We start from the raw sequence: 111,443 nt of genomic DNA, 5'->3' as shown, positions 1-111,443 counted from the left end.
TGGAGGAACATTTAATGGTTCAATGTAGCAAAGGGTTCCTGGAGGAACCCTGGAGTGGAGGCGTGGCTTAGTAGGGGCATGGCTTTAAGATAGATACTTTTCTGGCCACGTATTAGAGTAATTGTCATTCCTGTTTATCTGTTCTGTTGTATTGTTGTCACGTCAGGGTTAAACACTGACAGTTGTGTAGCTTCAATGAAGCTAACAGAGGTGTATGAGTTCCTCAAGAGCCTATGCAAATCCCAAATTTGGAATAATTAACACTTTGTTACTATATGTAATCAGCAGTGTTAATATTATATGCATAAATAGTCAAGGAAATGTTAAATTTGCCGTGTCCAAACTTAACATGATGAACAGGAATTACATTTACACTAACGGGTGGCCAAAAATAACTATCTGAAAGCCACACCTCCAATCTGATAGACTGGCACCTCTACAATATATTTTTTTAAAGGTTCAAAATCCAACTCCTCCCATCACAAAAAGCTTCCGTTTTGAACCTTTACACAGGGGTTCATTGAAGACCCTTTTCAGAGGGGTTCCTCAAGGAACCTTTTTGAACTGGAATGGTTCTGCCGGTGTTGGAACCCAAAAGTTTCTTCCAGGCACCTTTACTTCTAAGGGTGTAAAGTATCTTCCTGATAATGGTATGGAATCTGGTCTATTTTACAGCTCAATTACTAGAAAGGGGAACTGTAACATCCCAGGATTTTTAACTTGATATCAGTTCTGTTGTGCACTGAATAGAGTGATTCAATCAAATATACTGAGGTGGTACTCAACAACTTAGAGCCAGCGATTCCCCTACACCAGGGTAGCCATTATGAGTCTGTTGCCATGGCCTCTCCACCTCTCTTAGGCAGAGAGTGTGTGTGTGCCATCTGCTCTCCGAGTGACAGTTTAATGTGGGTCAAGATGGACAGCTCACTAAGGAGTGTCATTAATATGAACATCACCTCTTGCACTCATACTAATACAAAATCAGGGAAATAACACCACTCAATTCGCCCACTGTTATTAAAGCTGCCGAAAATGTCCCATAGAGAAAACTATCATTTCAAAGTATATATTTTTTTTAATCTATTCGTATTTCAAAAAACTTCTGGAACTTTCTTGGTTGTGGAGTTATATCAGTTGGCCTTGCACGAGCAAAAAAAAGCTTAGTTAAGAACTAGGCCTAGATTGTTCCAAGCACTCAGCTATACTTGTATTGTAAGGGTCGGTTAGCTAAATAGAATTTGATTGATTGGTTGACGTTGTCTTGTGGGATTGCCATGTTCCATATCTGCATTGCTGAGATACAAAAGGGATGTTAAGATTTAACTTCATTCCTGAGAGGACTGCTCTGAGTCAGCTCTGGGTAATTGCACTCTAAAAAAAAATATTATTTCACTATGTGCGGTTTTATAAATGAACATGAAAAAGTGCTAAAATGGTTTAATAAACATAATTTCATCATTTGCATGTTGAATAGCTGTTCATTTTCAGTCTGTCTGGTAGCCCTTTCCTGCAGTCAAATGACCAAATCTCCCTCTAGTGGCCTCATAGGTGGAATGTTATAATTTTTTACATAATTATAAATTATATCATTATAAATTATATTTCAGTCTTCTGTGATGTATATAAAGTGTTGCAAACTCAAAATGTAATACATTTCAACTCTATATCTGATATGGTACATATTTTTTTAAAGCCCATAACCATATGTGTGAGGTGTATACTTTTGTTTCAAAGTAGATTTGTTTAAGACTACCAAGAAACACTCTGCGACCCTGATTTAGCCCACTGCAGTAAATTAAATTGGTTGTAGTACTGAGTGTGTATGGTCTACAAAGATTCATTTCATCTTGTAATGCAGTATTTTCCATCTGTGGGTAGTTGTGTAATCTTTTTAATAGCAGGTGTGATTTGGTGTAACATGGCGTGGTGGTTTTGGTAATTGGTTGTTAGTTCATATCACAGGAGGAGCATCTTGCCTTCTTGAGCAAAGCACAAGACTGTAATTGCCTCGCAAAACACACTGCCTAGTGTGTAGTTGTAGAAATGCTCAACATTTCAACATAAGGAAGGAGAATATGCATTCCCCACACAATAATGAACGAATAAATACATTAGTTAGCGAGTCGGTGAATTAATGGATGGATGGATGGATGGAAATCACAACAATATAAAAGTTCAGTATTTCAAAGTCGATTTGTAAAAATGTCACAATCTCCAAAGGCACATGCCTTTCTATGAATCTAACCTGATGCCGTGCTCACTGTAGGTTGACGTTTATTGTCATGAATCTTGCCCTAGAGACAGAACTTAGCGATTTCCGCTGTCATAAATTCCATGAAAACAAAAATGAGCATTTTGGTCTTCATTTAAGGTTAGGGATTAGGGTTTGCAGTGTGGCTACGATTGACTTTTGATTTATGACTTTGTGGCTGTGCCAGCAAGGGACTACCCTGCAGAGCTGCCTCCAGGGCAAGATTCATGAAAATAGATGTCAACCTGCATACTAACTCTCCAGAAAGTAAAATCTCTGATAATGTTGTGGTTCAACATGCCATGAGATTGCTGATGCATTTTCTTCTCACAATATGAATTCACATTGACCATGCAGTACCAGTCAAAAGTTTGGAAACAACTACTCATTTCACGTTTTTTCTTTATTTGTACTATTTTCTACATTGCAGAATAATAGACAAAACATCAAAACTATGAAATTACACATATGGAATCATTTAGAAACCAAAAAAGTGTTAAACAAATCAAAATATATGTTATATTTGAGATCCTTCAAAGTAGCCACCCTTTGCCTTGAAGACAGCTTTGCACACTATTGTTATTCTCTCAACCAGCTTCATGAGGTAGTCACCTGGAATGTGTTTCAATTAACAGGAATGCCTTGTTAAGAGTTCATTTGTGGAATTTCTTTCCTTCTCAATGCATTTGAGCAAATCAGTTGTGTTGTGACAAGGGGGGGGGGGTACAGAAAATAGCCCTATTTGGTAAAAGTACAGCTCAAATAAGCAAGGAGAAATGACAGTCCATCATTACTTTATACCATGAAGGTCAGTCAATCCGGAACTTTTCAAAAGTTTCTTTAAGTGCAGCCGCAAAAACCGCCTCTCATGAGGACTGCCACAGAGTTACCTGTGCTGCAGGATAAGTTCATTAGAGTTAACTGCAACTCAGATTGCAACCCAAATAAATGCTTCACAGAGTTCAAGTAACAGACACATCTCAACATCAACTGTTCAGAGGAGACTGCGTGAATCAGGCCTTCTTTTTTAAAATTATTATTTAACCTTTATTTAACTAGGCAAATCAGTTAAGAACAAATTCTTATTTACAATGACGGCCTACCCTGGCCAACAGTGCGCTGCCCTTTGGGACTCCCAATCACAGCTGGATGTGATTTAGCCTGGTTTCAAACCAGGGACTGCAGTGGCACCTCTTGCACTGAGATGCAGTGCCTTAGACTGCTGCACCACTTGGTAACCAAATGGTTGAATTGCTGCAAAGAAACCACTGCTAAAGTACACCAATAAGAAGAAGACACTTGCTTGGGACAAGAAACACGAGCAGTGGACATTAGACCGATGGAAATCTGTCCTTTGGTCTGATGAGTCCAAATTTGAGATTTTTGGTTCTGACCGCTGTGTCTTTGTGAGACGTGATGTGAGTGAACAGATGATCTCGGCATGTGTGGTTCCCACCGTGAAGCGTGGAGTAGGAGGTGTGATGTTGTGGGGCTGCTTTGCTGGTGAAACTGTCTGTGATTTATTTAGAATTCAAGGCACACTTAACCAGCATGGCTAACACAGCATTCTGCATCGATACGCCATCCCATCTGGTTTGCGCTTAGTGGGACTACGATTTGTTTTTCAACAGGACAATGACCCAACACACCTCCAGGCTGTGTAAGGGCTATTTGATCAAGAAGGAGAGTGATGGAGTGCTCCATCAGATGACCTGGCATCCACAATCACCTGACCTCAACCCAGTTGAGATGGTTTGGGATGAGTTGGACTGCAGAGTGAAGGAAAAGCAGACAACAAGTGCATATGTGGGAACTCCTACAAGACTGTTGGAAAAGCATTCCAGGCGAAGCTGGTTGAGAGAATGCCAAGAGTGTGCAAAGCTATCATCAAGGCAAAAGTTGGCTACTTTGAAGAATCTCAAATAAAAAATATATTTTGATGTAACACTTTTTTTGGTTACTACATAATTCCATATGTGTTATTTCATAGTTTTGATGGCTTCAGTTTTATTCTACAATATAGAAAATATTAAAAAATAACAAATGAATGATTAGGTGTGTCCAAACCTTTGACTGGTACTGTGTATCTCAGGATACTTATAGTCTGACGTATGATAACTTTAGCAATAGTTCTATAGGAAATTAGCTACATTCACATTTTTTTTTAGGGAAAGGTGGATACCTAGACATTTACACAATATAATGCATTCAACTGAAATGTGTCAACCTCATTTAACGCAATTCCTGTGAATCAGAGAGGTGCAGAGGGCTGCCTTAATCGACATCCATGGGCACCCCGGGAACAGTGGGTTAACTGCCTTGCTCAGGGGGAGAACAACATATTTTTACATTGTCAGCTCAGGGATTCGATCCAGCAACCTTTTGGTTACTGGCCCTAAACTCCTACCCGCCAGGCTACCATTAGACCTACATAATCTTTATCACATAGTCCCCTGATACAGTAATATGACCTTTTCTAGTAATTATAGTTCTAAAGTCATGTTAATGTTTCATAAATGAGTTATTAGCCATTCATATAATGTGTAGCCAATTAATATACACTGAGTGTACAAAACATTAAGAACACCTGCCTAATATTGAGTTGCACCCCTCCCCCTTTTGCCCTCAGAAAAGCCTCAATTTGCCGGAGCATGTACTCTTCGAGGTGTCAAGCGTTCCACAGGGATGCTGGCCCATGTCGAATCCAATGATTCCCACAGTTGTGTCAAGTTGGCTGGATGTCCTTTGGATGGTGTACCATTCTTGATATGCATGGGAAACTGATAAGAGTGAAAACCCCATTAGCATTACAGTTCTTGACACAAACCGGTGTGCCTGGTACATACTACCAATCTTCCGTCTTGCCTCTGAATGGCACACATACTCAATTGTCCCAAAGCTTAAAAATCCTTCTTTAACCTTTCTCCTCCCCTTTCATCTACACTGATTGAAGTGGATTTAACAAGTGACATCAGGAAGGGATCATAGCCTTCACATGGATTCACCTGGTTAGTCTATGTCATGGAAAGAATGCTTTGTACACTCAGTGTAATACCAGGCTATTGAGGATGGTCTGATATATGCTGTTAGCTTGTATATGATCCCTATTCTAAGGTATAACCTGGCTCTCCACAATATGTATTTTCAACATTATACTGAGCCCCAGGGCATTGCTGGATGCATGCACTGTCAAGGGGACCACATGTTAGTGTCTCCTTCCATTTGAAAGCACTTGCACAACCACAATTATCTGGGACCACATCGCATAATGTGTCTAACAATACACAAATGATGTGATTTAAATGACTGTGATATTGAACATGTTGCAGTGCCTTTTTGAAAAACACTTCTGCTAGTGTGTGTGTGTGTGCGTGCGTGCGTGCGTGTGCAGGTGGGCAGACAGGCATGCAGGCATGTGTGTTTCTCTGTGTATTTGCCTCTGTGCATTTCTCTCTCTCTGGTGTTTGGCTGCACATGCATATAGCCCCACAGTGGAGGTGTCATAACACCCATAAAACCTAGCGGTCAAACAGGGAAATGGTTCCAATCGTTATTCCACCATAAATGTTTCTCATTGTGAATTTTTGGAAACACTTCAAATAAGGGCTGTGTTTTTTGTAGGTTTACAGTGGCGTGACATTTTGATAACCGTATAAATCTCTCTCGGACAAGGTGACTTTTATCAATATAATTCGTCTCTATTTACTCTCAGATTCTAAAATGCTAATAAGCTTCAAAATAGACATCACGCAAGACTACAAATCCCTGCAAGCGCCTGCAAGTCATCTCTAGCTGACACTTTTGCCAACAGGTATTGTGTCAATTTAAAACTTGCACAAAGACAGTTCACAGAATTGTCCATTTAAAGAAATGTTGCCAATTTATTTGTTACTGAATTTACTTAACATTAGATGCTTAATCCAGAGATTCTTACCTCCGCCTCGATTTAGCAGTCTCATCCATCACGGCATTTGTATTTCTTTATGATGGCCACATTAGCAGCTAATTAGCACTTGTTTTGGGGGGTGAAATACAGGCAAATATATTGATAAAAGTCCCCTTGTCCTAGAGAGATTCACACAGTTATCAAAACGTCACGCCAGGGTAAGCCTACACAAAACACAGCCCTTATTTGAAGTGTTTCTCAAATCCCCTATTGGGAAATGAATGGTGGAAAAAACAATTGGCCGCATTTCCTTGTTTGACCGCTAGGTTTTATGATTGAAGTGATTGTTGTGTGATTGGCTGGTAGGCTGCCCTGGGGGCAGAGTAATCCATCACTCCACAGAAACCAAGACAATCAACCAGCCTGAGAGTAATCCCAGACGAGACACAAAGTCTTCAACATCAGAAAACACTCCCCAGACTGAGGGTAACAAGGGCCCGCTCTCATTATAATCCTTGGCCAGGGTTGGAGCTACACGGAGCACAGCTTAAACAGAGCGCAGCTCCCACTCACAGGCTTGGACACTTGTTAACAGTAGCCAGCCAGTTGTCCGTTTAACTCTGTATATTAGCCTACTTCATGTTAGGGGTTCGATTCCCACTGGGGACCCGTACAACAAAAGTAGGACAATGTATGCACTCACTTTTGTCATTTGTTCCGGTTAAGAGCGTCTGCTAACTGACTGTAATGTAAATTAAGATCCTCATCATCAAATGAGGCAGCCATGATGACCTGTCACCTGTTCACAAGTTATACATGGCATAACATACCTCATATGAAATATCCTTGAAACAATGCAAGTCTTCTGTATCAGAGCCCCCAGTGGAATGGATACATCAGTGGAGGACTAGGTGCCCTGGTACGCATCTAGCTTAACCTTGCCACCCACGCATTGGCAGAAGTTCAGTAAGTGTGCACACTCACAGAGCTGACTTGTTATCAATCTATCATACCACTGACAAACAGATGGTTTGAGATGTTTGCAGTCTGAGTTTCAAGGGCTTTTAGGGGCCTGTGATCAGCTCGGTTATCAAATTAAAATCAAAATGTATTTGTCACATGCGCCGACTACAACAGGTGTAGTAGACCTTACAGTGAAATGCTTACTTAAAAGCCCTTAACCAACAATGCAGTTTTAAGAATAATACGCCTAAATAAAAAAATAGATAAGTCAAAATACAAAAAAAAAAAAAAATTTTTTAAAGAGCAGCAGTAAAATAACAATAGCGAGGCTATATACCGGTACAGAGTCAATGTGCGGGGGCACCGGTTAGTCTTGGCCATAGACCTATCAAGACCTGTATTCTACCATTAAGTCACCTAAAAGTAAGGTCTAATAATGTCCAATAATCCTAGACATATGACATAAGCATATTTGGAAAATTAACTTCACAAATAGGAGGCATGGGATGAGAAGTAAAAAGCACAGCACTTTTGAGATGTTTTTCATTAGCACTAATAGGAAAATGAGTGTGTGTGGGGGGGGGGGGTTTAATGATTTGACATTCTGTGATATATATATATATTTGTTTTGTGTGGGGAGATGCTATCTCGTACAGTGTGCTGCTCCGGCTGGACTGAAAAAATACATCGCTGAATATTAGCTTGATTTAAACCTCCCCCTGCACTGCTCGCTACAGACGGTCAAGCAGCAAAAGCTGCAGAGACCAGCCCAATGGGACAGGCACTCCGTCAATGTACTTCATTGTTTGCCCGGAGGAGCTGTGTGCGGGAAAACTAGTACATTACTCGTACTTACGTTTTTATCCATAGGTTCTCTACGGTTCTTTTATACCAGTGGTCTCTACGCGTGATTTTTGATTATTCATCCTGCAACTTTCACTTATGATTGGCGATTATGGGGCAAACGTGTGGTTTCTCTCTGGGAAACATCGTTTTGGTCCTCCTGCTGTTGTGTGAAGGTAAGGGTCAGCCTCAATTAGCCTCTATCGCATCTCATGGTTTTCTGGGAATGGAGTTTAAATCTATCTAAATACGCGTGCGTTTATCTGAATGAACAACAGCCTAGTTTGCATGTAAGCAAGCATGTAGTTTACATTTGTTATTATTCAAATTCGTTTCACCTTACAGAATAGGTGGATTTGACTTAATTTCAGATGAAATTCAGATGGAAATATACGTAGTCAAACGAAACGTTATTGTCGCTGTGTGATTTATGAAGGGCCGTACATAAACGTGCGTAAAGCTTGTTCGTGGCTGAACGTTTTAACTTAGCTTAGTTATAGTGACTTAAACAAGCATGTCCATTTAGCTTAGTTATAGTGACTTAAACAAACATGTCCTAGTTGGAGTGTAGCCAATCATTGTTTGTCCTCTCGTCAGCATCAATTCTCAGGGCATCTTGTTCATAATTCATAGTCAAGATGATATACAGAGATTGATGTGACTAATGTCAATTCGAATAAATCTTCACGAAATGTCAAATCTCAATTCCAAATATCTTGCCTCTTATGCAAGCAAATACATAGTATGTTCGTTCCTAACACATTACTAAGACGTAAAGTCCCATGACTTAACATTCACGGCAAATTCAATGGCATATGTATAGTCTAAAATGGACTAAAACGCGTATGCCATTTGATTCGTTTGGGGATTTGAATGGGATTCAGGGAGTATTTATAACAGTAACATGTTATAAGACAACAGGCATGCTGCTGGCATATAATATAAATACATTGTCCTTTCCGTTCGTGATATGCATGGCATGGCACATGGCCTCCGTGAGTAAAATGCATACAGCTATATACCATAATATCATAATCCCATTCACAATCCCACTGCCCAACTGTACTAACACTCTACCCCCAACCAGACTATATTTATAGTCTAACTCATGGCTCAAGAGTTTGTAAATCGCAGTGTGTGGCCAGAGCTCTAAAGCAGAAAGGTTGTTCAACTATAGACCATTGTGTATAAGTATTGATAGAATAACTAATATATTTCAAAAAATTTAGAGCACATATAAACTGTTCATATAAAAGTCAGTTTAGTATTTTTTCTTTTTAAGTGTAATTATAGTAAGGCTACTTTGAATTGAGGGAGGGAAAAAAAACATCAGCCTATATAGCTAGACCTATTTCATTCACTTTTGAGAGTATGGAATTAATGTGTTACGTAATCACCCATGGGAGAGTTTGTAAAAAATGATTAATTAAGTACTTCAGTTGTCATAGTTGTGTAAATGTTCTTTGGTTATTTTTCACAGTGGCAGCAGTTGGCATTTAGTAATGCTCTACAGAATGTACCACTTTGCCTTTATATTGTCTTCAGTCCGCAGGGGATATCTGTAAACTAAACTCGCAATAAATCACACCCAAATGATTTTGAGGAGCTGGAGCAACGATAAGTGGCCTATATGGCCTATTACAGTGTCGTAAAAATGTGCAGATTGAATCAGAAATGGCCCTATACACTACCCTGTTTTGAACCAATGTCCCCGCGATTCTTAGGCCTATGAAATGATGTGTTGTTTATCAAATTGAGTAGGCCTAAACTAGATTTCGAGAGTCAATAGTACGTTATTTTGCAGGCCCTAGTCCTAATTGCATAGGTGTTGAATACAGCACCGGGCAGGCTAGACGTGAGCATTGGATGGATTCTACACCTGCTCGTTTTGTCGGAACAAAAGCCACGCGCCCGGTGACGGTCTGAGGGCAGGTGTGCGGCAGGTGCACCAGTCTCTGGGCAAACACTGCATGTTTGTTTTCTGATGAGAAAGTACAGGCAGTTAAACAACTGAACCAACCCACCGTTCTAATAGCAAATGCGTCCTATAACGCATAACTAAAGACAGGGCAGTAAATTACTTTTTTTTTCATGATAGTAGGTCAATGGATAGGATTGACCACTGATGGTGACAACAATAAGGTTAGATGAGGGTCATCCATAAGAGGACATGACTGTTACTTGGAAAACAGTGGAGAGATGGAACTACAACATGTGTTTTGATGGGAAAACAATGTCTTTTGATTGAGGTTGATTGTTAATTATTTGTCACGTAATCATTCATAATTTAGTGAAGTGGGCCTACTAATGATATCCAACCTGTAAGTTAGATGGAATTTCATACAGGTAAAAAGTGATTTGCCAAATGCAGACACTGACTATTTCAGCAAACTTCAACCACATTAAAGCCACAGCAATTACAATAACTTTTTATTGAAAATTAATCTATTTATATGATTTTTCTATACAGGGATTCTGCTTTAAATCATGAGCCTTTGTAGAGATGGATATTGGAACAGTTAACAGTCATGCTCTAATTATTGTAATGATACCTTGGACAATATGGCCGCCCCAAGTTATCAATAACTGGTATACTGAACAAAAACATAAATGCAATATGCAACAATTTAAATTATTTTACTGAGTTACAGTTCATATAAGGTTCTCAGTCAATTAAAGTACATTCATTAGGCCCTAATCTATGGATTTCACATGACTGGGAAGGGGCACAGCCATGGGTGGGATGGGAGGGCATAGGCCCAACCACTTCGGAATGAGTTTTTCTCCTCAAAAGGGCTTCATTAAAGACAGAAATACTCCTCAGTTTCATCAGCTGTCCGTGTGGGTGGTCTCTGAAGATCCCGCAGGTGAAGAAGATGGATGTGGAGGTCCTGGCCTGGTGTGGTTGTGAGGTCGGTTGGACATACTGCCAAATTCTCTAAAATGACGTTGGAGGCGGCTTATGGTAGATAAATAAACATTGAATTCTTTGGCAACAGCATGCCAATTGTATGCTCCCTCAAAACTTGGGAAATTGTGTCGTGTGACAGAACTGCACATTTTAGAGTGGCCTTTTATTTTCCCCAGCACAAAGTGCACCTGTGTAATGATCATGCTGTTTATTCAGCTTATTAGCCACACCTGTCAGGTGGATGGATTATCTTGGCAAAGGAGAAATGTTCACTAACATGGATGTAAACAAATTTGTGCACGGAATTTGAGAGAAATATGCTTTTTGTATGTATGGAAAAATTCTGGGATCTTTTATTTCAGCTCATTCAACATGGGACCAACACTTTACATGCTGCGTTCATATTTTTGTTCAGTATACATGGTTCCTGCTGGGGTAATCAAACAAAGGAAATTGACGCTCAATGCTCCTGTAATGCCCATCAGTGTTTTGAAATGGTGGCTGGTTGGAGAGTTTGTGCACGGACATGTACAGGAGGTGTACAGATCGAGAAGTGCATGCAAAATGTCTGCTGGAAATCAGTGTTATTTTAGCATAACGTGAAGGCTAAAATTGTATTTCTATTCAAACACTCCAAAATCTGATATCTGTGTATATTTCCATACACGTCATGAAAGCGGTGACTACACAGGTGGCCTAAAGAACAACACTTTTTTTGATTTATCACGTAGTCCAGCTCTGTCACATTTGTGGTCATGTAATATAGGATTCAGATCGACTGACTTAAATGTTTGCTAGGATCACTGTGTTCTCTCTCGTGTACACTTAGCTACTTGTGTACACTTAGCTACATGTCTACACTTAGCCTATTAATGTGTTTAAAAAATAAATAAAAAACATTTATTTTCCTTTATTATTTTCCCCTAACCCTACCATCCCTCACCTATTTAGAGTACATCAATGGACAATAACACTTAGGCTTCTACTTCCAGCTTATACAGACTATATATATTTTACGGACACAGTATATTTTACATTAGTTATCTTTTGTTTGCTTTTAGTCCCATCCTTCAGCTCCCCTCAACCCCTCCCATCTATCTCTGAAGAGCTATTAATGTGTTATTGTCCTCAGTGAAAAATGTACCGTATTTCCTGAGCAAACCACTCCTATACTTTGGGAAATATTATATATCCAGAATCTTTGTGTAATAAATATATATAATTTTATGTGTTTCAAAAGTTCAGGTTACTAAGATGAGCAAAATGTTAGGACGTTAGGCCCTCATCTTTCATGAAACACAAGAAATGTAAAGTCATCTGGAGAATTTCCCCAATTCTTTCCATAATTTGACAATAATTGTCTGGTGGAAACAAATGTGTGAAATCACCATCAGGGAGCTGAGGGTAGCCTACTGTTATAACCAAAGGGTTGCACGGTCAATGTTCGAGGTTCAGGTGAGTTGACCCTTTTCAGTGGAAAAGGTTACCACTGACAGAACATCAATCAGTCACCTGTAGGAAGTAGGAACATGGTGCATCCCATAAGTAAAGAGACATGGATGTTTTAGGTATAAAAACATTGATCTGTAGATCTGCTGTTTTGACCTTATTACCCCTATTTGTAGCCCTGGGAGGAACTCTAACCCTTGAAACGCTATCCCAAGTGGTAATCCCTAGTGATTGGCTCCCTACACCTCCCACAGGAAGTTCTGTTAGCGGACAGTTCACCTGGTTCTCCTCCTTGCATTAGCACAATCATTTTCATCAGCATCCATTGCTTTTGAGAAGGACCAGACCAATAAATCTAATTTGATACATGACACTATTTGATTTAGGCCTTTATTACATTATATGATTTAGTTAAGCTTGTGTCTTGGGTTGCTTATGGGTGCATTCTAAATCTTCTACATTTTCTGCTCTTGCTGTCAGTGCGTTTTCTTTTAGTATAATTGGAAGAAAAGAAAAAACATGGTGCAAAAACGTATTTGTTAGAGTGCTACCCCATTTCTTTCCTTTTATTCCAGTCATAGTTTGGTTTATGGGAATTTTTCTGTGGTGAAAATGTACGCTATAGAACGTGCACTATAGGAGCGAAACCAAGCCAAAATGTTGAATGTCAGTTCCCCACATCAACAAATGTTACTTCAATGTTACTTGCAATGTTTTGGAGATAAAAGCTCAGCTGTGCTCTACTCTTGGGTCAATGAGGACCTTTTCCCATAGGCAGTAGTTGTGTAGGAGTTGATACACTGTCCTCAGAGTATCAGCATATTGTGGTAACACACAATGTATTACCTACATTTGATGTTCTATCGACATGTTTTGCTTAGCTACAGGAATTGTTTTGAAATATACATTCTTTTTTATATGGACTCCAGTTTTACCAGTATATTTAGATATTTTACTGTATTCATATTATGTACATGTACTGTTATAGGTCATCCTAGTCACAAAATCGTATACTCAAAAACACCAGAATGATATAAATGTGCTTCTCTCTCAAAGACCGAGGTACTCATTGTATTGTACTTAATTGGTTTATTGCCATGTACAGCATGAGAGACCGAGCCCAATGTCTACAGTATGTATGTCTATTGCTAGGGTCCTCTACTGCATGGATGCTACAACAACCTTTCCCTGCACTGGCACTGTCCCTGATCCTTCAGTCAGTCAAGGGTCACATTTCCAACCCATTGCACGGGCACATTCCAATTTGCTTTGGTGGAAGGACAAGGAGACATTGATTGAAATTGTGTCCCCGGGGCATTTAGCGCTCTTTTTCTTCTTCTCTCACATGGGTCTTGACAAATAATTTTCCAGTGGTCGGTGATGCATGCTGTGTTTGACCGATCATTTACAACAACGAAGAATAGCACGACTGAGCTGAGCTCTTTTTAAGCCTCTTTCTCGCTTTCTCTTTGACAAGGCAGGGTAGCGATAGATGTAGAAATGGCTCCGCGTTGGGATTGCTTTGGCAGTGGCATTTTGACCCTTTCGACTAATAAGGTGTTCTATTTGTTGGATGAATTTAGGGACCCTCTCTTTATGTATAGGGCCATTATGATCACGCCGATTGCATGGACAGCATGCCAATTTGATTGAACACGCAAGGCAAGTCTTTTAAAATAGAACACACCCCTTAATATAACACATCAGCAGGTATTTTATAGCCTAGTTGTCAAAATCAGTGACCAGGAAGTGCTGTTGCTGTGACTAAGCGAGCATGAAACCTGAGAAGTGGTAAATGAAGAGAAAATGCCAAGCGGAGGCAGAGCAGTTATTGCTTATGGTGTCGAACACAGACAATGTCTATACGTTGGCTACAATACAGATAATCTATCACTCAAATGTATTTATAAAGCCCTATTTTACATCAGCTGTCATGCAGTAACCCGGTCGAGACCGCAAAGAGCAAGCAGAAGCAGAGGCAAATTGGCTAGGAAAAACTCCCGAGGGAAGAAACCTACAGGTTACTTTAACATATAAGAACACGTCAAATAATAACAGTATAATAACGTAACAGTATATGTTTGGAACTGGCATTTCATGTAAGTGGCCTGATGTTGAGGAAGACATGAAAATAGATCTGCTGCTGCATGACCTGTCCTCTGTTCACTTCCTAATGTCCCAGTCACTCCCAGAGGAATTCTTCAACTGAATTTGTAGTCACAGCTAGGTTAGCTAACCCCTAAGGAGATGTTATATTAGATTTATTGTTGACTGATTAACATGGGACATTGCATTCGGTTCTTGTCATCTCTGAGGCTAATTGGATTACGTTATGAGGGGAATTGATTACTATGTTACTACATTAGTCTACCTGAGGTTCTTCTATGTGCGTCAAGCAAAGAAATTGTTACAAAGAAAAACATCCCCTTACTCTGACGAACAAAATGTTGAATTCAATTGCAACGCTATCACATAAAGAGGCCACAGAAAGCAGTTCCACAACACAAAAGCATGACGAATGTTCATTAATTAAATTAGCCCCGTGGACACAACACATTGGGTCTCAATCCACTATGCAGTAACTCAAATGCCAAACATTGATGGAACCAAAAACATCAGTTTGAGGTTGGCCTATCCTTATCACTAGTATGTTGCTAGATAGCGAGATGAAGCTTGTTAGTGCTTTTTGATGAATGATCCAAGCTCATCACTAAGCTAAGGACCCTGTAACTGAACACCTCCCTCTGCAACTGGATCCTGGACTTCCTGACGGGCCGCCCCCCAGGTGGTGAGGGTAGGCAACAACACATCCGCCACACTGACCCTCAAGACTCTCAGGGTTGCATGCTCAGTCCCCTCCTCTACCCCCTGTTCATCCACGACTGCATGGCAGCACGTGACTCCAACACCATCATTAAGTTTGCAGACAACGCTACAGTGGTAGGCCTGATCACCAACGAAGATGAGACGGCTTATAGGGAGGAGGTCAGAGACCTGGCAGTGTGGTGCCAGGACAACAACTTCTCCCTTAACGTCAACAAGACAAAGGAGATGATCCTCCAGGACACCTACACCACCCGATGTCACAGGAAGGCCAAAAAGATCATCAAGGTCAACAACCACCCGAGCCACTGCCTGTTCACCCCCGCTACCATACATAATGCGAGGTCAGTACAGGTGCATCAAAGCTGGGACCGAGAGACTGAAAAACAGCTTCTATCTCAAGGCCATCAGACTGATAAATAACCATCACTAGCACATTAGACGCTGCTTCCCTATATACATCGACTTGAAATCACTGGTCGCTTTAATAATGGAACACTAGTCACTTTAATAGTGTTGACATATTTTGCCTATGTATATACTGTCTTCTATCCTACTCTACTGTATCTTAGTCTATGCCGCTCTGACATTGCTATATATTCTTAATTCCATTCCTTTACTTTAAATTGTGCGTATTGTTAGATATGACTTGTTAGATATTACTGCACTGTTGTCGCTAGAAACACAAGCATTTCCCTACACCCGCAATAACATCTGCTAAACACGTGTATGTGACAAATACAATTTGATTGGATTTGATTGTGGACTACAGGAAACGGAGGTCCGAGCACGCCCCAATTCACATCGACAGGGTTGTAGTGGAACAGGTTAAGAGTTTCAAGTTCCTCGGTGTCCAAGGACCTGTCATGATCCAAACACACCAACACAGACGTGAAGAGGGCACGCCAATGCCTCTTCCCCCTTAGGAAGCTGAAAAGATTTCGAATGGACCCTCAGATCCTCAAAAAGTTCTACAGCTGCAGCATTGCGAGCATCTTGACTGGCTGCATCACCGCTTGGTATGGCAACTGCTTGGCATCCGATCGCAAGGCGCTACAGAGGGTAGTGCGTACAGCCCAGTACATCACCGGGGTCAAGCTCCCTGCCATCCAGGACCTGTATACCAGGTGGTGTTAGAGGAAGGCCCTAAAAATTGTCAAAGACTTCAGCCACCCAAGTCATAGACTGTTCTCGCTGCAACAGTATGGCAAGTCTGGAACCAAAAGGCTTCTGAACAGCTTCTACCCCCAAGCTACTGAACAGTTAATCAAATGGCTACCCGGATAATTTGAATTGACCCCCCCCCTTTATTTTGTGCACTGATTCTCTTGCGCTGATTCTATGCACACTCACTGGACTCTACCCGCACACTCACACATACACACGCACTACATCTGCTCACACACAAAACACACACCAACATGCATATTGATGCCACATAGACACACTTTCAAACTCTTTCACAATCTTGACATACGCTGTTTCTACTCTGTTTATTAACTCTACTGATTGCCTAGTCACTTTTAACCCTACCTACATGTACATATGACCTTAATTACCTCAACTGCCTCGTACCCCTGCACATTGACTCGGTAGCGGTACTACTTGTATATAGCCTCGTTATTGTGTTAATATTTCCTTTTTATTTAGCAAAGTTGTCTTACTTTTTAACTTTGCATTGTTGGGAAAGGGTTCGTAAGTAAGCATTTCACGGTAAAGTCTACACCTGTTTTATTCAGCATGTGACAAATACAATTTGATTTGATTAATAACGCAGACAAAAATCTGGACATGACAGTATCATGTAGCAATTCTGTGTATTGCCAATGCAAACTAAGAACATTATAATCAATAATAACTTTCATCAATTGAGTTATTGCTTGATTTGCAGCCTTTTAGTTAATTGGATCTTGTATAGAGTCTTCCGTAATTATTCTCATTACTGTTTTATTTTTGGAAACAGAGTGATCGTGACAGCGTTCAGATTTAGAGTTGGGTTATACACAAGCAGATCGTGTGCGTGATGATTATGACCCAAATGACTCGATAACAGACTTTCAGATTCCACAGTTGTAGTTTTTTTTGGGATAAAAACACATAGTAGTATAAGTCAATGAGCCCTACTTTACGTGCTTGGAATGAACTGTGCGTGTTTTTCTCTAGCTCATCAGTTAAAACAATGAGCATGAACATGTTGATTAGTATTGCTATTGATTAGCCCGCTGCCATATACTTGACTTTTCCGATGGGCCATTACTGGGGGACAGATGCATTGAATGAATGTTGACCTTGGTAGAAAGGGCACGGGCTTTGCTCTTGTCACAGTCACACAACTCATTGCCTAGACACAAGACCACTACTAGATGCACATCTTTTCGGACCCGGATTCAAATAGTTTTTGAAATCTTTCAAATACTTTAGCTGTGCTTCAATGACATTGCCTGGCACTATGGAACCAATAGAATAGTCTCAAAACGGCAAACCCCTCCAATCTGGCACTCCAGGCAGGCTCAAGCAAACCCTCAAAATACTATTTGAACCCGGGTCTGTGTCTGTCACTCCTGAGACAGATTAGTAAGCAGAGAATTGTTGGAGCTGGGGCTCTTTCTCTAGTGTAGCACATGAGCTCATAGATGGTAAATCTCTCCGGTGATGTGCGTCGTGAGCTAATTGAGTTTCTGTCTTTGTCCTGGCCAGCTGAGAGTCAGAGGACGTCCCCAGGCTGTCTGTTTGTCAAACTGCTCCAATCCTAAACATCCTTCTTATCTGTCACCGGCGGTCTGAGTATGCAGACATGTTTCAAGTTGTTTGTTTATGTCCTGCGACAGATGATTGTCTCTATCTAGGCTTCGGTTAAAGGTGGAGACGAGACAAACCAATTCATTCATACCTATAGCATGTAATGGTTATTAAATCAATATAAAGAAAAAGTGACATGTCACCATAACGACAGCAGCAGCGTAGTGTTCTTTAAAACCCCTCAAGGAACGACATATCAATTGATGAAAATTGCTTTTTTTTTTTTTAATCGGACGGTTCTTCTAATTGATAATAATGTTTATACGTAAATGCTTTGCGTTCATGGTGTACATTTTCATAAGGTGTTTAGTTCTTTGCATTACATGGGGTAACTCACCCCATCCAGCGCAAATGTCTAGCACCCACCAGTTTCGGGGGTAATTAGATCGAAGTGTCGGTTTCTGAAAGTCGTATCTTCCCATCGTAAATCCTGGCCATGCCTTTGAGCTGAAATCAATATGTTCAGATTGCATCACGTGTTTGCGGTCATAGTCCTTGCCGTGGTTATGAGAGGTCAAAGCAGTGAGCGCATCTGCTGAAGTGACTGTCTCTAACATTGAATGTCTCCGGTTTTCAATCATCCCAGTCCTGAGTCACTCCAGTGTTAAACCTTTAACGGTATCACTGAACAAAGAAACCTATTTGCTCCCAAGCGGGTTTGATGCTTTCAATTAATTAGCTTTGATATAAACTGCTTGCTTTTCTGTTGGCTTCCGTCCTGGAAATAAATTGAATTTTAACTGATATAAACCAATTGAGTCGCCAGCATATGGTTCACCCACCATGGCCAACCTCAAGCCACAGTCAGCCCTCACTAGTGAATTATAATTTCACCTGTTTTGTTGTTTGACCGTTGATTCTTGTCAGTCCACATATGCCTCCCTTCACATCTTCTCTGAGTGTACCTCTGTTTCTTATGCCTCTGATTTAGGAGGTAAGGATCAAGAAACTCAATACTTATTTCAGATATTATTTTATGTACGATCAGCTCTTATAGTTTGTCTATTGGCCCTGATACACAATGATGTGGCTCCTTTTTGTAAACATCGCTCAAGCATTTAGGATTCAGAATCTTTAGAGGATGTTCGAGCACTTTGTTTTCTGAGTGTTATCTCCACAGCCCAGGAGGTTGGTAAGGGCCTTAATTGATGAGAACGGGCTCGTGGTAATGACTGGAGCGGAGTCGGTGGAATGGTATCAAATACATCAAACACATGGTTCCCAGGTGTTTGATGCCATTCCATTTGCACCGTTCCAGCCATTATTATGAGCCGTTCCAGCCTCCACTGCGACACAGTTATCATGTTCCCCTGTTGCCTTGGATTTCAGGGCAGGGGGACTGTTTTAGTTGTTGGATCTGAAAAAGGGAAATGTCTCCCTCTGATGGTCATTAGATGCTGCTTGGATTTGGACGCTGGATGTTGTAAGAATACGTGTCACATTTCTTGCTACGCTGTCCATGTGAACACACTGATCGGTGGAGCTTTTTTCTTAGCACTTGATATTCTTCATGAGTATGTTGCTATACAAAATCTGGCACCTCTTCACTTTCTTAATCCATGTTCAAATTTATGTCCAAATGTTGTGGATTCCTTTACGGGTTTTCTTTTCAAGCAGATCAAGTGTTATGAATGGCTTTGATTTGAATAGATCTTGGAGTTGATTAATGTTCCTCACTTAACTTTGAGATGTGGAGTGAAACCAAATAATCTAGCCCAAATAGCAGAATTGTATGGAGGGTAAATGCTTTTGGCCAGAATTTGGCCAAGATTTTTCAGACAAGTGGACCACTGGCACTTCAGTTTGTTTTTCATCTTAGCAAAGCTTTTAATAAAAAGGGTCATAGCTTGGCTGACTGAATTTCCATCCTTCAGGAAGACTGGACACATTCTTTCCACCAATTCGACCCCCTGTCTTCCAAGCACAGCGAAATTAAATCAATGTCTGAAACCAGAGCCAAGGCCTCAACTGCACCAACAGAAATAGGAAATCTAGTTTCGCTGTCTGCTAATGACATTAGTGTGTTCCCTAAATGGCCGTCCCCACCGACGTTGGACAGGAACACAACATGGGATATAATTACAGGTCTAACACTCACATCTCAATTTTCCTGTAAAACATGCATACAGTAGCCTGCTATTGCACTTTATAGATTAGCCAACATTGGCCACAACCCCCCCCATGATTCGTGATTCATTTCTTCCCGGTATCATGTTATCCCCAGCAATTATACTTCCCAAGGTGAAACCAAGGAGAAATGGAAACCACATCCTTATGGACCATGTGAAAAACTCATTAATGCTTACGTGTAATTTGAGCCCCTCTTTTCAATTTCCGTTGACATAAGAATAAGATATATGCCAGTAAAACGTATATATTGTACAGATACAGTCTCATCATATAGTGTAGTCTCATCATTTGACATGTACGGTGGCGTAATTGAAATAGGCCTATCAGGGAAGAGATTTCTGATAGTTGATGATGTTGTATGTGCAGGCACACCCTCAAGTTAGGCAGTTAAAAAAAAAGTGTAATAGGATTGTGAAATTCACTGACATTGTAGGCATAAAAGCTGCATTCAGTGGATATGTGTCCCATGGTACAGTCACCTCCAAAATGATTGGCACACTTGATAAAGATGAGGAAAAAAGACAGTGATTTACCCAATAAATTACTGGGAGTTAATATACAGAGTGTGCGACTCTCTTTATTTTTTATAGATGACAAAAAAGACAGTATAAAATAAATAATTCAAATACTGAGATATAATGTATGCAAATGTTTTTGTTACAAAAATATTATTTCATACTAATACAATTTCTCAGAGAAAGATATTTTGCTTAAGGAGTTAAGGAGTAATACGTGTCTCAAAAAGACACGTATCAACATTTTTGGCACCCCTGATTTCAATACTTTGTGAGGATAACGGCACTGAGCGTTTTTCGATCATGTTTTATGAGATTGGAGAACACATTGGGAGGAATCTTAGACCATTCCTCCATACAGAATCTTTCCAGATCCTTGATATCCTTCGGGGTCTGCGTTTATGGACCGCCCTCTTCAATTCAAACCACATGTTTTCAATGGCAACCTGGACTCAGGGGTCGACGTAACACAGTACACGTAAATTGGATCCGCTCCATTTAGTATAAATATGTTATGTTTTACATGATGTGCTTTAATTTGTGGATGTCCATCATCCATTTCGCATGATATGTTACGTCCTCCAATTCGTATTATATGCTATGAATTGCCAATATGTATGATACATTGCGAAATCAAATTTGTTGTGGCTAATAGTGATGGGAAGTTCATGTCTTTTCTGATCTTTTCGACTCTTTCAGTCAAGAGAATGAATCTTTCGACTCATTTCGTTCATTTGAGTTAGTCATGCCCAGAGCATGAAGGACCCCTTACTGACAGGCATTGACAGGATGGTCACAGCCACACGTTCAGTGGTTGGATAGAACACATTATATATTTTAGATAGAAGCAATAGCAATGTGAAGTGACATCAATCCATATATACAGAGTATTTCATTTAGATTTTTTTTAAACCTTTATTTATTTAGTACAAGAGTACAAGTACAAACCTTTTCATAAAAAAACTTTTAAGATGGTAAGAAAGTAAACATTCACTTATTCATATTTTGTTAAAGAATTCTTGGATTACAAATAAGTCACTTGCTAGCAATGGCTAGCGTTACATTACAGTGCACTGGCTGACAGTGATAGTTAGCTTGTCATTGACATGGCTAGCTAAGCCATCAAACACTTGGTTAACTTGCCGAAATAGGCTTTATATACATTAACGGCCACATAAATATATACATAGTCACATTCTCTAACAACTTTGGAATATATGAAGCCGTTTTCAAAAGACACTTTTGTGTCTGTTATGAAAAAATTAATACAGTGCCTTGCGAAAGTATTCGGCCCCTTTGAACTTTGCGACCTTTTGCCACATTTCAGGCTTCAAACATAAAGATATAAAACTGTATTTTTTTGTGAAGAATCAACAACAAGTGGGACACAATCATGAAGTGGAATGACATTTATTGGATATTTCAAACTTTTTTAACAAATCAAAAACTGAAAAATTGGGCGTGCAAAATTATTCAGCCCCTTTACTTTCAGTGCAGCAAACTCTCTCCAGAAGTTCAGTGAGGATCTCTGAATGATCCAATGTTGACCTAAATGACTAATGATAATAAATACAATCCACCTGTGTGTAATCAAGTCTCCGTATAAATGCACCTGCACTGTGATAGTCTCAGAGGTCCGTTAAAAGCGCAGAGAGCATCATGAAGAACAAGGAACACACCAGGCAGGTCCGAGATACTGTTGTGAAGAAGTTTAAAGCCGGATTTGGATACAAAAAGATTTCCCAAGCTTTAAACATCCCAAGGAGCACTGTGCAAGCGATAATACTGAAATGGAAGGAGTATCAGACCACTGCAAATCTACAAAGACCTGGCCGTCCCTCTAAACTTTCAGCTCATACAAGGAGAAGACTGATCAGAGATGCAGCCAAGAGGCCCATGATCACTCTGGATGAACTGCAGAGATCTACAGCTGAGGTGGGAGACTCTGTTCATAGGACAACAATCAGTCGTATATTGCACAAATCTGGCCTTTGTGGAAGAGTGGCAAGAAGAAAGCCATTTCTTAAAGATATCCATAAAAAGTGTTGTTTAAAGTTTGCCACAAGCCACCTGGGAGACACACCAAACATGTGGAAGAAGGTGCTCTGGTCAGATGAAACCAAAATTGAACTTTTTGGCAACAATGCAAAACGTTATGTTTGGCATAAAAGCAACACAGCTCATCACCCTGAACACACCATCCCCACTGTCAAACATGGTGGTGGCAGCATCATGGTTTGGGCCTGCTTTTCTTCAGCAGGGACAGGGAAGATGGTTAAAATTGATGGGAAGATGGATGGAGCCAAATACAGGACCATTCTGGAAGAAAACCTGATGGAGTCTGCAAAAGACCTGAGACTGGGACGGAGATTTGTCTTCCAACAAGACAATGATCCAAAACATAAAGCAAAATCTACAATGGAATGGTTCAAAAATAAGCATATCCAGGTGTTAGAATGGCCAAGTCAAAGTCCAGACCTGAATCCAATCGAGAATCTGTGGAAGACCTGAAAACTGCTGTTCACAAATGCTCTCCATCCAACCTCACTGAGCTCGAGCTGTTTTGCAAGGAGGAATGGGAAAATGTTTCAGTCTCTCGATGTGCAAAACTGATAGAGACATACCCCAAGCGACTTACAGCTGTAATCGCAGCAAAAGGTGGCGCTACAAAGTATTAACTTAAGGGGGCTGAATAATTTTGCACGCCCAATTTTTCCGTTTTTGATTTGTTAAAAAAGTTTGAAATATCCAATAAATGTCGTTCCACTTCATGATTGTGTCCCACTTGTTGTTGATTCTTCACAAAAAAATACAGTTTTATATCTTTATGTTTGAAGCCTGAAATGTGGCAAAAGGTTGCAAAGTTCAAGGGGGCCGAATACTTTCGCAAGGCACTGTATGTACAGAGGAAGGGAGACATGAACCTGCCCTCAGAATGTCTCTCTCAGACTGAAGAGCAGGAGGACCAACTCTTTAAGGGGAGACGCATTCAAAATTCAAAATCCACTAGTTGTTCTTTCGAGGAAAATCATGTAAAAAGGTAAGTATAAAGACAGCTTTAGCATTTTAGCTAATAGCAACTTTCAAGTCAAGTTGAAACCTAATAGTTGCAAATGAGCTAAAATACTAAAGTTGTCTATTATGTGATTCAAACACGCAAACTTTGGGTTGCTAGATGTTCGCGTTTTACGCCCAACCATCCTCCCTGACCAATCTCCCTACTTTTGTTTTTGTCTTAAGTAACCTACTGTCCTATGTAACCATACAAAGCATAATATATAATACAAATTGGAGAGGCAAAAAATGAACGTTTACTATGTTGCATGTGGATTTTGCGGCCAGGCTGTCAATGGGGTTCAAGTCCGGAGACATTTCCATTGCATAATGTACATTTTGTGGTCAATTTACCATTTCTTTGTGGATTTTGTTGTGTGCTTGGGGTCATTGTCTTGCTGGAAGATCCACTTTTCAAGTTTCATCCTAATGGCAGAGGCAACCATGTTTTTTGCTTAAATTGTCCTGGTACTTGGTGGAGTTCATGATGACGTTGAACATAGCAAGGGCCAGAGGACCAGCGGCAGCCAAACAGCCCCAGAACATCATAGATCCACCAGCATATTCTAAAGTAGTTACAAGGTTATTTCTGCATATGCATCCTTCTTTTGTTGCCAATACTGGTTTGCTTGGCCAAAGACCTCTATTTTTCATCTCATCTGACCACAGCACCAGGTTCCAATTCAAGTGCCAAAGCCATTTAGCAAACTCCAGGCATTTACATTTGTTAGTTGTTCACAATAAAAGCTTTTTTAAAATGTAAACCCTCCAAAGAGCCTGTTGGCATGGAGGTGGCATCTAATTGTAGATTTGGAGACTTGTTAAACCCAAGATGCCACCAATTCTCTCACTGTGGCTCTTGGATTTTTCTTTGCCTCACAAACCTTCATCCTCACTGGGACAAGATACACTTGTGTCCTCTACCACACAAGTTTATCACTGTTTCAGTGGTTTTAAACTTTTGAGATATTGCCCTAATAGGTGACATACATTTTTACCCATTGCCTGATTTCTGAAAGTCAACAACCATTTGTTTCTTTACGTTAGTGATGGATGGATGACAAATGGATTTTTATATGCGTGTTACCTCATTTTCAGGGCCGGGTTACCAAACAAGCATGCAGGTCAAGTGCCCTGGGGCCCCCAACCCCCCAAAAAATATTCACGCAAAATGACACAAAAGTTTTTTCCTATATTTTGGGGGTTGGGGGCCCTTAAGATAGTATATGAACATGCCATAAGCAATGGCAAAATGTGTAGAATAGCAGGAAATTAGTTTTAAAACTGCAACATTTTCTCTCGACTTCATGGCAAAATGTAACGAGTAGCACGCGATGAGCAGCAAATGTTTCTCTCTGCCTCAATTTTGACACCTATCTTTTTGATAATAGTTTGTATTACTTGTTAAATTAAATCTCTTTCTTTGAGCAATTGTATTAGTATACATATTTTGTTTGGAGCATACAATATAGCTCAGTATTTCAATTGTTTATTTATACAGTCTTTTTTGCTTATTATTACCAAGGGTGCCAATCATTTTAGAGGTGACATGTATGTTAGCAGTAGCATATTACAATAAGCATATGACATCAGGAATCGTGGTACCTATAATTCAACCCAACTAAAATGAAACATTATCCTGACAAAAACAAAACTGTTCAGTTACAGGTCTTGGCTGCATTTGGCAACAAATCTCCCTGTCTGTTTTTGGCAACAGTGCTTACTTTTTTTCTCTCTTCAATCGAACAGCATCTCAGTTACTTGCTACAGTACTGGGAATGTCAAAGACTGTGTCTTGATATTTCAGAGTGCATTGTGGTTATTCAGACTACATTCCCAGGTATGTAAATAGTATCTGGGTGGTTTGGTGATTCCATGTGATACGAAAGCAGCTAGCCAACCATGAAAAAAGAGTCTACTCTCGCTATGTCTAGGGGTTCTTGGCCTGTCTAGCTGATTTCGACTCTATAACATGTCTGCATTTAACGTGAAAGTAGGAGAAAGCTAACATGCATGTGCTTAGGAAGAAAATGTACTCACCTGGGTCCAGGATGAGCTCTGTCCTGACTCTGTAGTTGTCCAGCCCAAGCAGTTCATAAATGTTCAGTTGTTGGTGACAAAAACAATAAGTAAAGCCATAACAAAAAGGTATTCAAACAAACACAGAAAGACCCCGTCAAGACCTCTCAGCACCTGCCCCAGTTGCAGCTGCCCCCTAGAGATGGGATGTGGAAGTGTGCTGTCTACCTGTGCGCCGAACCTCTAACTACCTCCATTCCTAACACATGGCCTTTCTCTTCTTTTTGCAGGGTCAGTTGGGCTCTACTTCCCCCAGAATCAGTACAAGGAGACTGTGTACGTCGGGCAGTCTGCAGGGACACCCGTGCTCCAGGTCCACGCCATGGTGGAGAGCGACTCTCAACGGCCCCACTTCTACCTGTGCTACCTGAGGCCTCCAACCTATGCCCCATGGTTCCACCTGGACGAGACCACAGGGATACTCTCCATGAATAAGACCCTGGAGTGGAGCGACTTTGACTCTGCATGTGAGTTTAATAGAGACAGAAGGTTGTGCGCGCGTATTGTTTTCCCATTGTTTATGGAATATGTTGTGAAGTTGACCGTTCAATCTATTTACTTTGATATAGCAATTTCCAATTGTCCATTGAACAGAACACTCCAGTGTATTTCAAACATACAGTTATATTTAACATTGTAAAATGTGTGAGGGGAAGTTATTCAAGTTTGCTCAGCTTTCACGCTTTGTGCGTACTAATAACGTTGAGCTTCAAGGTGATACATCAGGTTCAGGGATCAGAATCTGGTTCTGACCATAACGATGAACTTAGCATTAAGATGATTTTGGGAAACCGGAGCCCAGGATAGTAATGTAATTGCATAGAAGCCCAGAAAGTGCCCAGTCATCAAGAAATAAATGCACTGTGGGAGATTTAAATGGGGCATTGTGTTACTATTTTGGTTCTCTTGCTGATCAGATAAGTTTTGGAAGCTGCCGCTGAGTGTCATTGCTGCGACCAGACCGTTGAAGAAGTTCCTCTGTGGCCTCGGCCACCCCACCGTACAAGTCAGCCTGACCTTCATCAATGACACAGCGCCACCGTGTGGCCAGACCAGACCAGAGCTGAAGAAACTGTGCTTCCCTGACAAAGACCTGAGCTCCCACATCAAGGAGAACAGGTTCCCCGGCGCCCTCCGCCAGCTCAGACAGCTCACCAGGCTTAACGTCTGCCCCAACTACACCATCTCCTACAGTGTAGAATCCGGTGAGGCTTGCTACACTCGCCTTCACCCACACTGTCTCTGTGCATCATATTATGAGAAACATCAAACACTTTGCAGGTCTCTACACTGGCATACCACACACCCCCGCAGCCCCCTAGAATACTAGAATGGACATGAACATTCTTGTGATGGTCTAAAGCGCAGCCATTTTGTTCATGGTGTTGGTCAACCATGGTTTGACAGTGCTGTGATACGATATTCTGTAAAATAATGAATTTGAAGAATATATCAGCACGGTATTTTTGTCAGCTAGCTAACCAGCCAGTTTTAAAATAATGATTCCATAACTGTTTCTAATTAACTGCCAATATGCCAACATTCCATTCAAACAATGCAGTCAATCAACAACTATACACTGGCTGAAATCAGTTGATGATAGGACGTAGACAAGCTGTAAATGCAACAAGCACTGATATTGTATCATATAAAGAAAACAAAAAAGTATTGGGACTGTGACACATTTTTTGCAATTTTGGCTCTGTACTCCTGCACTTTGGATTTGAAATGATACAATGACTATGAGGTTAAAGTGCAGACTGTCAGCTTTAATTTGAGGGTATTTCCATGATATCGGGTGAACCGTTTTAGAAATTACACCACTTTTTGTACATAGTCCCCCCCATTTTAGGGGAAGAAAGTATTGGGACAAAATCACTTATATCTTTGTTAAAGTAGTCAAAAGTTTAGTATTTGGTCCCATATTCTTAGCATGCAATGATTGCATCAAGCTTGTTACTGTTAATGTGGACTACGGACAAATGCCCAGCTATCAATTTCTCGCATGGAATAGCCTTCATTTCTCAGAACAAGAATAGGCTGACGATTTTCAGAATAAAGTTATTTGTTTCTGGCCATTTTGAGCCTGTAATCGAACCCACAAATGCTGATGCTCCAGATTCTCAACAAGTCTAAAGGACAGTTTTATTGCTTCTTTAACAGTTTTCAGCTGTGCTAACATAATTGCAAAAGGGTTTTCAATATCAATTAGCCTTTTAAAATGATTAACTTGGATTAGCTAACACAACGTGCCATTGGAACACAGGAGTGATAGTTGCTGATTATGGGCCTCTGTACACCTACGTAGATATTCCATTCAAAATCAGCCGTTTCCAGCAATAATAGTCATTTACAACATTAACAATGTCTACCCCACGTTCCCACTCTCATAGAATGCACGATATTAACTTCAATCTTTTTTTTCCTCAATTTTCTTTCTCATTGCTGTTCCAGTAGCTGGGTGAATAGGAAACTACAAAGTCTGGCAACATGAGACTAACATGATATGTTTACATCTCCTCTTCACGGTTTCCGGTTTGGCTCTAGATGTTCCGGCCCCATTCGCTGTGAATGACAACACCACTGAGTTGGTAGTGACTGCTCCGTTGGACCGCGAGGAGAGCGAGACATACAGTCCCATGCTGATCTGCACAGTGCAGACTGACACAATGGTAGACACCTTTTTTGTTACACTGCATATCAACGTCTACGACGAGGACGACAATGCGCCGTATGTCAGTGGAACGGACACAGAGGACGTGGTACTGGAATTTGATCGCAAGCAGGTGACTTTACTTTTACTTTACTACCAAGGCTGTATATCGATTTATTGCTGTACATGTATCATTGATACCACTGTTGTTCTTGTGTGTTTCTCAGGGAAGTTCTTTTGGCAACTTGGTTGTCTATGATAGAGACACAACACCCAGGTATCCCAAATCCCAGAGCCAGAATAGATTTGTCGGAAATATGATGACCAATGACTCATGGATAAATGAAATGTTCACCATAGAATACTCTTTCAAAGAAGAGAAGGCCATTTTTGGCAACGTCCGAGGCACTGTTCATGAGTTCCGTGAGTAGTCCAGATGAGTTCCACAATCCCTCTAAAGACTGGTTTCCCAGACACTGTGTAAGCCTTGTCGCTTTTCAGTCCAGGACTAGCCTTAATATGTGTCTGGGAAACCAGCCTGTTAATGTGACAAACGTCTACTAAATATTTTGATTGATTCATTAAATAAACAGCCCCCCCCCCTTCTACCCTTTGTGTGGCATGTAGGGCTTGCACTGAAGAAGAATTTGTCTGTAACCGAGAATAGGACCTTCCAGCTGGATTACCTGGTCAATGACACTACATACCCCGGTCCAGAGGGAACTGTGATGCTGCACTACAATATCACCGTCTTACCTGTCCCCATTCTCTTCACCAATGTGACATACCTCTTCGCACTAACACGTAGAGCTAATGTCTACTCCCAGGTACCTATAGAGTTCACATACAGCGCTCTTTGCTTGAGAAGAGGGTCACTGCTTATGAAATGCTTATGAAGCAGGCAACTATTTTAAGATAATAGTATTCCGCTGTTCAAGAGGGATGTGATGAAATGCCATTAAAGCAGTCTGTGAGGTTACTTGGTTGATATTTCAGAGGTTAGCTCATCGGGGCCCTATTTTTTTCCCCCCGGTAGGCTAAATGTAAGATCATGTGTCAATCTGATTAGAACTGTAGCATTTTCCCTGTATGATTCATGTTCCTTCTCTTTTCAGGTCGGTAGGATTTGTGTGGACAACAGCCTGAAGTTCCAGGGCATCAATGTCACATACCGGCTAGTAGTAGCAGAGAAGACAGGGAATGTGTCCGACGACGTACAGTCATGCTACGCTGCGATTAGCATTGCACAGAGCCTCAAAGACATGGTGGGGGTGCTATATGTGAACGACACAGAGGCGCTTCGCAGGCCAGAGTGCCAGGACCTGCAGTATGTGGTTATTGCTCAAGAGCAACAGAATCTGCTGCAGGCTAGCACTCAGATCCTCGTTGTGCTCGATAGCGATAGTAAGTACATGAGATAATAAGTTCATTCCCAGCAATACTCCAGACCTGATGCTGATTTGGCCACAGTGATTACCAATGAATGGGGTGTATGGCATTCATATTTGGAAGTCATCAGTTCAGTTATTTTTCAAGGCTCATGCCTCATTGTTAGAGACCTTAGGACTAGTGTAGTAGAGACCTGTCAAATTATGTTAACTCTATCCATGTCCAAGACTCTATCCATAGCTTTGTCCGTGTCCAAGACTCTATCCATAGCTTTGTCCATGTCCAAGACTCTATCCATAGCTTTGTCCGTGTCCAAGACTCTGTCCATAGCTTTGTCCATGTTCAAGACTCTTATCCATAGCTTTGTCTGTGTCCAAGACTCTGTCCATAGCTTTGTCCGTGTCCAAGACTCTGTCCATAGCTTTGTCCGTGTCCAAGACTCTATCCATAGCTTTGTCCGTGTCCAAGACTCTGTCCATAGCTTTGTCCGTGTCCAAGACTCTATCCATAGCTTTGTCCGTGTCCAAGACTCTGTCCATAGCTTTGTCCGTGTCCAAGACTCTGTCCATAGCTTTGTCTGTGTCCAAGACTCTGTCCATAGCTTTGTCCGTGTCCAAGACTCTGTCCATAGCTTTGTCCATGTTCAAGACTCTTATCCATAGCTTTGTCTGGGTCCAAGACTCTGTCCATAGCTTTGTCCGTGTCCGTCCATAGCTTTGTCCGTGTCCAAGACTCTATCCATAGCTTTGTCCGTGTCCAAGACTCTGTCCATAGCTTTGTCCGTGTCCAAGACTCTATCCATAGCTTTGTCCGTGTCCAAGACTCTGTCCATAGCTTTGTCCGTGTCCAAGACTCTATCCATAGCTTTGTCCGTGTCCAAGACTCTATCCAAAGCTTTGTCCGTGTCCAAGACTCTATCCATAGCTTTGTCCGTGTCCAAGACTCTATCCATAGCTTTGTCCGTGTCCAAGACTCTGTCCATAGCTTTGTCCGTGTCCAAGACTCTATCCATAGCTTTGTCTGTGTCCAAGACTCTGTCCATAGCTTTGTCCGTGTCCAAGACTCTGTCCATAGCTTTGTCCGTGTCCAAGACTCTATCCATAGCTTTGTCCGTGTCCAAGACTCTGTCCATAGCTTTGTCCGTGTCCAAGACTCTATCCATAGCTTTGTCCGTGTCCAAGACTCTGTCCATAGCTTTGTCCGTGTCCAAGACTCTATCCATAGCTTTGTCCGTGTCCAAGACTCTATCCAAAGCTTTGTCCGTGTCCAAGACTCTATCCATAGCTTTGTCCGTGTCCAAGACTCTATCCATAGCTTTGTCCGTGTCCAAGACTCTGTCCATAGCTTTGTCCGTGTCCAAGACTCTATCCATAGCTTTGTCCGTGTCCAAGACTCTATCCATAGCTTTGTCCGTGTCCAAGACTCTATCCATAGCTTTGTCCGTGTCCAAGACTCTGTCCATAGCTTTGTCTGTGTCCAAGACTCTGTCCATAGCTTTGTCCGTGTCCAAGACTCTTGTGATCTTGCTTGACAATCGCATAATAGCGAAGCATACCGTGAACATGTGTTTTGTCTTCATACATTTTGTGTTGTGTAGTTGATAAGCAGGGCCTAGAGGACCAGCAGTTCCTCTCCTGTGCAAAGGGAAGACAGCGTGGGGATTGTGAGACCATCAGAGGACTGGGGGCAACCACAGGGAGGTGCCAATGGAGACAGGGCTCTGCAAAAGGTACCCACGCTGTCATTGACCAGATTACCTGTCATTGACCAGATTACCTGTCATTGACCAGGTAATCCAGCTGGAAGGTCCTATTCTCAGTTACAGAAAAATTCATCTTCAGTGCAAGCACGATATGCCACATATAGTGTTTAATGGAAACAGGAAATTATGCTATTATATTTTTCCTTTATCTTTCAGGAATATCAGAAAGTTATTCCACCTGCTCCCCTGACCTCCGCACGTGCCCTGATGGCTTTTGTGATGCAGTTGAAAGCAAAGACGCATCAATATGTCCTCAGGATTGTACAAGTGAGAAATGTCCTAAATCTTTTACGGCCATTTATATTTGGCTACCTTATTGATGTTCTTTATTTTTTTATGGTATTTCAAGAGTTTTTTTTTTATTGTTGAATTCAATAGATGTACATGTGTTTGTGTCTCTCAGTTGAACCCGTTATAGGTGGTCATGAGAAGGGCATCATGTCTGGCATTAGAGCTGGCCATGGAACCTGCTACTGCTACTCTGAAAAATGCTTCTGTGAGAAGGATGATATAGAGGGTGAGTTGTATCATTTCAAATCCTTTTTGTTCTACGTATATTGACCCATATACCCCCCCCATAGGTAACAAAACAGCATTCCAAATGGAGATGTTTAAAGATATGATACTGTATGTCAATCAAAGGTGAAATTACATTTTGCCCGTGTTGTCAAAGGATGGTTTCCATCGTGTTTTTTGTTCACTGTCTCCTTCTACCCTGTCTGATGCAGAGGCCATGTGTGACGAGGTCTGCAAGACCATCATTGCCACTGCCGTGCTGCTCTCCTTCATCGTCTCCATTCTCCTGTCCTCCTACTTCATCCATCGTTACCACAAGAACTCCCCCAAGCCGCCCATCACCTCGGCTGAGATGACCTTCCGGCGGCCCGCACAATCCTACCCAATCAGCTACTCCGCTAACAACATGCGCCGTGGCTCGTTGGACTCCATGGAGAACCAAGTAGCCATTGACACCTTCAAAATACCTGTAAGGCCTTTCCTGAAAATGTTTGGAAAGTTTCCGGAGTTTTTGCAAACCCAGCTATACTAAATTGCCTTTTGAATGATCATGAGACCTGCAAATATATGTTGTATTAATAGAGACGTTTTTTAAAAAATGTGTTGCTTAATTGTTTTAACAGGAGGATCCCAAATGGGAATTTCCACGCAAAAACCTGGTGCTGGGCAAAACGTTAGGAGAAGGGGAGTTTGGGAAGGTTGTCAAGGCGACTGCATTCCGGCTGAAAGGAAAGGCTGGTTACACCACAGTAGCTGTGAAAATGCTTAAAGGTAATGCTAACCGGACAAAGAGCAGACAACAGGAACAGTTATTGTAAGACTCATGCAGTGATTGAGTCCCTAGGTGTCTGTATACTGAATATACAGTGGAAGTAGATTTTTATGATGTGACTTTTGGCCAGCCCATGATAGATATAAGGTGCAGGCAGTTCTGCTACCCTAGGCGAGACAAAATAAAATGCCCCCTCTTATTCTTGCAAGGTAGAATGGTAGCCTATAGTATACAGTGTCAGCTCACAATTCATTTTCATGAAAGCCCATTCACAGAGGTGCAACTTTGGTTTTAGAAGTAGGGGGGACATGATTATTATTTATATCTTTTTTATATCCGGTATGAGAAACACTCCAAACAGCCTACCCAACATCTCGGAGGTGTCTGCATGGTCCTAAAGCACACCGTTGCCTCGTTTTGTATCACATTCCAATGATAAAACTGGGGGGGGACATAAATCCAATTTCAGAATGTGGGGAGGACAGGGTAGCCTAGTGGTTAGAGTGTTGGACTAGTAACCGGAAGGTTGCAAGTTTAAACCCCCGAGCTGACAAGGGACAAATCTGTCATTCTGCCCCTGAACAGACAGTTAACCCGCTGTTTCTAGGCCGTCATTGAAAATAAGAATTTGTTCTTAACTGACTTGCCTAGTTAAATAAAGTTGTAAAAAAAATAATAATAATCCCCAGTGAAAGTTGTGCCCTTGCCCATCCATATGGTACAGTTTGTCAGTCCTGATTCCTGACTAAGACCTAAAACAGATCACTTTGGCTACTCAAACTCTGAATATAAACTACCCAAGATTATTAAATCCTGCAAGTTTATTAAATACCACCCTCGTCAGTGTGTTCCCCTAGGCGGCCACCTAGGCAGGCCTATAAGGTGATGTATTTTATGAAAGTATTTCATGAATCTCTCTTTTATTTTTGCAACAGACCACGCCTCACATAGTGAACTGCGGGACCTCCTGTCAGAATTCACCTTACTGAAGCAAGTCAACCATCCGCACGTCATCAAGATGTACGGAGCCTGCAGCCAGGATGGTAAGGCTTCATGCCGATCCACTCCGAGCACCGTTTGAGGGTATCAATATTGTTGATTGACTGTACCGTCAACAATGGAGATGTGTGATACATGAGAATCTTGTCTTCAGATCTTGTCCTTTATGGTAGCAGTGCCTCAGATACCCTGTCTGACAAAATGATGCTCAAAGTCATCAGGAGATTGTGGTATATTAAATTGTGGACCCACTTGATCATATTAATGAAAACATGATGTCCTTGCAATGCTTAACCTTCCGGTGTTCTACCTGGTATATGTGATGCATATTTCATTCAATCCTGCCAGATACTGTAAGCCTAAGTGTGTGTTCTAAAGTGTCGTGTCTTTCCGTCTAGGTCCAATGTATCTGATTGTAGAATATGCCAAATATGGGTCACTGCGCAACTTCCTGCGTGAGAGCCGAAAGGTGGGACCCAGCTACATGTCAGGCAACGATGCCAACCGCAACTCGAGCTACCTGGAGAATCCAGATGAGAGGGCACTCACCATGGGCGACCTGATCTCTTTCACCTGGCAGATCTCCAGGGGCATGCAGTACCTGGCTGAAATGAAGGTGCCTGTCTAGCAATTACCGCTTTCAAAATATTCACCATGTAGCAAATCTTAACTTCCACTTAAGTCAAATTTCTCTCAGTCTCCCATTGCGTGACTCAAGTGAAAATTTGACTGAAGTGGAAGTAAGGATTTGCCTTTAGTATACCTTACCTTCAAAATTATTGGCACCCTTGATAAATACTTTATGAGCCAAAAAGACTGTATAAAGTAAATAATACAAACACTAAACTATATTGTATGCTCTAAAAACTTAAATATTTATACTAATACAATTGTTTAGAGAAAGAGATTTTGTTTTACATGTAATAATTGTTTATCTCAAAATTATAGGTATCAAAATGATTGGCACCCCTAAAGATTTTGATCTATAAAATCAAACAAAATTATACTCCTCTCACCATTACCAATTTCAAGGGAGATTAGCTTGTCTTGGGGGGTATGATCTTTGTGCCTCTGTAACTTTCTCACTCATCATTATTCACGATTAATTTAGGATTATCTGTCATCATGGTAGTATCCACATTTATGTAGAAGTGTTCAGAAACATTTGATTCTTATTTACAATAAAAGTGACTCCAAAATGACACAATACATAATTTACCATGAATCTCTATTGGACACAAAATAATCAAACACAACTAAAACAAACTGCTTGATGTACTCAATGCGTGCCAGGAATATGGGACCAAATATTACATTTGGTTTGATTTTATTGATAAGAATCTTCCCAGTTAACAACAAATGTTCATACAACTTTAGAGAACGTTCCCTTAAGAGTCTCATTAGGTCATTAACTAATGTTTTCATAGGAATATTTCAGTGATGTGACTGTTTCAAAGAGCCCATTCCCTTAACCCTTTACACTAGTAGGAATAGGTTTATATGGATAGGGTTACATTTGAATGTTTCTATGAAATGCATAAACATAGTAGCAATTGAAAGGGAACAGTTTGGAGATTGAGGAAAAATTATTAGACCAAAGTTGAGGACACAGCAGTTCACCTAACATAAGACTTAATCCAAACATTACACTGTTGATTTTATGTGCATTTCACATTTACTATACTTTTCGCCGCGTTTGTTTGATAACGAAATCTGAAAATACAATGTAGAAAATAGTTTAAAAGAAGAAAAACCATGGAATGAGTAGGTGTGTCCAAACTTTTGACGGGTACTGTACATGATTCCATTGTGCATTTTCATTTATACAGTCATTATTATTCACCTGGGATTTGAATTTAACCTCTTGGTTCATGGCATTCTGATCTTCCTGTTTTGGGTTTGTTCTTTGTTCTGGGTAAAGTTCTGGTTATTGTTCTCCTAACTCTAATGCCAAAACATGCTAAAGATAAAATAAATATTACTTGTTAAACAAAATCCTTTTCTCTAATCAATTGCATTAGTATAAAGTAACATACATTTCACATTTTTTGGAGCATATAAATTGCTCAGTATTTTTTTTTTTTTACAGTTGATATTTTTGGTCAATTCATCAAGGCTACCAACATTTTTGAAACCCACTGTATGTATGAATCCCATGCTCAACCTAGCTCAATGTCAATGTGACTCCATATTTTGTAAAGAAAGGAGCTTGAATTGACTTTTGTCCTCCAATAGCTTGTTCACAGGGACCTCGCTGCAAGAAATGTCCTAGTTGCGGAGGGCCGTAAGATGAAGATTTCAGACTTTGGTTTGTCCCGGGACGTGTATGAGGAAGACTCATATGTGAAGAGGAGCAAGGTAAGGAACCCAAATGTCAAATACCCAAGTACTTTTAAAAATGACTAAATTTGATTGTTTTCTGAAATTGTCAATTAGTTTGTTATCGATTGTAGTAAGGATTTCTTTCACAGAACTGAGATCACATTGTCCATTCTCTTATTCTTTTGCCTCTCTTTTCAGGGTCGAATCCCAGTGAAATGGATGGCAATAGAATCCTTGTTTGATCACATTTACACAACACAAAGTGACGTGTGAGTACCTTGCTCAAACAACTTAAAACACCTGTGATACATATCCATAACCAACAATATTTGCATGATCAAAAAATATACTAAATTGCACACATGAATGCATTCGACTGAAATGTGTCTTCCACATTTAACCCAAACCCTCTGAATCAGAGAGGTGCTGGGGGCTGCCTTAATTAACGTCATTGGCACCCAGGGAGCAGTTGTTGGGGGTTAATTGCCTTGCTCAACGGCAGAGTGGAAGATTTAACCACCTTGCCAGCTCAGTGACTTGAACCAGATACCTTTCGGTTACTGGCCCAATCCCCTTAACCGCTAGGCTACCTACCGCCTCAGATAAACTATACAGCAAACAGTCACTGTTTCACCCAAGCATTAGACTGTGGTGCTATTAATGCGGTGTCCTCTGTCTCCTGCCAGCTGGTCCTTTGGTGTGCTGTTGTGGGAGATTGTGACACTGGGTGGAAACCCGTACCCAGGCATCGCCCCTGAACGCCTCTTTAACCTCCTCAAGACTGGCTACAGGATGGAGAAACCAGAAAACTGTACTGAGGAAATGTACGTGTGCCACTTTACTTTACCCCATCGTCATTGTAACCACAGTAAAACTCACTGTTACTCTATTACACTGTGATGGTGATGACATCCATGACATGACAAGCCGGCAGCAAACCCACACTTATTCATTCTAATGCTCTACTGTAAATTGCAGGTGAACCATCCCGTTAGTTTCTTTTCACGGTGAATCGTGTGTTACGTGTTGTTGCTTCTGACCATTAAGTGTTGTATGAATGTGTTTCTGCAGGTATAATCTGATGCTTCGATGCTGGAAACAGGAGTCAAACAAAAGGCCCATATTCATAGACATCAGCAAAGAACTGGAGAAGATGATGGTGAAAAACCGGGTAGGATCAAGCAAAAACAACCAACACTCTTTCTCTGTCTAATGCGGTCGTTACACTGCTCACTGGTAGTTACAGTACGCAACGTCATAAATGGAGTAAACCGCAAATGGCCAGTCTCGTGTCCAGCAATAAGTATAACCAATGTCAGGTGGCCATCCCCAAAATATGGCCCTGGGCAACATTTGCAAAACATATAATTACAATAGATAGCAGTTGGTCTTGTGTTGAGGTAAAGAGGCCAAATATAGTGCCATTTTTAGGATGCCAAATACAGTGCAAAAATATGATTCGTATGTTTAGGATTTGAAACAGAGTATTTTTAATACTTTTTATCTCACACAAAAGTAGGAAATGTATTGCTCTAATATATTCGGTTTCCTATCAGATGTTTGTCATTGGATCTCTTATGCCAGTTAGCTACAATCTTAACCATATGGGAGGTTAAGTTAGGTCATAACTGCATGGTAGGATATGACTGTATTATGACAGCATTAGCAGTATGCTCCACCTTCCTGTCGTTAGTGATTAGCCTAATCAGGTGTTCCTCTCCTGTTATCAGGATTACCTGGACCTGGCAGCGTCTACGCCAGCCGACGCCCTACTGTACGACGACGCCCTCTCCGAAGAGGACACACCCCTAGTGGACAGCAATAATGCCCCTCTCCCTCGAACCATTCCCTCCACATGGATTGAAAACAAGCTCTATGGTAGAATTTCCCATGCATTTACTCGATTTTAGTGGCAGGACACATAAGCTCTGTTTTTGACATGCTGTGATTGGCTTCCTGTAGTGTGTGACTGTGATCTAGGCATGCTTCATGAAAAAGTCTCCCATTTCTTAGGAAATGAGAGTCAGTGGGAAAGGAGAATCTTGTGTCTGATGATCACTATTTGGACCTGCTTCTGATGTACATTCAACCTGACCAAAATATTGACACATTTGTAAATAGTAAACATTTCCAGAATTCCCTTATATGACATATTGTAATCCACTTTCAATCCTACGTATTGATTTTATATTAGGAAACATACGTTTTGGACGACATAAACATTTTCAAAACACATTCCAACACCCACAATTTTGTATTAATTTGGAAAATACTGTTCAAAAACAGTTTAACATTTGAAACAGGGCCTTGCTGAATCAATCATTATCTATTACATTTGGATTCCAGACTGTCTTAAGTTATCTGAATTGTTTGTGTGTATATAGGCTACCTATTAAGCATAATGTAAGCGTACAGTAAGTCTTTTGAAATCAACTTTTGGCTAACATTGATAAACAATACTTTGTAAAAGTATTTTCATACGAAATTCCCAAACAAATCCTATAGATCCTAAGCACTTCCAGTTGATAGTTCATAAAAGTATTTAGCAATAAGATGGCTGCCAGTGACTTAGTTACCATGAACAAACAGTGACTTAGTTACCATGAACAAACAGTGACTTGGTGACCATGGTGTCCTGTTACAGTGACGCAATTCTTGTATCTGCTTTATGTGGACATCAGTTATCAATGGTGCGTGAGCCAAGGATAACATTTAGAGGTCATGACATACATTACCAATAATATAACGATAATTGTTGCTATTTGTCTTTTGAATCTTATTTAATCAATCCAGTTTATTTTCTCGGTTAAACTATACAGGAACCATGGACACCATTATTGTCTGTGAAGTGATTTCTGCATAGGATTCTAAATGTATAGCCTTCTCATGGTCCTATGTCAAACAACCGTCTATAATTCACTTCTGAAAAAATGCATTCTGTCCAAAATTTGAGGGAGCCTTTACTGTCTGCACTCTTTTTCTTTACTCGGTGCAGAAAAATGATATGTTCTCATTTTTAGGCATGTCATACCCGAACTGGCCTGAGAAGAGCCCCGTACTGCTCAACAGACTTGATGCCACTAACCCAGTCTTTACAAGATATGCCAATGATAGCGTTTATGCAAACTGGATGGCTTTGCCTTCACCCGCAAAAATTGTGGAGAAGATTGATAGTTAAAAGCAAAAACCATTGTCGAAAATAAAGATTCCTAATGGGGTAGATGTGTATATTTATATAAAACTGTACATATACAATCTAAAGTTGGTGCCCTTTCATTTCTGTTGCACGGGGTATTCCAAGTTAAAACTGGGGGATTTCAAAAGTGCATTTGCTGAAAAATGGCTGGAATTACATAGACCGTGTTTCAAGCAGCTCTTCGGTATGTTAATCATTACCTCAAAGTCATGTTGGCCAAGTATCATTGCATGACCGTGTACCAGGTTGTATGTCAATGTTAATGTCTTTCAAGTGCCTGTGCCGCTTCTACGATAGCCTCCAATTAGTAGTGTACGACTGTGAAGATGTTGTTTCCAGACCAGAAATTAAAGGGGACTTCTTTACCGCCACCTGTCCTATAATGGTAGACCTTTGAGGTTAAGATGGACAAAGAGTGGACACTGAGTTCATCCAGAAAAACGGCAAAGTTTCTACTTCATATGATCATGTTCTTTGAAATGTAAAAGCCACTTTTGTCTTTCCACTTTAATAGAATGTGGGCATGTTCGGTGTCAAAGCAGCAGCTCACCATTTGATTCCTCGTAATGGCAATCTTTGTGCAACAGTTAGCTAGGATTTTTGAAAACAAATGAGTGCTATCAAGTGTTGTTTTATCATTACGTGATTATTTTGCAATCAATAAAAAGTTCAAATGTGTGCGATCTATTTATATGCTAGGCTCCCTCTTCTCTCTTTCTTTCATCAGATGTGATAATGTAAAAAATAATGGACGCTTACATTGTGAATAAAACCTTATTTATCTGAAGCAGCCAGAAAACATGACTTGCTGCCCAGTACTAGAGGTTATAGCATCCGTTCGTGAGAGAGGAGCATGCTGGATTGCTGGATAAAAGGGAGGATGTAAATGATGCGTTGAATGCACCATTTACCATAGCAGAGGTGGAAAGGGGCAATAGGTAAGGCTGGGTTAACTTCACCTGGGAAAGATAAGGTGTGCTATATGTTATGTTGGACCATCTTAGTGATGAGGTACTGGATAAGGTATTGGTGTTGTACAACACAGTGTGGGAGGAGGGGAAACTACCAGGCAGCTGGAAGGAGGCAGTGGTACCAATCCGGAAGCCAGGGAAGGACCCAACGAGGCCAACAAGCTATCGGCCAATAGCTTTAAAATCACATGTATGTAAGATTATGGAACGCATGATTACGAAGAGGATAACGCACTTCCTAGAGAACAGGGGGCAAGTATCGCCACATCAGAGTGGGCTCAGGAAGGGAAGGGGAACTATGGACCCAGTGCTCTGCTTAGAAGCGGAGGTCAGGAAGACTCAGGTGAACAAGGAGACTGTTATAGCTGTCTTTTTTGATGAGGAGAAGGCGTATGATATGATGTGGAAGGAGGGATTATTAATCAAGCTTGATATTATGGGGGTAGGAGGAAGAACGTACAACTGAATAAAGGATTTCCTGTTTGGTAGATCTATCCAGGTGAGGATGGGAAAGTCACTGGTGGATAATGGTACACCACATGGGAGCGTGATTAGTCCTCTGTTGTTCTCAGTCATGACCAATAATGTTTACTCTCAGGTACAGCCAGATATTGGGAGGTCGATATTTGCAGATGATGGGGCCTTAAGTGTGCCATACATGGTCAGGAAGGTACAGGAAGCAATTGATGAGGTAGAGTGGTGGGCATTAATGTGGGATTCAGGTTCTTTGTAGAGAAAACTCAGACAGAGTTCTCTACCAGGAGGAAGGTGGGAGATGAGGTATGCTTGAGGTTATATGGGAGAAACGTGGAGATGGTGGGGTCCTTCAGGTTCCTTGGGATATATTTTGACACTTGACTGACCTGGGCAGAACACATTGAGAGAGTGGTGGGAAAGTATAAGAAGGTGCTAAATGTGATGCGCTGTCTGACGGGGAAGGAGTGGGGGGAGCTGGGTGTTCCTCATTGAGGAGCATGTATGTTGCATTGATCCGATCTGTAATAGACTATGGCAGTAAAGGGTATGGTTCGGCAGCCCGAATGTCATTGGAAAGGCTAGATGTAATACAGGGGCAAGGGCTCAGAATATGTTGTGGGGCGTTTCGGACCTCTCCAGTGGCTGCTCTACAGTTGGAGATGCTGGTATATGCCATTGCAGATTAGGAGACGGCAGCTGGCAATTAATTATTGGGTCAACCTACAGGGACATGGGGTGTCTCATCTTACCAAAGGGATTTTAGAGGCATGCTGTGAATATGAGCGAAGACAGAACACAAGCTTTGGGTGGGTAATGCCCAGGCAAAGGAGATGGGACTGTATGGAAGGGAGTTTAGTCCAACGGTAGCTATTCCTGTAAATACACCATGGCTACTCCCACCTCCAGTAGTTGATCTAGAAGTGTTGGAGAGTCTACAGAAAGATAGGGAGGGTGTTGATCCATCTGATTTGTTTAAGAGAAGTCTTGATACTGTGTATCAGGATTTTGTGGCCATTTACACAGATGGATCAAATGATCCAAGGACAGGATGTACTGGGTCAGCATTTGTAGTGCAGGAATGTGGAGTGGAAGTCAGAAAACGTGTTACAGATCATCTGGCTGTATATATGGCGGAGCTGATGGCCATACTGTTGGCCTTGCAGTGGGTGGAGGAAGTCAAGTCAGACAGAAGTACTTATTTGCTCTGATTCATGTGCAGTGTTGATGAGTCTCCAGTCCTTTAGTTCACGTAGCAGACAAGACCTGCTTTATGAAGTGCTACAAACCCATGGCAGGATTAGACAGATGGGTATACAGATACGATTTATTTGGGTCCCAGCCCTTGTGCTGGTGGAGGGGAACAAGGCAGTTGATGTACTGGCTAAACAAGCACTTGGTAGTGGGGATGTTGATGTTGTAGTTTCATTGAGCAAGGCAGAGGCAAAAAGCCTGTTATGGACAGTGATGGTGCAGAGATGGTTAGGAGCAGTGTAATAGAGAGACTAAGAGCAGGCATTTACTTCATGTTCAGAGGAAAGTTGTGGAGGGGAGGATGGCAGGAAGGGATAGAAGAGAGGAGGCTATTTTTGCAAGATTAAGGGTGGGACACAGCCAGTTGAATAAGTCTGTCAATGTGATAGGAAAGCATCCAACGGGAAAGTGTGATTATTGCCAGGAAACAGAGACCGTGGAGCATGTATTGCTGCAGTGTGGGCAGTATCAGAGGAAAGAGAGAGGCTGGGATCTAGTATGAGGGAGAAGTGGATACAGGAATTTAGTTTAAAGAGTATATTGACTAGAACTTCATTAGATATAGTCTCAAATATTTTGTTATATTTTTTTAAGAGCAACATATTCTTACGATTTAATTTCTCCCTGTCTATGGCCCTCCAGTGCAGTAGGTGACGGTAATGCACCATAACGTTGGATGTCAATCGCCGATAAACCACACCAAAGAAGAAGCTACAGAAACTCTTTTGCGGAAGTACAGTTTTTTTTCTCTCGATCAGTCCACTTTGCTCCGTGGCGTTGTTTAGAATAATGATTTTTGATGCTACTGCTTTTTAGTCCTTACACGGTGAGCTGAATATCTTGGTAAGTATTTGCAAAAATATAACGTTACTGTTCGAAGCAAATATTTCTCGATATACAGCTAGCTAGCTACACAATCGTTCCAACCGGCTCATAGCAAGCGGTTGTTTACACGTATCTAACGTTAGGTGTTAGCTAGTTTTCCAGCTAGCCAACTCTCAGGTCCCCTTTGTAGCTTGGTTGCTACCGTAGTTACCCAGCCACAAGCTCATTAGTTCGGCTAATGTTGTTGTCGTTGTATAGCTTGTTGGCTAACGTTAGCTACCTTCCTAGATGTAATAGTTCCATAAGCAGACAGGCATTGCTGGACAGCCCTCAGATCGAGTCTTGAATAAAAACCACATCGAGGGAAAGTGGTTCAGGTGAAAGTCTATTCTCATAGACGTATAGTACCCGTCAAAAGTTTGGACACCTACTCATTCCAGGGTTTTTCTTTATTTTTTAAAACTATTTTCTACATTGTAGAATAGTAGTGAAGACATCAAAACTATGAAATAACACTTGGAATCATGTAGTAACCAAAAAGTGTTAAAACAAATCAAAATATATTTTAGATTTCAGATTCTTCAAAGAAGCAACCTTTTGCATTGATGACAGCTTTGCACACTCCTGGCATTCTCTCAACCAGCTTCATGAGGTAGTCACATGGAATGCATTTCAATTAACAGGTGTGCCTTGTTAAAAGTTAATTTGTGGAATTTCGTTCCTCTTAATGCGTTTGAGCCAATCAGTTGTGTTGTGACAAGTTAGGGGTGGTATTCAGAAGATAGCCCTATATGTTAAAAGACCAAGTCCATATTATGGAAAGAACAACTCAAATAAGCAAAGAGAAACGACGGTCCATTGTTACTTTAAGACATGAAGGTCAGTCATTATGGAACATTTCAAAAACATGAACGTTTCTTCAAGTGCAGTCACAAAAACCATCAAGTGCTATGATGAAACTAACTCTCATGAGGACCGCAACAGGAAAGGAAGATGCAGTGTTACCTCTGCTGCAGAGGATAAGCTCATTAGAGTTACCAGCCTCAGATTGCAGCCCAAATAAATGCCTCACAGAGTTCAAGTAACAGACACATCTCAACACCATCTGTTCAGAGGAGACTGTGTGAATCAGGCCTTCGTGGTCAAGTTGCTGCAAAGAAACCACTACTAAAGGACACCAATGAGAAGAAGAGACTTGCTTGGGTCAAGAAACACGAGCAATGGACATTAGCCCGGTGGAAATCTTCCCTTTGGTATGATGAGATTTTCGGTTCCAACCGCTGTGTCTTTGTGAGATGCAGAGTAGGTGAATGATCTCCACATGTGGTTCCCACCGTGAAGCATGGAGGTGGTGTGAGGGTGCTTTGCTGGTGACACTGTCTGTGATTTATTTAGAATTTCTGATTATTTAGACTATGATTTGTTTTTCAACAGGACAATGACCCAAACCACACCTCGAGGGTGTGTAAGGACTATTTGATGGAGAGTGATGGAGTGCTGCATCAGATGACCTGGCCTCCACAATCACCCGACCTCAACCCAATTGAGATGGTTTGGGATGAGTTGGACCTCAGAGTGAAGGAAAAACAGCCAACAAGTGCTCAGCATATGTGGGAACTCCTTCAAAACTGTTGGAAAAGCATTCCTCATGAAGCTGGTTGAGAGAATGCCAAGAGTGTGCATAGCAGTCATCAAGGCAATGGTGGCTACTTTGAATAACCTCAAATATAAAATAGATTTTGATTTGTTTAACACTCTTTTGGTTATTATATGATTTCTTATGTGTTATTTCATTGTTTTGATGTCGTCACTATTTTTCTACAATGTAGAAAATAGTAAATACAAAGAAAAACCCTTCAATGAGTAGGTGTCCAAACTTTTGACTACTACTATACGTAAAACATGAAATTCAAGTTCCTCTTTAAGTCATTGCTAGGTCAACAGTATGTTTATTGCACCAGCATTTCCTTTCTTGCATAATTTGTTGACACCATATGAATATGACATGAATGAACAATGATTGCTGAATGAATGCTTTTTCATCTAAAAGGTTCTAAATCATGTGTACACTGATGGATGAAATCCAAATGGATTCCACTGTAACACCTGCAAGAGAACAGGCAGATTGCGATCATCAAACAAGATGCACCAGCGGTGTTCCTGACTTTATCTGAATAATGTGACATGAACGAACAAAGTAGCTTTTTTTTATAGCAGCACTCAGAACAAACGTCCACCTTGTTGTTAATCTAACTTGCTCATTAGAGGGGACCTTTTTAACATTCCTAGAATATGCATTGGACCTAATTCTGTCCAGCTTGAGGTAGATTTACCTGACGTGAAAGGGAATGCAGAGTCGTCGCCCATAGACCGGATGCGAGCGTGATGCCCAGGCGAAGCTTTCCGCTGCAGGGACGGATGCGCTGGCTGTTCCTGGGGCTCGTCCTGCTGCTGGTCCTCTTCCTCTTTGCTTACTTGCTGGAGTGCACTCCCCCAGCTGACGTCAGCCTGGTCCTGCCTGGCTTGGGAGGGGAGTCCTATGGGAAGGACTACTACCGTGCCCTGCTGCAAGAGCAGGAGGAGCACCACCTCAGCCGTGCCGCCAGCCTCAAGCGGCAGATCGCCCAGCTCAAGCAGGAGCTCCAGCAGATGAGTGAGAAGCTCAAGGACCTGCAGGACTGGAAGGAAGGCCTCGGGGTCCAGGGACTGGCTGAGACCAAGGACCAGGTGCCTGGGGATCTCCTTGAATTCCTCCACTCCCAGATCGACAAAGCCGAGGTGAACACAGGAGCACGGCTGCCCAGCGAGTACGCCCTGGTCCCCTTTGAGAGCTTCAACTCCGGTAGGGTGTATCAACTGGAGATGGGGTTGACCAGGCACCCAGAGGAGAAGCCTGTGCGGAAGGACCGCAGGGACGAGCTGGTGGAGGTCATTGAGGCGGCCCTGGACGTCATAAACAACCCAGACGAGGAGGATGGCCAGGAGGATGATGTGCCCATGCAGAGGCAGGCGTACACTGAGAGCCACTTTACTGAGGGTAAGAGAGTTATACTGGGGTAACGTAACAGTGGTTCTCAACCTGATCCTGATGATAAGTTGACCGATTGCATGTGCTAGTGCTGCCAAATATCTGGAGGGGCTGAGGGCCAGAATGGGAACCCCTAATCCAGATCACTATCAGCTTGTTTCATGGATGCAAAAAATGATGTCATCTTGCCTTTTAAAGTTGAACAATATTTGTTCCCTATGTTTGACAAAACTGTGATGTTTACCCTTATGTGGGCAGGGCTGTACAGAACAGAACGGGACAAAGGCACACTCTACGAGCTCTTCTTTGCAGAAGAGGACTCCAACAATTTCCGCCACGTTACTCTTTTCCGTCCATTCGGTCCTTTAATGAAAGTCAGGAGCACATCCGTAGAAACGTCCGGAGTCGTCATCAATATCATTGTACCATTGGCGGGCAGAACAGATGCATTCTCACAGTTCCTACACAACTTCAGGTCAGTGGTGGTGAGTCATGTGAAAATGGCAATATGTAGCCTATACCTACTATTTGTAAAGATTGTGTAATTTTTGTTTTTGTGATTGCAGGGAAGTTTGCATAAAACATGATAGGGAAGTGCATCTTACGGTGGTCTACTTTGGACAAGAGGGCTTACGAGAGGTGAAGTCTTATTTGGAAAAAATGTCCAGGTTTGTTTTCTTTTAATATGAATGAAAGGATATATGATGTGCTTTTGATATGATTTTACTGCTGGACATCTGTCACTTGTCTATGTTTCTAGTCTAGATGTTTCGTGCTCAAAACCACAGAAAACTGAAATGACATTGTTGGTTTTGTAGGGAGGAGAATTTTTCCAACTACACCCTCATCCCAGTGGACGAGGAGTTTTCCAGGGGCAGGGGTCTGGACATCGGAGCCCGCGCCTGGAAGAAGGGTGACGTGTTGATGTTCTTCTGTGATGTGGATATCTACTTCACACGGGACTATCTCAACACCTGCCTCCTTCACACCGCTCCAAGTAGGTGCCTTCTATCAAAACATTGTAGCCTACACATTCCTGTTTCCTAGGGATATAACGATTCACATCGATCCCCGATTCAAATGTTTGAGATATGACTGCATCGGCCGCGGACCCGAAACCGATCCAAATTTTGCATCCTTCGGTCAGAAAATCGATTGAAACGGTACGAATCGTTGTTTTTTTTGTTGTTCCTCATATTACTTTCAAGCTTCTGAAAATGCCTCATGTTTTGTGACAGCTGATGCGCCCTCTCCTTCAGTGTCGAACTAAGCATGTGATTGTGTTGAAAGTCAAGTCATTTTGCATGCCGAACCACCTCAGGGGAATATCCAGTAGCCTAGTCAAACTGCGCACTGTGCCCAGCTTTGTGTGCTGGCCAGCGTGAGGTAGGTGGCCTGTTCCTGATCTGTATGGCACCTTCAGTGTTCAAATGCTAAAATGACTTGCGCAACATTAGGCTGTCACGCAACTAATAAACCCTATGTCATTTGCTAGGTTATTGTTATCTATACATTGTTGAAAATGTGTTTTACCGGAATAAAAGTAAACTACTGGAGATGCAACTCTCATCTGGCTATAGGCTACCTGTTGAACGGGCCTTAACAATATATATATTTTATTTAGATTGTTCAGGTTCACCATCAGCGTGTGTGTGTGTGGTCATTTTTAGATATATAGGGTAAAGTTGATCATTTCATAACGAGCACAGCAATCACTTTGCGAGGCGCACTGCATGGCCAAATTGGGAAGGGAAAAGAAGCTCACTAAACTTCCAAACGGTCAAAACCATTCAATTTTGAGATGGGGGTGGAATCCAAAGTTTTGCTATATATTCATTGGCTGTGTCATAGCTAATTTGGAAACGATAAATATTGATACATTACTAGCTCAAACACTTAATCTGCAAAAATGACAAGTTAATTAGTGAGTGATGGTGATTTCAGAACCAAAAAAACATATGCTACATTGCCCCCCCCCCAGTCTGATAATGGAAGTGGGGTGGTAGATGCCTAGTCTCCCTTATGGCTCAGGTCAGGTGCCTACATAGTACATACACCATAGACATATATCATTTACACACACACACGCACACACAGAAGTCAACTCAGACAGATCCAGCTCAGAGGCCCAGGTCATGATCTCCGTCGGCAGCCTATTTTAACTTAGAATGGAAAATGAATGTGTTTATGCAACAAATGGTAGTGCGTGGAATCGAACCGAATCGTTTCTTTCTCGAATCAAAACACACTGAATCGTTTCAAACTAAAACGTATTGTTCCTGTATCGGAGCAAAAGTATTTACAGTGCATTCAAAGTATTCAGACCCCTTGACTTTCTCTACATTTTGTTAAGTTACAGCCTTATTCTAAAATGGATTAAATTGTTCTACACACAATACCCTATAATGACAAAGCAAAAAATAGTTTAGACATTTTTGCAAATTTATTCAATAAAGTATTCAGACCCTTTACTCCAGTACTTTGTTGAAGCACCTTTGAAAATTATGTGGATATATTGAAGCAACATCTCAAGGCATCAGTCAAGAAGTTAAAGCTTGGTCGCAAATGGGTCTTCCAAATGGACAGTGACCCCAAGCATATTTCCAAAGTTGTGGAAAAATGGCTTAAGGACAACAAAGTCAAGGTATTGGAGTGGCCATCACAAAGGCCTGACCTCAATCCTATAGAATATTTGTGGGCAGAACTGAAAAAGCGTGTTTGAGCAAGGAGGCCTACAAACCTGACTCAGTTGCACCAGCTCTGTCAGGAGGAATGGGCCAAAATTCACCCAACTTATTGTGGGAAGTTTGTGCAAGGCTACGCAGAACTTTTGAACCAAGTTGAGCGATTTAAAGGCAATGCTACCAAATACTAATTGAGTGGATGTAAACTTCTGACCACTGGGAATGTGATGAAAGAAATGAAAGCTGAAAGAAATAATTCTCTCTACTATTATTCTGACATTTCACATTCTTAAACTAGAGTGGTGATATTAACTGACCTAAGACATGGAATTTTTACTAGGATTAAATGTCAAGAATTGTGAAAAACCGAGTTTAAATGTACTTGGCTAAGGTGTATGTAAACTTCCGACTTCAACTGTACGTATCGAATCGTCTTGAAAGAGAAGGATGCACATCCCTACTGTTTCCAACATTCAAATTTTTTTTTTTTTTTCCATGAGTACTTAATGCGGGCAGTGTGTGACTTGTCATTTTTCTAAATGTGTACGATTGGCATTTTGCATGTAATTTGTACCAAAATATATTTCAACCCCTCCATCTTGTTTTCTTCTTGTAGACAAGAGAGTATTTTATCCAGTGGTTTTCAGTTTGTATAATCCTGCCATAGTCTATGGAAATCTGGAGCTGGCTCCCCCCATTGAAAGTCAACTTGTAAGTACCTGTAAAAATGGATGACCAAAAAAATATATACACTACATGACCAAAAAGTATGTTGACACCTGCTCGTTGAACATCTCATTCCAAAATCATGGGAATTCATATGGAGTTAGTCTCACCCTTTGTTGCTATAACAGCCTCCTCTATTCTGGGAAGGCTTTCCACATTGCTGCAGGGACTTGCTTTCATTCAGCCATGAGCAAAGTGAGGTCGGGCACTGTGTTGGGCAATTAGGCCTGGCTCACAGTTGGTGTTCCAATTCATCCCAAAGGTGTTCGATGGGGTTGAGGGCAGGGCTCTGTGCAGGCCAGTCAAGTTCTTCCACACCGATCGACAAACCATTTCTGTGTGGACCTCACTTTGTGCACGCACGGTGGCATTGTCATGCTGAAACAGTCAAGGGCCTTCCCAAACTGTTACCATGTCATTGTCAAGATTTCCCTTCACTGGAACTAAGGGGCCTAGCCCGAACCATGAAAAACAGCCCCAGACCATTATTCCTCCTCCACCAAAGTTTACAGTTGACACTATGCATTCGGGCAGGTAACGTTCTCCTGGCATCCACCAAACCCAGATTTATCTGTCAGAGAACATGTTTCCACTACTCGAGTCCAATGGCGGTGAGCTTTACTCCACTCCAGCCAACACTTTGCAATGTGCATGGTGATCGTAGGCTTGTGTGTGGCTGCTGAGCCATGGAAAAAGCTCCCGACGAACAGTTTCTTGTGCTGACGTTGCTTCCAGAGACTGTTTGGAACTCTGTAGTGAGTGCTGTAACTGAGGACGGACTATTTTTACGTGCTTCAGCACTTGGCGGTCCCGTTCCCGTGTGGCCTAGCACTTCGCAGCTGAGCCGTTGTTGCTCCTAGACGTTTACACTTCACAATAGCAGCACTTACGGGTAGGGGGCAGCTCTAGCAGGGCAGAATTTTTACAAACTGACTTGTGGAAAAGTGGCATCCTATGATGGTGCCACTTTGAAAGTCACTGAGCTCTTCAGTACAGGCCATTCTACTGCCAATATTTGTCTATGGAGATTGCATGTCTGTGTGCTCGATTTTATACACCTGTCAGCAACGGGTGTTGCAGAAATAGCCGAATCCACAAATTTGAATGGGGGTCCACATACTTTTGTGTATATGTAGTGTGTTTAATTGTAACTCAATGTTTGCATTAGTCAACTTGCCAATGTCAAGTGTTCTTTTCGTGTAGATTCACAAGAAAGATGCTGGATTCTGGAGAGATTTTGGCTTTGGAATGACATGTCAATATCGCTCAGACTTCCTTAATATCGGTAAGCCATGTTAACCGAGAAGTTTTGCTATGGTGTTGTGTGCTTTCTATGTATTTTTACTGTGACAATTCTATAAGCAAGATATCTTACTACCCCCTCAATTATATTTTCTAGGAGGTTTTGACCTGGACGTGAAAGGTTGGGGTGTGGAAGATGTCCACTTGTACAGGAAGTACCTGCGGAGCGACCTGATCGTGACGCGTACACCAGTATCTGGCCTCTTCCACCTGTGGCACGAAAAGCAGTGTGCAGACGAGCTGACTCCAGAACAGTATCGCATGTGCATCCAGTCCAAAGCCATGAATGAGGCATCCCACTCCCACCTGGGCATGCTGGTGTTCCGCGAGGAGATCGAGAATCACCTCCGCAAGCAGGCCTATAAGACCCAGGGCAAAACTGAAGACTGAATTATGCCTTTTTGCTAGGCGGCCATCTTAGGTACTCTGCATCAGAACTCCTTGCTTTTTTTTTTACAAATACAAGAACTGAGTTGCACATGCTGTTACTAACATGACTAAAATGCACTATACAGAAGACCTGTTTGCACAAAATCCTGTTACATTTTACAGATTAGCTAAAGACATGTTTGGGAATGTACAAAAATTTACATTATTAAACGTGAAGCGTCAACTTAAACAAGACTGAGTGACACCACCTGCGTCAACACAAAAAGACATATTTGAAGTTGGGAAAATTTGCATGACCTATCTATCAAGTTAAGGCAATGTTCTTGCCTGTGAGATCAAGCAATCAATGGACAGTGTTCTTTAAAAAAAATGTATCCCAACAATAACTATACTGCCATAGTTTTTAATGTCAAGATTGATTTAAAGTTGTACAGTGATTTTTTTTTTTTTAAAGGGACCTTTGTTTGAATAGGCTTTGTGGAAATGAACACTGCCTCTGATTTAACAGCATCGAAAATGATTTCTTATCGGTTTTAATTTAGTTTATTTGGGAAATGTACCGACATGTACAGATCTGACTGGATAATTGAACCTTGTAGCCACTCAATGTGGTCAATCTTAAATGGAATGTATAAGTCATCGTTTTATTGGTTTTCAGCCACGGATTGTCATACTTTGTCTAATTAGAGAGGAGGATATTAAAGATATATCCCTCCTGAGGCCATTGATAGTTATGAGACTTGGGGCTCTTCAATCACTGAAGCGTTACCTTTCCTATCTCGCAATCTGTATTTGCCGTATGCAGGCTCCTCTAACACGGAAACATTGCCTTTTAAATTTCAATCGGGTTGTAACGCTGCACTTGCGCGATAGAAATGTAAAGGTAATTTCCGATTTATGCAGTGTTTACCCTTAATGCAGTCTCCGCTAACAAGGGGGAAATTGCCTTAACATTTCAATCACGTGGTACTTCTGTGATACAGACTTGGTTGAAGATAAAGGTTTAAACGCAATAATTCCGTGCAGAAGCGTTCCAAAATAAATGTACCGGAGCAAAAATGACGTGTGTTCGCAGTAAATTAAGTTCGCCATCAAAGTGGACAATAAACACAAACGTAGCGAATTTCAGATAACTACCCATCAAACACAGTTTAACTGTTTTAATTTCATTCTATACATTTAAATGATGTCACATTTTCAATGCTAATCCTGAAGAATCAGCAACCGTGCTGGGCCAATGAATAGAATTATTACATTGTCTTAATGTATTTTTTTCGACCTAGGGTACGGATTGAATTAGAGCCCTGAATCAAATCAAATTTATATAGCCCTTCGTAAATCAGCTCATATCTCAAAGTGCTGTACAGAAACCCAGCCTAAAACCCCAAACGGCAAGCAATGCAGGTGTAGAAGCACGGTGGCTAGGAAAAATTCCCTAGAAAGCACAAAACCTAGGAAGAAACAGGCTATGAATGTCGGCAGGTACCATTTAAAAAAAAAAAAGTTCTTTATTGATAAAACATTACTTGGAACTACCCACTGAAGTGTAAAAAATGTGATGGTAATTTAGATTTACATAAAGTCCAAAGGAGCAAGCAAAACATGTTTGCGATTAAGTAACAGGGTTGCATTCAGTATGACAGAACGGTGTGCAATGCTGAATTCAACGAAAACGGTATTGTATTGAATGACCAGTTGAAAAACTATGATCAAGGTGGCCCACCTTTTTGTATCAAACATGAGTCATGACTGCCTTTGAGTTTCTTTCTGTTAAATGCTTATTTTCTCATTAAACATTGCTCTCCTCCCTCTATACAATAGGTTTCCAGTCTTTGTTCTTGAATGCCTCAGAGCTCAATCTTTTCCTGAACACAACTGAAAAACAAGTATTGGTCATCTTCTCTATTTAAGCAAACCAAAACACACACAAATCGTAAAGCAGAAAGTAAATGCTGTCTTTTTCTACCCAGACTTAAGAGGATATGTGGCAGTCTTACCTGTACAGCAAATCGACAAAAATTCAACATAAAAAGCACCGAAGACTGAAAATAAGAGTCACAAGTAATGTGAAAGTAAATGGTTTATTTTACGGCTATTGTTAAACATAAAATACATTTGAGGTAAATACTTAAATTAGCAGTTTGTGATTTCTCTTGTAAATGTTTAATTTCATATAGTTCAGCAAACCTCACCATTTCTATAATTTAGGTTATAAAATGTTTATTTCAAACAAGTGGTCTTGGAATCCACTAATTTGATCTATTTTCTTAATTTAAGACAAAGGTCATATTACAAGCATATTCATCCTCATACAATAGACTATGAGAATAGAAAATCAATGAAAATTAATACTAAACAAAGAACCATATACAATATCAAATCAAAAAGCATTGACATGGACAAACCTGATGGGGAGTATGAGGGTTTCAGAAAGGTTTATTTTTCACTCCAACCAATCCATTAACCCGGTGGAACCGGACCTGATCACTGCATTCACCATTCTATTTCACTTACGTGCAGTGAAACGGAATGAATGCAGCGATCAGTGGTCCCACCAGGTTACCAATCCATTGCATTAATGTAAAATCTGTTCTGGGTTTATCCCCATGGTCTTGTAGATCTCTTTCAGGAGTAGTAGGGCTGTGTCTTCAGACTCCCTGGGGAAAAGAAAGGAACAAATAAATCAATGTCTGCAGACAGAATTATTTTTCAAACAAGAATACCTCAACTCAAAATAGATCAGCTGTGGAGAGAAGACAAAACGTAATCCAAGCCTTGGAGCAGGTCTTAAGTCTCCGGTTCAAAACTCAATCAAGCAGTAGACACAAAATCAGAGGTAAAGCTGTTGAGAATAATATGACAACATTTTCATCAAATGATATGGCTAAACAGCAGCTATAAACAACCACATACAAGTATGACCTCATATGGAGTACCCAAGGGGCAGAAGGAGATGATTGGCTGATCCAGCCATGAAATGTATTCAACAGTGCGCGTTGATCAACATTTCTGTTTCCAACTTAACATAAAAAGGGCCAAAGTAAGCAGCAGAGCTGATTTTCATACCAGTAGCACAGGTGACTCTGCAGGGCGAAGAGGTACTCGTTGAAACTCTCGATGGGCTTCTCCTGTAGGACATAGTCGATGCGGTTCCCCCCGTTCAGCATGCCTATTTTCACCTGGGGCTCTTCTTCTCTCAGCAGCTCAGGACTCTCCACTATCCTGTGTTCTGCGACTAGCCAACGTTTTGACGTTTAAATAAAGTTGTTTTTTAAAACAAAGCCCTATCCAAATAAAGCGAAAGAGCAATATTTCATGAGTTATTTAAAAATCACTCTTATACTCACCATCACTGTGTGCATGCTTCTCCTCCTCCTCCTTGATCTGATTGGCCACCATAGCGAGCTCGGCTGCCAGCTGGGCATTGGAGGTGTGAGCACGAGCAAAGTCGTTGAGGGTCTGCCAGGCACTCTTCAGGGAGCTGATGAAGCCGTGCTTCAGGTCTGAACCCATGCGGGAGAGACTCTCCTTCAGCTCTGCCACACACACAAAACAATCCATGATTGTAAAACTTACTGACAAATTAAACATACTACACTTTGGAATCCTGGTCTTCCAGGACTGCTCTTTGTGTTCTGTTGGTGAGGTTTCACTCTGCCAAGATCTGAGTCATTGTATTTGATTTACTTCTTGTAATTAACCAGTGTTTCCACTAGGATTTTTTTCCCAGCAGTGGTGGCAGTATGGTAGTAGGTGCCAGGTGCACCGGTTTGTGTCAAGAACTGCAACGCTGCTGGGTGTTCCTAGCTCAACAGTTTCCTATGTGTATCAAGAATGGTCCACCACCCTAAGGACATCCAGCCAAGTTGACACAACTGTGGGACACAGAGTCAACATGGGCCAGCATCCCTGTGGAAAATTTTCAACATCTTTTAGAGTCCATTCCCCAACGGATTGAGGCTGTTCTGAGGGCAAACTGGGGGGGGGTTGCAACTCAATATTAGGACAAGGTTCTTAATGTTTTGTACACTCAGTGATATATATATATACTTTTTAAAATATATTTTTTGCAGTGGTGGCCACCGCTGCTAAATAAATATAGGGGAAACACTGTTCACTTCCTCGGAGACCAGGGTCTGATTAGTCATTTTCAAAATGGGAAGAGACAGTGATGACAATAGTAGGGTTCACCTGGCGATGGTAATAAATAGAATACAAATCTGAAGATAAAATAGCCGGTGGTGAATGTATAGTTCCTTACCGAGATGCAGCCTCTTCCTCCCTTTGTGATGTGGAATCAGAACCGGTTTCAAGTCCAGGTCTGGCAGGATCATGGGCTCAATCCTGTAAGCAACTGGGTCCAGCTAAAACAAACAGTTCGCGCAAACAGATATTTTAACATTTTGAAAAATACATTTATTACACCCTTCCATATCAATAAATGTATTTGCTACCCTGATCTACTTTAATTAAACACATTGGCATTAACCATGTCATAGTTCAATCAAATGTATTTATAAAGTCCTTTTTACATAAACAGTTGTCGCAATGTGCTTTATAGCTGACAGATGCAAATCCTGTCACATACAGTATGTCATCTGTATGCACACCCATACTCCGCTCAGAACACTTGTGAGGAAGATTGGCTAACCGGATGGTAGATGTTGAAGAATCCCTTGCAGGTGGGTAGCTGGTAGTTTTCCTCGATCTTCTCCAGGCCTCGCACTGTGAGGAACATCCCTATGGGAGATCCCAGGGCAAAGAAATTCACTGGCTCAAAGTCCAGAGTGTGGTACACCACCGACACCTATGGGACAGAACACCAACATGAGACAGTGCTTTTACATGAGCCCTGATGAAAATGTATGCTTATGCATGACATTCCAGAAATGCTGTAGACTAACGTCGTTACGCCACACTGACGTCATGGTGTAGGGTCGGGATTCAATCAGATCAGCGGAAACCCGTGCTAGCTGACAAATGTATAGCTTTTCATTACTTTTGTTTAGGCGTGTCGGATGTGTAACTTGATCGCCACTAATAAAAAGCATCTAAACATTATTTCACATTACTTTTAGAGTGACATTTAGTTTTCAACAGCAGATATTTGTATCCATTTACTGTCGGTCTCTCCTACATTTGCTTTGATCTCCAGCTGTCCCATAGTAATGAACGTGTCATGAGGAGACAAGAGGGGCAGGCAGCGTTTCTCAGCCAGTCGAATCATGAATCAGCTGGCATCATTTTTATGGATATATACAAAGATGTCAATTGAAAAATGGTGAAAATTTGCAGTCTTTCCAGCTTCCGTTTGAAGTGATTGTGTTGGCGGCGCTGTTGGCTAGCTCCTCTGAACAACAGTGTCCTGACGAGTGAGCACATTTTCTGTGCCAGGTGAAAATCGTGCCTCATTAGCTCATTGTTATGGATGTATCCAAATTAATGTCACTAGATAGCAACATTCCAGTATTCAAACAGCCGTAACACGGCTGCGACTCCGTGCATCCAACTGCAATGTCTGCGATCGGTAACACCAGGAGCAGCTTGAGGATTTGACAGCTCTAACGCAGTTACACCTTCGACACCGCCTAAACAAAAGCAACAAAGAGTTAGGTGGGTTGCGCTGATCTGATTGAATCCTGGCCGAGGTTTAGGCTTACCTGTCCAGTGCCAACTTTGAAGTAGTTGTAATCCACATGGATGGACGAGTAAGTCCCGCCAACAGGAAGCTTCGAGGTGCCGGGCCCTGGGAGAGACTCACTTAATTGGGCGGGGACGACCTCTTGACTGGTCACCTTCACTTCTGCTGCCTTCTTATTTTGTGCTGCCTGACTTGTTGCCTGACGAAAGGAGTCCCGAAGATAGAAGGCACACAAACACAGATTATGTTCAGTTGACACAGTTTTAGCCATCACTGGGTTGTGTTCAGTACGGCACACTGTAGTGAAACATTTTGGAATAGATCAAATGTTCTATTCTAATTGTATTCTAAGTTCAGGTAGTACCGGCCCATTTCAAAACTTTTTCTTCCTGTTGAACACAACACTGGTGTCTGAGAGACAAAGACGATTAAATGCTCACCTGCTTAATTGCTCTTTCTTTGACAAATTTAGCCATTTTCTTCCTTGGCCCCAATGGAATGCCCATCTCTTTCAGGTCCTCAACTGTGCACATAAGCTAACAAAATATAGAATAGACAGTGGGATTTGGACCATAGATTGTAATCACCAATTCTAGGAAATGGCCTAGGGAAGCATTGTAATACAATTGAATCATTTACTTTCCGTTTCTGAGAAATTTCACTCCTCAAAAGTCAGTTATTTTCAGGCCTCAAATGTGTTTGTTTTTTTACCCAAGTATGGGTTCATGCCAAGCAGGGAGGGTTCTTACAAAAGATTCAAGGTCAATCTTCTCCTGTTCTAAAGTGCTCTGGTACTCAGACAGGCCCAGATGTTCCAGCGATGCAGAAAGATCGGCAAACTCCTCCCCTTCCTCCTTAGGCTCCTCCCCCACAGCAGCAGGTGAGGTAGCAGCAGCGGGCGGAGCCACCTGCTTTAAGGAGAAGAGGGATTGTTACACTCTCTGGTGTCACTGAAATAATGAAATAAACAAATGTTTGGATAGCTATGGACCTATTACCTGTTTGTTGCCTGCAGGGTGGCCCCCATTTGCAGTTGACATGGTTTGCAAAGGTGAGACATTCTTCTGGTTTGACAGCAAGTCGAAAAGTATGAGGGAACCTGCAAACACACAGAGAGACAGGTTTGTCCAAATCTTTCTCACATGACTTAGCTAAAAGTATGAACACTTGGGGCTGGTTTCCTGGACACAGATTAAGCCTAGTCCTGAACTAAAAAGCACTTTCAATAGAGATTCTCAATTGAACAAAGTTTTTTAAATTATAAATCAGCACTAAGATTTCATCTAGGTCTAGAAAAGTGGCCCTTGGTGTCTGGCTGTTTGTACCTAAACTGTGTCCGGATACTGAGACGCCTCCGGTGAAGTCTGGATTCCGCTGCATGAACAGGGCATAGATCCTGTTAATCTCCAGGGCAACTGTGTCCATGATGGTCTGGCAGTAGGTGGGACTGTTGTAGAACAGCACGTCTAAGAGGGTCTCGTTAGTGAAGTGACGCAGACGACCTGTGCTGGGCAGGGTGATCTTCTTTATCCTCCTAAAACAGTAGGAAATGGATTGAGTCAGAGTGGGAGAAATTGGCTGTGTCTGATTTATAAGCGCTCAAATCCTTGCTTCCTCCACCCTTGTTTCCTCAATTCCTCTCGAAGCGTATTGGAGGACAGGATCTGAGGTCCCTCCCACGGGCGGAAGCATTAGCAAGGATTTGACAGCTAGTAATGTTCTCAGACACAGCCATTGTGTGGTTTCATTTGTAAAAGCTTGCCGCTCACGTCAGCACAGATTTTTCGTGTTACAATATAATTTCCCTATCCCACAAAGAACAGCACGTATTCCCACGTGTATGAATGTCCTTAAAATTCCATTATGGTTCACTTCCACCTGAGACTTTCCCCACACCAGTTTTTTTGCCAATGTTTACAGTACATTCAGAAAGATTTCAGACTCCTTCCCCTTTTCAATATTTTGTTACTTTACAACCTTAATTCTAAAATGGAATAAATATCCTCATGAATCCACACACAATACCCCAAAATGACAAAGTGAACTATTTAATCAATTTTAGAATAAGGCTGTAAAGTAACAAAATGTAGAACAAGGGATCTGAATACTTTCCAAATGCACTGTATGTTAATATAAGCTCTAGTGTTACTTTTCATGAATTGCTTTTCCATCAGGAGCTTGACACTTGAAGACTTGGGGCGAGTAGAATGTGAGAAGGTGTTAAGCGTGGAAGTTGTTAACCCATGTTCACAGTTAGCCATTATGTTAACGCAAGCAGAAAAGTACCAGTGGCCTGGCCAAGTCAGAGCAGATCCGCGGCCCAGTGAGACACCGGAGCCGGGCCATGGAAGTGGAAACAAAAGTCTGAGCCTTTTTTCGTCTCCTCACCTGTCCACCCCAGTGGCGTCCCCATGCAGGGCTGTGTGCCACTGAACAGGAAGGAACTCCACTCGACTGATGACACACTCGTCCTGCGCCTTCTTAAAATGACTCTGCAGCAGCTTCAGGGAAACACTCCGGAAGTCATCCACTGTGAACACAAGCAACACACATTTCTAATACTCCATCTGGGTTAGTATGGAGCAGTAAATGGATATTCTACACAGTTACATTCAATACACCTTAGGGGCATTTGCTGGGCATAGTAAGAAACACCATGACAGGCAGAACATACCACAACCTATACCATTCATGGCATAAACAAACATCCATAATATGATATGAATATAGAGCTGGGTAATAATGGAGACTTAATGAGCGATAGATCACACATACCACACTCCACCATGCTCCTAAACCTCAGGTCACAGACTGGACCGATGCCATGCACCATGAACACCAGGTGATCCACCTGAGGGAGCTCCCCATCGGGAACTTCATCATGGTCATCATCAATGCCCCTCTTGACCACCCTGGGTCTGGTCTGTCCATCCTGGGTTGTACCCCACTCGTCTGGCATGGCGGATGGCTGGAATTGCACGATCACCTGTAGAAAGACAAAAATAACCTCCTCACAAACTAGAAATACAGTCGCTTCTGGGTCGGCAAAACAACAAAGTCCACTCAAAACCATGATATGGTGTTCATGATTGGAAACTACCTGGTGCTTGTTTTCATGAATTTCAAAGAAACAAAGAAGTTATTACTGTTTAATATTTTAGTAAACACCTGGTGATTATGCATTGTAAAATTAAGTCCTACAAAGATACCTTTGGATTGTGCATGACAATGGTTTCCCCCGATGGGAACTCCAGTCGACGGTGCCATTGGTTGGTTGACACCGCTTTCTTATATTCTCCCTACATAGAGAAGACAGCCAATCAAGCAAATCAAATCAAATTTTATTTGTCACATATACATGGTTAGCAGATGTTAATGCGAGTGTAGCGAAATGCTTGTGCTTCTAGTTCCGACAATGCAGTAATAACCAACAAGTAATCTAGCTAACAATTCCAAAACTACTACCTTATAGACACAAGTGTAAGGGGATAAAGAATATGTACATAAAGATATATGAATGAGAGATGGTACAGAGCGGCATAGGCAAGATACAGTAGATGGTATTGAGTGCAGTAAATACATATGAGATGAGTATGTAAACAAAGTGGCTAGTGATACATGTATTACATAAAGATGCAGTAGATGATATAGAGTACAGTATATACGTATACATATGAGATGAATAATGTAGGGTATGTAAACATTATATTAGGTAGCATTGTTTAAAGTGGCTAGTGATATATTTTACATCATTTCCCATCAATTCCCATTATTAAAGTGGCTGGAGTTGAGTCAGTGTGTTGGCAGCAGCCACTCAATGTTAGTGGTCAGACAGAATATTAAACTCTCAGTCCACTTTCAGGGCTAAAACCCAAGACACCCCATTGCTCAGCTGTATTCTAATATGGGTAACAGTGAACCATGGGTCTTGTTCATTAGGGCACACTGTAGTAAAATATAGTGAAACATTTTGCAATAGAAATCGAACACAGGACATTTTCTTACAATTGCGTGCCCTAATGAACACGACCCTGGTCCTGTTTTTATTTTATTTTTTACATTGATGGGACCAACCTCTAGCTTCTCGCTGAACTCCTCTGAGTAGGGGATGAAACGGCTGTCTGTGTCTCCTTTGTAGAACCAGGTGCAGCGCCGCACCTCTGTAGGTTCCTCCTCCCAGAATACAGCTGTACGTATGCGGTCATAGAGCTGCACGTCATAGCGCCCTCCTTCTGTGCACACAATCACATTCTCAGGGTCTGGTTGCACTGGAGGAGAATGAAAAAATGTAATCATATTAGATTCGATATTGTTTGCTTCTCAGATATTTGCTTTACGTACAAGAAAACACATTGCGATAGGCTAGACATAAATCAAACATACAAATGAATGAAAAACTAAACAAAAAATGACAAGACTTTTGTGAGATGATTATGTATCTGTGAGTGTGCATAAATTAGGGTAGAGTTTACTAGGGTGCGCTACAAATAATGTTTCAAAACATTTGTGCAACGTTTGGTGCCTAATGAACACGCCACATATTTCAAAATGGCTCTGTTTAAACAAACATGTTTTACAAATATCTAGGCCTACATAAAGAGCGCTATGCAAAGTCAACTTGGATACCTAGAATATAAAATGGCTCTGATGATAAATTTTTTTAAATAGTAGAAATCACATCATTCATCTCACCTGAATTGTAGATCTCCTCCAGTTGAATGGAGTCCAGGATACTAAAGGGAAGCCAGACACTCTTGGACTCCACTTGTTTGCAGAAGAACCAGTGAGGCTGGACAGCCTCATACACGTTATATTGTATCATTTGATTGGCTGGAACCAGTGCTCCAGCAGTGGTGGAGTGATGGGTCATAGGGGGCGGCCCCTGAATCTGTGTGGGAGGGGGCTGAAGAGAGAGTTAAAGGGAAAGTTAGCTTTATTTTTTTTACAACTAAAATCTTTATTTTTGATGTAAATTAAATGTTATAGAACAGTCCAGACATTTTCTTTGCAATTTCATTCGTTTTTGAGAAACTTACCCCAACCAGCGATTCACTTCGCAACAAAGTGGAATATAACGTCACGCATAAAGTTCGGAATAAAACAATGTCATGTGCAGAACATCTAAAGACCTGCATCACTTTACTGAGAGCTTTTCAATTTCTAAAAGGACGTATTTGGGTGTGTTTGGAGCATTTGTTCATGTTTTTTCAGAGCCCCCGTACTGCACAACGAGGATGAGGAAGCAAATCGCTGGTTGGGGCAAGATTTCTCAAAAACAAGTCAAATCGCAAACAAAGTGTTTGGAGCCATCTACAACAATCCATACAAAATGCTGATTTGGTTGTAAAAAAGCAAAATTCTCCTATAAGACATTTAGAGACATTTATATTAGCCTGATTGCCAGTAGTTTAATTCATCTTAAAAATAAGAGGTTCACACCATTCACTACTAAGCAATAAACAGAGTGGAGTTGTTGTTTACCTTTGTGTATGTGGAGGGTGCCGATTGGAATGTTGGCGCTTGAGAGCCCATAGTGTAGGGATTTTGCTGCACCGGTGGGCTGGATAGTGACTGGACCTCTGGAGCTGGCATATAGGGTTTGGCTCTGCTGCTGAGGGGTGTGTGACGGTATGGATTATAACTCTGATCGGGGGCTTGTGGAGGGGGCGGGGTCACTGTGTTAGGGGGAGGAGTGTATCTTCCCATGGGGTTCTGGTAAACAACATTGCCAAATGGCTGTGGCACATTAGGGTTGGTTAGTGGGATAGGGGGTGTTGGGGCCATGCTGGCAACAATGGGGACAGAGGTTGGTCCAGATGTCACGGGGGCTACTGATAGTGATGCTGGTGGTGGACATGCAGGCTGATGTCCAATGGAGGCAAATGGGTCACTGCTGTTCACGGGACTGGAGAAGTAGCTGAATGTGGACGGTGCTGGGGCATTTCCAGAGGTCTGGCCAAGAAAGCTGTCTTCTTCTCCGACATCTGCAGAATCATCTAGGAAAAATAACAGAAATATTGAGCAACTGAGTTACTGCAGTATATTTGAACTCGTCAACAGTCTAACTGTGAGCAATGTCAAGAATCCAATGTTAATCCACCCTTTTGAGAGCCTCAACTCTGACTTACTAACGACAAATCAGATGAAACAAGGTTTATGTTCATATGAGTTTTGTTGACCTGACACTGCTGTAGCAAATATTATTATTATTTTTATTTACTAAGATCCCACAGGAACATCTTGATATCTATTAAACTGCAGGGATTTACAATTATTCAAATGTATAATGGGCTTGTTGGCAGCGAAGTAGCTAGCAGCTAGCTAACGTCGTTAGATAGCTAAGTTAGCTGTCATGTTTGTCATAGGTGCCCTGCTGTGGCCCTCGCCATTATCTTACCTCCTGATAACACCGCCGGACCACTGGCCTGACTGACAGGTATGAAAGGTAGGTTGAAATTGAACTCCGGTGCCGCAGAAAACAGTAAATTTGCGCTGGAATTTGGCACAGTATTGGTTTTCCTATCAGCCATTGCCACCCCAAATTACACGTAGCCAAGCTTATTTTACAGCCAGAGCAGCATAACTTCACCAACCGGATCTCAGACGTGGTTCTCGGTGATGGCGTTTGGATAAGTTCACTGATCTGTAATACAAGTCATAAGGTCAAGCATTCCTCGTTGAGTCGGTGCTGATTGTAATCAGCTCAATGAGTCCCCGCAAGTTCTTTGCGGTCATGATGGACCGGTAACGAAATGAAATATGAGTAAGATTCGGTGCTGCCATCTACTGCTGTGGCTGAGCAACTGCAATTAAACACTATAACGTTTAACACAAAGTTTCTGATCGACTTTCATCTCCAGTCGACGGTCAACATGAGTAACATGGATATTATTTAAAATACAATAATATTACAGATATTGTCGAAAATATCCCTAAAAAGATGCAGCGGCGACGACGAGGGCGTTGCGTTCTCATGGCTAGTGACGCAAAGTTCCCGCCAGTGTGAACGCGGACTGAGCTGTGCGCTGCAGGAGAGAGAGAAAGAGAAAGAGAAAGAGGGAAAAGTTATTGAGGAATAACTATTGATATTCTCTGTCGTTTATTTTATCGGCCTTCCAAAAAAATATTTACTGGTAAATAATGCCTTCGTCTCACGATTGGATAAACAAGCCATTGGGCGTTGTCGAAGCGATGTTTGGTAAGAAGACAAATGCGTGGAAGAGGTGCTGCTAGCGAGACCATGCTGGTTCAGGAACTTAGCTAGCTAGCCACAGTTAGCTAGCTAGTTACGAGTTTGAAAACAGCTGATTTTCCAGAACAACAAACTGATGAGACTGGAATAACTTACTAATGTTAGCTAACATGGGACTGCTTTAAAAGTGTGGCATGTGTTTTCGGAGGTCATTCATATTTAGTTGAATTTCTATTCTGTGTTATAATAGGTGGTTGTTTCTTATGATTGGTCAATACACATGTTTACGTCTCCCGTTTGTGGCGCTGTGACTTTCTGCTGATCAGCATGTATAATGCGGATGTGGTTTATCTGTCGCTTCTGTTGTCCTGCAGCCCAGAGCAACTCTAACCCAGAATGGGAAGCAAAAGTGTTGGAATACTTCAAAGGGCAGCTGAAGGAAAAGGAATCTCATAGCTGGGTATGGACATTGTTAAAATGTCTCTGAAGAATGCTATTTATTCTCATTTGACTAACATTGGTCACTGTGAACTAGCAGCACACTAAACACTTAAATGAATATAGAATCCAGCACACCCTTCCTTTGTACATATTTTTGTATGTTTTCATTTCAGGTTCCTTCGCTAAATGATGTGCCCTTGCACTACTTGAAGCCCAACAGCCTTGTGAAATTCCGTTGTTTGGTCCAAGACATGTTTGATCCAGAGTTCTACATGGGAGTGTATGAGACTGTGGACCCCTCAACCAAGGCCAATGTAAGGCCTTAATCTCTTCTATTCCTTTGCTTCAGTAGCTGCAGAATGCACTATATTACACAGACACCTGCTGTCAGTGTTATCTGTAGACATTTGCCTGAATGGGAATCTGCTAATGAGAGACTGAGAAATTCTAGGATGTTCTAGGTGCATTTCACCTAGCCCTGTGAAAACAACCCGTTTTAGTTTTGTAGATAGTTCATAGTCTATGTACTTGTTGAAAGTGCAGTCAATTTACTGTAATTGGTGGAACTATATGGTAAGTAGGAAAATGTTTTTCCAATCTTGTTCTGTTCCTCCAGTCATTAGTTGTTGTCTGTCTGACATTCTCAGGTGTTGAGATGTGGGAAGTACAAAGATGTCACAGAATGTGGGGTAAGCTCATCTCTCTAACATTGTCCAAGTTCAGCAGCAGCCATAGTTTGAAAGATGTGTAGCTAATGTATTAGACCTTTGCATGGCAGTCAGGGCAGGTCATTTTTACACAGAGCATGCAAGTGGTGTCAACAATGTAGATTTTAGTTTAAACCCAGTAGTGGTAGTGTTTTAAGATTCAAATTCACATGACTGCTCTTGATTACCTGTGTTCTTCAGGTGGATTTGAACTCCAGAAACACTGTGACTGCAGAGAGACAGACCTTCTATTGTGTCCCTATTCCAGGAGAGAGCCCTTGGGCTAAAGAGATATCCTTTCTTTCTGCTGTGATATACAGTGCCTTTGGAAAGTATTCAGACCCCTTGACTTTTACCACATTTTGTTACGTTACAGCATTATTCTAAAATGGATTGAAACATTTGTAAAAATCCCCAGCAATCTACACACACTAACTCATAATTACAAAGCAAAAAAAACACGTTTTTAGACATTTTTGCAAATTAATAAAAAATTAAGAAACAGAAATATCCCATTTACATCAGTATTCATACACTTTGCTATGAGACTCGAAATTGAGCTCAGGTGCATCCTGTTTCCATTGATCATCCTTGAGATGTTCTACAACTTGATTGGTGTCCACCTGTGGTAAATTCAATTGATTGGACTTGATTTGGAAGGCACACACGTGTCTATATAAGTTCCCACTGTTGTTAGTGCATGTCAGGGCAAAAACCAAGCCATGATGTCGAAGGAATTGTCCGTAGAGCTCAGACAGGATTGTGTCGATGCACAGATCTGAAGAAGGGTACAAAACAAAAATGTCTGCGCCATTGAAGGTCCCCAATGACACAGTGGCCTCCATCATTCTTAAATGGAAGAATTTGAGACACCAAGACTCTTCCAAGAGCTGGCCTCCTGAGCAAACTGATCAATCAGGGGAGACGGGACATGTTCAGGGAGGTGACCAAGAACCTGAATGTCACTCTGATAGAGCTCCAGAGTTCCTCTGTGGAGATGGGAGGACCTTACAGAAGGACAACCATCTCTGCAGCACTTCACCAATCAGGCCTTTATGGTGGAGTGGCCAGTCTCAGTAAAAGGAACATGACAGTCCGCTTGGTGTTTGCTAAAAAGGCACCCGAAGGACTCTCAGACCATGAAAAACAAGATTCTCTGGTCTGATGAAACCAAGATTGCGCTCTTTGGCCTGAATGGCAAGCGTCACGTCTGGAGGAAACCTGGCATCATCCCTATGGTGAATCATGGTGGTGGCAGCATCATGCTGTGGGGATGTTTTTCAGCAGCTGGGACTGGGAGCCTAGTCCGGATCGAGGGAAAGATGTACAGAGAGATCCTTGATGAAACCCTGTTCCAGATCACTCAGGACCTCAGACTGGGGTGAAGCTTTACCTTCCAACAGGACAATGACCCTAAGCACACAGCTAAGACAACAGACAACTTATTAGTGGCTTCGGGACAAGTTTCTGATTGTCCTTAAGTGGCCAAGCAGAGCCCGGACTTGGAACCTGATCAATCATCTCTAGAGAGACCTGAAAATAGCTGTGCAGCGACGCTCCCCATCCAACCTGACAGAGCTAGAGAGGATCTGCAGAGAAGAATTGGAGAAACTCCCCAAATACAGGTGTGCCAAGCCTGCAGTGTCGTACCCAAGAAGACTCAAGGCTGTAATTGCTGTAATCGCAAAGGTGCTTCAACAAAGTACTGAGTAAAGGGTCTGAATACTTAAGTAAATGTGATATTTCAGTTTTTATTTTTAATACATTTGCAAAAATGCCACAACCTATTTTTGCTTTGTCATTATGGGGTATTGTGTATAGATTGTTCTCTCTCCCCCCCCCCGCTCAATCAATCAATTTTAGAAAAAGACTACCTAACAAAATGTGAATACTTTCTGAATAATACACTGTATATTCAACAAATCATTTTAATTTGGCTGTCTGCCAAAAGAGGGGCTTATCCCCCTCTGACTTTTTGGTCCAAATTTGGCTTTGAGTCTATGAATATGATTATGCAGTATGCTCTGTTATTATCCATGTTTGTTGAAATGAGTCAGAATTTTGCTCACTATTTGTGTAGGTGCAGTGGTTTGCCTAAATGGCTGTCTCAAGCTATGGAGTTGTTCTTAACTCTGCCACACAGCTATGGCTGTTCTAGTCAGGCAAGAGTTGTCCCATCCACCTCCTATGTCCCAAGCAGACAGAAGCGCAGTTACGAAGAGGACGACGACGACATGGACACACAACCCCAGAAGCAGAGAGAACCACACACAGGTGGGTACACACCCCTTACGAACTGCTTTACTTGGATGCATGTTTGAGACGTGTTCGTTAGGGCACACTGTAGCAAAACATTTTAAATAAAACCCGACATGCATTCAGATAGTACCTCCCCGGTTTGGACTGTTTTTTTTTTCTTTATTTTCATGCCTAGTGGGCATGACCCTGGCTGGTTATGACCCTGGCTGATTCAGCCAGGTTGAAGACTCAGTTTCAGCAGCACTACAGTGGTTCCTCATTTTTAAAGTTGCGTCATTCCACAGTATAGTATGCTGTGTTATGCTTCGGTGAGTCAGTCCTTTGCCATTAATGCTCATTTGAAACACCAGAGGGCATCTTTGAGCACGTCTGCTCCATCTAGTCTTTTTTTATCCTTTTATTAACGAAAATGGTGAACAAATACTGTATGCTTTCCATTGGATATACAGTATATACATGACCTATTATACAGTAGTTTTGTTGGTCGGGCTTTGATTTAACTTTCGTCGGGGCATATGAGGTCTGATTGAGTTAGAAATGCCAAGTGTTCGTCTTGTCAGGTGAACTGTTGTGTCCTCGTCTTTTGGTCTGATCATTTCATTCAAGCGTTTTAGTTATAAAAAATAAGTAACGTAGGGAGCCTTGAATAATTAAACAACAAATTAACTGCATGTTGGCTGATAATTGCAGTCATGAATGCATATGACTGTTTATAATCTTTCCTGTACTATTGTTGTATTTGTTGTGTTCCAAATGGTCTGACTTTTTTCAGTAGTACAGTAGTATTCAGTAGTATTTCCTTCTCTGCTGCCAATTGCCAGGTATCTCAATTCTTATTAGCTAATGCCCATCACGTGGTCGGGTCTTTCTCGCAGACATTGCAGCTTCGAAGCAGGCTACAAGTGAAGACCGACTGATGCAACAGAGCGCGTAATGTAACAAAATGTGGGAAAATTCAAGTGGTCTGAATACTTTTCAAAGTGCATTCAGAAAGTATTCAGACCCTGTGACTTTTTCCACATTTTGTTACAGCCTTGTTCTAAAATTGATTTAATCATCAATCTACACACTACCCCAAAATGGAAAATCAAAAACGTGTTTTTAGATGTTTCTGCAAATTTTATAAAAGTTTTCATACCCTTTACTTAGTACTTTGTTGATGCCCCTTTGGCAGCGATTACATCCTTGAGTCTTCTTGGGTATGACGCTACAAGCTTGGCACACCTGTATTTGGGGAGTTTCACACAATACCCCATAATGACAAAGCGAAAACATGTTTATAGAAATCTTTGCAATTTTTTTAAATAACAGAAACCTTATTTACACAAGTATTCAGGCCCTTTGCTGCGAGTCGAAATTGAGCTCAGGTGCATCCTGTTCCCATTGATCATCCTTGAAATGTTTCTACAACTTGATTGCAGTTGACAGTGCATTTATTTCAGAGCAAAAACCAAGCCATGAGGTCGAAGGAGTTGTCCGTGGAGCTCCGAGACAGGATTGCGTCGAGGCACAGATTTGGGGAAGGGTACCAAAAAATGTCTGCAGCATTGAAGGTCCCCAAGAACACAAGGGCCTCCATCATTCTTAAATGGAGGAAGTTTGGAACCGTCAATGGTCTTCCTGGAGCTGGCCGCCCGGCCAAACTGAGAAATTGGGGGAGAAGGGCCTTGGTCAGGGAGGTGACCAAGAACCAAGTGGTCACTCTGACAGAGCTCCAGAGTTCCTCTGTGGAGATGGTTGAACTTCTGAGAGGTTCTCCCATCTCTGCAGCACTCCATCCAGGCCTTTATGGTAGATGGCCAGACGGAAGCCACTCTTCAGTAAAAGGCACATGACAGCCCGCTTGGAGTTTGCCAAAAGGCATTTAAACGACTCTGACCATGAGAAAGAAGATTCTCTGGTCTGATGAAACCAAGATTGAACTCTTTGGCCTGAATGCCAAGCGTCACGTCTTGAGGAAACCTGCACCATCCCTACGGTGTGAAGCATGGGGGTGGCAGCATTAAGCTGTGGGGTTGTTTTTCAGCGGCAGTGACTGAAAGGCTAGTCAGGATCAAGACATAGATGAACGGTATAAAGTACAGAGAGATCCTTGATGAAAACCTGGTCTAGAGCGCTCAGGTCCTCAGACTGGGGTGACGGTTCAACTTCCAAAAAGGAAAACGACCCTAAGCTCACAGCCAAGACAACGCAGGAGTTGCTTCGGGAAAAGTGTCAATCTCCTTGATTGGCCCAGTCTGAGCCTGGACTTGAACCCGATCCAACATCTCTGGCAAACCTGAAAATAGCTGTGCAGCAACTCGGCCCATCCAACCTGACAGAGCTTGAGAGGATCTGCATAGAAGAATGGGAGAAACACCCCAAATACAGGTGTGCCAAGCTTGTAGTGTCATACCCAAGAAGACTTGATGCTGTAATCGCAGCCAAACGTGCTTCAACAAAGTACTGAGTAAAGGGTCTGAATACTTATGTAAATGTGATATTTCAGTTTTTATATTTTTAATTAAAAAAAAGTTTTTCTTTGTCCTCGTGGTATTGTGTGTAGATGAATACATTTTAGACTAAGACTGTAACGTAACACCCGGCCTGCAGTTGAGGCATCGCCAGCTGTGAACTCTGCTGCATGCTCTTAATTATTGCCTGGTATTCATTGACCTTATTTAACCACTTCTCCCCTAACCCGGATGACGCTGGGCCAAATTGTGCCCGTTTATATCAACATACTCGACGCTCCCGTTCAACTCTAAATTGTTTTTGTGTGCGCACCAAATAGGTAACTTGAAGTAACAAGTTAATTAAATAATTGAAAGGAAAATGTGATTTATTTATTAGCCTAGTGGTTATTAGTATTTTCGGGCATATCGTGTGAATTAGGCCTCATGTAAAATCCTTGTCAAAAGCTTGAGATACTGTTGCGTATAAGTCGAGATTATTTATGGGTTGATCATATAAAAAATGTTAAACTCCAAAGGAATTGTCTGTCTATGGCGCAAGAACCACTGACTCGCTACCTTTTTTCTATAATTAATACACCTACTGGGAACTCTTAACTGTTTGGACAGCATATGAGGTCTCCTAAATACAGTGCCTTGCGAAAGTATTCAGCCCCCTTGAACTTTGCGACCTTTTGCCACATTTCAGGCTTCAAACATAAAGATATAAAACTGTATTTTTTTGTGAAGAATCAACAACAAGTGGGACACAATCATGAAGTGGAACGACATTTATTGGATATTTCAAACTTTTTTAACAAATCAAAAACTGAAAAATTGGGCGTGCAAAATTATTCAGCCCCTTTACTTTCAGTGCAGCAAACTCTCTCCAGAAGTTCAGTGAGGATCTCTGAATGATCCAATGTTGACCTAAATGACTAATGATGATAAATACAATCCACCTGTGTGTAATCAAGTCTCCGTATAAATGCACCTGCACTGTGATAGTCTCAGAGGTCTGTTAAAAGCGCAGAGAGCATCATGAAGAACAAGGAACACACCAGGCAGGTCCGAGATACTGTTGTGAAGAAGTTTAAAGCCGGATTTGGATACAAAAAGTATCCAATATGTCTTATTCCTGTAGATATGGATGGTTTCTAAAGCCAGGCGCATTTAAGTTAGGCTATTGATTTATAGACCTAATTAATTTGTTTACGCTCTCCTCAATTCGCTATTGTGCACAAAGTAACATATAGGGAAAGGCTTCAATTCAATTGCCCTGAAGATGGTTTCAGAACTGTGGACTATTTTTCCGCGTAGGTTCTGACTGAGTCACTCATTTGTGTCTTTCGTTCAAAATAAGATACTATAAAGAATGGTTAAAGACACATTATTTCTGATAATCTTCAGCATTCCCCGTCTCTCTCACTACAGCTCATTTTGTTTGAATTATTATGGGGGTTATAATAAATTGACATTTTTAGGGGTTGATGCATTTTTGTGAGGGGAAAATCAGGTCTGTGCTATTGTGTTAGAAATGTAGAACCATAGAGGACTTCAGCCTTGAATTCATTTCAAGTTGGCCCTTTTTGGCACTTTAAAATAGGTCAGTCGGTGATCTGTATCCTAAACTGTAGCCCAAATTGGGGGATTTTTCTCACCTAGCCGAGCTATTAGACTAACCCTTTGTAAATTAATGGAGGTGGGAATTTTTCTGTCCGAGTCTCTCTCCTCTTGCGCTTGAGTCCTGCATCGGGCAAAAAAAAATCAGCTGGCGGGTGGTACCAGAGTTGAGAGGGAACTTGGGTAAATACAATGGCGCAATTACACTTGACATGTGGATTCAGATAAAAAATATATAGTTTAAATATGAGTGGGTGCTCGTGGAGAGGGTGCTATTTACCATGGAGTGGGACAGTTCCCAGCTCAGAACTGCAGATAAAATAAGCGTTTGCCAGCTTTTGTGAGAAAAAAAACGTATGAATCTTGTTGAGTTCCTCGATTGCGTCGGAGGCCACACTCACCTCGGAAGCAAGCAAACAGCCGACTCTTCACTAGATCACTATATGGTTCCTAGGGATAAAGCATCCCCTACAGATGGATTTTGTGGTGTCAGAGAGAAGCCAGCCTGCGACCACGCACGTTGGATGACGTCTTTTTCCTGCACAGCAATTTGAAGAAATCAAGAGTGATGAAAGTTGAGTTTTTAGTAGCTTTCGCTGTATTAGAAGGCTCTTTTCAAAGCGATTTGAATTGTCAATGTGCAGCATTGTGGAAGACAATATATATCGAGGCGTTGTTTCTGTTCAGCCAAGTGTTGAATAGACATGCAGACAAATGAATTGATGCAGGAGAAGCGGAATAATAATCACATAAAGCATTTAAGGCTAAATCAATTTGTTATTTTGTTGCGTAATGGATTGACTCTCGGAAATCCATAAGTCAGCTTTTTTCCTCTTGAGTATAATCATTCATTCAGAAGGTTAAACCCACAGGTCTGAGGTCGGCAGTCAATTAAATTAGATTACCGGGTTTATTTTTCATTAGGTTAAAATAATCCATGCCCCCTCGCAATGTTATAAAGTGTAAAAGTTATTGGGCGGAGTTAGAAAGTTGTCTGTCCGAAGAATTACAATGGAAATGTGGTGTTTAATCTGTCTTGTCAGCGTACTTCAAGACGTGGTATATGAAGGTGCGTGCAGTGAGATTACCCGATGGGTTGGAGGATACTTTTCTTGTCAATCATCTTGAGAGAGAAAAAATGTATACTTAAGTGGAAATCAACCGATATTCCATTAACACGACGGAAAGGTCAAAGGCTTTATTATCTAAATGTTGAAAGTGTGTGGGCCACGGAGAGGAACAAAATGGTGCCGTTTGAGGCCATGTGGTGGAGAGTCATGCTGAAGATGGGGGGGAGCATGTGGAGCTGAGCGGGTGTGATGTCGTTGATCATTGTGTGATGTTTTTGTCATGTAAAAAAAAAAATCGGGAAAATTACAGCTCCCAAACACGAATCTGATTTTGAATAGGATTTATTTGATTTCTTTCGTTTACATTCTTCATTTGTAACCATAATGTCACAAATAATTGAAGATTAACTTTAAAAATAAAAAAAATTAAGAAGTTTTATTAGACTATAAGAAAATGTCTTATTTTGATCCAGGGCCACAAATGAGTGAGTTAGTGGGCCCCAAAAATAGCCTACTAAATAGGCCAAGCCTAAACAAATACATTCAATTGTCTAAATAAACAAGTAAATTTTAATAAATAAAACTAATGAAATTGCTCAGCTCTTGAAAATATGGGCAACCTTTTTCCGTCCGTATCCTCGCAGGACTCCTTCAGTTTCTTCTTCACATCAGCAAAGGAGGACTCCTCCATATTTCAGAAACTCTCTTCATCAAGAGGGGCTATCGGTATTTCCACACTGTGGTAAATGAAGCCAGTTTGTAATCTTCAATTTTCTTTCTGTGTTTTTCGATGGAGAGAAACCAAAAGCACAATCGGTGTTCTAACTCCCCCTTGTGATCGTGTGGCGCAATGGTGGAATGATGTAATTTACCACTATCTGCCATAGTGTCGCGGCATGAACGCAACTTTTTAATTGAGAAACCACTATACCAACCGTTCTCTCTTCTATTTACAGAGCCCCATGGCAACGGGGACTCCAAGCGGCAGGAGACCGAAGCCCCCTCCAGCCAGACAACTACCCCCTCAGACTGTTCCTCCCATCTGGACCTCAACTTTCCCCTGCCGGGGGAGAGGGGCCCAGCCTGTCTAGTGAAGGTAAAACAAACCAAATCATCCTGGGTGATTTTCAGGCCCAGCCTGTCCAGTGGTTGATTTATATTATATTTTGCCTGGGTTCTGTAACTAGCCTATTTGTGTGTCAGAATAGTCAAGTGATTCCAAAGATACCATTTGACTCGGACTCACCAGGTGCTCTGTTGACAGGTCTATGAGGGGTTGGACAGCTTCAAACTGAACGACACACTGGAGATCTACGGGATTCTCTCCGTCAACCCAGTCCTGACTGTGCTGGGCGAAGAAAAGTAAGGCGCTTGAGTTTGTTTTTAAATTAGTTTTATTTTCTAAATAATTTAAAATATATATAAATGTATCCCCCTTTTTCTCCCCAATTTCATGGTATCTATAGTAGTTACTATCTTGTCTCATCGCTACAACTCCCGTGCGGGCTCGGGAGAGACAAAGGTCGAGAGCCATGCGTCCTCCGAAACACAACCCAACCAAGCCGCACTGCTTCTTAACACAGCGCGCATCCAACCCGGAAGCCAGCCGCACCAATATGTCGGAGGAAACACCATGCACCTAGCGACCTGGTCAGCGTGCGCTGCGCCCGGCCAGCCACAGGAGTCGCTAGTGTGCGATGAGACAAGGATATCCCTACCTGCCAAACCGGGTTAGGGAGGGTTTAGCCTGGGCTCGAACCCAGAGTCTCTTGTGGCACAGCGATGCAGTGCGCCACCCTGGAGGCCCCTTGTTTTAGTTGTGTTTTGTGCATCCGTATTGCTCACAGCATTGTGTATCCACACAGAGACCCCTCGTTGTTGCTGCTAAACCCCACCGAGAGTATGGAGACTCCAGAGGAACAGAGAGCTCATGACCCCCCTGCTTCCCTGGTGCCCCGTCTCCACATGCTGTACGCCCGCCCCCTGCAACACAACAACCCTCTTCTGCCCTCTGCTCCCACAGAGGACCAAAGCGCCTGTAAGACTGGGACACATCACAATATACATTTACTTGTCTTCACTGAGGGGCGGTGCATTTCTCCCACTGACATCAATTAATGATTTATGCAACAAACAAAAAAATGAATTTGGACCTGCTTTAAAAACAACAAAAATCTAATTATAGGGTTCCTTAACTGTTATGTGGAGTGTCTGTTTTAAACTTTTGTGTCTCCCCTTCTCAGTTGTATCCTCTTTCCTGGTTGAGATGGCATCGGTGAGGGCAGAGCTGCTCGCTTACCTCACCCACGTTCTTCTGGGAGACGGACTGGCTGCCGAGTACCTCTTACTGCACCTCATCTCTGACGTGTGCGTGTGCCCTCCATACACAAAGGGATGGTTTCCCAAAACCCAGCGTGAGCTTACTCCTGGCCTAAAACAATTTAGTGGACGTTCTCCATTTGAGAATGATTTTTTAACCCAGGACGAGGCTTAATCTGGGTCCGGTGAAACCGTGCCAGAGATATACGATGTCTATTTTCATTTCTCTATTTATGACTCTTATCTGTAGTGCATAGTAAGTACCACCGCTACTCTTTATTGTAACAAACTCCTCAAGGTGGTTCCTGATAGTGATGGTATGGGTCTCTGTATTCACAGGTATACCAGGCGGGATGTCCTGCCTTTGGGCAAATTCACCCTGAATCTGAGTGGCTGCCCGCTCAACTCCTACACAGAGCGACTCTATCAGATCGTCCAACAGCTGGTGCCTTGTGTGAGTTAATATTCTTTATCGTGGCCCGCGTTAAATCAACTGGTTTGACTGTTTGAGATTTTGAATTGAGATGTCGCAGCAGGTTTTGGGTGCCACTAGTAATTGAGATTAAAATTTGAGTAGAACAGTAACTCCAGACAGAAGTATGGCAGTACAGTTTCTTCATTTGTCATGACTAAATGAATTTATCCTTCCACGTAAGAATAGAGTAGAATAGAGTGGCAATAGTGAAAGAAGGTACACTTTGTAGATCTCTAGGATGACAATTAGGGATCCATGGGCTTGAGGGTTGTTCCAAATCTGAGGGGAGTGGCTTTGGAGTTTGACAGTTTGAATGTATACATATCCCAGAGAGAAATTTGCTTGCAAACATACACTACTGTTCAAAAGTTTGGGGGTCACGTAGAAATGTCCTTGTTTATGAAAGAGAACCCCCATTTTAAAATAACATCACATTGATCAGAAATAGAGTGTAGACATTGTTAATGTTGTAAATGCCTATTGTAGCTGGAAACGGCTGATTTAAATGTTTTTATTTATTTATACAGTGCCTTGCGAAAGTATTCGGCCCCCTTGAGCTTTGCGACCTTTTGCCACATTTCAGGCTTCTTTTTTTGTGAAGAATCAACAACAAGTGGGACACAATCATGAAGTGGAACGACATTTATTGGATATTTCAAACTTTTTTAACAAATCAAAAACTGAAAAATTGGGCGTGCAAAATTATTCAGCCCCTTTACTTTCAGTGCAGCAAACTCTCTCCAGAAGTTCAGTGAGGATCTCTGAATGATCCAATGTTGACCTAAATGACTAATGATGATAAATACAATCCACCTGTGTGTAATCAAGTCTCCGTATAAATGCACCTGCACTGTGATAGTGTCAGAGGTCCGTTAAAAGCGCAGAGAGCATCATGAAGAACAAGGAACACACCAGGCAGGTCCGAGATACTGTTGTGAAGAAGTTTAAAGCCGGATTTGGATACAAAAAGATTTCCCAAGCTTTAAACATCCCAAGGAGCACTGTGCAAGCGATAATATTGAAATGGAAGGAGTATCAGACCACTGCAAATCTACCAAGACCTGGCCGTCCCTCTAAACTTTCAGCTCATACAAGGAGAAGACTGATCAGAGATGCAGCCAAGAGGCCCATGATCACTCTGGATGAACTGCAGAGATCTACAGCTGAGGTGGGAGACTCTGTCCATAGGACAACAATCAGTCATATATTGCACAAATCTGGCCTTTATGGAAGAGTGGCAAGAAGAAAGACATTTCTTAAAGATATCCATAAAAAGTGTTGTTTAAAGTTTGCCACAAGCCACCTGGGAGACACACCAAACATGTGGAAGAATGTGCTCTGGTCAGATGAAACCAAAATTGAACTTTTTGGCAACAATGCAAAACGTTATGTTTGGCGTAAAAGCAACACAGCTCATCACCCTGAACACACCATCCCCACTGTCAAACATGGTGGTGGCAGCATCATGGTTTGGGCCTGCTTTTCTTCAGCAGGGACAGGGAAGATGGTTAAAATTGATGGGAAGATGGATGGAGCCAAATACAGGACCATTCTGAAGAAAGAAGAAAGAAAGAGAACCTGATGGAGTCTGCAAAAGACCTGAGACTGGGACGGAGATTTGTCTTCCAACAAGACAATGATCCAAAACATAAAGCAAAATCTACAATGGAATGGTTCAAAAATAAACATATCCAGGTGTTAGAATGGCCAAGTCAAAGTCCAGACCTGAATCCAATCGAGAATCTGTGGAAAGAACTGAAAACTGCTGTTCACAAATGCTCTCCGTCCGACCTCACTGGGCTCGAGCTGTTTTGCAAGGAGGAATGGGAAAAAATTTCAGTCTCTCGATGTGCAAAACTGATAGAGACATACCCCAAGCGACTTACAGCTGTAATCGCAGCAAAAGGTGGCGCTACAAAGTATTAACTTAAGGGGGGCTGAATAATTTTGCGCGCCCAATTTTTCAGTTTTTGATTTGTTAAAAAAAGTTTGAAATATCCAATAAATGTCGTTCCACTTCATGATTGTGTCCCACTTGTTGTTGATTCCTCACAGAAAAATACAGTTTTATATCTTTGTTTGAAGCCTGAAATGTGGCAAAAGGTCGCAAAGTTCAAGGGGGCCGAATACTTTCGCAAGGCACTGTATCTACATAGGCGTAGAGAGGCCCATTATCAGCAACCATCACTCCTGTGTTCCAATGGCACGTTGTGTAAGCTAATCCAAGTTTATCATTACAAAAGGCTAATTGATCATTAGAAAACCCTTTTGCAATTATGTTAGCACAGCTGAAAACTGTTGTTCTGATTAAAGAAGCAATAAAACTGGCCTTTAAACTAGTTGAGTATCTGGAGCATCATAATTTGTGTATTTTGATTACAGGCTCAAAATGGCCAGAAACAAAGACATTTCTTCTGAAACTCGTCAGTCTATTCTTGTTCTGAGAAATGGAGGCTATTCCATGTGAGAAATTGCCAAGAAACTGAAGATCTCATACAATGCTGTGTACTACTCACTTCACAGAACAGCACAAATGGGCTCTAACCAGACCAGCTTCATTAAATAGTACCTGTAAAACACCAGTCTCAAGACCAATGATGGTCTAGGGCAAGGCCCATTTAGTTCCAGTGAAGGAAAGTCTTAACGCTAAAGCGTACAATGACATTCTAGGCGATTCCGTGCTTCCAACTTTCTGGCAACAGTTTGGGGAAGGCCCTTTCCTATTTCAGCATGACAATGCCCCCGTGCACAAAGCGAGGTCCATACAGAAGTGGTTTGTTGAGATAGGTGTGGAAAAACTTGACTGGCCTGCACACAGCCTTGACTTCAACTCCATTGAACACCTTTGGGATGAATTGGACCGCCGACTGCGAGCCAGGCCTAATTGCTCAACATCTGTGCCCGACTTCACTAATGCTCTTGTGGCTGAATGGAAGCAAGTCCCCGCGGCAATGTTCCAACATCTAGTGTAAAGCCTCCCCAGAAGAGTGGAGGCTGTTATAGCAGTAAAGAGGAGACCAACTCCATATTAATCCCTGTGATCTTTGGAATGATGTTTGACAAACAGATGTCCACATACTTTTGGTCATGTAGTGTACATTGCATGAATATAACCTATCGCACAACATGCATTACAAGACTTGAACCGGCAGACAGTTTATCGATGTACGTTAAAGTAACTTTGGTTACTGTTTTTCTTCTCCCCGGTAGTCATACCGTCTCAGTATGAGCCTCCACACAATGAACAGCATGCGTCTGGTGCCTAAGAAGGACTATGTGGCCAACCGGCTGGTGAGTGGAGCCTTGCAGCTGGCCAGGAACACCTCCCTCTTCCTTGATGAGACGCAGCTGGAGCAGGGTCAACTGGACAGCTCAGGTAAGAGGAGGGGGCACTGTGAACTACTGGCCGCCACTAGGGCAAGAAACTGAGGCCCTGCCCAGAAACAACTTTTAAGCTCGGACACTTGTGTAGATCTGAGAGGATTTGATAGGTGTTCATAATGTGGCGATTGCTCCACCTTGCCTTCTGATATGCTAGGTGGAATTTTCCACATTGCTTGTACCTGTCGTATCCTCTCAGATCTCCACAAGTGGGGATAGTTGGCAGGGACAAGGGGTTGTTTCTGGGCAGCGCGAAATAACTACGGCGACTGGGAGCACATGTATCGGGCGCAGCATGTATCGGGAGTGCCTCTACCTGTCGTATGCGAAGTCCGGGGTATATTCATGAATTCATTTGGTTTACCAATTGCGGTAGTGCAATGTCATGTAAATCCGTTGGAAATAGCTTTGTGCCGTGGCGAGATGTCCATAGATATCCATGTGTGCTGTAGGTGTGCGGAACATCACAGCCCTGGGGAACCTGATCTCTTGGCAGAAGGTTGATTATGACTTCAGCTACCACCAGATGGAATTCCCCTGCAATATTAACGTGCTCGTCACATCAGAGGGCCGATCGCTGCTGCCGGTGAGTACAAAAAAGAGGGTCTGAGGAGGCAAGGCCCACACACCAGAGGGCGTAAGAGGGGCGTGTGTGTGTGTGTGTCCGCGTGCGTGCAGAGGTTAGGTTTCAGCCAGGATGTCAGGAGACTGACACATGCCATGGGGTTGTTTCCAACCAGCGCCATCATGCTGCCCCCTTCTCGCTGCCCATTGGTTTCCCCCTAGCAGCGCCGTGGTCTGGCTTTAGAACTTGGCCTCACTGTGTTGCAAACGGCCAAAGGAATGCGCTGTGTGCTATTTCTGTGTGTTTGGTGGAATGGAGTTGCTATGGCTGCAGCTGTGCCACCGGGACAATCCTGGCCAGAGGCGTCGGGATTGGGCCGTCTATCAGGCCACGCCACAGTGAAGGGCAGGGTGAATGTGTCATAAACAACTGTGGGAGCAGATGGTCACAAGTTCATCTTCTTTGTCGATGATGAGTCCCGTGTTGCGAATGTGAAATTAGCTGCTGAAGTTCTATATACACACACCCAACTCGGGTTTAAGTGAACCAGTGCTCACCAGCACCAGAGGTTTGAAATCAAGCCCTCGACTTGAGGCCTTCCCGCAAATACCTCGTCAACATATTTGTCACACTCCCATTGACTGGATGGTCTGAATCTTTTTTCGGGCCGTTACAGGAAATAACCCCCCTTGTGTGATGGGTTTATCATAGAATCTCTGCTCCCATTCCACAGTCAGACTGCCAGGTGCCCCTACAGCCCCAAGTGACCCCACCCAACATGGAGGAGTATCTCACTACCATCCACATGGCACAGTTCACGTCACAGATTAACAAGTTCCGTGTGTACCTGAGTCTGGCCCGTACCCTCGACTACAGCATCTCTGATGAGGTCACCAAGGTGAATGCTACTTTTGATTTTTCAGATTTCCAACCTTTGTTATGAACCCAGCTTCTATGCTGAATGCATATTGAATAGTTAAGCTCAGTCAAGGTGTTTTGTTTTATGTCGTGGTAAGGTATCATGTTTACAAGACCTGTGGTTACTCTGACCACTCCCTCTTTTCTATAGAAATGAGCCTACTTTGTTTTATTTTTGTTAAATCTTATTCAGTTGCCTTGTTACTGTTTTCCACAGGCAGTTGAGGATGACTTTGTTGACATGCGCAAAGATGACCCCCAGAGCGTCACCGCAGAGGACCTGCATAGGATGCTTGTCGTCGCAAGGTACGTGGGAAGTTATTCAGCCATGCTTGTCCTGACTTCTTAATTCAGCATAACATGCTCCTCAAGTTAAGAAATCATTTTCTGTAGGTAAATCGGCATAACGTTTGTCCCCAGGTTGCTCTCCTTAAGTTTGGGACAGACCACCCTTTCCCGAGATGGATGGATGAGAGCCAAGCACATAGACATGCTTCGCAGGAGCAGGACCGAACAACAGAAGAGTCTCAATGGCAACGAGCCTTAATCACAAATACCCCATCCGGTGTGGATATAAAAAATAAAAAACATGTTATGTGGAACAAACATTTTTCATTTTGATACCAGAAGAGCAATTTCTTTTTTGAAAAGTTCAACTTAATAAAACTTATGTACAAAAGTTTTTGTTCTTTTTGCGTAGCACTGGGATTGTATTTAGCTTTTTTTGCTTCAGTGTTGGGAGATCAGGTTAAGCTTTTTATCAGTTGTCATATTTGCAATTTCTTGATAAGAACATTTTAAAATCCTGGCAAAAGAAATGACAGGACTAATTGTTACTGTGGGATGTTTTCAGTGCTTTGTATGTTACTGCCTTGAACTCCATTGAAGTACTGTTTACGTTTGGGATTCAATCCAGGTAAATTTGAACTAACGCAGAATATGCTAAGCCAATGTTGACTTTCCTCCCCTTATTCTAGACCAAATGTTGTAGGTTTTAGATGAACATGTTGGATCTGGTACTGAAAGTATATGTAAATAGGGCATTTTGAGATCATATTTTATTCTCCCCATCTTATGCCTGAAAGTTCTCAGGAGTCAATACATTGATCATGATTTGCCGAATGACCTTCCCCAAAATGTAATTCTTGCTTTATGGGATCAGTTTGTGAATGATTGTTTGACTCATTAAAATATGGATAGCTTGCCATTTGTTATTTTGGGCTAATTATTTTTAGGGACACTCTGGAATGCATATATCCATTTTACAGTACCAGTCAAAAGTTTGGGCACACCTATGGTACTTGAGGGATTTCTTTTTTTTTTTTTACTATGCTACAGTGTAGAGATCAAAACAACACATGCAATTATGTAACCAAAAAAGTGTAAAACAAATCTAAATATTTTGAGATTCTTCAAAGGAGACACCCTTTGTCTTAATAGTTTTGCACACTTGTCATTCTCTCAACCAGCTTCATGAGGTAGTAATCTGGAATGTGGAAAATTAAGAACTTTGAATGTTTCAAGTGCAGTCGCAAAAACCAAGCGCTATGATTAAACTGTCTCATGAGGACCGCCACAGGAAAGGAAAACCCATAGTTACCTCTGATGCAGAGGGTAAGTTCATTAGTTACCAGCTACAGAAATTGCAGCCCAAATAAATGTTAACGGACTCACCTCAACATCAACTGTTCAGAGGAGACTGTAAATCAGGCCTTCATGGTCAAATTGCCGCCAAGAAACCACCACTACTAAAGAACACCAATAAGAAACAAGCAATAGACCGGTAGAAATCGGTCTTTAGGTCTGAGTCCAAATGAGATTTTTGGTTCTAACTGCCGTGTCTGAGACGCAGTGTAGGTGAACGGATGATCTCTGCATGTGTGGTTTCCACCCTGAAGCATGGAGGTGGTGTGGGGGTGCTTTGCTGGTGACACTGATTTATTTAGAATTCAAAGCACACTTAACCAGCATGATGGTTACCACAGTCTCACTAAGCGCAAACCAGATGGGATGCTGTCATTTGTTTTTCAACAGGACAATGACCCAACACACCTCCACGCTGTGTAAGAGCTATTTGACTAAGGAGAGTGGAGTGCTGCATCAGATGACCTGGCCTTTTCAATCACCAGACTTCAACCCAATTGAGATGGTTTGGGATGAGAGTGAAGGAAAAGCAGCCAACAAGTGCTCAGCATATGTTGGAAAATTATTCCAGGTGAAGCTGGTTGAGAAAATGCCAAGAGTGCAAAGCGGTCAAGGCAAAAGGTGGCTACTTTGAAGAATCTCAAGTATATATTTTTGTGTAACACTTTTTTGGTTACTACAATGTAGAAAATAGTCAAAGAAAAACCCTTGAATGAGTTGGTGTGTCAACCTTTGACTGGTACTGTAATATGACAGTTGGGTGAACATTTTCACACTTCAACTCATGAAACAGATTCAGAACAATTGGACTATGTAAAATAGTTAATACCTTCAATGTACTGAAATTCAATACTAGCTACAGTATATTTATCATAAACACAGGGAAAAGGACAACAGAAATATGAATAAATAGGATATTTTAATATTCAATAAGAGTACAACATGAAAACATGACAAGTCAGTTTAAAGAGATGGAAGTACAACCACAGACATGGGACAGTGCAGGAAAATGTACTTAGATGTTGTGCAATTGTGTTGCGTCATCACTCACAATAAATGTAACTACATTTTCTATGGGCAGGATTAGGGTTGCAAACCTAGGCAGGATCCTTACTGGAGCATGTCTGGTATAAAAGTGAGTGTTTCCCAAACCAGGTCCTCGAGTAACCCCAACAGTACACATTTTTATTGTAACCCCGGACAAGCACACCTGATTCAACTAATCATCAAGCCCTCAATGAGTTGAATGAGGGGTGTTTGTCAAGGGCTACAACAAAACTGTGTACTGTTGGGGGTGCTCGAGGACCAGGGTTTGGAAACACTGGTAAGTGAAGTCAACCATTGAGCGTTTAGTACTATTCTGTACGTAGATCCAAGACTCTCAGTTTAGTACGATATGTTACATTTGGTATGGTTACACAAGACAGATGGTTACTTAAGGCAAAAAACAGGGAGGTTGGTGGGTAGATGGGTGGGCGTATAACGCCAACATCTAGCAACCCAAAAGTTGCGAGCTCAAATCTCATCACAGACAACTTTAACATTGTAGCTAATTAGCAACTACTTGCTACTTTGCATGTTAGCTAACCCTTCCACCTAACCCTAACCCTTTAAATCTAACTCCTGAACTTAACCCTAACCCCAAAGAAAAATACCCAATTCCAACACTACAACCCCATCTCAAAAGGAATGTTTACACTTTAAAGAACCTTAATTTTTACAGTAGGTCCGAGTTGCTCCAGTCCAGTATATGCATTCCTAAATACAATAAAATCACAAATGCAACCCTTAGCCCTGCTTAAAGCCTTATTATATTCCTATTGCATTGCAGCGATCATATTAAAGCTTTGGCAGTGCAAGACAATATCAGCAGGTCTGGTGACTGAGGAGTCAGCACCCACAATTCCCAGGACAGACAACAGACTCACTATATAAAGGCTACACAGAAACATGTACAACCATCCCAGACTCTGGGATACAGCGGGTGAGCAAGCTACACCACTGAATGCTGTGAAGAAAAGATGAAATGACAGATTAGTACAGAAACAAACGTTATAAATGAGACAGTGACCATTTATCTTGGGATATTCCTGCCTGAGGAAGAACAGAAGATACTCCTAGTAGAAGCTACCACACCCAGAGGAGTTTAATAAAGAGGTTGAAATGAGTTAGGGGCTGGTCCTAACTAAGTATTCATTCCTTTAGGGCAGGGGTCGACAACTAGATTCAGCCGCGGGCAGATTTGTTTTCTTGAGCTGATGGTCGGGGGGGCCGGAACATAATTGCAAATTAACCACAAGAAGCCCAAACCGATATAATTTCAAACCTTGCTTTCATTTGTTTATAATCACGTGTCTCTATTATTCTTGGAAATACCACTAACAGATTTCTCAAATTAAAATCACTTGAAGCTCATTTCCTGGTGTTTTCTTATATCCAACAAAGACCATTAAACAAACAAAAAAAAAAGTATTTTGGGGCTCAGAAAACTTGGGGGGGGTTAGGCTACCTGCCACCCCAGATGGCATATACTAAACACATAACATAAATCATTAGATACAGGGCATAATCATATAAGGAATGTTTCTGTAGGGCCTTCTCGGACTAAAAAAGCACATCAAATGGATAATCTTCATAAACACTTTTTTGTCCAGTATTAGGCTTAATCTAGGTCCAGGAAACTGGCCTTTGCGGTGTACCTGTGTCAAATGCCATTCCGTTGACTCAATATGTATGTAAATTTGTATCCCTCCAAAGGTTTTACATCACAGATATTAGAGTTCTATTTCTACAGAGGGCACACAAAAATACCAGCAGCAGGTGCCTGGGATGCTTTTCTGCACAGCTATTGTTACACAATCTCCAGTCTCCCATGGGACTGGCAATGCAAGATTATTACACAAACATGAGCCACACAAACACGAAGCTCATGTCCATGAGTATTCAACACCATTTAAAAGCATAAGCCGGGTGATGGAATATCCCAAGATAAAGATGGCGTTACCCTGAAAAGGATCTCATATACAGTACCAAGATCAAACAAATAATGCTGCAACATGATGGAACAAACTAAACTCTACAAAGGTGGATTTGCCATAAATACCTGTTATACACAATCTCCCACTTTCATTTCCTGTTAAAGCCCACGCTTCAGATTCAGGAGTGCATAAAGCATTTGAAAAGTGTGTTTTTATAAGGTTTGGACGTGCCACTTTGCATTATTCTATATGCTACTGTACAGTGTCAAACATGAGACAGACTTTGGGTTTCATAAACCTAATGCACCCTCAGATGTCAGGTACACTCATTTATGTGCCATTTTTATTAAGTCCTCTCTATCCACTAATGCTTACAGAATCAAACCAACATTATTTTGTCAGTTGAAAGTGAATATTGGGTATTCTCAAGTAAACACGCTCATTACCCTTCGGAAATGTTCAGTTGCAGTGAATCTTACTCTAACATCAATATGATCAAAAGCCAAACTGTACTGAGACATACAGTACCAGTCAAAAGCTTGGACACACCTACTCATTCAAGGGTTTCTCTTTATTTTTTACATTGCAGAATAATAGTGAAGACATCAAAACTAAACTATGAAACACATATGGAATCATGCAGTAACCAAAAAAAAAGTGTTAAATCAAAATAGATTTCAGATTCTTCAAATAGCCACCCTTTGCCTTGACAGCTATGCACCCCCTTTGCATTCTCTCAACCAGCTTCATAGTCACCTGGAATGCATTTCAATTAACAGGTGTGCCTTGTTAAAAGTTCATTTGTGGAATTTCTTTCCTTCTTAATGTGTTTGAGCCAATCAGTTGTGTTCTGACAAGGTAAGGGTGGTATAGAGAAGATAAGACCTATTTGGTAAAAGACCAAGTCCATATTATGGCAAGAACAGCCCAAATAAGTCCTTCAATACGGAAAATTTCAAGAACGGTGAAAGTTACTTCTAATGCAGTCGCAAAAACCATCAAGCGCTATGATGAAACTGGCTCTCGCGAGGACCACCACAGGAAAGGAAGACCCATAGTTACCTCTGGTGCAGAGGATAAGTTCATTAGAGTTACCAGCCTCAGAAATTGCAGCCTAAATAAATGCTTAACAGTGTTCAAGTAAGAGACATCTCACTCGGGCCTTCATGGTTGAATTGCTGCAGAGAAACCACCACTACAAAAGGACACCAATAAGAAGACTTGTTTGAGCCAAGAAACACGAGCAATGGACATTAGACCGGTGGAAATCTGTCATTTGGTCTGAGGAGTCCAAATTTGAGATTTTTGGTTCTAACCGCCGTGTCTGTGATGCGCAGTGTAAGTGAACGGATGATCTCCGCATGTGTGGTTCCCACCCTGAAGCATGGGTGCTTTGCTGGTGACACTGATTTATTTAGAATTCAAGGCACACTTAACCAGCATGGTTACCACAGCATCCCATCTGGTTTGCGCTTAGTGGGACGATCATTTGTTTTTCAACAGGACAATGACCCAACACACATCCAGGTGGTGTAAGGGCTATTTGACCAAGAAGGAGTGATGGAGTGGCTGCATCAGATGACCTGGCCTCCACAATCACCCGACCTCAACCCAATTGAGATGGTTTAGGATGAGTTGGACCACAGAGTGAAGGAAAAGCAGCCAACAAGTACTCAGCATATGTGGGAACTCCTACAAGACTGTTGGAAATGCATTCCATGTGAAGCTGGTTGAGAGAATGCCAAGAGTGTGCAAAGCTGTCATCAAGGCAAAGAGCTCCTTTGAAAAATCTCAAATATATTTTCATTTGTTTAACACCTTTTTGGTTACTACATGATTCCATGTGTTATTTCATAGTTGACGTCTTCACTATTATTATACAATGTAGAAAATAATAAAAATAAAGAAAAACCCTTGAATGAGCAGGTCTGTCCAAACTTTTGACTGCTACTATAGTGCTATGTCCATCAATATATGTTGGTCAATAGAAAGGTTCTACACATGGAACAAATATATTTAAGATTTCTTCACATTTTGTTGCGTTGGAAAGTTGGATTAAAAAATATTTAATTGTTATCTTTTTGTCATTGATCTACACCAGGGATGGGGGAACTCCAGTCCTCAGGGGCCTGATTGACGTCACACTTTTTCCCCAGCTAACACCCCTGACTCCAATAATCAACTAATCATGATCTTCAGTGTGGAACGCAACTAGTTAAATTGGCTTTGTTTGCTAGAGATGGAGCAAAAGTGCGCGGCAGCACTCCGGCCCCCCCCGAGGACTAGAGATGACCATCCCTGACCTCTACAAAAGACTCCATAATGTCAAAGTGAAAATAAATAAATCACTTTTTTTTTAAACAAATTAATAGAAATGTAATAACTAAAATATACCTGTTGCATAAGTATTCACCCCCTTTGTTTAGCAAAGCCTAAATTAGTTCAGGAGTAACATTTCGCTTAACAAATCACAATAAGTTACATGGACTTACTGTGTGAAATAATAGGGGATGTCATGATTTTTGTGTGACTTCCTCTTCCTCTGTCCCCCATACAGTACATACAAGGTCTGTCAGTCAAGTATTGGATTTCAAGCACAGATTGAACTACAAAAGAACAAGGAGAAAGCCCCATAAAGAAGGTCCGTGGTTGGTACATGGGTAACAATAACAAATCCGACATTGAATATCTCTTTAAGCATGGTCAAGTTAATACTGATGCTGTGGATGATGTGTTAAACCACCCAAACACATAAAAGATACAGTCATCCTTCTGAACTGAGCTGCAGGACATGAGGGAAACTGCTCAGGGATGTCACCATGGGGCCATTGGTGATTTTAAAACAGCTTCAGAATTGTGATGTGAGAAAACGGATGGATTAATAACATTGTAGTGTCTTCACAATAATGACCTAAATGACTGAAAAGAATAATACAAATATTCCAAAACATACATTCTGTAAGCAATAAGGCACTAAAGTAATACTGCAAAAAAACAAACACAGCAAAGGAACACAATTCTTGACCTAAATGCAAAGCCTTATGTTTGGGGCAAATTCAACAACTCATCACGGTAACTGCCTCCTTATTTTCAAGCATGGTGGTGGCTGCATCATGGTATGGGTATGCTTGACATCGGCAAAGACGGAGTTTTTCAGGATAAAAATAAACGGGATTGAGCTCAGCACATGCGAAATCCTAGAGGAAAACCTGGTTCAGTCTGCTTTACACCAGACACTGGGAGAGGAATTCACCTTTCAGCTGAACAATCACCTACAACACAAGGCCAAATCTACACTGGAGTTGCTTACCAAGAAGACAATGAATGTTCCTGAGTGGCCAAGTTACAGTTTGACTTCAATCTGCTTGAAAATCTACAGCAAGACTTGAAATGTGAAGATTTTTGAAAATAATACAAATGGGCAAATATTGCACAATCCAGGTGTGCAAAGCTCTTAGAGACTTACCCAAGACACAGCTGTAGGGTGAGTACTTATCAAATCAAGATATATTAGTGTTATATTTTACATTAATCTCAATGGAAATCTTTGACAAAGTATTTTGTGTAGATCGTTGACAAAAAAAATACAATTAAATCCATTTTAATCCCACTTGTGTAACAAAATGTGAAGAAATCCAACGGGGATAAATATGTATGATAGGCACTGTACATACAGTACAATATTTACATATCAAAACAGTATACTCTAACCGGAGTTCTTGTACCTTGATTAAGTCCTACCGTGGTACATTTCCAATATCGGTAGGGAGAAACTCGGCAACACTGATTCTACAAGCAGTTTGTTTTCTTATTAGGGGACTATCTAACATGGAGCTGCCATTTGAAAATCAAGAGAAAAATGGTCAAAAACTTGTACTTCTTTTGGTAACAGAGCTATAAACTAGGCCTATTATCACAAATGCCAAATTGGTGCACTGCACATATGGGATCACCAAAATGATAAATCCAGAGCTTGCCTCTCAACATACACTGGATATTACCTGCCTTAGTTATTACCAATAGCCTGACATGCAAATATATCTGGAAAATCTCTCGAAAGGAAATGCAACAGGATTAAGGACGCTGTCATATAGAGCTGGAGTATTATACACACACTACACAACACTGGCTGTAAACATGGTCATGTCAACTATAGAGGAAATTGAAGAGTGGGGTTCTAAGCAGAGTCAGCTTATGCTACTGTACTGGAAGTCACATAGAAACTGTACAAAAACCTGCTTTTAGAGGCTACAACTTGGGAAGTGCTAGATCTGTATGATCCTGGTCTGGCACTGTGTAAACATTGCCTTCAGCTCGTTCTCTTGGGTCTCGTTTAGAGTGGCCATTTCTGGCTCTGGGCTCTTCTGCACCTTCGCCACAGCAAAGTTGATGCCTTGGGTGAGTCCAGCTTGGGTCAGGCTGGCCACCTGCACCATGGAGCTCTTGATCTTGGCAAAGGGGGAGACCACGCGACTGCCGTTGCTGTCGGCGGGTGAGGGGCCCAGGCTGCCCTCCATGTGAGATCCCAGGCTCCTCTGGGAGCTGCCGGAAGCTGCAGAGATGGGCTTCTGGACGGTCAGGAGATTGGGGCCGGAGGCAACATCTAGCTGGGACGGCCTGGGAGGGAGCTGGAGCTCCTCCTCCTGCTGATCTGAACCTGGGTGTCCGTCTGGGGCCAGGGGGCCTTTAGCATGTGGAGGGACTTGTGGGTTCTGTGTGGGGAGGCTACAAGCCACCTGCTCCCCGAACACCTCCACAGGTTTGGTCTGCGCGTCTTGGATGAATTGGTGGCAATAGGCATCAATTGGAGTTCCAAAGTCTATCAGGATGGCCTCCTCAGCCTCCGAGGTAACCCCGGGGGACTGGTCTTCAGGACTGGCTAGAGCCGGAGCCTCCTGCTTACTGTTACTGTCGCAGCCAGTGACCCGGATGTTGAGCTCCACGCTGCCTCGACTGCCTAGTCGCGGAGCCGACGCCACGATGCCGCAGCTGGGCAGCACGTAGTCCACATTCTCCAAGGAGCTGGAGCGCAGTTGTTCGTCCGAGTTGTAGGAGTCCGAGTCTGATGACATCTCTGAGTGGTTGTCACAGAGGTCCTTCAGAGCCGGGCCGATGTTGGCCCCGTCCGACGTCTCCAAGCTGCTATCAGACTTCCAGAGGGTGACCCCCATGGTGGGTTTCAGAAAGTTCACCTTCACGTCCGGCTTGGTGGAGAAGGTGTTTCCCAGTCTCCCCTTGAAGGAGCCCATGTTGACGTTGGACTTCTTCACCCTCTGGTTGAGGGAGGAGAACTTGTTGAGGAGGAAGCTCTTGCCCTGAGCCAGACCAGAGCTGCCCAGGACCTGGTCTGGGTGTCTGCCCTGGATGCCCATGATGTCCTCGTGAGGTTTACTGTGCCTCCTGAAACAAATGATAAAAATGTATATATAATAATAATCGAATTGACATGCATGATAAACAGAAGCCCTGGCTAGAAAATATTTTTATTTAAATGAAAGTTCAACAAAAATTAACACTATACTGTCTTAAACAGAAGCCCTGGCTAAAATACTATCATGCACATCCATGACAATGAGATATATTTTTGGAAAACATGTGTAAAAGGGATAATATAGACATACTGAACTGCAAGAGAAGAATATTCTGAAGATCTAGATAGAGTGATAATGTATTCCAACTCACCTCTCCAGTTTCTTTTCAACCACCTGCAGGTCAAGTCCCATGGCTTGCTTAGTTAGGCGAAGCATCTCTGCGATGCACTGCAACGTGTCTGAAATAAAATGAATAATTCCCACAAAGGCTGTCAGGATAAGGATTTCAGATTGTTTGAGATATACGGGCAGTGCGCTTCCAATCTACCAGGTTTTATTCACGGTCGACTAGTTTTATGCTGACAGTTTAATGAAATCTTCCCATACCTTTACCATCGTCCTCAGGATTCCTTGTGAGGGCCCTTAGTGTGTGAAAATAACCACTTGTCTCCCCATTATTATAGTGTAGACGCATACAGCAGAATTTGGGCTTCCCGAACAGAGTGGGTTCTGGGCCTACAAAAGAACACATAGGACATGTTGTGAGCTTTATTCATGAGTAACTAGATGTTTGTGGTAAATAAAAATTGTAGAGAAAAAAAAGAAAAAAAGAGTAGTTGCATCATTCAGAATTTGTGTACAATAATGAAAACCATGTCTATAGTGTGTGCTTAGTAGCTTTACAGTGTAAAATAAATCCTGAAGGTGTGAAGGACTCAGACCCGGTCAACATTTTGGAATTTTCACTTGGTGGAGTTAAATTCCTCTAGAAACATTCACCTATTTCAATCTTTTCCAAACCCTCTAAGTTGAGGCGTTGGTACTGATTGACCTTGTCAGCTTCCTCATCATAACTGTAAAAACAAAAGCAAATAAACAGAATTATATGAGGAAAAGCTCAAATACATATATTTGACTCTATTACTGTTCTGTAATAAATCCAGGCACTTACTATGCAACGTAATATGCACTGTTGGATAGCAGCAGGAGAACATCCACATCCTTGCTGGTTGCATCAATAAGGCTGATGAGGAGAAATATTTGCTTTCCACATTAACAATTTATTGAGGAATAAACACTTTCAAGGTGTTGATTTTGAAGGGTGTCTTAATTACCCCTGAGGGGATAAATAAAGTTGAACTGAACTGAGCTAGCTAACAAAGTGTTGGGAGAACAAACTACGAGAGCAAGCTCTTCGAAAGGATTTCAGTGTTAAAGGTTAGAGTTTTGATTTATAGATTGTTCCAGCACTAACCTCATGTCACAGTCGATAAGGGCCCAGCCCCCATGAAACTTCTCATCGTCGGGCAGCAGCAGCTGCATGTAGGTCTGCAGCAGGAGGCTGACCTGCTCCTGGGTTACTCTCTGGCTCTCCTGCTCCTTCTCCTCATGCTCCTTCTCCTTACTAAAGATGGAGTATAGGTCCTCCGTCACAGGATGCCCCATCATCAGATCTGGAGAGAGAGAGAGAGAGAGAGAGCGAGAGAGCGGTTGAAGAACGAGGACGGTCGAGTCACACTTTTGAGACTAAAACTGATTAGGACTGAGTCATTGTTGAGACGGAGGGTGGAATCCATTTTGATAACACTTTACTGTACTTACAACCTGCCGGTATAATGCATTTTAACTTGTTATAATCGTATATGAACCTGTGTCTTATAATAAGGCTCATAATATGTTATGTCTGTCCATGTTTTATATTTTTTTTACCGATTTAACTGGCTATTGATATTTAGTCAGGATCATTGAGAGATATTAACACATAAGGGGGTCATACATATTCATGTCTTAGAACGAATCCCAACTGCATCATAAAGCATTATAACCGCAGGCTTTAAGTAAAGTATTACATGTATTTCCTTACCAATGACTGCTTGTCTGTATGCGTCCCTGAAGCGGTTCAGATAGTAACGGTTGGCTGAGTTCACGCCATCTTTCATCACCCCGGCCAGTTTTCTCTCCCCCGTTCTGGTGAAGTCTCCCTTTATAAATGGATTACAGACAGAGCATGTTAAAAAACAAGCAAGATAGAGTCACCGTCTGTTCCCTTTTATACTCTTCCTGAGGAGAGTAGGGCTGTGGGCTGTGTCGAGTAAACATTGTTCATTTTTCCCCTTTTCAGTCTGCACAACAATAGTCTTAAAGCCCAATGCAGCCATTTTTATATCAATATAAAACCATTACTAGGTATCAATGTGTGTACTATTTTTCCTTGAAAAATGGGCAAAAATTGTTTGTTTTTTGCAAAAACATTTTCTTAAGCAAATATTTAGCTAGAACTGTCTGGGAGTGGTCTGAATGGGAAAGGCCAAACAAAAAAAATGAGCAGTTATTGGCAGAGAGGTTTGGAACTCTTTACTATTGGTCTATTAACCAATTTCCCGCCTGGTTGATGTCCCTACGCAAGCCGAGAATTTACGCCCAATCAAACGGGCTAAGTAGAAAGTCCCATGTAGATTTAATTTATTTTCAACCAGCAACTATCAAGAAAATAACACTGATCGAAAAGTCACACTTTTACAGTCTTAGTTTCATCTAATGTACAATATGATACAAAACACAGGTAAAACCGAATGGACTGCACTAGGCTTTTAAGTTAAACCAGAACAAATAGCCTTTCATGCGACTGCCTTTAAAAAAAAAGGTTTATTCCCTTAAGAACAGCCTTTATCAGCAGCGTTTTCCACAAGTATATGGAGCAACCAGCCAAATAGAAAAACTAGCCAGCCAGGATCCCCCGGCTATGAATTTTATGGCCGAACAAGCCATATTTTGGTGGCCTTGGGTACATCCTAATCAAATCAAATTTATTTATATAGCCCTTCGTACATCAGCTGATATCTCAAAGTGCTGTACAGAAACCCAGCCTAAAACCCCAAACAGCAAGCAATGCAGGTGTAGAAGCACGGTGGCTAGGAAAAACTCCCTAGAAAGGCCAAAACCTAGGAAGAAACCTAGAGAGGAACCAGGCTATGTGGGGTGGCCAGTCCTCTTCTGGCTGTGCCGGGTGGAGATTATAACAGAACATGGCCAAGATGTTCAAATGTTCATAAATGACCAGCATGGTCGAATAATAATAAGGCAGAACAGTTGAAACTGGAGCAGCAGCACAGTCAGGTGGAAGTTGAAACTGGAGCAGCAGCATGGCCAGGTGGACTGGGGACAGCAAGGAGTCATCATGTCAGGTAGTCCTGGGGCATGGTCCTAGGGCTCAGGTCAGTTGAAACTGGAACAGCAGCATGGCCAGGTGGACTGGGGACAGCAAGGAGTCATCATGTCAGGTAGTCCTGGAGCTCAGGTCCTAGGGCTCAGGTCCTCCGAGAGAGAGAAAGAAAGAGAGAAGGAGAGAATTAGAGAACACACACTTAGATTCACACAGGACACCGAATAGGACAGGAGAAGTACTCCAGATATAACAAACTGACCCCAGCCCCCCGACACAAACTACTGCAGCATAAATACTGGAGGCTGAGACAGGAGGGGTCAGGAGACACTGTGGCCCCATCCGAGGGCTTGATTCCATCTGAAATACACAGTTAAATTATTGAACACTATTTGGCTCTCGAGTGGCGCAGTGGTCTAAGGCACTGCATCTCAGTGCAAGAGGAGTCACTACAGTCCCTGGGTCGAATCCAGGCGGAATCACATCCGGCCGTGATTGGGAGTATCATAGGGCGACGCACAATTGGCCCAGCGTTGTCCGGGTTTGGGAGGGTTAGGCCATCATTGTAAATATGACTTTGTTCTTAACTGACCTGCCTAGTTAAATAAAGGTTCAATACATGTTTTATTTTTTATTTGTTGCAGTATTGTGTTTGGAATTCCAGAAAATCTATGAATTTGTTTTTTTTAATGGGATATAGTCTAGGCCTATATGATCAGGACTATTTTCTAAGTAAGAAAACATCACACCTTTAACTTGTCTTCTCTTGAAATTAAAGTATTTTACTGTAAGATATGAATTGACACAATTACTTTTGTTCTTCAAATTATGTATTTTATTAAAACAGAACAGTACGTAGCCCAAATTATCTTAAAAAATAAAAGGTTACATTTAAAAATCAAACAAATTGTGTGATGGGCACTTTTTCAAATGGAATTAGTCTCTAAACCAAAACAGATGCTCAATTAAATTCTGGGTCTACAGTTTAAGTCGGAAGTTTACATACACCTTAGCCAAATACATTCAAACTCAGTTTTTCACAATTCCTGACATTTAATCCTAGTAAAAATTCCCTGTCTCAGGTTAGTTAGGATCACAACTTTATTTTAAGAATGTGAAATGTCAGAATAATAGTAGAGAAAATGATTTTTCAGATTTGATTTATTTCACCACAGTCCCAGTGGGTCAGAAGTTTACACTCAATTAGTATTCGGAAGCATTGCCTTTAAATTGTTTAACTTGCGTCAAACGTTTCAGGTAGCATTCCACAAGCTTTCCACAATAAGTTGGGTGAATTTTGGCCCATTCCTCCTGACAGAGCTGGTGTAACGTTGTCAGGTTTGTAGGCCTCCTTGCTCGCACACGCTTTTTCAGTTCTGCCCACAAATAATTTTCCATGGGATTGAGGTCAGTGTGTTGCGATGGCCACTCCAATACCTTAACTTTGTTGTCCTTAAGCCATAACTTTGGAAGTATGCTTGGGGTCATTGTCAATTTGGATGACCCATTAGCGACCAAGCATTAACTTCCTGACTGATGTCTTGAGATGTTGCTTCAATAGATACACATAATCTTCCTCCCTCATGATGCCATCTATTTTGTAAAGTGCACCAGTCCCTCCTGCAGCAAAGCACCCCCACAACATGATGCTGCCAACCCAGTGCTTCACGGTTGGGATGGTGTTCTTCGGCTTGCAAGCATTCCCCTTTTTCCTCCAAACATAACGATGGTCATTATGGCCAAACAGTTCTATTTTTGTTTCATCAGACCAGAGGACATTTCTCCAAAAAGTACGATCTTTGTCCCCATGTGCAGTTGAAAACCAGTCTGGCTTTTTTGGAGCAGTGGCTTCTGCCTTGCTGACCGACCTTTCAGGTTATGTCGATATAGGACTAGTTTTTACTGTGGATATAGATACTTTTGTACCCATTTTCTCCAGCATCTTCATAAGGTCCTTTGCTGTTGTTCTGGGATTGATTTGCACTTTTCGCACCAAAGTACATTCATATCTAGGAATGAGTCTCCTTCCTGAGCGGTATGACAGCTGCGTGGTCCCATGGTGTTTATACTTGCGTAATATTGTTTGTTCAGATGAATGTGGTACCTTCAGGTGTTTGGAAATTGCTCCCAAGGAAGAACCAGACTTGTGGAGGTCTACAATTTTTTATCTGAGGTCTTGGCTGATTTCTTTTGATGTTCCCATGATGTCAGGCAAAGAGGAACGGAGTTCGAAGGTAGGCCTTGAAATTTATCCACAGATACACCTCAAATCATGTTAATTAGCCTATCAGAAGCTTCTAAAGCCCTGACATCATTTCCTGGAATTTTCCTAGCTGTTTAAAGGCACAGTCAAGTTAGTGTATGTAAACTTCTGATCCACTGGAATTGTGATACAGTGAATTATAAGTGAAATGATCTGTCTGTAAACAATTGTTGGAAAAATTACTTGTGTCATGCACACAGTAGATGTCCTAACCGACTTGCCAAAACTATAGTTTGTTAACAAGAAATGTGTGGAGTGGTTGAAAAACAAGTTTTAAATGACTCCAACCGAAGTGTATGTAAACTTCTGACTTCAACTGTATGTGTTAAGAGATTATACACCATTAGTTAAATTAGTGAAAGAATTTCCACAAGTGTTTGGAACTCTGAATTGCAGCATGTCATTTATAAAAATTAAAAATAAAACACTTGTTTAACAACTGACCCAGATTTCTTCTTAAATAATCTTGTAAGAGTCTGACGACTTCCACAGACTTCAAGCTTCCTTTTAAAGGAATTCTCTCAGCTATCTGCAATACAGGTATGATTGAAGCAGGTGTTAAAATGAAGCAGGGCTTTGCTACACAGACTTCAAATCAAAAACGAGATCTTTAGTTTATTTGTCCTGATGCGATACCATGGACATATAAACTACTTGGTGTGATTTATGAATGGCAAGGATATACGAGATCGACTTTATTCAGTCAGTTCGAACACCATGTACAAACTAGTCAAGCTTGTTATTCATCAATCAAATCACAGTAAGCCGATATGAGCCAGCACTTCGTGGCAGCATAAGTAACACGCAAAAGGAAAATGAATGTGCCAGATAACAATAGGGTAAGTGGATTTTGATTCATCGTTACCACATTATATGGGACGTGCAAATTGACTCTCAGAGGATAAAGGAGCATCATGCCTTCTCAGTCCGTGTAAATACATTTGACTGCAAACACACCGTACAGTTGAAGTCGGAAGTTTACATACACTCAGCTTGGAGTCATTAAAACTCGTTTTTCAACCACTCCACAAATTTCTTGTTAAACTATAGTTTTGGCAAGTCGGTTAGGACATCTACGTTGTTTACAGACAGAATATTTCACTATATCAAATTTCCAGTGGGTCAGAAGTTTACATACACTAAGTTGACTGTGCCCCTTAAACAGCTCAGAAAATTCCAAAAAATGATGTCATGGCTTTAGAAGCTTCTGATAGGCTCATTGACATCATTCGAGTCAATTGGAGGTGTACCTGTGGATGTATTTCAAGGCCTACCTTCAAACGCAGTGCCTCTGCTTGACATCATGGGAAAATCAAAAGAAATCAGCCAAGACACCAGGAAAAACAATTGTAGACCTCCACAAGTCTGGTTCATCCTTGGAAGCAATTTCCAAATGCCTGAGGGTACCACAAACAATAGTACGCAAGTATAAACACCATGGGACCACCCAGCTGTTATTCCACTTAGGAAGGAGACGCGTTCTGTCTCCTAGAGATGAACGTACTGTGGTGCGAAAAGTGCAAATCAATCCCAGAACAACAGCAAAGGACCTTGTGAAGATGCTGGAGTAAACGGGTACAAAAGTATCTATATCCACAGTAAAACGAGGCCTATATCGACATAACATGGAAGGCCGCTCAGCAAGGAAGAAGCCACTGCTCCAAAACCGGCATAAAAAAGCCAGACTACGGTTTGCAACTGCACATGGGGACAAAGACCATACTTTTTGGAGAAATGTCCTCTGGTCTGATGAAACAAAAATAGAACTGTTTGGCCATAATGACCATCGTTATGTTTGGAGGGAAAAGGGGAAGGCTTGCAAGCCAAAGAACACCATCCCAACCGTGAAGCACTGGGGTGGCAGCATCATGTTGTGGGGGTGCATGCTGCAGGAGGGACTGGTGCACTTCACAAAATAGATGGCATCACGACAGAGGAAAATTATGTGGATATTTTGAAGCAACATCTCAAGACATCAGTCTGGAAGTTCAAGCTTGGTCGCAAATGACCCCAAACATACTTCCAAAGTTGTGGCAAAAGGGCTTAAGGACAACAAAGTCAAGTTATTGGAGTGGCCATCACAACACCCTGACCTCAATCCCATGGAAAATTTGTGAGCAGAACTGAAAAAGCGTGTGCGAGCAAAGGAGGCCTACAAATCTGACTCAGTTACACCAGCCCTGTCAGGAGGAATGGGCCAAAATTCACCCAACTTATTCTGGGAAGCTTGTGGAAGGCTACCCCAAACATTTGACCCAAGTTTAGCAATTTAAAGGCAATGCTACCAAATACTAATTGAGTGCATGTAAACTTCTGACCCACTGGGAATGTGATGAAAGAAATAAAAGCAGAAATAAATCAATACTATTATTCTGACATTTCCCATTCATAAAATAAAGTGGTGATCCTAACTGACCTAAGAGACAGAATTGTTACTAGGATTAAATGTCAGGAATTGTGAAAAACTGGGTTGAAATGTATTTGGCTAAGGTGTATGTAAACTTCCCACTTCAACTGTGCATAGACACCCAGGTACCGGGAAAGACATCAGACTGTCAAACCAGCAGTGTTTCCCTGTCATCCCTCACTTTGTGACTGACAGGCACCTGTCCTATCAATAGATCGCTGGAAGATGCATATCTTTCATTCTAGCGGGAGAGGGCTCGTCTGACTTGTCTTTTTATGACTTGCGAATTGAAAAGCCTAGTTAATTCATATCTTTCATTCTAGCCGTAGGGGGCTCGGAATACATTTTTCCCCTGACTTAAGAATAAAAAAAATAAAAAAAAGTAGGCTAGATAAGTTAGGTGGGAAAAGTATCCGGCAGAGTTTGAGTTTGTAATCGACTGTATAGATGACAGCCAGGGCGCTAGTGGAAAACACTGATCAGGCCATTACACAAGAACACAATGGTGAATTCCATAAATAATGTAGAAAATGTGCTTATCTTCACATGTTATGCCATGGTTATATATCATGCATTATAAGCTAATCTAAGCAGAAGACAAAATAAGAGTCTGGAGGACTATTTGATCATTAGAAAACCCTTTTGCAATTAAGTTAGCACAGCTGAAAACTGTTGTTCTAATTAAAGAAGCAATAAAACTGGCCTTCTTTAAACTTAGTTGAGTATCTGGAGCATCAGCATTTGTGGGTTCGATTACAGGCTCAAAATTGCCAGAAACAAAGACCTTCCTTCTGAAACTCGTCAGTCTATTCTTTTTCTGAGAAATGAAGGCTATTCCATGCGAGAAATGTCCAAGAAACTGAAGAGCTCGTACAATGCTGCATACTACTGCATTCACAGAACAGCACAAACTGGCTCTAACCAGAATAGAAAGAGGAGTGGGAGGCCCCAGTGCACAACTGAGCAAGAGGACAAGTACATTAGTGTCTAATTTGAGAAACAGACACCTCACAAATCCTCAACTGGCAGCTTCATTAAATAGTACCCGTAAAAAACTAGTCTCATCGTCAACAGTGAGGAGGCGACTCGGGGACGCTGGCCTTCTTGTGAGGTGTCTTGTGACGTAGAAGTCCGTCACTGGCCGCGGGCAGCATTTGGTTCTTTAACGCACACACATATTCATCACTCCTCCCTGCGCCATTATACCATAAGTTAACAATGTGGGTCGACACACAATTTAACTTCTGTCTTGGTGCATGCATTTCACACTTGTCAATGTTCATATTTGAGAGATACAATAATTATTATACTTATCAATGTTGTGGATGAGCGCATTGTTTGTTTGTTCTGTTCCTCTCTCTCCATCTCTGTAGCTTCTGGGTATGCTGGAAAAGGACCCGAGCTAAGGGAATTGGGTTGGCTTTATAGTGCCTGTCCCAAATGGCTCATTAATGTATATGGGCATATTGAAAGATATTGTCAGTAATGATGTAATGTTGTAAATGTTATGTTGTGATATTGTTTAAAACCGTGTTGCAATGTATATCCTTTAGTATGTTTAGTTCATGGAAAATGTAGGTTTGTATTGTTAATTGATTAATTAATTAGGGTTAATTGTTCTGAGGGGAGGGGCTAGCCCTACAAAAGGAGCCTCTCTCCAGTCTCTAAGGGGGATTTTTTGGATTGAGCAGCATTGTGGTTAAGCTGTCCCATAAGGTAGACGTTGATGGCAGTACTGTTATTTTCTGTTCCGGAATCACTTGTAAATAAACACCTTTGCACAGAAGAACTTTTGCGGTTCCACCATCTTTTTATTTTATAGAGGTTAGGTTATCCAGTTTAGCCATCTGGCCTACTCTACGTGACAGTCTGTTTCTCAAAATAAAAAAACAAGAACATTTCTAAGTGACCCCAAACTTTTGAACGGTAGTGTACATTTCTCCCTGCAAATTGCAGAGGCCTCATATAATTGGTAGTTAAACAAGACTGGGCAAATATGTTTTATTACTCGATACATTTACCCAGGCAGCGAAGGTCTTCTGTGGAGAACCAAGACGGCATACTGTTGCAAGACGCAAACCTAATATTACCTTAAAACACACATGCAAATTATGTTACCTTGAGGGCGGCCGTGCCGGCGTACTGTCTACTGATGGTGTCGCCGTTGTTGGCCCACATGACCTGGTAGATCCTGTAGCACTTGAGGGGCAGAGGCTGCTCAGGGGGCATCACACCCAGTTTCTTCAGCTGAGGGACACAGAGACATACAGTTAACCATCAGTCACCATGGACAGGTTGCCAGAGCACTGCACTTCCACTCAAAAGTAGAGGTTGTTTTACATTTGGTCTTTCACCTTAATATTTCATCTGATATATATACCATGTGTCTAACCCAGAGACTTTAGTTGAAATCTGTATTAGAGCACTAGGAAATGCAATGTTATGACATCCTCAGCTTTAAGTTGACACGTGTTCAAAGTGGGGAGAAATCTCACCTGTGCCTCCATTACAGCACGAGCGATGGAAGCCTGGACTACATTGGTCCTGTCCAGACAGTCCATGCAGTTCACCCGGAAAATGCCCTCCTGGTGGCAGATGACTCCTGCCTGGTCGACCCTGACAGAGGAGTATACACTGTGACGCATTGCATGGGGATATGGAGCCACATGCGCTATCGATTACTGATTAGTTGAGGATTTTTACTTGCATTAAAAGGAGTCTCTGTTGGGGTTTGGGATGACATACACTCACACACTTACCACCCCCATCTCATGTCTGCAATAATATCGGAGATGGCATCTGTCAGCGTTTGCACATTTTCAAACTTCATACCTCGACTGATGAGACAGAAGAAGACCAATTAAATATATACAGGTGAAGTGCATACTATAATAAATAACAACTATTGTAGTTTAAGTTATTCTTTCCTCATTTAGATTTACTTATTCGATTAAATTATCTGTGCTGTCAAGATTGTTTCTGTGCAGCAATTTTCTTACCAGTGCTCATGGAAGTCAAAAGAGACATATGTCAGGTTAGGATTGTTGTATAGAAGGACTTGTTTGAGATATGCATCGCCAATAATCTTCTCCCGCCCACTTTGATCCACTAAGTTAATGATGACCTGTCAAAACAGTTGTAAATTGCATCAACTTCACTATAACGATAAGTCTTTATTTAGATACGTCTAAGTTCAATGAAAACTCAAACTTTGATATTGATATTAACCTCCTTCGAGTCGATTGATGCACCAACCTAAGTGACATAACAAAAAAATCCACATACAAATCCGTTAGTTTAAGCTAGATATATCGTTTTTTCAATCCACCGCATCCGCCAGTATCACACTTCCGCAGCGGTGAAAGGTGGCAGAGCTAGAGCGGTGTTTGTCAGACCATAAGACATCCCGAAAATTGGTCTTCTCATATAAACGTCCGAATGGTTTGACCTACAAAACTATTATGATCCCTCTATGGAAAGGGGAGACTCTCACCCCGACAAGTATCATGAGACTCATCTGAAAGTAACAGGTAGGGTTTGAAAACAAAACAAATGAAAGTATGAAGGCCATTTTGTGCCTACCCAAAAAAAGGGGGTAAATATCTGACACTTCAAAACCTTATGATTTTTTTAAATGATTTTTTTTATTTAAAGGGGTTCTAAAATTCAAAATCAAAAAGCTAAACGATCCAAAGTATAACCATCTTAAAACAATTCCATGTCAGTTTAGCACCCCCCTCCTCCCCCAATGTCTTAGACTCTAAAGATTTAGAGTAATGCCGATGTTATCTGGCAGATGCTTCTCACCTGCTTCTTGTAAAGGTTGAGCTGTTCATCAAAGTGCGCAGCAAAGTAAGGAATTGTCTCCTTCTCTCCTGACAAATCAGACAGTACATTGTAAGGAAAACAATCCCTGTCATACAGACGACCTAAAAAAAAAAGTAATCTGGAAATTGCACATAAACTCAACAAGTAGTGATGATTATAAAGGGGAAAGTATACGATGACGGGGGGGGTGGTCACGTGCTTTAGTTTTAGCTTGCCCAGTGTCCTGGACGGGCAGAGTTAGCACATTTAAGACCATTCCATTAGCTCTGAAAAGAAAACTCCACCCCCCCCGCAAGGGGGACAGGGCGTGCTTAAAACGAACACACCCATTATTCCCCAGTTCTTCTTTTGGATTAGAAATATCCCGCTGACCTTTCTCCAGCCGAGGCCTGGGGTTATAGCGGTAGCCTGCTTGGCTCCAGAAGACGGGCACCGAGCCGCGACTCTGCACAAAGGACAGCGAGTGGTTGTGCACGTGGATCAGCTGCTCGGTCTCCACAAAGTTAGCCACGTGGCCGTCTGTGTCCACCCCTCTGCGTTTGTACCGCATCCCTTTTGGGAGAAGAAAACTAGGATCATTCATTCCCCCCTCCAATGAGCTTAACTGGCTTAAGTTATATGAGAACGTAATGTTTTCTCTGACATTTTAAGTAAGTTGAAGAGAAAATATTGTTTATTAATTATCAAGTAATTAAAGTTCTATTTTAGAAAAACGTACAAATCTGCTTATCAAACTGTTGCAATTCGAACCTAGCAATTTGGCCATGACCTTTGACCTCTATTGTACCTGCACGGTGGCGACTGCGGCGGGAGATGAGGGCCACGGTGAAGCGCGGGTGGATGTCGTCCACGCAGGTGAGCTCCTGGAGCGGCGTGTCGGGGCTGTTCTTCTCCTCATCTGGACTCTCGTTGTAGTTCACCACCAGCTCCTCCACCTGCACAAAGCCCTGGATGATGGGCGTCACCCAGAAGTTCACCTCTGGAACCTGCAACACAACAAGAAAAGTTACAAACTCTATACAGTGATGCCAAATGTAGTTGTATAAAGAGGGAATTCAGTAGTTCAGTATATATAATTAACATAGATTTCAATCACTCCAATAATAGCTGCCACTAAGCTTTTCCTTGCTAAAACATTTCCCTATTATTCAAACAGGGTTTTGCAGAAGTGACACTAGTGCACTATGACCATCAGCACTCTTATACCTGAACATTGACAAACTAATATCTAGTCAATCCATTCCTGTCAAAAACAGTCTTGAAATTCATCAAACCTGCAGATCGATGAGCTCCTGGACCATGTGTTTGTTCCAGAAGAATCTGTCATCCACCTTGAAGAGGAAAATAACTTATCAGTTGAGCATAATTGCTTAATTTGACTTGTCGAAGAGCAGTTAAACTACTGATCTTAAAGACAGAAAATGTGTGGTTTAATACTACTGTACTTAAACCAGGCATCCCAAAGTGGCGACCCAATTTAATGCTGCATTTTAGTAAATGTCTCAGTTAATGCGACTTGTGTCCTCAGAGTATAGTAATATCCCTAACCTGCTTCCATAGGGGCAAGTTTGACTTCTCTGTGTCTCCCTGCCGCTGCACAGTGTTGGTGAGGTCATAGGTCATGCTGTAGTAGAAGGAATCGGAGTCCATGAATATCTTGTACAACTCATCGAGCAGCCGCCTCTCGAGACGCTCCTTTTCTTTGTTTTCCTTGACCTGAAAGGCAGGGGAATACTGGGTGGTGGGCATGGACAGGGATGGTATTAAATTGTCAAAATAAAAAATATGGAAAGGAAAAAATGTAAATGAACAACAAAAAAATGGTATACTGTCCAATTTACAAAAAAATTGACTAGTGTAAAAACAGCAAATGTACCAATTCCAAAATGTACAACTGGTGTGTAAGATGATAATACATGGGATATCTGAGCACAGTACTAAACATTGTTTTACCTTTTTCTTCGTGGGAGCCCCAACATTAGACTTGATCTGACTCAGAGTTTTCATCAGGAACTTCGACTCATCTGGAGACTGTGCAAGCTTCTCTGGTTTGTCGATCCCAAAGTGATGCTTCTTACAAAGCTGAAAGAGAAGCAGACTTTCTATCCCACTTTCTATGAAATTGTACGTTGTTAAGATACCAGCGTCATCTTCCGCTATATCGATACGTAACAGGAATTTAAATATGAACTCTGGGAAATAACTCACTTTTAACCCATTTGAAGGCATTACCATTCATTCAGTTCAGATTAGGCTAATTGAGCATACCAAAGCATTCTGATATTAAACTTCCTTATAATTGAGTGCATGATGAAAGTATTCCAAATATATGTAAAATGTATGTAGAGGGAATGATAGACAATCGGGAATATACTTGTGGACAAATCTAAACGGTTGAATGACAGCTAATCGGTATGGTATCTGTGGGTTAATTGGGTCTCAATGAGTTTTCTAGCTAATTAAATCAATTCAAAGCTACAAAAAAAGAAAAAAAAAAGAAAAGTCAACAACATCCAAAACTAGTGGTTCATAAAACTCTCTCTAAACACAACTTCACAGGGCTACTGAATTCCTATCCTAGACGGGGTGGAATAATCATTCTGTGGTATGGACAGTATGTAGGGCTATGTTCTAAAAACATACCAGAGAAACGATTATCCAACACATCCCGTTCTCTGGAAATGTTTCACTTACTTCCTCATCATCTATATCCGTATATGTATCATCATCATCATCCTGGCTCACCTGTAAGACTGGCATCTAAGCAAAATCCCAATTCCTCTGAGATCAAAATAACACTATTGTGATATCCATCTTAAAAAGTGATTCATTGGTAGCGACTCAAGGTATCAATCAAAACAGGGCAATCGAGATACTTTACTAGAAACATGGAAATGCAATCATAAAATGTAAAACAACTGAAGCTAGCCTAGATGATAGAGATGGTGTTCATTACAACTCATGACTGTAGCCTAGATTTAAAAAGGAGACTAAAGTAGCGACTGGTGTGCTATTGTAATGTGTTAACTGCTGCGTGTGTAAACTGCATAAAAATGCCCAAAACTACTTGAGTGCTCAGAGATCCATAAAGCACCCAGATAAAAACGGGCCTCATCACAGTCTCTCACCTCCAGCTCCAGATCCAGAGGCTCTTCCTCAGACAGAGGAATGACAGCTATCTTGGTGATCTTGTAGACTTTGTGGTCACCTGGCATCTGGCCAACAAGCACTTTCTGACGGATTAGTATGAGACCCAGAGGAAGATCTGCCAAAAGAAAGGGGTAAAGGATATGTCATCACAGGCACAGAATTCCACACATTCCGATAGGTGTGACTACATCGGCTGTTTTCTCGCTCTCAGTCTCTCAGTCTGCTGTCTCATGTGGTGGTGAAACGCAGCATCTGGCTAAATGAACTGAAATTTCACCCATGAAAATGCACAGTTTGTTAGAATAAGAAGTATTTGCATGCTGTTCTCTTCTAAAAACCTATGTATTATGTAGGTTTCCGAAAACATTTGCTTTGCCTTTTTATGCATTATCTTGGCCAGGTCACAGTTGTAAATGAGAACTTGTTCTCAACTGGCCTACCTGGTTAAATAAAGGTGAGGGAAAAAAATAACAAACTTCCAACACTGACTGCTTTAAGCATTATCAAGTCAAACGGACATTTATTTAAGATAATCTGCAAGAACTTGTTTACCGACTCATCGACTGACTCATCTTTCACAGTTATGTCTCAGTCCTTTTCCTCAAATCATTTAGCACACCTTTGTGAGTGTAAATAAAAAGACTGCATAAACAAAATAAGAAAATACTTGGCATTTCTGAGGACTGAGGCTCTTCCTACAATTAATCCAAAACCTCATTAAGGCAATAGAATGATCCAGTAATCCTGGGTGTTTTCACGATGAGTCGCCCCAAAAGCATCTACCGCACAAACATTACTCATACTAGCCTGTAGCCAAGCCCCAGGGCTAGCCTAGGGCTACATTCTAGGGCTTGTTAGGGGGGGATTTGTGCTGTGTATTTGAGGACCACTGATGAGGTTTGAAAGCTACAAAACAAAAAGGTGCAAGCTAATAAGAACAGAAGGCATGGTTTCAGAGAATAAAGGTACAGTTGTGGCCATATTGTGCAAGGGGGCCACACAGCGCAACATTTCAAAGCATGCGTACATGTCAAATCACGTCTCAAATGATCCAGTTGTGTCAAATGTTGGCACTTGTAGCACAAGGCCACACCATTTCACTTACCTGTATGAAGTTGTATTTTCCCGACAAGACCCTCAACCAGGCCTAAACACGTTGGGTTCCAAGCTAACAGCAAGTCTGTTGCTGAAATAACAAAGAGAAGAGACAATCAGAGAAAATAAAGACTTGTTGAATGGACACAAAGCAAAGACATGTTCTAAGAGAAATTGCTCTACACACTAAGAGCAATGAAGCAGTTTGATGATAGTTGATGGATTGCGGCCTAAATATTTACATTCCACACATGGCTGTGGACAATTTCCTGCACCTTCCATGCTAGGCTTGGACTGAGGGTATCTGTTTTTAATGTTAGGAATCATGGAGCATCACCGGTATGCACTCAGTAGCTAGCTACTACTGTCTGCAGCCAAGTTCAGAAGTATTTACTGCATCAAGAGATTATTCACAGAGCTCAAAAAGACATGTGTTATCAATTGGGTAGAATAGTACAAATGATGTAGAGAATACACAACAATTTCTTTGCCTCTGAAACAGAGGTATGAAAACCAGGTCACATAGGATCACAGGCCTTGGATGGAAACCTAGCTAGTGTGAGTTTCCATTCTTTAAAAAAATATAGTGTAGTAACATGATGCACTGGGGCATGACGGCATCACTGCCAAATGACTACATCACAGCTAGCCTACAAAAGAAACTGACTGATGCTGCTGACTAAAACAGTTTATAACAGAAAACTAAACTTCAACTGCTTGACACACCCTTGACGAGTTGAGTCATGAATGGGCGACAAAGAGGGTGGAGAGTGAAGAACATCTAGGCAGCTCAGACAATAACTCTTCCTGTTTCATGGAGCCAGAGAACTCTGTGTACCGGTCTCAGCATTGGAGCCCGGGCAGGGTGGTGGAAAATAAGGGCTGCCCCTACATACCCCTCTCTGTTTGTTCATGATACAGACACGCTACAGTACATTAGGGCTCGCGTCAACAGTAGAAACTCTTTTCCAATTAAATAATGGAAGAGCGGTGCAACCCAAACCTGTTCAGGCTGGCTGCACACCCATGTGATCTCAGCCAGCCCACAGGGTACTCATTCACATCAATACACAATGGCTGCTCCCTCTCCCAACTGCCTTTTTGTTACTACAGAAAGGCAAGCTTCACAGGCTCAGCTCTGAATTTTCCCAGCTTAACTCGTCACAGAGTAGAGGATGTGTTTTGACAAGACCCTTGGGGTGCAGGCCATGCTGGAGCAGAACAAGTCCAGCAAGGTAGTTTAGTGTGTAGCAGTGAGCAGCTAACTATGAACCCTAACAGCTGTTTTGTTCAATACTTCACTATTTAAATTTTTATTTATTTATAAACATACGGAACAATGACATTATCATCTGCTTCCCGAATCATGGCTAGATTTGATTTGAATGGAACCCCTGCTGCTAAATCATTTTTACTGTCTCCCTCGAGCGTCTTAGCTCTGCACAACATCAGCATCACTTTGTCTGGTTATCCCGAATATCAGGTCAACGGGGCAGCACTCCTCATGAAAGTAGGGCAATAATAAGGATGTAATAACTTGGCAGATAAGATAGCTAGACAATTACATTACAATCAACAACAACAAATGGAATTAAACGCACTGGAATTTAAGTACGGTGCGCTGTCCGAGCCAAAGCTTCCTACAGAGCTGTCATTGTAAACGTGTATAGCAGTGTTAACTTGGATAACAAAGACAACAAGCCAAGATGAAATTCTCATGCCGTGGGCTTGACCTTGTAACTTAAATTATATAATTACAATGGCTCTGCTGTCCGAAAGATAGCTAACGTTAGATGATGTACGTTAGCTATAAAAAAATATATAAAAAAATAAGATATATATACACAATTGACAAACGTATTTTCCTTACCAGGTCTGACATTCATGGTCCCATCTATTCGGCTACACCAAAGAGCATGATCGCCACTCTGGAGAATGTAATGGTCTTTGGCTTGAAACAGCTCCATTTTGACCGTGTATGTCAAAACCTGTAAATATAGCTGTGGTCCAAACCGGCTAGCTAATCAGAGAAATGTTGCTGGCTGGCTAGCTAGCTAACGTAACGTTGTGTTAGCTAGCTAGCGTTGCTGACAGCACGTTGTCCTAGCAAGTTAGCTAACGTTTTTTTTGGTGATTTGATATCGTAGTTCAAAAAGTAAGCATAGCGTAAATCAGGTGAGAAACTTCTTCAATGTGTGAAAATGTCGCTGGCTAATCATTTCCATTTTGAAGACCGACACTGTCAATTTCCTGCAGAAACAATCACACGTGACCTTATATCGTCATCCGATATTTACTTCCACTGGAGGTTTGTTCAGTTCGATTCAACGTTTGCTACGTTGCGTGGCGAATTGTACTGCACATCGAAACTGGTACTGAACTACACGTTTCCAAAAACGGTGCGAACCGTTGTTCAATAGCTTTTGAGTTAAGGTTTCTCCGGTGTGGTGGTTGTGGATCAATATGTGCCATATACAATCTCCACCTAGGTCACCATAATCACACCGTTCTTGAACTGGCCCATGCAGATATACTTCTGAGGAGATAGGAAACTCCATTACAATAGTATTACGGTCACGATGTACGTTGCCCATGCATCGTAAATGGGCCGCGCGGTGCATTCTGGGCTACTTTGGGGCATGGAAAACTCATTCAATGAGTGAATTGGGAGCTAAATCAAAAACCCAACATTAGCATGAATTTCGTGAACAACAAGTATAACGTTACACATGTTTTCTGAGATGTAAGATAACTGCTGTGTTGTCTGTAATATCGTCGAGCTTTGGAATCGTGACATTACGTACTTCCGAGGAAAATAGTCCGGTTTAGTGACTTTGAGAAGAGATAGCGCGAAAATTATTTTAGCAACAGCGTGAGGCAGCATGACACCTTCAACGCGATTAGTCAATAATGGGATTCCTATCTCCTACTTTCTCTGTTATCTCTGGCCCAGGTTCACTTTATTAACCTTGCCTGGCGCACCTATTGGGGGACGGTTCTTTTCAAGGACTGTTCCAATTAAGATCCACCAACTGGTCACTTTTAGAAATACAAAGACAATTAGGCCCAGCTTTTGAACCCCCCACCCCCTTTTGCCCTCAGAACAGTTGGGGGCATGGGCTCCACAAGGTGTCCAAAGCGTTTCACAGGGATGCTGACCCATGTTGACTCCAATGCTTCCCACAGTTGTGTCAAGTTGGCTGGGTATACTTTGGGTGGTGAACCATTCTTGATACATACTGGAAATTGTTGAGTGTAAAAAAAAAACAGCAGTGTTGCAGTTCTTGACACGTAAACTGGTGTGCTTGGCACCTACTACCATATCTCATTCAATGGAACTTATATTTTGTGTCTTGACCATTCACCCTCAATGACACACATACACAATCCATGTCTCAAGGCTTAAAAATCCTTTAACCTGTCCCCTCCCCTTCATCTACTCTGATTTAAGTGGATTTAACATGTGACATCAAGAAGGGATCATAGATTGACCAGGTGAATCCAGGGGAAAGCTATGTCATAGAAAGAGCAGGTGTTCTTAATGTGTGTACTCAGTGTATGCTCCCATAGTGAAAAACACAGTTGCTGGTGAACAGGACATTGAATGGAATGTATTCAACTTTTTTTTAAACACCCCTCGTCAAGTTATTCACTATTATTCATTCTCCTAAAGTGTGTCAATTTTACTTTGTTCCACAGGGACGTGTAGATCTACGTGTTGCTTGTCTCAAATAAGACATGGAGTTAAGATGTAAGTGATGGTTAAGCTACAAGGAGAGGTTTAGATTGGAGTAGGCCACGTAGAACCACTCCATAGCAAGGATAGCAACATATCACAATATATTGTAAAATCATTCAATTATAGACCATTTCAAAATAATACATTTTATTTGCAACCATGCCAACGTGACTCCAAGCTGTCAACACTCCAAAGCACAAGCTGTGATAAAAAAAAATGCATACTTTTACATTGACACATTAACCCTTGAATTGTTATTCTTGATTAGCATTTGATGCTGATAGTCTCACATGTCATGTGAGATGAGTCAGCTCACATCCAAAATTTCTCAATGTACTCTTGAATTAATAAATCATTCCTCTTTAAATAAAATGAATGATATTTGGATGACATTGCAAGTGAACAATTCTTCAAACAATCTAGAAATGTCAAACGTTACACCATAGACTTGAATCAAAGGTCAATGGATGGAATTGTTGTATGTCACATATCAAGACCCTTTCATAAAATTTAAATATAGGCCTATTATAATGGTGAAATAAGTGCCAGGGCCTGCGTGCATAATACACCTGAAGTGTTTCTCATAAGGATTTACCTTAAATGTCCCCTAACCTAAGGGAACTGTTTGGGCATGGCATAGAGCCCCTCAAACGTTTTCCTTAGGTAAGTGCATACTTAAGGTGATTTACAGTAGTTTGAAGGCATGTATGACAGAAAGAGTCTCTGGTTACCAGGGACATTACCTGATTCACTGACTGAACATTAGGCAAAGAGATCACATTTGTTTTGAGAGATAGCAAAATAGAACTTCTACATTCAAGACAAGAGAAACAAATTGATTCAGATAATTAAGCAAGTTTCTATTACTTTCTTGCACATCAAGCCAACTTACAGAGTAGGTAGCTAGCTAGCCATAGAGCGGTGCACAATTGGCCCAGCGTTGCCCAGGTTAGGGTTTGGCCTGGGTATGCCGTCATTGTAAATAAGAACTTCTTAACTGGCTTGCCTAGTTTAAAGCTAGCTAGCCAGCTATCTTTGTAGCCATGGATAGTGCACCTTCCATTGTTTAGCTAAGTAGCTAGCTATCTACAGTGCAGTCAGGAAAGTATTCAGACCCCTTGACTTTATCCACATTTTGTAACATTACAGCCTTATTCTAAAATGGATTAAATTGTTGTTTCCCCCTCAATCTACACACAATACCCCATAATGACAAAGCAAAAACATGTTTAGCCATTTTTGCACATTTATTAAAAATAAAAAAACAGGAAATATCAGTTTCATAAGTATTCTTTACTCAGTACTTTGTTGAAGCACCTTTGGCAGTGATTACAGCCTTGAGTCTTCTTGGGTATGACACTACAAGCTTGGCACACCTGCTGCAGAGATGGTTGTCCTTCTGGAAGGTTCTCCCAAATCCACAGAGGACCTCTGTCAGAGTGACCATCGGGTTCTTTTTCACCTTCCTGACCAAGGCCCTTCTCCCCCGATTGCGCAGTTTGACCAGGTTGGCCAGCTCTAGGAACAGTCTCGGTGGTTCCAAACTTCTTCCATTTAAGAATGATGGAGGCCACTGTGTTCTTGGAGACCTTCAATGTACCCTTCCCCAGATCTGTGCCCTGACCGAATCCTGTCTCAGAGCTCTACAGACAA

General features: G+C 41.7%; 5 protein-coding genes across 9 annotated transcripts; 3 read left to right on the top strand and 2 right to left on the bottom strand.

Annotated features, from left to right (window-relative positions):
• The first annotated feature begins 7,760 nt into the window (after positions 1-7,760).
• ret (ret proto-oncogene receptor tyrosine kinase) lies at positions 7,761-39,993 on the top strand. Of its 2 annotated transcripts, XM_024424419.2 has the most exons (20): positions 7,762-8,122; positions 25,937-26,173; positions 26,624-26,911; positions 28,254-28,492; positions 28,587-28,782; positions 28,987-29,186; positions 29,475-29,763; positions 31,346-31,477; positions 31,667-31,777; positions 31,914-32,027; positions 32,239-32,495; positions 32,650-32,797; positions 33,734-33,841; positions 34,196-34,413; positions 36,033-36,155; positions 36,318-36,388; positions 36,806-36,943; positions 37,191-37,290; positions 37,850-37,997; positions 39,140-39,993. In XM_024424419.2, exons 1-20 carry the CDS (start codon positions 8,059-8,061, stop codon positions 39,295-39,297), a joined length of 3,339 nt encoding a protein of 1,112 aa, XP_024280187.1. In that variant the 5' UTR covers positions 7,762-8,058; the 3' UTR covers positions 39,298-39,993. The 2 variants fall into 2 exon arrangements, with proteins under 2 accessions (XP_024280188.1, XP_024280187.1); XM_024424420.2 differs by having other exon boundaries at positions 7,761-8,122; positions 37,850-39,259.
• A 2,729-nt stretch (positions 39,994-42,722) lies between these two features.
• csgalnact2 (chondroitin sulfate N-acetylgalactosaminyltransferase 2) lies at positions 42,723-52,782 on the top strand. 2 transcript variants are annotated; one of them, XM_024424414.2, is made up of 8 exons: positions 42,723-42,857; positions 44,890-45,876; positions 46,126-46,342; positions 46,434-46,535; positions 46,686-46,864; positions 49,168-49,262; positions 50,481-50,562; positions 50,677-52,782. In XM_024424414.2, the coding sequence occupies exons 2-8, from the start codon at positions 45,225-45,227 to the stop codon at positions 50,967-50,969; spliced, it is 1,620 nt and encodes a 539-aa protein (XP_024280182.1). In that variant the 5' UTR covers positions 42,723-42,857; positions 44,890-45,224; the 3' UTR covers positions 50,970-52,782. The 2 variants fall into 2 exon arrangements, with proteins under 2 accessions (XP_024280182.1, XP_024280183.1); XM_024424415.2 differs by lacking the exon at positions 42,723-42,857 and adding an exon at positions 44,680-44,702.
• A 249-nt stretch (positions 52,783-53,031) lies between these two features.
• On the bottom strand, positions 53,032-63,344 carry LOC112252799 (SEC23 interacting protein). 2 transcript variants are annotated; one of them, XM_024424412.2, is made up of 17 exons: positions 63,008-63,344; positions 62,092-62,606; positions 61,303-61,513; positions 60,685-60,878; positions 59,820-59,909; positions 59,386-59,596; positions 58,999-59,140; positions 57,936-58,144; positions 57,609-57,709; positions 57,360-57,518; positions 57,051-57,146; positions 56,630-56,809; positions 55,621-55,776; positions 55,231-55,333; positions 54,317-54,505; positions 54,036-54,204; positions 53,032-53,626 (listed from the first exon to the last, which is right to left on the bottom strand). In XM_024424412.2, the coding sequence occupies exons 1-17, from the start codon at positions 63,138-63,140 to the stop codon at positions 53,545-53,547; spliced, it is 2,940 nt and encodes a 979-aa protein (XP_024280180.1). In that variant the 5' UTR covers positions 63,141-63,344; the 3' UTR covers positions 53,032-53,544. The 2 variants fall into 2 exon arrangements, with proteins under 2 accessions (XP_024280180.1, XP_024280179.1); XM_024424411.2 differs by having other exon boundaries at positions 57,360-57,521; positions 63,008-63,343.
• A 97-nt stretch (positions 63,345-63,441) lies between these two features.
• LOC112252800 (minichromosome maintenance complex binding protein) lies at positions 63,442-81,199 on the top strand. The gene is made up of 16 exons (XM_024424413.2): positions 63,442-63,808; positions 64,177-64,262; positions 64,417-64,557; positions 64,891-64,932; positions 65,152-65,241; positions 67,092-67,224; positions 73,291-73,430; positions 73,599-73,696; positions 74,200-74,372; positions 74,578-74,701; positions 74,993-75,107; positions 78,339-78,504; positions 78,962-79,095; positions 79,808-79,972; positions 80,210-80,298; positions 80,413-81,199. Exons 1-16 carry the CDS (start codon positions 63,751-63,753, stop codon positions 80,537-80,539), a joined length of 1,881 nt encoding a protein of 626 aa, XP_024280181.1. The 5' UTR covers positions 63,442-63,750; the 3' UTR covers positions 80,540-81,199.
• Positions 81,200-88,202: 7,003 nt separating this feature from the next.
• inpp5f (inositol polyphosphate-5-phosphatase F) lies at positions 88,203-108,630 on the bottom strand. Of its 2 annotated transcripts, none has more exons than XM_042323472.1 (20): positions 107,922-108,630; positions 106,062-106,142; positions 104,935-105,071; positions 103,760-103,888; positions 103,355-103,540; positions 103,081-103,137; positions 102,594-102,792; positions 102,179-102,358; positions 101,786-101,853; positions 100,978-101,102; positions 100,738-100,815; positions 100,474-100,594; positions 100,097-100,225; positions 92,010-92,127; positions 91,401-91,599; positions 91,098-91,169; positions 90,926-90,999; positions 90,533-90,661; positions 90,297-90,384; positions 88,203-90,014 (listed from the first exon to the last, which is right to left on the bottom strand). In XM_042323472.1, exons 1-20 carry the CDS (start codon positions 108,016-108,018, stop codon positions 88,880-88,882), a joined length of 3,402 nt encoding a protein of 1,133 aa, XP_042179406.1. In that variant the 5' UTR covers positions 108,019-108,630; the 3' UTR covers positions 88,203-88,879. The 2 variants fall into 2 exon arrangements, with proteins under 2 accessions (XP_042179406.1, XP_024280178.1); XM_024424410.2 differs by having other exon boundaries at positions 103,355-103,522; positions 107,922-108,627.
• Positions 108,631-111,443: the final 2,813 nt, after the last annotated feature.

Source organism: Oncorhynchus tshawytscha, linkage group LG06 (assembly GCF_018296145.1).
Source record: "Oncorhynchus tshawytscha isolate Ot180627B linkage group LG06, Otsh_v2.0, whole genome shotgun sequence".
NCBI classification, from domain to species: domain Eukaryota; kingdom Metazoa; phylum Chordata; class Actinopteri; order Salmoniformes; family Salmonidae; genus Oncorhynchus; species Oncorhynchus tshawytscha.
The sequence above is the reverse complement of the archived record's forward strand: the minus strand, read 5'-3'. Positions and strand labels throughout refer to the sequence as shown.

Coding starts and splice junctions, on each gene's coding strand:
- ret (XM_024424419.2), top strand. CDS start 8,059: ATGGGGCAAACGTGTGGTTTCTCTCTGGGAAACATCGTTTTGGTCCTC. Junction 33,842..34,195: donor CGGAGCCTGCAGCCAGGATG/GTAAGGCTTCAT, acceptor CTTTCCGTCTAG/GTCCAATGTATCTGATTGTA. Junction 37,998..39,139: donor GATTGAAAACAAGCTCTATG/GTAGAATTTCCC, acceptor TCTCATTTTTAG/GCATGTCATACCCGAACTGG.
- csgalnact2 (XM_024424414.2), top strand. CDS start 45,225: ATGCCCAGGCGAAGCTTTCCGCTGCAGGGACGGATGCGCTGGCTGTTC. Junction 49,263..50,480: donor CCCCCATTGAAAGTCAACTT/GTAAGTACCTGT, acceptor CTTTTCGTGTAG/ATTCACAAGAAAGATGCTGG. Junction 50,563..50,676: donor CTCAGACTTCCTTAATATCG/GTAAGCCATGTT, acceptor TATATTTTCTAG/GAGGTTTTGACCTGGACGTG.
- LOC112252799 (XM_024424411.2), bottom strand. CDS start 63,140: ATGGCTGATAGGAAAACCAATACTGTGCCAAATTCCAGCGCAAATTTA. Junction 57,710..57,935: donor AGTATCCGGACACAGTTTAG/GTACAAACAGCC, acceptor GTGTGTTTGCAG/GTTCCCTCATACTTTTCGAC. Junction 56,810..57,050: donor AAGAAAGAGCAATTAAGCAG/GTGAGCATTTAA, acceptor TCCTTTCGTCAG/GCAACAAGTCAGGCAGCACA.
- LOC112252800 (XM_024424413.2), top strand. CDS start 63,751: ATGCCTTCGTCTCACGATTGGATAAACAAGCCATTGGGCGTTGTCGAA. Junction 74,373..74,577: donor CACAGAGGACCAAAGCGCCT/GTAAGACTGGGA, acceptor TCCCCTTCTCAG/TTGTATCCTCTTTCCTGGTT. Junction 78,505..78,961: donor GGGTCAACTGGACAGCTCAG/GTAAGAGGAGGG, acceptor TGTGTGCTGTAG/GTGTGCGGAACATCACAGCC.
- inpp5f (XM_042323472.1), bottom strand. CDS start 108,018: ATGGAGCTGTTTCAAGCCAAAGACCATTACATTCTCCAGAGTGGCGAT. Junction 103,889..104,934: donor CTCTGGATCTGGAGCTGGAG/GTGAGAGACTGT, acceptor CTTCTCTTTCAG/CTTTGTAAGAAGCATCACTT. Junction 102,359..102,593: donor CCGCAGTCGCCACCGTGCAG/GTACAATAGAGG, acceptor TTCTCCCAAAAG/GGATGCGGTACAAACGCAGA.